This window comes from Trichosurus vulpecula, chromosome 9 (genome assembly GCF_011100635.1).
Source record: "Trichosurus vulpecula isolate mTriVul1 chromosome 9, mTriVul1.pri, whole genome shotgun sequence".
Lineage (NCBI taxonomy): Eukaryota > Metazoa > Chordata > Mammalia > Diprotodontia > Phalangeridae > Trichosurus > Trichosurus vulpecula.
Genome location: NC_050581.1, coordinates 120,778,317 through 120,922,495, shown reverse-complemented (window position 1 = coordinate 120,922,495; position 144,179 = coordinate 120,778,317). Strand labels below are relative to the sequence as shown.

The following is a 144,179-nucleotide window of genomic DNA, read 5'->3' as shown; positions in this document are numbered from 1 at the left end:
AGTATGCTGCAGGTGTTGGTACCCTGGAACAAAGCCCTAATCGCCTCACCCTATATGCCAGAGGTCACATAGCTAGCAAGGAGCTGAGGTAGAATGGGAGCCTATGTTTACTGACTAGAACCCCAATGCTCTGTCCATTATACTATGAGTCCTCCTCCATGGAAAGGTGCCTGCCTCAGGAACCCTTTCTTTAGCAGAGAAGGCACAGAGGTGCCTAAGTTTCTGAATGTGGGACCTTCTAAGGATGGCTCAGAGAATTAAAAGGGTGGGCATGCCCTACAGATTGATGTAACGGAGTTCCAGATACTGCTACCTTTCCAAATTGTAGCAGGAGGGATGGGAGACAGTAAGGCAAAGGACGTGTGCTGGAGCAAGAGACAGTGGGTGCGCAAGGGAAATGTGAGTCAGGCTACTGCGTGGGGGGCGATTTCACTCCCCACTCCTGTGGGCAGAGATAAGATTGTGTAATCCCCTAGAGCTGGTTCCCTTGAGCCCCACTGTTTGGGGATGGAGGTATAAGCAATTTCTTAGAATGAACCACAGGAGGCCCTTGGTGAAATCATTTTTGGGGTGTGTGTGTGTGGCAAGGGGAAAGGTTGGGCAAGGTGTAGAAGCACCCCAAATCTGCGCCTACCCACACCTCTGAGCTGAGAGTTAAGCATCAGCTTTACCAAGAAGTAGGGAAGTAGGTGACCCTGTGTTGGATATGACACACCCAGTGAGGGAAACACCATGGCCAGCTCCTCTCTGCACATCAGACTGGCCCGTACCCAGGAGCCCAGGAGTCTAAGCCCCTGTTGGAAAAACCAGGGTCTCAGGTCTTGACTGTGTGCATCCCCCTGGGGGGAAGCCACTATAAACATTTTTGTACATATGGGCCTTTTTCCTATTTCTTTGATCTTTGTAGTGGCATTGCTAGGTCAGAGTGAATGTACATACAGTTTAACCACTTTTTTTTGGTTTGGGTTTTTTTTTTTTGGAGGGGAGAAAGCAGGGCAATTGGGATTAAGTGACTTGCCCAAGGTCACATAGCTACTAAGCATGTCAAGTGTCTGAGGCCGGATTTGAACTCAGGTCCTCCCGATTGCAGAGCTGGTGCTCTACTCACCATGCCACCTAGCTGCCCCAGTTTCACCACTTTTTAACAAGCATTTATGATGCACATACCATGTGTCAGATACTGTATGAAGTGCTGGAGATGCAAAGATAGAATAGTTTCTGCCCTCAAGGAGCTTACAGAAATGGGAGTTATTATGGCCTTCCTAGACTGAGACCTCTCTGAGAGCTGGAATTGTCTTCTCTCGATTTTGTATCTCCTGCAGGTCTGTATGCAGGGTGAGGAGTTTAATAAATGCCTGTTGAAAATGTAAACCTGTACAATGAGGGACTTGGTGCAGATTACCTTTAAGGCCTCTGCCAGCTCTAAATCAAGAACCCTATGATTTGATTCCCCTTTTGTATCATAGTTATTTTATGGCATCATAAAATTTAAAGCTAGAAGAAACCTCAGAGATTCCTCAGTCCGACCCACACATAGTACAAATGGGGAAACCGAGGCTCAGAGAGAGGTAGTAGGCAGTTCATATCACACAATAAGTACTGGAGTCCGGATTATGACAGCCATTTCAGCCTGGGGGTAAGCCGGGTAGAGGGTTACCAATGGGCCTCAAACCCATTGGTGAGTTGGGGGGTGCCTACCCCAAGCACATGAAGACTTCCCTCAGGGGAATGGGCAGATGGAAACAATTTGTTCCAACAGCCATGAAGGAGGCTGAAGCAGGTGCTGTGGAGGGCTTAGAGCTTGGTCAGACATCAAAGATGCCAAGGTCGTCCACTGCATCCTGGACCATCATCAGTCATCCTGCCTTTTGTCTTGTCACTGGGCTTTGATGACACAGGAAAAGAGAGTGGGGATGATAACTTTGTGTAGCTCTGGCTCACTTAAATCCGATTCACACTCGGGACATCACCCCATGACGGCACTAGTCCTCTTTGAAAACAAAGGATGAACAATTGGAGTCCGGATTATGATACCCACTTCATACAAGCGAAAAAGTGTGTGTGTGTGTGTGTGTGTGTGTGTGTGTGTGTATACACACACATATATAATATATATGTGTATATATATAAACTGTGTGTATACATATGCATATATATAAAATACATGTGTGCATATATTTATCTATCTAATCTGCACTATGCATGTGATGTTTTTCATTTCCCCTTCCCACATGGTGAGGGGTCAGCTCAGAACACTTGATTCTGTATCCCCTGTGGCTCCTTTGAATGATCTGGATGTCCTGGCACACATGCATCCCTGAATCAGGTACTCTCTTCTTTCCTTTAGGGCTCAGGCGCATTCTCCTCCCAATTCCTGGGCTGCATGATAATGGGGGTGGGGCTGGGGGGTGAGAGTGGGGAGATTGGAGGGGAAGCAGGGCAGAGGAGAGAGAGGCCTAGGATCTCAGAATGCTGGTTTCTGTCTAATGCTATGACTCAGCCCCCAGCTTCTCTACCTTCCTCCTCATCCCACATTGGCCACAGGTGGGAGGGGAAAGAGCTGTGTGAGGTGCTGTGGGCACCTGCTCCCTTTTTTCTGTCTTTCTTTCAGACATACAGTCATCACCCTGAAATGGAAATACCCTGAAGAGAAACCTCAGGGTTTTGCTTCCATAGAAGCCCAGCTCCCACGGCACCCTCTCTTCTCAGCCTCTGCCAGCCACCACATGAGAAACGGCAGAGGTACATACCTGGCATCCTAGCCCTCTACCCTGTCCTTGGCTTTCCCTTGACCATGCTGTCATGTCAGGGATAGACCATGCCAATTTTTGCCCTTAGCCAATGGGAGCAAACATTTCAAGGCCTCTTTGTGACTGGTGGGGACAAAGGGTCAGAGGAGGAATATATCTAGCATCTCCCCTCGGGGAGCTAACAGGGTAGGGGATGAACATATGTTTTGATTGCAGAATACTAGAGAAGGTATATAGTATACAGTTATGTGCTACATTTTTGTGTGAGTCAAATGTGCTGTAAGTGCTCGATGGAGGGATAGATCCCTGTGGGCTAGAGCAGTCAAGGGAGGTTTCTTGGAGGAGGCATATATAGTCCAAAGAGCAACATCGTTTCCCTTGCCTTTCTGATCTTCTGGTCTAGGAGAAACTGGGGAAGTCATATGGGGCGATGGCCAGAGCTGGTGAGTTTGGGAGTAGAGGCAAGGATGCAAATATATAGAATGCCAAAACTGGAAAGAATTTTAGAGTATAAAATATAAATGAAGGGGTCTTTAAAGTATAGAACGTAAAAGCAGGAAGGGACCATTGAGATCACCTGGACCATTCCCCTTGTTTTACAGCTAAGGAAACTGAAACCCAAGAGATGGAAGGGACTTGCCCAAAGTCACATGGAAAAATAGTGGCAAGTCATAACTTGAATCCAGGGCTTTCAACTCCTAATCCAGGGTTCTTTGAACCTCCCCCTCAGTCCTTACTGGAAGAGTCAAAGAAGCTGGGCCAGTCCCTAGCCTGACTCATTTTTTGAAGACCCTCGCTCCTTGGCTGGTCTTCAAGGTTTCTTTGTCTTAGCATGTCAGACACAACTTTTCCTTCCTCTACATGCAGATCCATCTCAGGTTTGGATTCTCTAGAGGACCTCTGTTCTCATTGCTCACTGTAATTTGTTGGTATGGAAGTTGAGAGCTGGGCCTGAGGGCCAGAGAGTTGGACTGGGGACTTTGCCGCCTTATTCCCTGTTTAACTCACCACTTTTCCTTGGGTGCGAGTGAAATCTAGGTTGGAGACTCAGTAGAGGACCTGTATTCTCTCTCAAAACAGTAGGACCCAGAAGATACTCTGCAAGACCAGTTCAACCAGAGAAAGATCAATGCCTGGGCCTGCTATTATATAAGTCAAATTGCCCACCACAGGACCTTCTCTTAAGGAGATAATGGCTTAGAAAGAAAGCCCGGGACCTAGGATGTAGCTTAGAATTTTTCTGTATATATACTGTGTTTACTTATCTGTGGACATGTTTCATTCCCTAGTAGAACAGAAGTTACTTAAAGGCAGGAATTGTCTTGATTTTGTATTTGTATTCCCAGTGCCTAGCACATTGCAAAATAGATTCTTTTAATAAGTGCTTGTGGTTTGAATGATTGATTGAATCTCACAGGAGGAAGGAATGAACTTTGGAGAAAGAAGATCTGATTCTTTTATTTATTAGCTGTTTTTCATCCCAGGGACACCCTCTCTTAAACTTTTATGTTGAGTCCAAGGGAGATGGCTGTCCTAGTTTCAAGGTATCCTGTATTTTTGTATTCCTGACAGAATCTAGCTCATGAGTCCCCATCATTGTATTAATTTTCAATTGTTAGCCAGAGAGCACAATTAGCTCAAAGCAAAGGCATTTACTAATATGGCATAATAAGAAGCAACGAAACATCTTCCCTGTAAACCTGGGAATCTACCATAAATCTACCATCAGTGTGTAGAGTAGATACAAGTAGAGAGGCTTACACACAGGGAACCTATGTGGTCAAGGCATGTGCAAAGAAGAACAAAACCTTCATAAGTCTTATGCTTCAGAGCTCAGGTCATTGATTTCCTCAGACTGCTTCCATTGACACCGTATACCAAAATAAAATCCAAATGGGTACACAATTTAGATATAAAAGCTGATAGGAGAGCAAGGAATAATTCACCTGTCAGATTTATAGAGAACAGAAGAATTCATGACCAAACAAGAGTTAGAGAACATTATGAAATGCAAAATGGATAATTTTGATTACATTAAATTGAAAAAATTTTTGCACAAACAAAGCCAATGCAACCAAGATTAGGAAGGAAGGAGAAAACTGGGAAAGAATTTTTACAACCAGTGTCTCTGATAAAGGCCTCATTTCTAAAATATATAAGGAACTGAGTTAAATTTATAAGAATACAATTCATTCCCCAATTGATAAATGGTCAAACAAGCAGTTTTCAGAGGAAGAAATTAAAGCTATCTATAGTCATATGAAAAAAATGCTCTAAATCACTATTGATTAGAGAAATGCAAATCAAAATAACTCTTAGGTACCACATCATACCTATCAGATTGGCTAACATGACAAGAGAGAAAAATTATAAATGCTGAAGAAGATGTGGGAAGATTGGAACACTAATGCATTGTTGGTGGAGTTGTAAACTGATCCAACCATTCTGGAAAGCAATTTGGAACTCTAATACCCAAATGGCTATAAAAATGTGTATACCCTTGGACCTAGCAAGTTCTAGGGCCATATCCCAAAGAGATCATACAAGAGGGAAATGGACCCACATGTACAAAAATATTTATAGCAGCTCTTTTTGTGGTGACCAAGAACTGAAAATTGAGAGGATGCCCATCAATTGAGGAATAAATGAACAAGTTGTGGTATATGAATGTAATGGAATACTATTGTGATGTAAGAAATGATGAACAGGCAGACTTCAGAAAAACCTGGAAAGACTTATATGAACTGATGCTGAATGAAGTGAGCAGAACTAAAAGAATATTATACATAGTAACAGCCACATTGTGTGATGACTGACTTTAATAAACTTAGCTCTTCTCAGCAATGCAAGGACCTAAAACAACTCCAAAAGACTGCTTCCATGGACCCTCATCTCACAATTTCTGCTGCTTCAATGAACATTGATAGGCATTACTTGGCTGTAGTCTCCATAAAATCCAATGTCTGGCTAAAGTGAAATCCTTGGTGGCTTTTTATTCCAAGTAAAATTGTGTGGGAACCATATAGACTGTCTTCTTTCTTTTCCAAGGAGCAAGATGCATTAGAGAATCTCTATATAGAAGATGCAATGTCCAGAACCATTTAACTCAGGAATTTTTGAACTAGTAGTAAACCCTGAGACAACTCTTAAAGCTGGGACTATCTTGGTAATCCTTTTCTTTTCCTACAAAGCTAGATTCTGGAGTCCTGATTTCTGGGGAATTCACAATTCCTTCTTTTCTACACAGAAGTTTGGGGTCCAGGAAACCCTTCTCAGGCTGCATGTAAGAACATGTTTCAAATGAGCATGTACTTTGGCTACAGAATGCCTTTGCAAGGAAGGGAGAATACGAGGGGGGTGGAATCTTCCTTCCCAGCGTCCTTCACTCTGCATGAAGCAAAGCGGAAAAGGTGAAAAGTAGATCTTCCAAGACCTCAGATATTCCTCCAGAAGTCTTTTCTCAAGAGCTGACTGTAGATTGAGGCACCTTGCTTTTTTAAAGGTCACCAAAAACATGGCCGACCATCAGTCATCGATCACAAGAAGTTTCTTATATTTTGTTTATTGTCTTTATCCAATAGCCAACACCTCATAATCCTATCCCGTTGAATTGAACTTGCTCAGTCTTATCAGCAACAAAAATGGCCTGCGTTCTACTATGTGGAAACCTCTATTTAATCAGGTTGTTTAGGAAAATTCCATAATTTGATCAGAAATTTCCCTCAACCCATTCCCTTTACAGCTATGTGAACTTAGAAGTCACTTTTCCCCTCAGCCCTCAGCCTCCTCTGTTTTTGTTTTGTTTTGGAGGGAGGGTGGACTAGAGGTCTTTAAGACTCCTCTCAGTTCTAAGTGCTCTGACTTATGCTCTACAAAGCCTTTCCACTCTCTGGGCTTCAGTTTGTTTATCTATCAGTTGGGGTATGGGAGTAGGAGACCTAGAGATACTCTTTCCAGCTCAAAATTATACAAACTTGTGACCTTACATGGCAGCTTGGTCAGCCTCTCTTCCTAGTGCAAGAGTCTCTTGTGCAATACAGGGGCTCATTCAGCCTCTGCCTCAATATCTCCAGGGAGGTGGCACATTCAATTGGTGGATATCTCTGACTTTTCAAGAAGTTTTTCCTTAATTTGAGCCTGCTCCTAGCTCTCTGTCCAATGGTCCTACACATTGGTCCTAGCTCATTCCCAAAGATTATAGTCAACCCTCAAAAATCTACTCTAACAGCTCTGTCTCTAATGAGCAGAATTTATATGACCTTGGACAAGTGCATTCCACTTTCTGAGATTCAGTTTTTGCATTTGTAAAATGAATGGGTATTATTCATTCATTTCATAGATTCCCTATTACCTTCTCTGCTCCTCTTATCTCTGTTTCTTTCCCCTTCTACCAACTCAACTACTGCTCAGACTTTCAATGACTTCCTGGAATAGCAGTTAAACTTGGCTGCCTTTCCCAGAATGAGTTGTGGGGTAGCTTGTGGGGATGGAAGGAGGAACCAAACTGTTCTTGGAAAGCGAGGAGGGGGAAGGGGAAAGGAGGAAGGAAAAGTCCCCCAGTGGAGGTAAGGGGAAGGATGTAGGGGGATTACATGTTGTAACTAATGGAACCCTTATAAGGTTTTGATTTTGGTACCGCTTGGGGATTTTTCTGCTCATCTAGAGATTTTTAAGTTTCTAGGAAAGAAGAGAAGGGGCATGTATTCCTAGGAGTGCAAGGAGAATGGAAGTGATCTTTAGCCTGGGGACTTTCTCTAGAAAACTCAGGACCCTCTTTATTCTAGGCATAGAAATCTCCAACCAAATAGCTGGGTGTGAGGAAAATAACCTGGGACTGAGTGGCAGGAGGCCTGAGTTCATTTTCTGATTAACTGTGAGACCTTGATCCTTCCTCACCCTTGGATCTCAGTTTCCCCAGATGGAAAAATGAGGGAGTTGGAGTCTCTGAAGTCCCTTTCTGCTCTAAATCTAGGCTCCTACAAGCATCTGAGTACATGATATCTCAGGTCCTTATCAGCTATGATATCCTTCCTTCCTTCCTTCCTTCCTTCCTTCCTTCCTTCCTTCCTTCTTTCCTTCCCTCCTTCATCCCTCCCTCCCTCCCTCCTTCCCTCCCATCTTGTCTTCCTGTCGCATATGTGAAAAGAAGTGATACAAGTCTGGAGAAGCAGTAGGTCGGAGCCAAATATGAAGGGCCTTGAATGCCAGAGTCCAATACTGCAATATTCTAAGAGATCTGGGATCTCATCAATGTGATTACTCTTTCCAATGATGCAAATAGCAACCCATCCAAGCCTGCTCAGCCTTTGTGACTAGTCCATATCCTCCTATAAAACTGCCACAATTCGCTGGGTCTTTTTTGTTCTCTTGATGTTATATCCTCCACACTAATGGAGGATGTGTGTTGCCCATTAGTAATCCCTGGCTCTGGCATAGGAGTCCTTATTGTTCCCATATCACTTCCTCTTGGCTCAGACAGGTGAGGAAAGAATGAAAGCAGCCCCCTTCCCTCCTATAGCCAGAGTTTACAGACATGGAATCCCAGGTTGGCTGGACACAAGAAGGAAGCACATGGGAGGAACCTGATCATTGAGACTATGGGTGCCCCTACCCACACATGCACATCCCACTCTTGGCACTGCTTTATTCCTGAAATAGGAAGATCACTCAGAAGGAAAGGCTTCTCTTGCTAAATATTCACTTCTTGAAAAGGAGCCATTGGGAGTGGGAGACTAAACTCCTAATCACTTGGATATATCGGGGCAGAGAGTTTGATGAATAATCATCAGCCTTTCAGTGGCTAAGCAAAACACCATTCTAGGCACATAGCATTTGCTCAAGAAATAGGCAACTGGACACTCTGTCCAGTCCAGGTTGACCACAAGTGATGTGTTGTGTCCAGTACTGATAAGACTATATCTGGAGTGTTGCGTCCCGCTCTGACCCCATCCCATCTAGATGTCCAGTTCTGGTAGACCACACCTGGAGTGTTATATCCAGTTCTGGGTGGATCACATATGGATTTCTGGGTCTACTTTTAGTTGGATGACAGGTGGAGTGTCTAGTCTTGTTTGGAACATATGCGAAAAGTGTTGTGTCCATTTCTAGCATCTAGAATGCTAGGTCTAGTTTTGGTTGGATCACGTCTAGAGTGATGACTGTATCTGTCTCTGGCTAGACCTTTTTTAGAGTGTTGAATTCATTTCTGATTGGATTACGTCTGGAGTGCTTTATACATTTTATACATTATACATTTTTGCTTGGACCACATTTGGAATGCTTCCCTCCCATCCCCACCCCCCATTGGGGTTGGACTAAATATAAAGTGTTACACCATTTAGACCACAAATTCAGTATAGCAAGCAGCTTCAAGTCTCAGGACCTGGATTCAAGTTCTGAATCTTAGGAGCTATGTGGCTCAGCCAAATCATTTCCTGATCTGAGATTCTGTTTTATCATTCATAAAATCAGGACAACAATTCTGGTATTTCCAACCTCACAGAGTTGGTATTGATGGGATATCAACAGCATGACATATGGTATTGAGATAATGGAAGATGCTTTGGAAACTGTCAAGTGCTGTAGATATGTGTGCTATTATCCTTGCTGTTGATATACATGTTATCACTTAGTTCTTGGAGCCACATTTTAGGAAGCACAATGACAGGTTGGAGCAAGTTCAGATGAACCTGACCAGCAGGGGGAAGGGACTAGAAATCACATCACATAAGGGACAGTTGAGGCAACTTGGGCTGTTTAGCCATTGAAAGAGGAGAATTAATGGTCTCTGTCTTCAAATATTTGTGGGATTGTCACAGGGAACTAGGACTGTCACAGTGCTAGAATTATTCTGCATAGCCCTAGAGGGCAGAACTAGGAGAAATAGGTATTATGGAGGCAGGTTTTGGGCCAGCGTAAGGATGATTTATTAATTAATGAAATGGGCTGCTCCAAAGGTAGTAAGTGACCTGTCACCAGAGGTGTTCAAGCAGGGGCTGGATGGATTCTTGGGGCTGCTATGGTGGGGACCCCTCTCAAGTATAGGTTGAATTAGATGGCTTATAATATCCATCCCAGCTCTGACATTCTGCCATCCTCTGGTTCATTGGCTGTCAGATGTCTTAAACTACTCAGGGCCCTATGGCCTCTGCTAATGGAGCCAGCTGAAGGCAAGGACAATCCAGGAATAGGGGACCCAAAGATCTAGAAGAGCAGTTCCCAGGCTTTGTGACCATGGTGTCTCTGGGCATTAGTGAGAGACTTGGAAACCAGGCTTGGGAGATAATGGCCTCTGCCTAGAGGTGGTACAGAAGCAGAGACTCAAGGATCCTTGAACCATATCTCCCCAATATCTAAGAGATTTCTAAGTGGACCCTGGGTGAGAGCCCCACCTATACAACCCATTAGCTATGTGACCATAGACAGACTATATGTGCTTCACCGAGCCCCAATTTTCTTATCTGTAAAATAGTTAATGCCATCTGTGCTCCCTACCTCAACAGGGTTGGTTGCCAAGAGGAAAACATTTCATAAATCCTAAATTGTTGTAAAATTGTGAGCAACTATCATTATTGCTATTTAAATGTATTTTATTGATATCTTTTGTTTTTATATGTCATTTCCAAACCTGTCCCAAGTGAACCTTCTTTTGGGACAAAGAAAAATGATTAAGCAAAAATACCCAGTGTGATGACTGCTTCTGACAATGTATGTAATATTCTGATCTAATAGTTCCCCTGCTCTCTGCAGAAGAGAGCAGGAAGTGTGTTTCATTATCTTTCCTGCAGAAATGATATTGGTTTAACTATTACTTAGAATTCAGCTTCCTTTGAGGGAGCTTTTCATTTACATTGTTATAGTCATCGCGTATGTTGTTTCTTCGGTTCTGCTCATTTCCCTCTGTATAAATTCACATAAATCTGTCCACATTTCTCTGAATTCTTTGTGGTCATTTCTTTCTTTCTTTCTTTCTTTCTTTCTTTCTTTCTTTCTTTCTTTCTTTCTTTCTTTCTTTCTTTCTTTCCTTCCTTCCTTCCTTCTCTCTCCCTTTTCTTTTTCTTTCTCTCTCCCTTCTTTCCTTCCTTTTCTTTCTTCTTGCTTTCTCTTTCTTTCTTTCTCTCTCCCTTCCTTCTTTTCTTTCTCTCTCCCTTCCTTTTCTTTCTTTCCTTCTCTCTCTCTCTCTTTCTTTCTTTCTTTTCTTTCTTTCCTTCCAGACTTACAATATCACTGGTATAGGGACCTTCTAATGAGTAGGAAACTCCATCTCCCAATGAAGAGTTATAGAATTGCAGGATTTCTACCCCATACATGAAAAGAATCCTTTCTATGACATCCCCAACAAAAGGTCATCCAGTCTTGGCTGGAAGACCTCCAAAGATGGATGAGGAGCCCATCACCTCTCATGACAGCCCATTACAATTTTGGGGTGGCTTCAGTTGTTCTTTTCTCTGCTACTCCTACCTACTCTTTGTGGTTCTGCCCTTTAGGACCAGATAGAATAAATCTGCTCCTTCTTCCACCCAAAAGTCCTTCAGATACTTGAAAAAAGCTGTCATGTCTCTCCCACCACCTGAATCTTCTTCTCCAGGCTAAAAATACCCAATTCCTTCCACTCATCCTCATCTGACCCTGACCAAAAGGCCTTTGATATCCTGTTTGCCCTCCCCTGCATGTGCTTATCAATCCCTTTCTTAAACTGTGATGCTCAGAGCTGAAGACAGAAGACCAGATGAGGTCTTAGGAGGGCAGAGTACAGTGTGCTGGTCACCTCCCTATTCCTGGAAGCTCTAACTCCCGTAATGCAACCCAAGATTGCATTAGCTTTCTTGGCTGCTACCATCACATTGTTGGCTCATTGAGTTTGCAGTCCACTAAAATGCATAGGTATTTTTTTAGAACAACTGCTATCTGACCGTGCTTCCCCCAGCTCATACTTGTGATGCTGATTCTCTAGAGCTGAGACTTTACATTTATCTCCACTGAATTTCATCTTATTTAATTCTTTACAAAGCTGGTTGAGTCTGATAATATCTCTTGGAACCTGATTTTGTTATCCAGTGTGCTAGTTCTCTCCCAGCTTTGTGTCATCTGTAAATTTGATTAGCACAAGATCTATGTTTTTATCCAAGTCATTGATAAAAATGGTTTTGTTGTTGTCAGTCATATTCTACTCTTTGTGACCCCATTTGGGGTTTTCTTGGCAAAGATACTGGAGCGGGTTTGCCATTTCCTTCTCTAGCTCATTTTACAGATGAGAAAATTAAGGCAAATAGGGTTAAGTGACTTGCCCAGGGTCACACAGCCACTAAGTGTCTGAGGTCAAATTTGAACTCAGGTCTTCCTGACTTCAGGCCCAGAGGTCAATCCACTGTGCCATTTAGCTGCCCAAAATGGCCAAAGACAAAAGCAGTTAGGAAGGGAAGGTACTACCAGCTGAGGGCATCAGGAAATGCTTCCTGCAGAAGGTGATACTTGAGTCTGAAGAAAAAGGTGGATTCCATGAATGTTAGATTACAATATTACAAGTGTACATCAAAGAGATACAAAGTATTAGGGGAGGTCAGAGAGGGAAGCTCATTACCATCTGGGAGGCTGAAGGGAGGTAGAGGTGATATTTGAGTGGGGCTTCAAAGGAGGGATGCTGGGCCATGGCCAATTGTCTTGACTTTTGTCTTGCCACTGGACTCTGATGACCCTGGAGGAGACAGTGAGGCTGGTGACTTTGCACAGCTTTGCCTCATTTAAATCCAATTCCCTCACCAGTCAAAGCATCACCCTCCTGATGTCATTGGTCCTCTTCAAGAATGGAGGACAAGCACCAACAACAGAGGACAGATAGACAGAAACATAAAGAGCAGCTGTTTCAAACACAAGCAGTGGTCAATAGTCAATGGACATTTTTTTCAGTACCTACTATGTGCCGTGTAACTGTGTTACATGATGTGAGAAAGACATGGTGGGAGAAAAACCCAGGGCAAATTCAAGGGGCAGACAGCCGTGCAGTTTGGCTTGAACTCAGAGTGAGTGGAGTAACATGAGATGAGACTGGCACCAGATTTTTGAGGGCCTTGAATACCAGGCAGAAAGGTCTGAGCTATATTCAGGAAGTAGAAGGAAGCCACTGATGCTGTTTGAATAGTGGAGTGATAAGATAAGATCTAAGAGTGAAAAACAAAACAAAACATTACTTTGGCAGTGTAAAGGATGGAGTGGAGTAGGGGCGGGGGCGGGGAGTCAGGAAGATTTTTTATAATGGTCTGTTTGGGTGTACTAAGTGTACCTGGGGGGAGGCTGTGACAGTATGAGATGAGGGGACAATTTTGACAGGCACTGCAGAAATGAAATCAACTATATTCTATTGGACTTCTAGAAAATTCCAGGTCTCACTGTTCTCTCTCTCCACACTGTACCTAGAAGGGACCTCCACTCCCTCCCTCTTCCCCAATGTCTTTGCCTATTGAAATCCTACCCTTACCTCAAGACTCTGCTTAGGTACCACTTCTTCCATGAAGCCTTTCCTGATCCCTTGAATTTTTCATGTCTCTTTGACTTGTTTTAGGCACAATTATTTTCTAATGCATTAAGTAGTTTTATTCCAGCTTCTTGGGATTGTGACCTTTTCTCGGGCAGAGACTGGGTCTTATTCCCCACTTTCTTTTTTATTATTATTATTATTCCCTACTTTCATTAAGATATAGTCCAACTCTTCTGGGTTCAAAGTGACTGGGTCTGATCCTGGGGGCTGACACCATAGAAGGACCTTTTTTTTTTTTGTTTTCTCTCTCTCTCTCTCTCTTTGGCTCATTGCCTCCACCTGGAATTACTCCAGGAAAATCTCTAAATATAGATCAGGTATATTCTCCATATGTGGGTAAAAGGGAACTCCAGCTCTCACACAAGCTCTCAAAGGACTATTCTAGGTTCATATTGAGTATGAGATAGCCTTTATTCCACCTCACAGAAAATGCAGCTTATAAGTGGATGTTGAAACATACAAAGGGCTCCAAATAAACTCATAATTCCCTGCTCAATATGGAAACTGAACGTGGGTTTTCCATCAAAGCAATACTTTGACATTTCAATGGCTACCTCTTTTCCAAGAATCCTATACAGTCCAAAAGAGGAAAAAGTGAGTCTGGTGACTTTGCACAGTCCTTCCTCACTTAAATCCGATTCGCTGGCACTTCATGGCATCACCTCCCTGATGTCATAGTAGTCTTCAAGAACCAAGGACAAACAACAACACAGTCCACCTTAGGCTTAAAGTTGTACCATGCCCTGGAAAGTAAACATACTTTAGGGATGACTGAACAAGCAATCTTCACTCGAGTATCAAGATCCCAAGTCTCTTGTTCCTCTAAGTCACAGGTTCCCTTTACTATTTCTCCAGTCTCCAAGGCCATGCAGGTGATCTTCTTTCTCTAAGAGGTTAACATTTCTCAGAAAGTATATGAGGAATCCTTTTCCTTCTCTAGATGATCTGATGCCTAAATTCTCCAACTTATAAACTCTTAAGCTTGGTATTACCTCACGGGGCAATCCCCAAGGGAGTCAATGCCTAGGAAATCTCTCTATTTTGACTAGAAGGCAGAATTCTGGAATCACACTATGTTCAAACTCAAAATCTCCCCTCCTCTACATAGATTAGGGTCCCCTTTTGAGGAGTAGGCAGGCACCTGCTTGCTTCTGCCTAGTACTTCTGGGCATGTGACAATCTACTAGTGCCCTGGCTACTGCCATTTCTTGTCTAAGAAAGTTTACTTTTAGCATCTCACCTTTCAGACGGAAGACAAGTACATTCAGCTCCCATATGTGTCTTTGCTCCAAGATTCTGGGGAACAGACAGTGTTCTGGCCCAGGTTTCCTTCCTCCAAGGGCCAGGCCTGCCCTAACATGCAATGGTCGGTCTTTTAAAAAGGAATAAATTGAACAAGATTAAAAGGAAAAGAAACCCTCTCCCTTATGGGCAGCTTCTAGGACAAGAGCCAGTCTATTGACAACCAATCAGGAATCCTCCATGTCTTTTAAGCAGGGTGTGCTCATGAGTTGGTGCCTCCAAAATAGGGTCCTGCTTCCTAAACTCAGTGGAGGAACTCATTAAGCTAATCTGGGCTTCCTTTGATCCACATCCCCACCCTCACCCCAAACTCATCCATACACCAAATTGCACGTAGGTCATTCACCGGTGTTTGTTGAGTTGAGTTGAACTAGATGTTTTAAGTGGAGGCCATGGAGGCAAAAGATATCGCAGAGAAGGAAGTGGCAAGAGGCTATTGCCAGTCTGCAGAGTCAGGTGGAGCTGGCAGGCTGACAGGCAAGTGCTTAGAGGCCTTGGGAGCCACAGCACCCGGCTTGTGGGGGTAGGGGAGGGCACTTTTGGTCAGTTCTTCTCTAGGACTACAGGAAACCTACGTCTGCCTTCTCCAGCCTGCCAAGTACAGCCTGTCCTTTGCCCGCCTTCAAATTACATGGATCAGGTGCATTTATAGCTGCCCTCAGCTGAGCTTCTCAGAAACAGCTGCCTGGCCCAGCCTTCAGGCTACAGCCCTGGAGGGGGAGGGGGTGGTGTTCCAAAAGGGAGCACAGCCTTCTGAGTTCCCTTTGCCCATCCACGATAGACAGTCCTACCCCTGGTTCTTAGGGCATCAGAGACAGTACTCCTGTGGGAGGTGGGGAGGGCCTGGCTTTGTAGGGGATACTCTCTGAGCCTTTGGAAGGTTAGAATTCTGGGAAGCCCGTAAGCCGAAATACCTGGAGAGGAGGGTCTTTGTGGGTTTTTTTTGAGTGGGGGTGGGAGGCAAAATAATCAATGTCTTAACAGTAGAGAACTGCTCCTGACCTGTAATATAGAGGTTGCCTGGGAGGTATTGGTACCATAGAAATGCCTGGAAGGTAGGAAGGATGGGGTGGGGCAAGACGAAGTTTCTTAATTGCCTGTTCTGTGTTGGGTCTTGAAGGTTTAGGGGATGAACACATTTTATGTGTGTGTGTGTGTGTAAGGACAGAGATTAACTAGGAGCACAGAACTAGAAAGTTAGGGTTCCTGGGTTCTAGGCTTAGCTGTGCCCCTAGATGGATATACCACCTTGAAAACTTGTTTTCTGGGCCTCGGTTTTCGGACTAGATGGTCTCTAAGGTCTCTTTCAGCTTTGGCATTCTGTGTTCTATATTTTAAGCACCTTCCTGGCTTTGGCAGTCTGTGTGCTGTGTGCTAAGGATCCCGCCAGACAGTCAGACTCTGGACAGGGTCAGGGCTGGACTGAGCTGGGCCAAGGGTTCAGGGGCTGGGGGCGGGAGTAAATTTTTCCTGGTGTAGACATAAGGAATGGCAATGACTGACCCAATACCAGACATACTTGGGCACCAGGGTTTGTGACTCAGCTTAGCTTCCTGAGAATAGATTGCTAAGGATGTGGGCTCAGGCAGCTTCTCTGACTCCAAAGTTTATGGGCACCAGCAGAACTCTGCAATTTCTTCTGACTCCAGGTGGGGCACGACCTCCTGGCTGGATCTTTTGGCACCAGATATTTTGAGCGTCCCCCGATTCCTTCTTTGACAGGAAAGCTCAGTCGTTGACTCGATTCGAAGTTCAAGGTGCAAAGATCAGCAGTAGGAGCTGTCCCCAGAAATCAAGGCTGTCTTTACCCTTACTCCTATTTGTTTGTTGAACTATACTTAGCCCAGGTGCCACCTACTCTGTGAAGTCTTTTGAACATACCCTCTCCCCAGATCAGAGCTGAGAGGCAGGCAATAAGATTAATTAATCCCTTACTATGTGCCAGGCCCTGTGATAAACACTGGGAATACAAAGACAAAAGCAATTCCTGGACCCCCCATTCTGAAGGTCGAGATAGTATGCCAAAAAAAAAAGTTCATATGAGAAATATAGAGAGTAGATAGGAGATAATCTGAAAGTTGCATTAGCAACTGTGAAGACCAGGAAAGACCTCCTAGAGAAGCCAGAAAGTGGTGGTAAGGATGGGAGAACCTTATTGTTCATGGCCTGGTCTTGAAGGCTTAGGTGGTAAACATATTAAAAATAACTTTTAGAAAACACCAAGATTAACCAAAAATAGAGGACTGGAAAGACAAGATCCCTCAGTTCTACGCTTGGCTGTGCCCCTACGTAACTATGTCACCTGGAAAGAAAATTTCTTCTGGGCCTCAGTTTCCCTATCTGTAAAATGAGGGGATTACGCTAGATCAAGTGTTCTTAATTTTTTTTTTTTTTTTTTGCATCATGGACCCTGTTGACAGTCTGGTGAAGCCATCTTCACAGAACATTTTTTTATAATATACAAAATAATACATAGGATTACAAAGAAAACCAAGTATATTGAAATGTAATTGGCAAAAAAAAAGTTTAATCCATGGACTCCAAGTCAAGAACCCCTATTTTCTAAATGGTCCCTAAGGTCTCTCCCCAGCCTTTGACATTCCAGATATGGGGGATGGGTCAGTGAAAAGGCATGGAGGTGGAGCATTGAGTGCAGAGGGATCAAGGAGAACATTGTGGCTGACACATAGAATACAGAGAGGGGAGTAAGGGGTAAGAAGTCTGGAAAGGTGGGGAGGGCTTTCAAAGACAATCAGAAGATTTTAGATTTAATCCTGGAAGCAATAGGGACCCACTGGAGTTAACTGAGGAGGGAGAAGGGAGGTTGGCACAGTCACACCTGCAGTTTAGGAAAATCCTTTTGGCAGCTGAGTGCAGGATGGGTTGGAGAAGAGAAAGACTTGAGACAGGGAGAGCCAGCAGAAGGTTGTTACAATGTGTGATAGGATTGAGAGGGGATAAGGGCCTGCACCGGGGTGGGTGGGGGGGAGCAGGGAGGAGGGGAAGCAGTGTAAGGAGAGAGAGCCTTCCCTCATCACATTTACCTGGAACATCCCTTTGGGGTCTCTCTTTTGTCCCATCACATCCCACTTTGTATCAAACTGTGTTGGATCCTTCTCTTGGACCATCAATTCCTTGAGGACAGTGATTGTCTTATTTCATCTTTGTAATCGATCAGCACATAAACGTTTTATTTTTTTCATTTTTTTCCCCCAATTTATAAATGTATTTATTTTTAGTTTTCAACATTCACTTTCATAAGTTTTAAATTTTCTCCCCCTCCCTCCCCCCTCTCCCCAGGACGGCAGGCAATCTGGTATGGGCTGTACACATACATTCCTATTAAACACATTTTCACATTAGTCATGTTGCATAGAAGAATTGTAACAAACGGGAAAAACCATGAGAAAGAAAACATAAACATTTTATTAAATGCTTGCTATGTACCAGGCAGCTTGGTGGCCCGGTGGATAGAGTGCCAGGCCTAGAGTTAGGAAGACCTGAGTTCAAATCCAGCCTCAAATATGTATTAGCTGTGTGACCCTGGACAAGTCACTTGATTCTGTTTGCCTCAGTTTCCTCATTTGTAAAATGGGCTGGAGAAGGAAATGGCAAACCACTCCAGTATCTTTGCCAAGAAAACAAAACAACAACAAAAAAGGGTCAAGGGAGGGGGGCATGAAGAGTCAGAAATGACTGAAACATGTGCCAGCCACTGTCCTGAACACTGTGTCTACAAATACAAAAACAGAATAGTCCCTACCCTCAGGGCGCTTACACTCTGTGAAAAAAGACATTGCATACAATTAGTGCATAATAAATACTGGGCACAATGACACAGCAAGGGGGTAATGGAAAGATTGCTCCTTCAGTTTTTAAGTTCAATCTTGGGTTCCAATCAAGGCTTTGCCACTGTGACTTCAGGAAAGTCGTCTCACCTACCTAGACACCATTTCGGAGGTGCGCTGGGGGACAGTGTGCCAGACTTATCATCTGAAAGACCCATGTTCAAATCTTTTCTCTGATACTTAGTAGCTCTGTGGCCTCATAACTTCTCTGTGCCTCAGTTTCCTAATCTGTAAAATGGGGATAGCGGGACCCCTGTCATATACACATAATACTTTCTAAAATTTAAAATGTTACAATAAATAGGGATTGGACTTGTGATTTCAATGCTCTACAGGACTCTGGGGATGAGCAAACTCCCTTTGCCAAAGCAGATTCACACCCTTTCTAAAATTTATAATTTTAAATTGCCCAAAACAATGAGGGTGACTTGCCCAGGGTTACATAGCCATTATGTACTGGTGTCAGGGTTCGAATTCAAGTTGTCCTGGCTTTTAGGCCAGATCTACAACATGCTGCCTCTTGGTGCGCATATATGTGTGTATATGCATGTACATGTGTAAGTCTGTATATGTATGTGTGTGTATTGTCTATTACTATTTTCTCATCTGTAAAATGAAGACATTGGATTACCAGGGGTGGGGAACCTGTGATCTTGAGGCCACGTGTGGCCTTCTAGGTCCTTGCGTGCGGCCTTTTGACTGAGTCCAAGTTTTACAGGACGAATCCTTTTATTAAGGGGATTTGTTTGGAGAAGTTTGGATTTAGTCAAAGGGCTGCACTTGAGGACCTAGAGGGCCTCATGTGACCTCGAGGCTGCAGGTTCCCCACCAATGATCCCTAAGGCTCCTTCCAACTTTAAAACCCCCATATTTTCTTTATGTACTTGAGACAAGAGTCCCAAATCTTTCCGATCTCTCTAGGTTAGAGGTACTTGGCCTGGATGAGTGGCAGGGAAGGGTTGGTAGTCTTGGGAGGGCGAAGCAATAGTATTATAGAATGTATAAAGGGAGGTCTAGCTCATGGACAGTCACGGTCACTCTGCCAGAAATTCCACTCTACGAAGGCAAAGGGCCCAGTCCCAGCAGAAGATTCTTTGTGGAAGCCTCCAATTCAGGGTTGCTCCACAAGTCTAGGTCATCCCCCAGGGCCCTAAGGCTCCAGCTCCTTCCTCTCCCTTCCCCCCACTTCAGTGGTATTCAATCCACTGGGGTCTCATGATAAAGTAGAAAAAGCACTGAACTGCAGTCAGAAGACCTAGGTCCAAATCCCAGCTCTGACACTTTGTGAGCAAGATCCTTCCTTTCTTTGGGCCTCGCTTCCACATCTATAAAATGGGAGGTTGGGCTAGCTCAGAAGTTTCTGACCTGGTCCAAGGACCACTACCTACCAACACCCACGGTGTCTGTGGGTAGGTTTCAGGGAGTCCATGAACCTGAATATGAAAAAAAATTACATCTTTATTTTCATTAACCATTGGTTGCCTTTGGAATCCTATGTGCTTTATTTTATGCCCTTTAAAAACCAAATTTTGGGGAGGGCCCATAGGCTCCACACAGACTGCCCATGGGGTCCACCGCCCAAAAAAGGTGAAGAACTCCTAGACTCAGTGGTCTCTAAGATTTAGTTCTGTTCTAGATCTATGACCCCATGAGTGCTCAGAGTCCTCCCTGCCCCCTCCCCCCCTTCTTCTCTGAAGTTCCCCCTTGTTTTCATAGAAAAACGATACTTTCCTTTGGTGTTGCTGCTGGAGGGAGCCAGCTCCACCCCAGTAGGCAGCTGTAGTTCAATCGAGGATATTCTGGTTCTGAAGCTCTTCTCCCCCAGGCTCTAGGGAAGGGTTCAGATCAGGTGAGTCCAGGAATGTAGTTCCTCCCCTTTTCCAGAAGGTGTTGGAGCAGCCCACACAGAGGAATCTGCAAGTACTCATATTAGGGGAAGGAGCCACCCAGGGACCTGCCTCAACCAGGGAGTACTGGGAGCAGCTCAGAATGAGGGTGGATGAATTGCCGAAGGTGAGCAGCAATTAAGGCACTGAATGTTATTTATTTTCTGTTTGACTGAGTGAAAAAGCATTAACGAATACAAAAGTAAGCCAATCCCTGTTTTCGAGGAGCCTATATTCCAATGAAGGAAGACAACATATAAAAGAGTGTGGTGTTTAGGGAGGAGTGTTTTAGTCTGGGAAGCTACAGGTGGTGAGTGTTGCCTTAGGGGAGTTACTTGGCATGATTACCAGTACCCAGAGGAAGAGATAGCATAGGGGTAGAGGGTGTTGGTGTCTGGTAGGTGGCACACTGATGCCTTGGGTGGGATGTGGACTTGACAAGAATCGGGGCACAGCAGGATAGAGGGTCAGGCAGAGTCAGGTTCAAGGTCAATAGGTTCATACATCACCTTTGAGGCACATATTGTCTGGACAAGCTCTTTAACCTCTCACTCCCTGCCCCAGGCAACTCTCAACACCATACATCACAGAGCAGTTGCCAATGTGCCTAAGTGGAAGGCATTTCTTCCCCTAGAGTTCCTTCACCTATGAAATCACAGGTCTTGGCCAAAAGGGGAAGAAAGATTAGGGAAGGAATCAATCAAGGATAGTGGAATGAACATGGCATGGGAAGACCTGGGTTCAAACCCCAGTTTTAGGCAAATTGACCTCTCCAGACCATGGTTTCTTCATCTGTAAAATGTAATTAATAACCTTGATTATTATGAGGAAAATCTTCATAAAGCTTAAAACCTAATTTGAATGGGTATCAATTTTCATCAGACCACCTTTGTAGGAACCCCACCCCCCTCAAACTGAGAGGTGAGAATGGAGGGATGGAGGTGGTACCACAATTGGTACAGCCATTCCCCAGGTGTCTAAGAGGCCATCAAAGGCACCCCTTTGGCTTCTAGTTCATTTTTCATATGCTTTACAACCCTCCATTTACTGTAGAATCCAGTTACCCTGACCTACTTATTGCTCCTCACACATGACACTTCTACATGTGCCTTTGCCCTGGCTAAATGCTCTGCCCCCTCATCTCTACATGATACATTCTTTCCTTGGCATCCTTTGACATTTAGCTTGAATCCCACCTTCTTCAGCACCCCTTTCCTAGATCTTATAGCTACTAGTGCCTTCCCTATGAAACTACCTTCCATTTACTCTGTATCTTTTTTTATATATTTAAAAAAAATTTATTTAATATTTTTAGTTTTCAACATTGATTTCCACAAGATTTTGAGTTTCAAGTTTTCTCCCCATTTCTACCCTCCTCCCACCCCAAGATGGTACATATTCTGATTGCCCCTTTCCCCAGTCTGCCTTCCCTTCTATCACCCCATTCCCCCCACCCTTATCCCCTTTCCCCTTACTTTCTTGTACGGCAAGATAGAGTTCTATACCGCATTGCCTGTATATCTTATTTCCCAGTTGCATGTAAAAACAATTTTTTAAACATTTGTTTTTAGAACTTTGAGTTCCAAATTCTCTCCCTTCTTCCCTCCCCACCCACCCTCCTTGAAAAGGAAAGCAATTCAACATAGGCCATCTCTGTATGTATCTTGTCTGCGCTTGCTTGTCTACACGTTATCTCCCCTATTAGGATAATAGCTCCTTGAGGACAGGGACCATATTTTCACTTTCCTTTGTCTCCCTTAGCTTAGCATGGCACCTGATCCATGGGAGGTCCTTGATGACTGACTGACAGCGTAGGTGAAGGAACAAAATGCTCCCATGTGAAATTGTCAAACAACCACAAAGTGCTTACCCAGGTGGCCCAGATTGTACGTTTGTGGTTAGTAGTGTCAGCAGTGTAGCCAGGGAATGCTTCCTTCAAGAGGTGCCAATTGGATTGGGTCTTGAAGGAATGGTAAGATTGGAGAGGAGGCAGGGAGGACTTTCCAGGCATGGAAATGACCTGAATCTGGGTACAGGGGCAAGAAGGAGTCTGTTATATGTGGGAACAATGAGGAACTTGGGTTGACAGAAGCAAAGACAACTTTAGAGGAGTTGTGTGGAAGATTACCTAGGGAGATAGGTTGAGACGAGATGATGGAAGGCCTTAAGTATCAAGCTAAGGAGTTTGGCTTTTATTTCTGTGGGCAGTGGGGAGCCGTCGTATATTCTTGAGTGCCAGCTTGGCTTGTTAGACATAATTTTTAGGAAAGTAGCATGTACACAATGGAAAGGCACTTAGGATTTGAAGTCAGAAGACCTGGGTTCAAATTCTACGTCTTTCAGTTAATACCTACATGACCTTGGGCAAGTCACTTCTCTCTATACCCCAGTTTCCCCACATGTGAAATAAGGGAATGGAATTAGAGGACATCGGAGGTTCTTTCCAGCTCTCAAGACTGTGGTCTTGCCTTGCCACAGCATGGTGATGGATTGTAGAATTTAGAGCTGGAAGGGTCCTTAGAAATTGTCTTATAGAGGAGGGAAGCGAGACCCATATAGGACCAAGATTTACTCCACGGTTCTCTGGCTCCAAATCTAATGTTGTCTTTTGACTATATCTCTCTAGGGGTAGAAACTGGAGACAGTTATGAAGCAACAAGGAAGGAGGGAAAGCCAAGAGGGTGGAGATGGAGAAGGGAAGCAAATGCAAAGATGGTGTTCAGGCCAGGGACAGGCTTGGGAAGGGCCATTGACTAGGACAGGAATTCTTTTCTCATCGAACGTTAGCTGCCCATGTCAGTACTAGGGTTGAGGCTTGTTTTGAGATGCATACTTATTGGACTCTGTTAAGACCCAGACTAATGCCTTTCAGGCTTGGGGTAATTTTCGATGACTCACAATCGGGAGGTACAAACCTTAGCAAGCACTGGTCCCCTTCGAAGCATGTCAGAATCCAAGGAAGGTAGATCTCATAGAAAATGAGAGTTTGAAAGATGCTTCAGGTTGCTTAGTCCAACCCCCCTCCCCGTTCAGGAATCCCTTCTACAGAACCCCATAACATGAGGTGGTTGGTTATATAGGTTCTGCCTGAACACATCTAGGGAGAGAGAATTCACCACCAAACAAGGCAGCACATTTTGCTTTGGGACAGTTCTAGTTATTAGGGTGGAGAGGAGTTGGGGACAGACCTGTAAGAGAAGGGATTGGTCAATGAGGGCCCAGTCCTTAGGACAGGGGTGGGGAACCTGTGGCCTTGAGGCCACATGCAGCATCCAAGTGGAGGCTTAGTGATCTGGAAATGACTGATGGAGGAACCCTTTGCCTTTCTGTTTCAGAACAGGTGCAGGTATCCTTCCACCATTTCCTGTTGGTTTACTACAAGGTAACAAAAGCCTCTTTGAATGAATGAATTCTCTCTCTCTCTTCCCTGGTGATAAGTGAACCAAGAAGTATTTTATGACTCCAAGGGCGGAAGGGGTATTAGGTCCTCTTTCCCACGTGTTCTCCATGGGACTGAGAAGGAATGGTGCTTTTATTTCATTTGTTTCTTTGTGGTTTTTTTCCTGATTATTAAACAAATGAGTATCAGAGATGGAATGGACCAGGTATTGACTTGTGAGCTTAAAAGACCAGAAAAGTCACCAAAGTTCCACTCACCAAGAAGACCAACAATAGCCAAGTAGGGTAAGGAGTGACCTGATTTACCCAACACAGCAGTGAATTAACCCAGGAACTAAAACACCAAGTCCTGTAAGTACAGGGACCACTCATCCATAAGTTTTGCCACATGCAGAAGTGAACTTAGTGGTGGAGTATTTTGTAGCAACCAGGTTAAATTTGAGTTCCTTCCTCCCAGGGAAGGATGTAGCTGCCAGTGTGGGGGGATGTTGTACTTCAGTCCTTGCTATACCATATTAATAAATATCCCTTTGTAAAAGTTAATTATTAATTGGTTAATTGACATTGGGGAGATGGTGACTGATCAATTGATATGGGACAAAGGTAACACACCAGATGGGAGCTTGTGAGCCACCATATTAGAATCTCCTATTCATCTCTAGAACCTTAAGTGGATCATTAAAAGACACATTTTAGAAATCCAACCTGCTAGTGCTGGAGACAGTCCAGAGTGGGCACTGCAATTAGAAAGTCTTTTATGATATTGATCTGAAATCTGTCTCCCTGTAATTTCCACCCATGGTTCCTAGTTCAACTTTCTAGGCCAATCAGGCAAATGTAATTCCATCTTTAAATAGAAACCCTTTAAGTTTTTGTGGCCAAGGATCACATCCTCTTCTCTAGAATAACTATGCTACAAGGGGTGGGCCTGACTTGGGCTAGTACCCTCTTAGTTCAGGTTTGATTTGGGAATAAAATGAAGCATTCATAGGTTATTCTACAGTTAACAAATGGAGCTAACTTAGTAAAGGCATAGAAAGGAGAGTCAACAAGGATATATTAGCACTTAGCTTGGGAAGACATGACTCTCTCTTCATCTCCACATGAAAAAGCTTTTGGTCAGCAAGGCAGGGTGTGGTGGCTGCCATGGTCTTGAGACATCTGCCAAGTCTAAGAGGCCCTAAGCCCACATGGGTGGGCCTTTTTATGCCTTTTGTTGACCAGGAAGCCACATCAGTACAGCCAGAAGCTTCCAGGAAGCTGCATCAAGGGAGGCACAGATTGAGCCTCAGCCCAATGAGACAATCAAGACCTGGGGACAGCTTTGTCACCTTTTGGGGAAAAACTAGTTTAAAGGTTTAGGATATTGCTTCTGCCACACCACAGCCCTTGGTGGTAAAGTTCTTATGATCTTCTAGAAGACATTCCGCACTACTTAAATAGCTTTAGGGTTGTTACTGAACAATCTGAATCTCAAGTATTCCAGGAGTCTGGCAGAGGCAGAACCAGGAAGAAAAAGAAGAAGAAAAAAAAAAACCACTGAAAAGATAGAAAATACAAAATAAGATACACAACAAAAAATTTGACAGCCCCTTGAAGAAGTGGCCAAAAACCACAAACAAAGAGAATGAAGACCAGAAATCCTAAGTTTTTCCACCTCCTTTTGGAAGGACCTTATATCTCATTGATCTGGTCCATGTGGTAAGTGGTATCCAATCTTTGAAGTGCCTAGTTGTTCTCCTGATTAAGGGGGTAACACTGAGTGGGAGTGGCTCCGGGAATATCAGAACCACATCATAGGTGATGACACCTTTATCACAGTCACCTACTCTTCACTGAACATAAGGGTCATCTGTATTAAAGTGGCTAAGAGGTCATAAGCCTCTTGGATACAGCCTGTTCCATGATTTAAATAGATAATGAGGCTCTGCCACTTACTCAGAATTCCCTGACTCATCCACCCAAGGCTTCCCCTCCTTGGGAGCCATATGAAAGGAGCCAGATTAGGCTCCCTTAAAAGCTTCTGCAGAGGGGCTGCCCCCTTCTTCCACAGAGGCTAGAGAAGGATTTTCCTTACCTTTATATCGCGACTCATTATAACTGTCACGTCAGCTAAGGGACTTCCTTTCTTCCAAGTAAATACCCATTTGCCATAGCAAGGCAATGACAGTTCCACCTCTCCATGCTGTTAGAAAGCAAGACATCTCTTAACAATGCCACTCCTTGGGCCTCCCAAGCCCTTTCTGGAAAGTTATTGTCCAAATTATCTCAAAAGGAAGGGAAGCTTGCCAAATGAAGGAAACCTGTGCTACATCTCCTGGTGTATAAAATCCTCTGAGGGAGGCAAAGACCTCCAGCAAAGGCAATTCTGTTCTGGGAAAGGAATAGAGACTAGAAAAGCTCAGCTAGAACCATATCAGATAATTAGTCCATTCTTCTCAGGTAAGCCTTTCCGGAGGCTGGGTCCAAGAAACCACTGGACTGGGAAAAGCATCTCCTTCTGAGAGTGGCCTTGATTCATCACAGACATGGTTTCAGGGAAGTTAGATATCTGACCTGGGCTGTTAGGAGCATGATGACATAACTGTTGATTAACAAAGGCAAATCTCCTGCCCTGAGATGGGGCAAGAGAGTTATTTTGCCAGCTGGGGACTGTTCGAGGGCCATTTGGGTTAAGTAGGTACTCTGACTGTCCCAAAGAACCCAGTTGGGCAGGAATAGCTGCCTTGTCCTTAGGAGGATCATATGGTTCTGCACCCAACACAATATGGCATCACTGTCTTCATCTTCAGATTGGCAGTGAACCCTCTCCCCAAGCTCTACTGTTCTTACAATGGCTCCAACCTTGTTGAATTTATAGGGCCTATAATGTTTCAGATGGGGAAGGGAAGGGAAGGGAAGGGAAGGGAAGGGAAGGGAAGGGAGGGGAGGGAAGGGAGGGGAGGGAAGAGTAGGGAATGGGAAGGGAAGGGGAGGGGAGGGAAGGGGAGGGAAGAGTAGGGAAGGGGAGGGGAGTGGCAGGGAAGGGAGGGGAGGGGAGGGGAGGGGAGTGGGGAGGGGAGGAAAAAAGGAAGGGAAAAAGGAAAGGAAAAAGGAAAGGAGGAAGGAGGGAAGCATTTATTAAGCACCTACTATGTGCTAAACACTTTACAAATATTATCTCATTTGATCCTCACAACAACCCTGGAAGATAGGGCCTATTATTATGCCCATTTTCACTTGAGGAAACTGAAGCAAACAGAAGTTAATTGACCTGCCCAGAGTCCTGTAGTTAAGAAGCATCTGAGGCCAGATTTGAACTCACTTATGTCTGACTCCGGGTCCTGCATTCTATGTGCTGTCCCACCTAGCTGCCTGATGGGTGCTAACATGCCTCCCCAATTGTATGCAGAGGGTGGCATTGGCCAAATTCCTCCACTGACACTGCCCCCCCAAGAGGAGTCTTTGATTGTCCAGGCCTGTTCTCTCCCGATTAGCCAGCCCCAGGGCTACCATGCAGGACTTAGAGTACAGAAGTTCTTCTCTGCCCCATCCCAAAAGGCTACCTCACAGAGCAGCTATGCAGCCTGCCGCTCATCCCTCTGGGATGACTTGCCAGTTCCCCCATTCCCGAGGGTATCCCCTGTTACTGGATTAGTGGCTGCTGAAATACAACCTCTCACAGCAGATATAGTCATTGCTAAACCAGGCAAAACAATGTTTCTTAGGAGCTGGGTTCTTATAGGTGAAGGTCTATTGGGCTATCAGAGAAGGCAGGGTTCCAGGGTCTGGAAAAGAGGCCTCAATCTCTGGCATAGTCACAACCAGCCTGTAAAGAATACTAACAACTAAGGGACCCAGGCAAGTGAGATGGGGATCTTCCAGGTCACTGTGACCTCATTTGGCCCAGTCAACATTATTTTATCAATGTTAATGATTGCTGTACCTCCATTCTCTCAAGGGGAGGGAGGCTTTTTCAGTTCTTTGCCCACCAGGATGTAGCAGAATGAGGGAAGAGTTCAAGTACCCCTGCGGAAAGACATTGAATACATACTAGACTCTCTCCTAGGCAAAAGCAACTAATTTCAACCACAGGCAAAGAGAAAAAAAGTATTAGCAATATCAGCAATCTCATACCACCCATCCTGGGACATGACTACCTAGTCTATACCATTGTTGGGAAGGGGTGGCCAGGAACAGTTGTAATGATCTGACAATTATGTTCAGCCCTCTATAAAGCTGCAACGTGCCATCCATCTTCCTCATGGGCCACAGAGGTTTGTTGTGATGGGAGTTGGTATGATGAAATACTCCAACTTCTTTCATCTCTATCATTAGAGAAAGAGTATCTTTTGCCTTTCCCCACCATCTATTGTTTGGTGTTAGCTACATAGGATGGTTCAGGCAACTCCAAGGGTTTCCATTTGGCCCTACCTATAATAACTTGCGGAGAGGTTACCAAAAGACCCTCAGAGATCTTGACTCCTAAGAGCTCACAAACACCCCTTCCTTCCCTGGCCCTTTTTTAGGGGATGCCTGTGGCTTAGATGGAGCCAGAGAACCCTTCCTGCTCTGGTGTTAGATAGCACAGTACAGTTTTATCAGCATCCACACAGGCTGGTCATCGACTGCTTTCTTAGCAACCCGTGCTTCTGAAGCCACACTCCAGGAAAGAGTGTCCTTGTTCTCTGCCTACTATTGTGGGGTGAAGGGTTCAATGCTTCTTCCTGTTCCCAGAGTGCCTAGTTGAACTGACAGCAGTATTAAGCAGTTTGTGACTGTCTCAATCACCTGTATAGTTGTGAGGGGAGGAGTGGGAAGTGGAGAGTCATAGCTTAAGTCTGAAGTCATTCTGGTGGGGCTCTGTCCCAAAGGTGAGATGGAAATGCCCTCTGGACATAGGATGTGGCAGGCTATGTGACAGGAGGGGTAGTTGCACAAACCCAAATTTCACACCTTCCTTGTAGCCAGGAGCAGGCTACCTCAATTAAAGGTGAGTAGAAATTCATTTTTATGGATCCAGGGTCACACAACTCCCCCAAAGTAGCCACCTGTAAAAAGGGACTAAAGAGGGGGCAAACTGGCCAGGTCAGGAACAAAGCAGGTCAAAGCTTATAACAGTCAGCAGTGAGATCGGGCCAGGGAGGGGTCACTGCACTTCACATCTGGTCAAGATAGAGAAGTGAAGGAAGGAGGGAAGGAAGGAAGGAAGGAAGAAAGGAAGGAAAGAAGGAAGGAAGGGAAGGAAAAAGGGAGAAAGGAGGGAGGAAAGGAAGGAGAGGAGGAAGGAATGAAGGAAAAGAAAAGGAGACTCAGAGGAGAGAGAAAAAAGAGAAGGGAGAGACGGGAGATGATGGGGTGCTTGTGCTTGCACCCTAATTCTAACATCACATTTCTCCTTAGCCTCTGCTTGGGTGCTGTGCCTGGACCCCAATTCCAACATCACATCCAGTTCCAAAATCACATCTCTCCCTAGCTTCAGAGCATTGGCCCTAGCAGTTTCTCTCCAGTTCAAGGGCAGCATGCCTTAGCAAAACACTTAACTCTCCTCCTGATACTGTGGCCAGCTGCACCTATAGAATTTATTAGTTTGGACTCCCTGTGTGTTGCTAATTGGCTGTGCACTGGGACATAACAATATTTACTACTTACTTACCTTCCTGATATGTATCCTAGACATAGTCAAATGTATATTCCCTTCCATTCATCTTGTCTAACAAGACATTTGATGGAGGCAACCTGGATATCTTTAGCCAGCCCCGACTGTTAGTTGACTTAGTGACATTTCATGGTCAAAACCACACCCCCAGGTATCCCCGCCTTGGGCTATTTCCCAATGAACTCTGGGTAATACATCTGTGCAGTAGACACAAAAAGTGCATGTTCCTTTAAGAACTGACCACCCCTTAACCACTCCCTAATCCCACCCTGAAACACCTAATTGACAGGTTTCACCCCTAAATCTCATATTTAAACTTTCTCTGCACCCTTGTAAGGTTGCAGGTTCCCTAAGAACTCTTGCCCACTGTAAAGCATAATAAATCTTTGCCAACTTGACTTAAAGAGTGTTTGAGATCGGGAATTCATTTCAGATGGCCCCAACCCTCTCCAGTACTCAGGTCTTTGAGGGACACTCCCTCTCAATGACCCCATCTGGGAACTCCAGTTTTGGGATTCCTGGACCTCGGCTCCCCCAACCCTCAACAGAGAGGCAGAGAAAGAGAGAGAGAGAGAGGAGAGAGAGACAGACAGACAGACAGAGAGAAACTATTCCCATCTGGCAAATGAGGAAATTGAAGGACCTGGGTTATAATGGCCCACATTTTCCTCATAATAACCTGTGAGGCAGGCAGTATGAGGGTTATTATTTTGAGGAAACCAAGGCTCAGATGGAAGTGACTTGCCCAGGTTCTTTCAGCTGGTTCTGTTCTCCTGACTCTAGGTCTCAGTGTCCTTCTACTACACTGGGAAGCCCAGGTACTAACCCATGATTTTTAGATGAAACCAGAAAGGTAGACTAGAGTCAGATCCTCCCTAAAGTTGGCCTTGGCCCCAGCACCCAACATCTCTGTCTCTCACTGTTCCTTGGGCCTCCACCCCTGCTCCCCCCAAAGCATCCCAAGGTTCAGAACCCCTCCCTGGCCAAGGGCTGTCCCTGCCTATCACAAGACCAGACATGAAATCTGCCCCAAAGTCAGTTCTGCCCTGGGTCTTCCTAACCTTATATGACTCCTTAAATGGTTTGAGGTTGAACTGGGCTGCTGAGCTAAAAATACCAGCTTGGAGGGGCTGGAAGTGGGGGTAGCAGACTGTCCTCAGTGTGTACAGACTGGGAAGCAGGGGCCTCAAAGCTCTCATTCTCCTCCCCCCTCTCCCAACCCCACCTTGCCCATCCCCCAGCTTCCCAACCCTCCACACCCAGAGCTCCCTGTCCTTGGAGCAGACCCAGAGCCTGTGGCTCCAACAGTCTCTTTCATTTACACATTTGTATTGCGTTTTAGAATCTATAAAACCCTTTTATATTCATTTTTATTGTGTTCCCTTTGCTCAGGGCAGAGACAATAAAGCCACAGGGATCATCAGGCAGGGGCAAGATGGGGCTTCCTGGACTGTGTGCCTCAGTTTCCTCATATGTAAAATGAGCTAGAGAAGGAAATGGTGAACCACTCCAGTATCTTTGCCAAGAAAACCCCAAATGGGGTCACAAAGAGTTGGATATGACTGAACAAGTTTAAAAAATAGTTCTGTTAGGGGTGGGGAGGTGTTGAGAATGAGGGGATGTGCAACCTGACATAGAACTGCTTCTCTCTGGTACTCACTTGCAGATGACACCCCCTCACTTCTAGAGAAGGGGCAGCAATGAGACAGGACCCAAGGTGAGGGCCACCCTCAGCTCTCTACCACATCAGGCTAATGAGCATATCACAGAAAGAGTTGTATTTCTCAGTACCTTTGATCTCTACCTTTACTGGGGAAGGACAGGTAGCTGGTAAGTACAGCATGCATATGGTCCTGGGCTTGCAGGTCCCAACAGCAAAGGCTCTTCCCAAGCCCAGAACTGGGGACTTTTTTTTTTTTAGAGATCCCTGGTCTGCACTGTGGTCAGTCTTCGGAGCTGTCCTCAGAATCCCAGGCGGTGCATGGCAACTGTCCAAAGCCAGGGATGAGGTTGCAGCACCCTCTGCTGGTATCTTGGCAGGGTCAGCATCACTGACAGCATCACAACATCACAAATGTTTCCCAAGCTTGGAGTTGTAGGGAAATAAATACCGAAGGGAATATCTGCAAATATAACCACATAGTTGGAGGAGAAAAATAAGGAACCTTCTATTCAGAGTCAGAAGATGCAGGTTCAAATCCTCATTGCAACTCTCCGTGCCTCCGACTATCAAATGAGAGGTTTGGGGCGGTATGGGCAGCGTCCAGGGAACAAGTGAGAATTGACAGTACTGGGGAATGAAACGTCCTTGGAAGACGTCACGGCCTGCCAGACATACTGTTCCTTTCCCCCTTTGCCCTGGTCTTCCCCGGACAGAGAGAACTTTTTATAGCACAAACTAACAAACTACCCAAATGTGAAGGAAAAATGGAGACGCTCTGAGGTGACCCGCTGGCTTGGAGCCGTGGTCATGCTGGAATTGATTTCAGTGTGGTATACAAGAAACCCAACTCTCACAAAAGGGATTATCGTGGTATGTCCAGAGCCCTATCCATGCGTCTCCCATTTTGGCTCCTGCTGCTGGCTCGCTTCTGAACTATGGCAAAGCTGAGCCCTTCAGGGTCCATCCTCTCAAAACTAGGCGGGGCAGAGATGTCCTAGCTCCTTAGGGGGCCTCCCTGAGGCTCCCTGCTGTGTCTGGGCGTTTCTGCTAAGTGTCCATAGCTCTTCCCTTCAGAGAGTCAACCTAGACAGGCCGCGGTGCCATCCAGTCTTCTCCCGTCTCTGTGCCTTCCTCATGTATTCCACGAATGAATGAATAATCAAACGGACAAACGAATGAACAAATGAATGAACGAACGAACAGATGAATGAAAACCATCTTAAAATAGTTACTATATGTCAAGCACGGTCCTAGTAACACAAATACAGTCCTTGCTCTCAAGAAGCCCAAGTTCTAACTGTGACTCACCCTGCCCCCAGCTCTCCCCGTATCCCTCCGTTGAAATCCCTTCCATCCTTTCCGGGTCAATTCAAGCGTTATTTCCTCCATGAAATAGTAAAGCAGTAATAACTAAACATAACGCTTTAAAGTTTGCAAAGCACTTTTTGAACATTATCTCATTTGAACCTCTCAACAAGCCCTGGGAGGTAGACATTATTATTCCTCATTTCACAGATGAAGAAACTGAGGCAGACAGAGGTGGAGTGATTTGCCCAGGGTAACATGGCTGGTAAGCATCTGAGGCAGGATTTGAATTCAGCTCTTCCTGACTCCAGGTCCCCCTAACTGCTAAGAAGCCATTTCTCCTCCCAGTTCTCAAAGCCTGGCCCACACCTTCATTTGTACGTGAAGCCTTCGCTCTCCCTGGTGGACCGCCACCCCCTGGCACATTGGACTCTCCTTGAAATCAGGGGCTCCCTATTTCATCTTTGTTGCTTGTGCCAACTCGAGGCCTTGGGCACAGTATGTTCCTGAATGAAATGAGGGCCCTGAATGGAATGGCGAGGGGTCAATTTTTTTCATTGTGTTAAAAAACCATTCCCACAAACGGAGGAAAAGGGATGGGGCTCCCCATCCCCGGCCCTTTGTAGGCCAAAGCCCTGAGTTGTCCCAGAATGTCCTGACCTCACCAAGGCCGCCATCATGATAGCAGCACCGTGGTCTACGTGGCAGGCTCTCAGAAGCGCCACACCAACAAAGGGGCTTCTGGAACCAGGTTCACTGGGGAGGATCAACATGCCTGAGCTACTGAAGGAATCTGGCACAAGGCCGAGAGCACTGGCCTCCCCACAATCGGGAGCCCCCTGGCTGTTCCACGGACTGTCCACCTGACCCTGGCCAATTGGTCAAGATGGTCATTCCCATCTCCTGGCCTTGGTTACTTCAGCTGTAAAACAGGGATATTAATCACTCCCTCTCCCCCTCTCAGGACTGTGAATGAAGGGGAGAATACTTTGTCAAATGTAAAGGCCTTTTTTTTGAGATCAAAAGCGAGATAATATTTACAAAGTACTTTACAAACCTTAAAACAACCATATAAATGCTTGCTATTGTCATGTTATCTGTCATTTCATCCGGGGAGGAACTCCCTCTAATGCTATAAATGGTACCTTATCCACAACTTAACTCTCAGTGTAGCCTAGAACATTGAGAGGTTAAGTGACTTGCCCAGGGTCACACGGTGTCTGAGGCTAGATTTGAACTCAGGTCTTCCTGACTCCAGGACCAGCAGTCTATCTGCTGATGACTATTCTCACTGTCCATGGACATCAGAGCCAGAACTACTGGCTGGTCACACAGGAGGCTGGATTTGAAGTCAGATCTTTCTAATGCTTTCTAGTGCTCTAACCACTGCACCACCTAGCTTCTGGAATGGAGGGAAACTGCCAACCTAGTCTTTGTGTGAGCTTTGCCCAAACCATAAAATGCCTGCCCCTTTAGGGAGCAGAGAAGGCAGAATCTTCAGGATTATTCTCTTCTCCAGCAAATAACCCAGTAAAGCAAATATCTTCTGAGAAGCCAAGGGCTCTGGTGGCTAATGGCACTCAGATTCAGATTCACTTCACAGATTCAGTTTCTAACTTCGCCAAAATCTCCAGTAGTAACAAATCAATGATGGGTAAAAAACAAGGTGAGGCTAAGCTAATATTTTTGTAAAAGCCAACAGATGGCTTTGGGGGAACGAGAGAATAAAGGCAGTGTGCCACTTGGCCTGGCCACCCTTTTAGTTAAATAAATACAAGGTTCGATTGAGAACAGAAACTTTGGGGAGGCTTGACCTATTAGTCACCAGCCCTTACCACAAAGTAAGGGCTTAGTAAATGCCTGTTGACTGACTAATCCTCCCACACCATCCCCTCAACAGACACACTCACAAGCAATAGATTGACTTCTCAAGAGACATAATATTAGTGACAGCTTACCTTTATTTAACATTAGTGAAGCTCTTGACTTTACAAAACACGCTATGCACATTATCTTATTTGATTCTAAGAACTCTGTGAAGGGGATGCAAACATTATTATTCCTATTTCAACAGGAGAGGAAACTGAGGCTCATACATCTCACAGCTAGTAGTGGCAAAATTGGTGACAGACTTGAATCTAGGTCTCCCAGCTCCAAATCAGCACGCTTAAGAAAAGATCCATGTTTCTAGTTTTTCTCCATATTGGTTAGTAGTAGTTGTTGATGGGGTGGGAGTTGGGGGGATAAGGAGAGGAGGTGGTAAGTTCTCCTTTGGGTCTATAAGGAATATTTCTGTGCAAGAGAATAAACACTCCCATCACTACCACTGAATGGGCCCAGGACGGGGGTAAAGACCCTCCAGAGTCTATCCTAAGCTTAAGCATCGTGGTAGCAAGAGGCTGGATGGAAAAAGATCACGCCAGACCACCCCACCCCCCAACTCCCACTCCTCCACTCTGGAGAGCTCCACACTCCTGCATCCTCCAATCCTGGGAGGATGATCTTGCCTCTTGCTGTGTTATCAGTACCCTAAGAAGATGGATCTGCTGGAAGCTCCCATAAGCTGGAGGTTTGGGATTTTCTGGGTGCCCCTACTGCCAGCACCTCTTGACTTGGTGAATATGTAGGAACCGAGGCCTAAAAGAGATGGGAAGAAATAAGGCAGGTACCAGGAGTCATCAGGAAAAACAAGAAAACCCTGAACCCACGAACACTGGGCCTCCCGGAGAGGTGGACTGCCCAGACAGACAAAGAAGAAGCAAAAAGACTGAGAGAATGAAAGCTCAAATCAGTCCTGGGTTACTAAGAAAATCTAAGTTAACAGGGACCGAACAGCTGGGGAGTTGCTCCTCAGAGGGCTCAGTTAGCTTTGAATAGAGGAAAACTCTTCCTTAGTCACATAACGACCTCTGACCCTGGCTCCAGGATTGAGCCTTGATGATGGCCACTGGTGGACTCACAGATGTCTGCCTTTAGCCTCAAGACTGACTGGCTGAGAGTGGGAAGAACTCAGTGCAGCCCATCCCCATTGCTGGAGACACGGCTTAGAGTAAAAGGCCCAGCGGTCAGGTCAGGAGCAAGAGGACCATACAGGGACAGTCAAGGTGATATTTACTGAGGGTATTCATAGGGCGTGGATAGGAAAGACCAGAAGGGTGGAGAGAGAGGGAGCCATGGGGACGAAAAGACTTACTTGCCGCAGAAGTCAACATGTGTGGCCGAGATTGAGAGACCTAGATCAGGCCGGCTTTGTAACCAATTCCTAACCAGCTCTGGATGCTCAGGGTCAACTTCTAGGAAGATGCTTCTGTGAAGAGTGAAAGAAACAAAAGGTCTGGTTAGAAGGCAGTGGAATATATTGGCACAGGCACCAAGTCCTGAGTCAAGAGGATCCGAATTAAAGTTCTGCATCTTCCCCTTACTTCTTTTGCGACTCTGGGCCCATGCCTCACTTTTCACCCTCTGTAAGATGGGGATAACAATACCTGCATTTCCTCCCACAACAGGGACATTCTTTGTAAACCTTAAAATGCTAAGGAAATCTCAGAATCACCAACTGGCTTTTTACCAGCTGGGGACACTCCAGCCTTTCCCCCGCCAATCCTGGTGAGAGTCAATCTATCTGTAGAATAAACTCAGCACTTTTGTTGAAGGAAGCTTTCTTTCAAGGAGGAAGCTTATGGTGCCCGGTGAAAATGACTTGGCCCATATCTCAGAATGGCAGACTGTGAAGGACATCAGGACCTCAGTGTTCTCTCCTGTGAAATGAGGTTGGTGATATTTGCATTCCCTTCCTCAGTGGGTCATTAGACTCAAATGAGATAATGTATGCAGCATGTTTTATAGACTCTAGAGTTTAATTAATGTTAGATCAAATGTGAGCTGTCATTATTACTAGGTTTCTTGAAAAGTCTCATGATCAGCTGTGAAAGAATACACTGCTCTGATAAACACAATGATCCAAGATAATTCCAAAGGACTCATGATGAAAAATGCTATCCAGCTCCAGGGAGAAAACTGATACATTTTGAGTGCAGGTCGAAGCACACATTTTTCACTTTATTTTTCTTGCTTTTCTCTTTGCAACACGGCTAATATGGAAATGCTTTGCATGATTTTGCACGTTAATTGATATCATATCACTTGCTTTTTCAATGAGTTGTAGGAGGGATGGGAAGAAGGGAGAGAATTTGGAACTCAAAATTTTAAAAATATGAATGTTAAAAATAAATAAAGTTTTTAAAAAAAGTCTTACAGGCCATTTCATCTAACTCCCTCATTTTATAGATTGGAAAACTGAGGCCCAAGGAAATTCTTATGACTCCCCCAGCTTTAAAGTTCTATGCTCTCTAGAGGAAGTATGTTAACCAAGATCATACAGGGAAGTCAGTGGCAGAGCTCAGGTCTCCTGACTACCAGCTTAAACTTTTTCCATTCTATGTTTTGCTACCTCAGGTCATGTTCAGGGGTGGTAGAAAGCATCTGTAGGCATTGGAGAAAAGCTGTCATCACAAGTGGTGCTGATCAGCCTTAGTCATGGGTAGAATCTCCCCAATGGGGAGATCACCCATGCGATAAGGGATGGGGGAACAGTGGGGGCACCTTACCCCAGAAAACCCCCACCCAGCTCCTCCCTCTCCTCATACCCTGAGTCTTTCAGCAGCATAGGTGCCTGGGACAGGATCTCTCTTATCACTTTCATGCCGTCCTCTCCTCCATCCAAACTGTCGGGATCTTCATAGCTGGAGCAAGAACAAGGAGAAGGTGGCTTCCTGTGGCCTGGGCTTGAAGGGTCAGGGCCAGGCTACTCCCCAACCCACTCTCAGTCAGGTGTAATGACTATAATGTGCTAAAGCAAATGCTAAAATAATCATGTAGCCCAGGGCTAAAGGATTGAGGCAGCAGACTCAGAAGAAACCCCAAGTGAGTCAAAGAACATGCTTCCTCAAAGATTCCTTGGGTCCACCAGACAACATCTCCCCTGCAACTCCAGAAAATTAGTAGGTTTCTCCTTTCCTCCCTCTCTATCTCCTCTTATACAGGCCCCTCCTCCAAGGATGGGAAAGTTCATGTACCTGAGGATTTCTGGAGCCAGCTGCTCCATGTCACGATGGAAGATGTAGGGGGGGTTGCTGACCACAAAGTCCACTGGCCCCCATGGAAGCAGCTCTTCCCTGCTCATTCCTATATCAAGAAAGAGGACTCCCCTGTCCCAGGCTGGACAGCACCCAGCCTCTGACACCCAGGACTAGGAGCCACAGACAGACGGGCAAGGGAGAAAAGAGCACTGGACTTGGAATCAGGTGTGCATTCAAATTCCGGTTCAACTACTCACTTCCTATGTCTCTCTAAATGGAGTTGGAAATGGTTTAGACTCAACGGTTGCTAAAGACTCTTCCTTCTCTAAATCCACAATCTTGATAGAGCGCCTTGTGTTTACAAAGAACTTTCCACATATAATCTCACTTGATCCTTGAAACAAAGCTTTTAGAGGCAATTATCCTCATTTTCCAGGTCAGGAAATTGAGGGTAAGAGGGTGGCTTGACCAGAGTCCTGCAGCTAGTAGTCTCAGGCAGGTTTCAAACATAGGTCTTCCTGACTCCGAGGGCAGGGCTCTTTCTAATATAGCACCTTGCCTCTCATCCTAAGAATTCTAGAGGAGACAGCTCCACCTTGGATCATTGACTCTTACCATCATTTCCTGTCTTTTGATCAGACTTGTCTTTTTAGGTGCAAGACCCAGGAGGACCAGGCCCCATCTTACAGGATGCCTACACGGTGTAACATGGAGCAAAGGACTGCTGAGTCATAGGATTGAGGGCTAGAAGAGATCTTGAACACCATTTAGTCCAGTCCTGAGAAGGCTGAGGCCCAGACAGGCCAGGTGACATGCCCAAAGTCACACAGGTAGTTGGCTGCCGAACCAAGATTGGAATCCATGCTGTGGGACTTCGTAAGTCAGCCTTGCAAATAAGTAACCAAGATTTACTAGCCCACAAACACTGTTTCTCCCAGATCGCTCATCTCCCAGGAACTATACAAAGAATAGTCTTCTTTTTGAATGTCCTAAAGAGCTAGAGTAAGCTCTTGAGTTTTCATGCCAATGAGGGGAAGAGCAGCATTGTGTATAATCCAGAAATTATGGGTAAGAGAGGAATTTTAGTACATTTTAGCACAATCAAATAAGTTTGCATCTAACATTTATAGTAATGAAACCATATTATGAAGATCTAGCTGGAAAGAAGTCCCATAGTTATTTCCTTTACCCTTTCTAACTTCAACTCAGCTTTTCTCTGCTTCCTTGCTTTACACTGGGCATGAGTAGTATGGCTCCTCTGGTGAAAGCAACGGCACTGAAAGAAGGCTGAGCTGGCTACGAGGTTCTAGTATGGGAAATTGGTGGTGGAAGGGTGAGGAAAAACAGTTGTTTTGGCTAGATTAAACAAAAGTCTTATTTTAACAAACATGTATTAGGCTCCTACTGTATGTGAAGTACTATGCTAGGTGCTGGGAAATACAAGGACACCAATAAAATGACACCTACCCTCAAGGAGCTTACGGTCTCCTGGAAAGCCATAATACGTACACAGAGAAGGATAAGACCAGGTAATCAGAGGCTGCAGAGAGTGCTAGTAACTGGGGAGCAATGAAGAACCAGGGAAGGCCTTACCTAAGCTGAGCTTCGAGGATGTGTGACTATAAATGAGTTAAGAGGAGTCACCAATGTAATTAAGAACCTGAAAGCAAGAGTCCCAGTACTTGGTCAGCAAATTGGGGAGAGGCCCCAGTAGGAAGAACCAATAGTTGACTGTATCTTCCAGATTGTTGAGGATAAAGTAAGGAAGGCAAGAGGAAAAGGTCCAGAGGAACGCACCAGAGGTGATATCATGGCAGACAATCTGGATCCTATTTTCTAATCGGAGCCTGTGGGGAAGAAGAGGAAAATGATAGGATGGGGCATGTGTCCCCCATTGTCTGTGCTCATGGACTGATAGATGGCAGAGAACAGAGGCATCCCCAACATACATATATATATATATTTATATGGGCAGGCAGGTGACATGTCCATATAGAGGTAAAAATGTTAGCTAGCATTTGCAAAGTACTTTATCTCATTTGATTTTCACAATGACCCTGCATTATCACCCTAATTTTACAGATGAGAAAAATGAGGCTGAGAGATGTGATTTTTGTCTAGTAAGTGTCTGAGGAAGGATTTGACACCAGGTCTACCTAACCTGATGTTTGGTATTCCTACCCACTGTGCCACCTAGACATATACAGTACTATGCCCCAATGCATACACTTTCCAGAGCTTATATGTCACGTGACAGCTTGATTGACACCTGGATGGCAGGGTCAACCCAAGGACAACTTAACCCACCTCCAAAGTCTCAGGATGTATAGAGAAGGGACAAGAAGAATGTACCTCCCATGCTCAAATCCATTAAGGCACAAAAAGTAACCTAAGATTGTGCTTAAATCCTAGAATACAGATGAGAATCATAAAATGTTAAGCTGGGAGGGACCTTAAAGACCACTGAGCCCAACTTCTTCATTTTAGAGAAAAAATTGAAGCCCAAGGTCACATAATGAACCAGTAGCAGAAACAAGACTATAATCCAGGTCTTTTGACTTCTAGGCTGAGGGTCTCCCCATGATACCAGGCTGCCTCCCATGCATGCTTATCCTGTCCCATCTAGTCAAGAAACCATATGCCCTCTGAGTGGAAGGAAAAAAGCCCTGGGCATGAGTAGACAGAGGTAGGGTATTGTCCATAGTACTAGTGGGGCGGAGCCAGGGATTTGTCAGCACTCAGAACCACTGACCAAAACAGTCAGAAATCAACCAAAGTCCAGAGAGGCAAGAGAAGGGAGGCTTAATGTCTGGGTACAGTTAAGAGTTGCACATCAGCAAACAAAGATGGAAGATTGAGTCAGGATGTGGTGAGAAGTAGCAGCTCAACAAAGAGATCCAAACCACAGAATCTCAGGTCATTCTGTCTGTCTTCTACCTGAACAGGAACCCCCTCTATACTTGCCAAATGGATACTGAGACTTTGCTTGAAGTCTTCCAGGGAGAGGGGATTCACTCCCTTACAAGGCACTTCCATTTCATGATAGTTGATTGTTGGGAAGTTTTTTTCCTTCTAACTTGGAGTTGAAACTTTGGTCACTTACACTTTTACTTCTAGGATCACAATGTTTCATCATGATTAAAACCATATAGTATCACAAAGAAGATATAAATCTTTGAAAGAGATGGACTTCAGTAGCAGGGAGAAGCTTGGGAATACTAAAGGTATATATAATTTCCAAATGCAACTCAGCCCACTTTCTTCCTCCAATTTGCTTTTGGGTCTGGATTATTGCCCATTTACAGTGCTTTTCCAAATATATGCATTGGTAGACTAACCCAATGGTCTGTCCATTCAGCTTCATGCCAAAGTTAATTCTTCATCCATTTGGTTTCTTCTGTGTGGATGGTTGGGCTAGTTTCAACTTAGAGGTTGTAGATTTCACTGAGAAGACCCTGAAGTGCTGTGGGGCATGATGCAACTGGTTCTATAAACAGCAAGCAGGGGAATCAACAGAACATCTCCATAATAGGAAATCCACCTTCATTTTGGACTTCATACAGAACATTCCCCAAAACACTGGCCAACAACTTTGATGAGCGTATTATGAAACTTGGCAAAAAACTGAACAAATTTATCTGGGATAGTATTTGTCAACCAAACAAGTAAGCAAATATTTAAGTAAGTTTTATTGATGTCTTTTGTTGTTTTACATCACTATGATTTCTTGCTACTATCTTTCCCCTTTCCTCTCTAACAGAACTATCCCATATAACAAAATAATATGGGACAGAAAGAGGCAAAAAAGGGGGAAAAATAAGAAAAAAATCAGCATAACTTATCAACACATCAAAGAAGTCTAAAGATATGTATAATGTACCACACTAGTGGACTTCCCTCCTTGTCAGAAGCCTAGGGTGAGGATGTCTTCTCATATCTCTTCTTTGGAGCTATGCTTGTTTTATGCAAATTTACAACATCCATTTTTGTTTGTTTGTTTTTTTGGTTGTTCTTTTCATTTACACTGTTGCAGTCACTGTGTATATTGTTTTCTTCACTCTGCTTACTTCACATTGCATCAGTTCATGTAAGTCTTCCCATGCTTCTCTGTAGTCATACTGGTCATTTCTTAAAGTATAACAATATTCCATTATGTTCATCTTCCTCAATTTGTTTAGTCATTTCCCAATTAATGGGTATCATTTTTTGTTTTCAATTTTTTGCTATCACAAAAAAATACCGATTATATATGTATATTTGGGTGTATGTGGATTTTTTTTTTCATCAATGGCTTCCTTGGGGTATAAAATTTGTAGTGGAATTTGCTTCCTTGGAGAATGTCTACCTCCTTCCTGCCCACTGGGTTAAAGGGTATGGATGTTTTAGTTATTTTATTTGCATAATTTCAAACTGCTTTCGAGAATGGCTGTCCTGATTCACAGCTCCCTCAACAATTTTCTAGTATTCCTATCAACCCACAACCCCTCCAACACTGGCTATTCCCATCTTTTGTCATCTTTGCTAATTTTCAAAGTGTAAGGTGAAAATTCAGGGTTGTTTTGATTTGCAATTCTTTTATTAGTGTTTTGGAACATTCTTTCTTATGGTTAACAATTAGCAATTCTTCCTTTGAGAGCTGTTTGTTCATAACCTTTGATGAATTAACTATCATGGAATGGCTTTTAGACTCTATCTATTAATTACTTATACATCTTGAATACCAAACTCTTATCAGAGAAAATTTGGTACAAAGATTTTTTTTTCCTTATTCAACCATTTCCCTTCTTATCCTAGTTGCATTAATTTTATTTGTGCAAAAGCTTTTCAATGTCCTGAAGTCAAAGCTACCTATTTTGCTCTTTGTAATTGTCTCTACATCTTGTTTGGTTAAGAAAATATCTCCTGTCCATAGTTGCGAAAGGTACATGACCTACTCTTCTAGTTGTGTATGTTTTTTTAAATAGCATGATCTTAAATATTAAGGTTATATATCCATTTGAAATGCATTGTGGAATATGATATAAAAGTGTTGTTCTAAGACTAATTTCTGCCAGCTTGCTTTCCAAGTTTCCCAGAAGTTTTTTTTTAATCAAAGAGGGAATTCTTTCCTAAGTAACTTATGTTTTCCAGTTTATTGAATAGTGAGTTACTGAGTTCCATTGTTTCTAAATGTTCCTTGTCCAATCTGTTATACTGATATGCCTCTCTATTTATTAACCAATACCAGTTAGTTTTGAATGACTGCTGCTTTTATTTTGGGGTCTCGAAGTGCTCTCCCCACTTCATCTCTACCTCTTTTCACTATTTCCCTTGAATTTCTAGATTTTTTACTTTTCCAAATGAATTTTATTATTTTATTGAGTTCTGTAAGTATCCTTTTGATAATTTGATTAGTACAGTGTTAAAACTACAAAATAACTTTGGTAGTATTGTGATTTTTATATTGGTATGGCCTAGCCATGAGCACTTAATATGCCTCTCGCTAATTAAGCTGTTCTTTATTTCTTTAAGGAACGTGGTGCAACAGAATCTGTACAAGTCTCTTCTGTGTTTCGATAGTCTGATCTCCAGATATTTTTATGCATCTTAAAGTCATCTGGAATTCCCTTTCTACTGTTGCCTCTTGGATTTTGTTACTATTATGTAAATATGCTGTTGATTTTTGAGGCCCTATTTTGTAGCCTGAGACTCTGCTGAAGCTATTAATTGTTTCAATTAGCATCTGTGCTGATTCTCTAGGATTTTCCAACTAAACTACAATGTTGTCAACAGACAGGGGTAGTTTTATCTCTTTCTTATCTATCTTTATGCTTTTTAAAATTTCTTTCTCTTATCTTATTAGTATTGCTAATATTTCCAGAAGCTTGTCAAATAAAAATGGAGAGAGTGGCCATTCCCTAAGGAAATAAATATTAAGCTCCTACTAGGTACTAAGCGCTGTCCTAAGTTCTGACAAAAGCAAAAAGGAACTTATGGTTTAATGTCTACCATGGAATTCTCCATGCAAGTGGGAAACTGTCTGGGAGCTTTTAAGGTTGACTTTTACTCAGTCAAATGATTTACATCCTCTACAAGCAGTAGGCACTATGCACTCTGACCTTATCTACAACTCTCAGCACCGTGACTCTAAAGATGGTGATCGTCAATGGAGTCCCTCCTTGACCTTTCTCCTATTTTTATCAAGGACACCTTCAATGCAAATCTCCTAAGGATATTTCAAAGATAAGCAAGCAGGAGCATGGTTTTGGAATTGTCTCAGTTGCCCCTTTGATGACCTTCTGGGATTCTTTTCTATTCTTTTGGCTTCTTCTCCATTTTGATATATCTTGTTTTTTGTTTTTGTTTTTTTTCATTTTGATATATCTTTAGAATTATTCCCAGAAGGCCTTCAAAAAACATTGGCACCTCCTACAGAAACTTTTTTTTTTATGCATACATTTGCTCAGATCCAGTATTCCCCACTTCCTATTAAGTTCCACCACCACTTTTTCCTCCTGGTACCACTGGGTCCCAATTTCCAAATGCAGCAGCTTCACTATTGTCACTGAGGAGAACAGATGGCTACAGAAATACCAGCAGATTTCACTTATAGCCTAGATTCCTAACCCTTTTTTGTTTTTTCATGGATTTTTTTGGCAGTCTGGTGATACTATGGACTTCTCAGAATAATGTTGTTAAGCACATAGCATTACAGAGAAAATCAATTATTTGGAAGTTACCAAAATTCAAATATTTTTTAAAGTTCGTGAACCCCAGGTTAAGAATCTTTAATGTATAGGACTATAAGATTTAGCTCTAGAAGGAGCCTTAGGGTTCATCCGGTCCACCTTCCTTTTACAGAAAAGGAAACTGAGACATAGAAGAGAAATAATTTGACCAAGATAACACAGCTGATAAGTAGCCAAATCTGGATCTCTTGATTTCAAAACCAGTGCCCTTCCTGCTACACCAGCCTGTTCTACTTTGTGTGGGTTTGTCGAGCTCTTTTCATTTACATCCACAATGCCCTTGTGATGATCTGGCTTTGCTGGGTCACACACCAAGTTCCTTGCAGGCCTATTTCCTCCTTTCCCTTCAACCTGCTTTGTGTCATGACAATGCTTACAATCTTGTGGCAACTTCCTTCCTGTTTTGCAAAGTCTATACTCTAAGCCAGTGTTGCTCCTGACTGCCAGTCTTTCTGCCTGGCAAGCAGAGCAAAAATTTGCCAACCCAGGAAGTTTCTGGGTTCTTCCAGCCATCTTACTATGGTTAACTATTTTGAATCGGTCAAAATTCTCTAAGAAACAAGTGCTTTGCTTGTACCACAGCACTCAAGATTATTACCCGGAGACCTGTCTCTACTTCCGTCCATTTCCCGTGTATCTGAGTTGATGACTTACTTGCCCTTGTAGTTCTCTATCCTAAGATGGGGTGCCCCAAACTAGACACAAGTCAGAGTGAAGAACTGAAGGTCAGGGGTTATTATCAAGCTTAGTAGGCACTTTTCACAATAATGACAACACAACTATACAAAGGCATTTATGATTTCATTACGATGGGGGAACTTCTCAGCAGACAAAAATAGCTGGCGTAGATTACAACCCCTCAGTTTAGATAAGTCTTAGTAGATAAGTCTTAAGCAGTTGCCTAAGTCTCAGGGAAATTAATTTGACCAAGTCACGCACTAATAGCGGAGGCAAGATTGGAATCCAGGTCTCCTGACTCTAAGCCCAGCACTCTGTCCACTCTGCTCCAATAATAACAGCTCACTTCACCAGCTCTAGAAACTCAGTTCTGGCCCCAGCACCCTATCCAGCAACACCACAGGCAAAGCAGCATGGCATGGCAAAAACACGGATTTGCAGTCTGAGGACCTGGGTGGTGGAAATTCTGTTTCTGCCACTATCTGTGTGACCCCTGGTGAATCACTCACACTCTCTGGGCCTCAGTTTCCTTACCTGTAAAATGAGAGGATTCGACTAGACAGCTTGTAAGGTCTTTTCCAGCTTTAAAACGATAATGCTTTGTTCAATGCTTGTCACTTCTGTCAATAGGCCCCGGGCTTGCCTCAAATTCTATCTCTTCCTTGGAATCAATCTCAGGGACCCTTCTCTTGGGGCCAAGGCTAGTTTTTTTTTTTTAATTAATTACTGAACTCTGCTAATCTCTAAGCCCTAGACTGAGACTTGATGCTTCTGACCCCTGAGCTTGCTTGGTTCTCTAGGCTCAGAAATGATGCATACCCAATACCTAGTTCTCTGTCTCCCTTTTCTTTCACTATTGGTACCATATTTTGATTCCCAGTTCCACCATCTACTTCCTCTTTCCCTTCTTCCCTTTGTGTGTCTTTTAGGGTTTATTCACAGGGGAGGAAGGGTTGTCACTACTGAGGAGAGGATGATGAAGGGTGTAACAAAGGATCATCCCAGGCACGTGGATGGGCCCTGCCAGGGATGCTAGTGAGGAAATGCCCATGGGGCCTCCCAGGGACTCCTGCCTCATTCTGATGGGGCCCAGATCTCTTCACCGTGCCACAGGACCCTAAAGGCCTCGGCTGTGGTGTCCCTAGCCCTCTGCTCTTGATCCCCAGCCCATGTGTCCTGCCCCTAGCACCTCCGAGCATTCTCTCTGGTGAGTTGTATGGCCTCTTCCCCTTTGTCCACCGCAACCGCACGGCTCTGGCAACAGAAAGACAGAAATTAGGAGATTAGGTTTGTCCTGATCAGTCCTAGAAGGCGAAGCTAAAAGTGATGAGGAGGAGGAAATTACAGAGAGGCAGATTCTGGCCCACTGCATGCAGAAATGACCCAATAGTTACACTGCTTATAAAAGCTGCCAGTCCCAAAATAAAACGGACTGCTCTGAAAGTGATGAGTTCCCCAACTCCAGAGGAGCGCCATCAGGGACGGCATAAAAGGAATTCTGCCTCGGGTGGGGTCGCACAAGGGGATCTCTAGAGGCTTTTGCAACCCTGAGATTCTATTAGGTTTTCAAGAATTATCTAGAGATCAATACAGTGCGTAATAATGGCTTCCGAGGACTGATGTGGAAGCGGGTCTCCTCAGGCGGTAGACTACGGGTGCAGAATGAGCCATACACTCTTAAACCTGACCCAGGTGTTCATTTGTTTTGTATTGGTTTGATTGTACTTATTTGTTGCAAGGGAGAGATTTATTGAGGTGGTGGGGAGGTGGGGGAAGGGTGGGTAGAAAATGACTCTTTGGGAAGCCAGTGACATGTATATAAAAGAAAGAGCATCTAGTTAACACGTAACATGTGTGCATATGTGTATATATGCAGGTACACATTTATACATGTATGTGTATATACAATATGCAAACACACACACACACATTCTGGAAACACAAGCAAGTGGAGGAAGAAGCTGATATTTCCCTGTTTTACAGATTGAAACCTTGAGATCTTGGGGCTTCTGAAGGAAGGGTCAGAATGAAGAAGGGCAGTAAGTTCTCAGGTTCAGGGTGTGACCAGACAAGAGACAGTGCTGGCTCATTATAGAAAACCTCAGCGTGCCCTGGCACTGCCTCCTCCATGGGCTAACGACAGACAAGTTGAACCCAACAGGCTGGAGACTCTTTGGGCCCAGAGGCAGGGCTGGGAGGGCTCACCTGGGTCAGCCTGCTCAGGAGGCTGAGGGCGATCGCCCCAGAGCCGCAGCACAAGTCCAGGATGAGTGGGCTGGAGTGGGGCTGATGGCCTAGGGTGTCCTTTCCTCTGGATTCCTCATGAAGTACTAAGTTGACCAGTTCCTACAAGGAGAACAGGAAAGGTAACTGAAAGAAAGACAGTGGGCAAGGGGGATGGGATGCTGGATAACACCCCCTCTAGAAGCAGTCTGAATAGAGCGGTATATAATGGGTCTGGATACCATATGTCTCAATGCAACCTAACATCATATTAGCATTTCTTTTTTTAAATTTTAATTTATGGAATGAAACAAGCATTTCCACAACAAAGTATAATGTAAAAATACTATGATTGTACATGAAACTTCAATCTATTAGGTGTAACTTGCTATTCCTTTTAAATATATAATAAAGCTATCATGTAAATTTTTCCCCTCCCCGCCGATGGCTATGATTGGACACACACACACACAGTCACACACACGCACACACGTCAGATCGTTCTATACATACTTTTATCTATCCGTTCTCTGGATACAGACGGCGTCTTTCTTCATGTCCTCGGCAGTTAATTTGAATATTTATAATAGTCAGAATTGCTCGTCTGCTCAGAGTTGTCCTTAAAATGACATGGCTGCGGCTGTACAGCACATGCTCTCGGCTCTGCTTGTTTTGCTCTTCGTTATCTCATGCAAGTCTCTCCATGTTTTCCTAAGATCGCCAAGCTCATCACTCCTTGTAGCACGCTGGTATTCCATCACAATCATACGCAGCAACGACATTATCTTTCTCGGCAGTCATAGCATACATGATTCCTATTGAGCTTGTGGCCCACTAAAACCACCAGATCTTTTTCAGATTCACTACTGTCTAGCCATGCTTCCCATAGTGACAGCAGGTTCTCCTTTCTTCACTCCTCATTCTCCCTTCCACCAAATGCCCAGTTATTTCTTCCTCCACAACATCTCTCCTATCCGACCCCTTCTCTCTTTCTGCTCTCATGGCTCTGCTGACACGTCCTCACCCCCACTCCCCACCTGCCCATCTTCACCTGTGGAGTTTCCCAATAGGTGAGAGAGAAAAATCCACAGTAGCAACACCAGGGGGTGGCATGGTACCAGGATGCTAGACAAAACCAGGACACTCTGAGCAGGTGGTACAGTGGGAGCCAAGGCAGCCCCGAGGCTCTGTGGGCAGTGGCACCCCGCCCAGTACCTGGTGCAATCATCTGCAGCTGCCAATTTATTTTCATCTGGGCTGTTGGGGTCACTCTTCTGTGTCAACCAGGGACAGAGCCTTTCAAACCGCACTTCCTGAGGAGGCCTGTGGCTGGCTACACGTGTGCCCCCAGAGTTCCCCAGGGGTGGCAGCCAAAGCCAGGTCATTAGGAAGCCCAGTCTTCTACCACAAGGGAGGGGCTGGAAAGGCTTAGACTGCCATGTATTGATGACCCCGTGACTATGTCCCAGCTGGTCTCCCTATGTCTCCCAAACCCCTCAAAGTGCTTTGCTCCCTACCAGCTCTAAAGTCTTATTTTCTTAAGAGGATCGCTAATAGGGACCTTGGAACAGAGAGTGTCGGAAGTGAAACAGACCACCAAGCTCCTTTAGGCCACCCTCCTCGTGTTATGGAGAGAGATATGAAGGTCCACGGAGGTGAAAGGAATTTGTTTAACGTTCCATAGCTCATAACTGGCAGGAAAGTTTGAAAATTAAGCCTTCTGATTCAGCGTTTAACGTTCTCTGAGGCGAAGTCCTCTCCAAGTTGCCTAGCAAAGGAATTTCCAATATACACAAGAATGTAGGAACAGAGGGGCAGCTAAGTGGCGCAGTGGAGAGAGCTCTGGCCCTGAAATCAGGAGGACCTGAGTTCAAATCCAGCCTCAGAAACTTACTAGCTGTGTGACCCTGGACAAGTCACTTAACCCCGATTGCCTCCCCCACCCCCACCCCCGACCCCCACAAAGAAGAATGTAGGGACAGAGTAGATTATTGCTATTGGCAGCTGACTGGAAAGAGGTGAAATGTGGTGATGAGGAAAGCACACTGTAGTTGCAGTCAGAAAATCCAGGGTCAAACCCCAAGTTTGCTACTTATCAGCTGGATGCCTTTGACCAAGACTCTTCCCCAATCTGGGACCTCAGTTCTCTTCCCTTGAATTGAGGGGGATGGGTTATATGACTTCTAAAGGCCCTAGGGTCTGTAGGAACATCACTAAGACTAGGCAGTCAGAAAGAACGAGGGAAAGGGGGCACAGAGAGCAGCATCTGTTGTGTTGTCTCCGTTCTCGGGGCTGCTGGGGGTGGGGTGCATGCTCAGCAGAGAAGGCCCAGGGCAGCAGCGGGGACTTGGTGAGCCAGCATTGTGGTCTGGGCCTCCTCATTTCTGAGAACTGATACTTCCAGGGAAGCCCTTGGTACCCACTGCGGTCATGTACATAAAGCCCCCCCACCCCTCACCTCCTCCTCCCCGAACCAGCCTGCATTTCAGTTTTGCAGCCTCAGAAATGCAGAGAAGCCACAGGTGAGGAAGTCAAGGGGGAAAGGGGAAGGGGTCACCGACGACAACAAAAACCTCATACAACAAAACGTTTGCCAGGTCGGGGACTCTGAGTGTATTAGGAAGCGAGGCAGCCTTAGACCTGGCGATGCTGAAGAGAATGTAAACTATGACACAGTTACAGGATAAAGAGGGTGGCAGAGGGTAATGAGTCCTCAGCCTGCTTTCCTGTTCCCACGCTCTACCCTGACCATCCTCTCCTCACGATACCCAGGGAGAGGGCAGGGCAAGAATCATGCCGTCCCATATTACAGACAAGGAAACTGAGTCTTGTAGTGCAGGGCTTCCTCTTTCCACTGCAACACCTAACAACTCGGTTATGGATATTTGCAGACTACAAAGTGGCATGGTAGTTAAGAGCTCTGGACTTGGCATCAGGAAGACTTGAGTTCAAATCTCATCTCAGACACTAACGGGGTGGCAGCCTCAGTTTCTTTTGTAAAAATGGGGACAATCATAGCACCTACCTCACTGGGTCGTTGAAAGGATCACATGAAGTTAACATGTATATCCTTTTGCAAGCCTTAAAGTATGATGTAAATGGTAATTATTACTATAATTTTCCAATCATCCCCATAGGGCATGGCTAGGGAAGGAATCCCCCTAAGTCTGGTACCTGTGCGTGAATGTTCACACATCTCTGTGTCAGCCTTCCCACCGTTGCTCTGTCCCTACTCCAATCTGTCCTCCTGATGACCATCACAATAATCTTCTTCCTGCACAGATCTCATTGAACTGCTTCATTATTCAAAGACTTTCAAAGGTTTCCTACTAAGTTCTATGGAGTGGAATTCAAATTTTTCTGGTTGGCATTCAAGAGCCTCCCAAATCTGACACCCTAACTTTCTGGCCTCGTCTGGCATGACTCTCCTCTAGGCACTCAATATTCCAGGCAGACTGGACCTCTGTCACCTAAATTTGCCCTGTGCTTCTCCATCCACACCCCTGCTCAATCCCTTTGCCAATTCTTCCTTCCCTCTTTCCACTAATCCTTCAAAGCCCAAGTCAAACAATACCTCCACTAGGCAGGCCTCCATGACCTCTCCATCACCTTCCTTGATGTGCAATGTCTATACTGTACTTATCATAGGATGGTAGATTTACAGCTGGAAGGTACCTCAGAAACCATCTAGCCCAATACTTTCATTTTATAGATGAGATCACTGAAGCAAACAGAGGTTAAGTGAATTGCCCAGGGTCTTACAGCTAGGGCCAGACTGACTCTAAGCCCTATGCTCTGAAATCTGAAATGCCATTCTGCCCCCAAAACACATGGGACACCGGGGAAGGAATCATCCTTTTTTCAAAAGAAGCCCTGAATCAAGGTAGAAATTGGCTGCACCCTCCTAAGATTCTTCATTATGTTTTCTGCCAAATCTACCACAGACCACCCAATGGCCCAGGGGGTGTAGCCCTTCAGCTTGATCACCCCATCGGCACCTTTAAACCACAGGTCTGTGCTCACTTTAGACAACCTTTGGTGTCCTAAGGAAAACCCTGTTCTATTGGAAGTCCATCTTCTCTTCCTTTAGTTTGTCTCTTGTGATGTCACAAAGGGCAAACTCCTGATGCCAAGGGCACACGCCACACCAACTGCACCTGATCCCCTTATGGCAAATCTGGTCTTCAGGGTAGTCACTGACCATTGCCAGCTCCCATCTTGGACATGGAGGGAGCCTTGGCTCAAAGGAGGAAGCCAGCCAGGACTTGATGGGCTCTGAGATGTGACAATGATGCTTGGGGACTCAAACTGATTCAATTCATTTTCACCCAGGCTTCCATTCTTGTCACGAGTTGGGATGACCAATAATCAGAGGGAAAGGGGCTCAGCCTTTGCTGAGCTCACAGCCTAGTGAGAGAGATAGGACAGGGATGTACACACCCTAAGACTGACTGGATTATGACAAGAGCCTAAGAAAGGGCTACCAGGCTTTGAAGGAGGAAGAGGTTAGTCCTGGGCATCAGGGTAGGGGGCTATGGGGAGAAAAGAAGTGTCATCAAGGTTATTAAGCATGAGTTAAGAAGTGGAGGAGAATCACACACGGCTCTAAACATGAAACGGAGCTTGGACAGTGGCTAGTGCCATCTCCCCATCTTCAGAGGACAAAACTGAGGTGCCGAGATGTTAAGTGCCTCAGGTCACACAGAGATAGAGTAGTAAGGCTGGCATTCAAAGGCACATCTGTTGAGGACAAATCTAGCACTCCCGGGGTCATGGATTTAGACCTAGAAGGGGCCTTAAAGTCCTGGTCCCTGACCTCTTCACTTTATAGATGAGGTGCTAAGGCTTGCCCATGGTCACATCGGCAGTGACAGGTAACACCTGAACCTTGGCCCTCTAAATACTGCACTCTTTCCACTGAACCATCCTGCCTCGAAGCCAAACAGAGGAAAAAGGGGTGAGCAAGGGCATCGAGGTGGGGGAAAATATTTGTCACTTAGCTCTACAAGGCCTGTGTATTTCTGATTTTATTGTATTCTTTCATACTGTTTAGCTCTGGGCGAATGACACCTCCACCCCCAGAGGCAGTGAGGGTGTGAGAGACAGAATAACATACCGAAACTCAAACACCATCTCCCACACTTCCTAACTGTATGACTTGGGGGGAAATCCCTTTATAGGATCATCAACCTAGAATTCTAAAGGCCCTCGGAGACCCCCGAGTTCAAACTCCCTTATTGTACAGGTGAAGAAACCCAGACGCCAAGTAATGTACCCAAAGTCGCGCAGCTAAGTAAGTGGCAGAGCCAGGATTCAAAGTCAGGTCCCCTGACCCCACATCCACCAGCCTTTCTACTGTACTGCTTTGCCGCCACTTCACCTCTGAGACTGTTTTGTCATCTGCAGAATGGGCTACTACCTCTATCTCAGACTTGCCGGTGAGGACAGTACTGTGCAAGCCTTGGGGGGATGGAGAAATGGAGACACTGGTATTGTCACTGTTATATTACAGTTATGAACTAGAGCGAGCTCAGTCACCGACATTTGTTGATTCTCCTCCTGACTGGCAGGGTGCATGTCTCTGGAGGGCCTGGTGTCATATCAGTACACATGTGGTTAGGAGCTCCAGGATGTAGGGGGAACTGTCAGTCTCGGTCCCAGGGTGGGGGGTGCAGCCTGAGTACAAGCAGCTGCCAAAGGCTGGGTGGCTGTACTTTCCCCCTTCTGGAGGGTCTGAAAGTAACCCACACTTTGTGGGAAACTTTCACCAACTTTCACTTCAGAAACAGGGAGCGGGGGTGATGCGGGGGATGCCCCCTTCTCGGTGGCCCAGCCTTTATTTCTTTGTTAGGGGTACAGCATGGGGGTACTGTATACAAAAACAGGATATTTGTTCTTCTGGGGCAGCTGCCTCTTCTCCATCTGTCGGCCACACCGCGTTTCCACGGCAACCAGCTATTATGGTGAAAACAAAAGCGTGTGACCTTGGAGTGGGGAGAGTGAGGCTGTTTTGGAGGGCAGCCATCATCTCCCCTTCCCCTTTGTCCTCAGCTCTCCCTCTGAGAACTGTGGGCAGAGCTTGCCAGCCTCTGGGATGGAGAAGAGAGGCCCAAGGAGTCATGGACCAGTGGACTCCTGGGAGTCTCAGGACGCCTGGCTTCCGTATCCAGCCACTGGACTTTCTAAATGGCTGCGGCCAGGGTGACAGACGGGTGGCTGTCTTTCATGTAATGGGCAGGGGAAGATTCCCCTTAGACACAAGGCCCTAGGGTGAAGGGTTGGGGCATGGTGTCTCTGAACCCAAGAACACGAATCCTGAACATGGCAGTGGTCCCAGAATGCCCAAAGTGTGGCTCTCAGATTCCCGCAGAACCCAAGTAAACATTTCATCACGGCTCCTAAGACAAGTGGCTTCTCCTACCTGCATTTCAATGCCTTGAAACACTGTAGTTAAGGAGAGATGCCCAAAGCCTCTGAAATCTCTCTCCCACGTCCCTCCTCCATCGCCGCTCCAGTTAAGTCTTCTTCATTACTTTCACCTGGGATACTGTGAAAAGCCTCCTTGCTGGCCTCCCTGCCTCCATCCTCCTCCCTGAAATCCACTCATCCTGCACAGGCTGTCAGAGTAATCTTCCTAATTTAGGGGTCTGCTCCCCAGAAATCTAGAGGCACCCACTGACTAGGGCAAAATGCAAACTCCTCAACTTGTCACTCAAGGCTCCAATATCCCGTCCCAAACTTATCTCCCAGAATTCCTCTTCAAACAGCCCATGTTCCAGCTATCGCCTGGTTGTCTGATCTTCTCTTGATGGCTGCTCCCCCCACGTCTGGAACACACATCTCCCTCCACGCTGTTCCTTATTGGAATTTTTTCTGTCTTTCAAAACCCAGCTGAAGTGATAACACCTTCCCTGATCTCTGTGGGTGGACATCATTCCTCCCTCCTTGAATAAACTAACAGACCATTCGAGAGAGAACTTTGAGGTCAGCCCCCTGATCTCTGTGGTCACTGAGTCATTTCAGTCGTGTCTAACTCTCTGTGACCCCATTTGGGTTGGTTTTTGGTTTTTTTTTTGACAAAATACTGCAGTGGCTTGCCATTTTCTTCTAGTTTTCCAGATGAGGAAACTGAGGCAAAGAGGGTTAAGTGACTTGCCCAAGGTCACACAGCGAGTGTCTGAGACCTAATTTGAACTCAAGAGGAGTCTTTCTGACTCTAGGCCCTGCGCTCTATGTGCCGTGGCATCACCTACTGGTCCACTGATCTTACCAAGAATGAGATGGAGGTCCGAGAGGCCACAACCTGCCCAAGGTCATCTAGACCTCAAAGGAAACTGAGTCAGAGGTTAAGTGACTTGTCTCAGGATCTCACAGCTGGTAAGAGTCTGAGGCTGGATTTGAACTCAGGTTTTCCTGACTCCAGGCTCAATGTTCTATCTACTTCCCCATCAGCTGCTTCTGACATGGCCTTTACAATACCTTCCAGCTATACAAAGATGACCTATAAAATGAAAGGGCTGGATTGGACAGCCTCTGGGGTCTCTTTCAGCTCTAAATCCACTACAGTATGACTTTGGTCCTGTTACTATCTTTTTAGAGGGGGCAGGCAGGGCAATTGGGGTTAAGTGACTTGCCCAAGGTCACACAGCTAGTAAGTGTGTCAAGTGTCTGAGGCTGGATTTGAACTTGGGTCCCCCTGACTCCAGGGCTGGTGCTCTATTTACTACTATGCCACCTAGCAGCCACAGTCCTGTTATTATTAAGTCACTCCCCCTGTACCTTAAACACTGGTATCATTTCTCTAGGAATACAGAGCAGAAGAAAGAAGTTTTAGTAAGGGCAAGAAAAGATGATCCATTTGTGTCCCAACTCCTCCCTGACCTGAGGCACTCCAAAGAGGGGAGAGATGCCAAGTATCTGAAGGGGATGCTATGAAAGAGATGGAGACAGCTTATTCTGCTTGGCCCCTGAGTTCAGAACAAGGAGCGATGGGTGCGTGTTGGAAAGAAACTGGTATAAGCTGGAAACAAAGGAACCCACTGCCCCAAAGGTCTGGCATCTGTGGCCAGGAGAGGCACTGAGCTCCCCGTCCCTAGGCCTCTTCAATCAGGGGCTGGACAACCACTGTCTGGCAGTGGAGTCAGGAGGATTGAGATCAGGTACAGTTAGACCAGATACCCGGTGGTGTCCCTCCCACCTCTGAGCTTCTATCCACCTACACTCGAATGCCCTGCCTCACCTGATGGTGTGAGAGAATATCCACGAAGCTACCGGGTTAAAAAAAAAAAAGCCCAGTGCTGGGTTCTGCTGTGTCAGTACTGCAGGATTGTGACTCGCTGGCCAGCCAGATTGCCTGAGCCAAGGACAATCACAGCCCACAGGTCCCATGGCCAAACACCACCCCCTGCTGGCTGCCCCTCTGGGGACAAGACATCAAGGGCCGAATAATGTGCAAGGTGCTGGTGGTGCCAAGACCAAAAGGACCAGGCCTTGCTGTAATGAAGAAGACTCCAGGGAAGGCCTGCAACCTGACTGCCCCCGTAGAATGGAAGCTCCAGGAGGCCAGTTTAGTTTTTGGTCTGTGCCTATCACTTGCTAGGAACTTAGTAAATGCTTGTTGAATGAATAAAGCCCAATGTTAACATGAGTTATGATTGTATCATTCTTTGTTCCATGGTTTCTGACTCTTTGTGACCCCATTCAGGGTTTTCTTGACAGATAATGGAGCGGTCTGCCATTTCCTTCTCTGGCTCATTTTACAGATGAGGAAACTGAGGCAGACAGGGTTAAGTGACTTGCCCAGGGTCACACAGCTAGTGAGTGTCTGAGGCAGGATTTGAACTCAGGAAGAAGAGTCTTTCTGACTCCAGGGCTGGCACTCTATCTATTGTACCACCTAGCTGCCCACTGTGCCACCAGTATTATTAGAACTGGGAGTGGCCTTAGAGATCTGTCCTGAGCACCTCACTTATGGGGAAACTGGGGCCCAGTGACGGTGCAGAGACAAGGCTCCCTGTGGTAGAGTAGAGAGAATCCTGGGCTTGTGGTCAGAAGGTCGGAGTTTGAACCTCAGCTCTGTAACTACCCGTCCGTGTGACCCTGGGCAAGTCCTATCTTCTCTGTGGGCCTCAGCTTCCTTTCTTTGTACAGCAAGGTAATCTGTGAGGTCCCTCCCAGTTCTGAATCCCATCGAGATTCTCCATGGAAGGCAAATTGTTTCTCCAGTGAAGGCCCCCCCAGAGGACCCATCAGAAAACAGCTCAGTGGAGAAATGGCCGTGGCGTGGGGCCATCCCTAACAGCCTTCTTCCTGCCTCATCTCTCCATCTAGCCCATCCAGCCAGGCGACCATGTGTCCAGCTGGGACGAAAAACACACACACACACACACACACACACACACACACACACACACACACACACAAAACACACACATACACACACCACACACACTACACAACACACATACACACCCACAACACACACATACACATATACAACACACACATACACACTCACGCACACACATACTCACAAAACACACACATACACAACACACACATACACACAGATACACACACTACACACACAACACAACACACATAACCCACCCACAACACACACACACACATATACAACACACACATACACACACCACACACACTACATACACAACACAACACACATACACACCCACAACACACATACATACACACACACACCACACACACACACACACCCCTCTATCTTTTTTTCATCATCCAAGCTGATCACGAGTGCCATTTCCCCCTTCCCCCCCACCCCCAGGGTAAAAGGTAGACATGTGCAAACATTCCACCGTCCTGTTTCCCACCACAGCCCACGTCCTCTCTGATTCTAGGTATCTGGTATCGGCTCTGGGCGGCCTCTGCCCCTCCCATCATCCCTCTGCTGAGATGCTGTTGCTGCTTTGGTCTCCCTTCCCCACCCCCAGCAGCACATGGCTTCTCACGGTCCCTGGTATCTCCCCATTTCTCAGAACTGCGGCTGTAAGTGAAAGCTAGTACATTGCCTTCCAGCGTCCAGACCACAGCCTTTCATGCCCCTGCCCCCCCACCCCCAGTTCCACCTGCGTCTCCACCCACTAGCTGCACGCAAGCATGGCTCTGCCCGGCCAGCCCAGATGTATTTGGGAAATGGCTGGTATACAGTAGCTGGGCCCCACGAGGAGTGGTAAACTGTGACTGGTCAGAGCAAAGGAGAAATCTTTCAGCTCACCTCGATGATGGAGAGGGGAATTAGGAGTCATCCAGTCTCCCTCCCTTTTTTTTTTTTTTTTTTTTTTTTACCAAGGAGGAAACAGGTCTGCAGTGGGGAAGGGACTTGGTTACAGTTTGACTGTAGTAGTCAACAGCAGGGCTGGGCCTTGAACCCAAGACCAATAATCCCAAATCCAGCGTTCTTTCCACCAGCCTTCTCTGGGGCTAGGATCTGGTCCCACGAGATCCAGAGGAATTCAGTTTCTCAGAGTGCAGTAATGATGGCGGAGGGGAGGAGGAGCAAGGCAGACAGAAAAAAAAGTCTATTGTTCTGCTCCCCGTAGAAGAAGAAGAAAGGTGCCCTTATTACCAATCCCTGATGACCCCAAACCATCCCTGCCCTCACAGCCTGGCTTCTGGTCCCTGTTCTACCACCAGCTTGTCATTTCACCACAGCACCTCCAAACGACTAAGGAAGGAGCCTTGGGCAAGTGGCCTCTCCTTCTCTGGGCCTCAGTGTCCTCATCTGTCAAATGAGGAAAAGTAATGCCTGCCCTGCCTCCTTCCCAGGGCTCTTCTGAGGACCAAATGAGAGGAAGGATATGGAAACACGGACCGGTCCTGGCTCTGCTCCAAATCTGATGTGTCCCACTCTGGGCCTCAACTTCCTCATCTCTATAATGGGGGGAAATATTCTGGGCCTCAACTTCCTTATCTCTATGCTGGGGAAAATAATGAACCATCTGAGATATTTTAAGTTTAGAGAGCCAGTTATGCCCTGGTGTGTAACTCTTCCTCACATGTTTCAAGTTTCTATAGCAACCAGAGCTAAGGAAGGGATAGGGAATTAAGAGGGAGAATTCCCCCACTCCCCAAACCCATTTAATATATGTGAGAGAGCTGGGGATCTGTGCTAAAAGAACCCAAACAAAGTGGGAAATTCAACCTCTTCCCCATCTTTGAATAAGAAGGAAGGTTAATGTAGTATTGAATCAGCAAACCAAGCTAGGAGTTCCAGACAAGGTGATATTGTGGACTTGGACTGGGAAGATCTAGGTTCAGATTCTGCCACTGACACTAGCTATGTGACTTTGGACAAGTCACTTAACGTCTCTGGGCCTCAGTTTCCTTCTCTACAGAAAGAAGGGGTTGGAATCAATGCTCTCTAAGCTCCCTTACAAGCTGTAAATCTATGAAACTAGGACCCGAACCCTCAGAAGACCTCGGTTTGGGTCTTTCTGCTAGTTACTGCCCGTGTGAACTTGGGGAAGTCTCCCCCTGTTTGCCTTAGTTTCCCCATTTGTGAAATAAGAAATGACCTTCGAAGGCCCCTCCAGCTAACTTTCTATAATCCTTAAGGAGGAAGAAGAAGAGAGAAGGACTAGGGAAGGATGGGGAAGACCTGAGTTTTGCCATTCTGTACTTTTCTGTACCTCACCCAGATCTTCCAGGGAATGTTTGTGTGTGAGGCTTTTTCCAGAAACACCCATTCCTAGAAGCTAATACTCTGGGGACTGCCCTGCCTGGCCCCAGTCCAATCCTGCCCTGGCTTGGCCTCCTCATCCTCTGCTAGCTGCCAGTCAAGAAGAAAGGCTGGGATACCGAGAGACGGCAAGATCCTTCCCCAGTAGACTATGGAGTTCAGAGGATCACAGATAGGAGGCCCAGGGGGGGAAAATGATTTGCTTGTTATGGTCTCACAGAGAGTAAGCAGCAAAGCCAGAACTCAAACACAAAGGCCAAAGCAGAACTCATTCTGCCATGTGGTGATGTCTGTTGTCAATGGTCTCCTGGGCTTGCCTAACTCCAAGGGAGACTCATCATAAAGAGGCCTCCCCAGAGTCACAGAATGAAGCAAAAGGATCATTCACACAAAATTCCCCCCGCAGGACTGAACAATGGGGGAATATGGGAAGAGGGTGTGACTCATAAAACAGGGGCAGCAGACATCCTCTAGTCCAATGCCCTCATTTACAGGTGAGAAGATAAACTCACAGAAGTCAGATGACTTACCCAAGGCCACACAAGGCCAACCTAGGACCCAGAGCCCAGCCCTCTTTCCATGACATCAGAGGTTGTTTCTCAACACCCCTTCCTCAGCCATGGGGGACTGGGGCCGCTTCTATGTGTCAGACTTCCTGGTCAGGTCAGGATAACCTGGGTTGCCTTCGCTCCACTTGGTCAATCTGTGACTGGGGATGGCCTCAGCGGAAGGCGGGTGGTCCCTACGTATCATCTATCCATAGGCACAAAGGGGGCGCAGTGGGAAAGTGGAACCTGAGAATAGGTGCTTTCGTTCTAGCTCTGGTGCCTTCTTGGTCTTTGGGTAAGTCCCAGAGGATCGGTTTCCTCATCTGTAAAATGGAAATCTGTCCTGTCTTCCTAGAGTGTTTAGGGGGATGCACTTCAGAAACTTTGACTTGCTAGCAAGAAGGGAGCCAAGGTTACTAATGTTCTCCCCAGAACTGTCATGAGGCTCCCCAAGGATAACACAGAAGCCCTTTAATTGCTTACATCTGTACCCACCCATCACAGTCCTTGAGAGGTGACTTTCCTCCCCTCCCGTAATTCAGACCTCTCCTACTGTTCTCAGCTCCTCCCCTCTTTTATTAAGGGTTTAATAAGTAAACCAAAGAAAAATAATTCCTAGAAGCAGAAAACATTCACCAGTCACAGAGAATTTGGCAGTGGAATGGATGGGGCCAGAGTGCCCTCTGCTGGTAGCACGCTGTCATTATCAACCCAGATTTCCCAGACACTGGTTCGGCTTGGGTAAAGTCCCTCCATTCTCCACCATAGGCCTTGAGAAAGTAGCCCCAAATCACAGAATTTTAGAGCTCCGAGGGGCCTGGAGAGAACATTGGCCCAGATGTTCAAGACCTTGGCACCCTCATATCCAGTCATCATTCCCACCCTGACATTTCTCCAATCTTGCCTCTTTTCTCAAGCATCTGGGTTCAGATCCTGCCTTTGATATTTGCTACCCGTGTGACCTTGGGCAAGTCACTTAACTTTCTTAGGCCTTGATTTCTCCAAGCATAAAGTGAATAAGACGGTCCCTGAGGTACCTAGCTCCAGATCCATAAACCTATGATCAGAAGCATATTGTAGGATGATGAATTAAAAGCTGAAAGGTCACCTAGTCCACACCCTCTCATTTTTATAGATTAGGACACAGAAGTCCAGAGGTGAAAGACTTGATCAAGGTCATATAGATCGAACATGGCTAAACCAGGATTTGAACTTGGCTCTGAAGCATGTACCCAGTACACCCCACCACACTGCTCTGCTTCCATTGATACTACCCCAATAGAGGCCGTAAAAAAAATACAGCTAGTAATAGTAACTGTGAAAAATATTCTGAAGCAAGTTTCTCTAATAAAGGCCTCATTTCTCAAATATATTAGCGAACTGAGCCAAATTTATAAAAATGAGAGCCATTCCCCAATTGATAAATGATCAAAAGATATGAACAGTTTTCAGATGAAGTAATCAAAGCTATCTATAGTCACATAAAAAAATGCTCTAACTTACTATTGATTGGAGAAATGCAAATCAAAACAATTCTGAAGTACCTCATCCCTATTAAATTGGCTAACAGGACAGAAAAGGATAATGACAAATGTTGGAGTGGATGTGGGAGAAAATGAGACATTAATGCACTGTTGGTGGAGTTGTGAACTGATTCAACCATTCTGTAAGGCAATTTGGAACTCTGCTCAAAGGGCTATAAAACTGTGCATCCCCTTTGACCTAGCAGTACCACTACTAGGTCTGTATCCCAAAAGAGGTAAAAAACAAAAAGGAAAAGGACCTATATGTACAAAAATATTTACAGCAGCTCTTTTCTGGTGGCAAAGGATTACAAAATTGAGGGGATGGCCCATCATTTGGGGAATGGCTGAACAAACTGTGGTGTACGAGTGTGACGGAATACCATTGTGCTATAAGAAACATGTGGAGAGACTTCTGTGCACCGATGCAAAGTGAGATGTATTTTGCAATATTGTGAGACGATCAGCTGTGAACTACTTTGCTGTTCTAAGACGACTCTGAAGGCCTTACGATGAAACACGATGGCCATCCCCAGACAAGGAGCTGAGGGTGTCTGAATGCAGATTGAAGCAGACTTTTTCAACTTTCTGTATTTTTCATGAGGTGGTTTTTTTTTGGTCTATGTTTTCTTTCACAACATGACTAATACGGAAATGTTTTGCATGACTACACATGTACAACCCACATCAAACTGCTTGCCTTTTCAATCGAGGGTGGGGAGGAAGGGAGAGAATTTGGAACTCAAACGAATGTTAAAAACGAATGTTAAAAACTGTTTTGGCATGCAACGGGGGAAAAATAAAAGCCTAAATAAAAATTTAAAATATACAGGCCCTGCTTGGATTATTATAACAGCTCTCAGGGCTTCCCACCTCCACCTTGCCTGCTCACTTACTGCTCTTCCCCCTATCCTTCCAGTATTCATTTGGCCAGAATTATCTTTCTTACGCACAGATCAGTCACGTCATTCCTTTGTCTACCTCTGGGTAAGATGCAATCTCTTCTGTTTGTATTCAAGGTCCTACACAACATGGCACCATTCCCACTTCAACACTCATTGCTTCCTTCCCCGTGTTCGGTCCCACCCAAATGGATAGCTCCCAGCACCTTGACACTCTAGAATACCTTCCCTATTTACCTACTGGATCCCTACCCATTTTATTGTTGTTGGTTTTTTTTTTTTTGGAGGAGGAAGGCAGGGCAATTGGGGTTAAGTGACTTATCCAAGGTCACACAGCTAGGAAGTGTGTCAAGTGCCTGAGGCCAGATTTGAACTCAGGTCCTCCTGACTCCAAGGCTGGTGCTCTACTCACTGCACCACCTAGCTGCCCCTCTCTACACATCTTAAAAGCCCAACTCAAGTGCCATCACTTCCAGGATCTAGGTCTACCATCACTCCTGGATCCTCTTGACTGGTGATAACCTACATCTACTCTTGTCACCTCTCAGCCTCCCAACTGATCTCCCTTCTTCCAGTTTCTCTCCTCACCAATCCTTTTCCACACCACTGCCTAATGCCGATATTCCTATAACACAGATCTGACCATGTCGTTCCTCCCTCCTTCTTCAGGACCTTCGGTGGCTCCCTACTGGGATAAAATACTTGATTGTTCCGCCTGGTTTGCAAAGCTCTCCACAATCAGGGCCCAACCTAGTCTTATTTCCTATCATTTCCCCTCAAGTACTCTCTGTTCTGGTCAAACTGGCCTGCTAGCTGCTGCTCGTGACGTTCCATCTCTACCCTCCGTGTCTTTGTGGAGGAGATGAAGCGTGTCTGCATGCTCTTCCTCTTCCTTGTCTCTTGGAATTCCTAGCTCCCTAAGGTCCAGTTCAAGTGCTTTTAGGCCTCCTCTAGGAGACCTTTCCTGAACCTCCCAGTGGTTAGGGTTCCCTCTGAATGCACCAGTGGTTAATGTTAACTATGAAACCCACAGTGGTTAGTGTTGACTCTGAACCTCCCAGTGGTTAATGTTCGCTGCTTTAGAAATTATTCCCCATGTCATTTTGTTTACTTACCTGTGGAATCATTAAATCCCTCCCCCCACCCCCAGCAAATTACAGGTTCCTGGAGGGCAGGATCTCTTCCTTTTCTGCCTTGTGTTCCTTGTACATCGCAGGAAGTTGGTAAATGTTTGTTGAATTAAATTAAATGTATTGTGGTTTTATCATCATTGTCCTCTCCAGTGGCTTTGACAAATATTTACTAAGTTCTTACTATGTGCAGGACTCTAGGTCATTGAGCATACAAGGAAGCATGAGAAGGAGAAGGGAGTAAGCGTATGTGCTAAGTTCTCAAAACCACCCTTCGAGGTAGGTGCTATTATGATCATCCTGATTTTACAGCTGAGGAAACTGAGGCAGGCAGCGGTTAAGTGACTTGCCCCAGGTCACATAGCCAGTAAGGATCTGAAGCTGAATTTGAAATCAAGTCTTGCTGACTCCAGGCCCAGGGTTCTAATGCGCTATGGTACCATCCAGCTGCCTCAGGTATAAGACACAAGCCTATGCTGGAATTAACAGGGAAACAAAGGCCATAGATAAGGATGATGCCTGTTGTAGAACCTGGGTCATATAAGGATTAGGTGAAGGAACCTGGGGTAGTTAGGTGGTGCCATCGTGCACAGAGCACCAGGATTGGAATCAGGAAGACTCATCTTCCTGAGTTCAAATCCAGCCTCAGACACTTACAAGCTGTGTGACCGTAGGCAAGTCACTTCACCCTGTTTGCTTCAGTTTTCTTATCTGTAAAATGAGCTCAAGAAGGAAACAGCAAACCACTCTAATATCTTTGTCAAGAAAACCCCAAATGGGGTCAAGGGGAGTTAGATGCTACAGAAAACAGCTGAACAACGACAAAAAGGAACTTGGGAAGCTTACTCTTAAGAAAAGAAGGCTTTACTGACAGCCCCAGTCTTCAGTGAGCCCTCCTACCCCTAAATTCCTGAATCACTTACATCTACCTGCAAGGGCAGTGTGGTCCAGTGGAAAGAACACAGGACTTGAAGTCAGAAGGCCTGGGTTGGCAGCTCTGATACTTCCCAGCGGCCTGACTGTGGGGAAATTGCTTGACTCCTGTGCCTCAGCTTACACTTTACTGGATGACTCTTGCACTCCTCGCCTCACACAGTGTCATTAGAATGTACTTAGTAAATCTTACAAGTGTCCTGTCTATGCAGTAGTAGGCGCTTGATAAATGCTTATTTCCTTCCCTATAAATAGAAGCCATAACATTATCACTTGGTGCAGATTCCTGGGGATTGTCGATGACACGGGCATTGCTAGGCTGTGGGCACCCTGAGGGCAGGAACCATTCCTTACTCATCTTTGTGTCCCCTTCAACACGTAACCCAGTTCATGGCTTTGCGCACAGCGGACGACGAACACATATTCACAGAATGGGTGAATGAGTGAACGAGTATATTTTCCAATGCAAACAATAGCCTGGCCACCCACAACAACCAAGAAGAGCTGGCTTCAATGGCACAGACAGCTTTCCTACCTCAGTTTCAGGCCGGGGGATGAAGACTGGAGGCGCCATCTTGAGAGTGAGGCCCTGGAAATCCCATTCACCAATGACATACTGCACAGGCATCCTGTATAAAGAAAAACACCCTGAAGACCTGGCCTGGCCCACCCCACCCTAAACTACAGATCCCCAAAAATCAGTGACCTGGCAGGAGACAGAAACACACCCGTGTAGCTACCAACCCCAAAGGACAACAGTACCAGGGGAGCAATGTTCTGATGGAGGATATAGGCAGGTTTGCATCTCCCTCCCAAAACGGTCCCCCAGTTCAAACCATGGGCTCCCTCAGGGTTGGATCATGTCTCCCCAGTAAGGTCAGGGACTCCCCTGGGACCTTACTCTATCAACTCCCCTGGTCTTCTTAACCAGGCTAGGAGTGGAGAAGTAAAGATGGAGGAAACAGGCTAGGACTGGAGACAGAGGGAGGGAGAGAAAAAGGGGTAAGTAAGGATCAGGAAGGAGAGAGGCAGGTGATGATGGGCCTGGCTCTGGCCATATCCCACCTCTGAAGCCTCCGAGCGCACAGCTCTCCAATCTGCTTCTGCTGAAGGTCAGTGACGGAGGTGGATCTCTGACTGGCCAGCAGGCTCTGAAACTAAGCACCAAACAACTCTGAGCTGAGCTGTGAGCTCTGTGCCCCTGGCCCACATGCATGCCCATCCCCTCCAGAAGGCCTGGGTCCAGATTTCAGCTCTGTGTGATCCTTAGTAAGTCTTTACTTTCTGAGCCTTGGTTTCTTCACCTGTAAAATGACGGCGTTGGACTAGGTGGCCTCTCCAGTCCCTTTTAGCTCCCAATCTATAATTCCAAGTCAAACCCAAGCTTCTCAGAGCCTTCCAGGACCCAGAAACTCACCCCTGGGCAGACAGGGGAGACCGGCACCAGACTATGGGTCTTGCCAGTGAGACAAAAAGAGGAGGGAAGAAGAAAGAGCCGAGGAATGGAGGCCCACAGAGTGGAGCTGAGCACCGCCCAATTCTCCTGGCTCTCAGCCTACAGCTACCCCAGGTGAAGAGTTCAGATCCTCTCCTTTTCAACAGCTATATCTGAGCAGGAAAAGGACTGGATTTCTCTATTGCTAACATCCCTCTATCCCCGCTCCACACACATACATCTAAGACCTCCTAAGGGATGGAACCAAGGCCAGGTTACACAGGGTCATCTAGCCCCTCTACAGGATCCAGCCCTAGCATTCCAAACGTGGGGGCTGAGACATCATTCAATACGAAATAAGTTTCAAGAAGCTGCTTCACTGGGCAAGGAAGGGTAGGGAAAAGAACACTGATATCTGGGGTTGTGATTTTGAAACCGTGGATCTGTCACTGACTACCTAAGGGCAATTCCCTCCCCCTTTTGGGGCATCTTCTTTTAGAAAAAGAAAGGTTTCAATTAGATAATCTTAATGATTCTTTCTGGTTCTAAATTCTATGAGCCCCGAAGAGGTAGAAGGAGCCCGTCAGAAGTTACACAATCAATGAACCACTTACTCCTCCCACGTACAGGGTGACTACAAAGAAGCCCAAGTCATAGTCCCTGGCCTCAAGGGGCTTACAGTCTAACACACACACACACACACACACACACACACACACACACACACACACAAGAATGACTGTACTAAAAGGCAGACTGTGGCTATTGGTACAAGAGGTTCCAAAGGAAGTGCTCTGGGGGGAGAGGATAATGGGGAAGCAGGAAAGGCTTCCTGGAGGAGGCGGCAACTGATCTGGGCCTGAAAGAGGAGGGGAATTCTGACAGGCAAAATTGGAAAGGTAAGAGGGAAGAGCAGGACTGACTTCCTTTAGTAAGTTGTCAGAAATATGGAAATACATTTTGCATTTCACATGTACAATTGATATACCATATTGCTTTCTCAACGAGTGAGGGAGAGGTGGGAAGGAGAGCAGAACTCATTTTTTTTTAAATGAATACTAAAAATGAATAGTTTCTTTTTTTTTAAGCTCTTATAAAACAGTCATCCATGAATTTATCTAAACTCTTCCTGGACAGATTTTGGATTTAACCTATTAACCCAACACTCTGCTCTGAGGAAAAGTCTGGAACCTGCCTGGGGTCCATGAACTTAAAAAAGATTTGATAAATGTTTCAATATAATTGGTTACCTTTGCAATCCTGTGTATTTCATGCTTTTAAAAACATTATTCTGAGAAGGCGTTCATAGGCTTCCCTAGTTGGCCCAAGGGGCCTGGGATGTTGCTTATATTTGCCTTCCCGGTGCTTAGCATAGTACCTGGTACATAGTAATCATTTAATAAATGCCTGCTGACATAAAAAAAAAGGCTCAGTACCCCTGCTACAGACCCACCACATGTGCTTCTGGCCACTGTATTAGTACCTAGGGAGAAGGGCATTTGAATGCAGAGGGCAAGAGGTTTGCCAAGGGTGGCAGGACTGTGATTACTGAGCCTGGCACTGGTTGGGTCATCCTGGTCTTTCTGTTGGGAGATCAAAGGATCACTAGCCCCTCTCTCTGGATGATGGATCCAAGTAGGTTCTGCTGCCCATCCAAAGTCACCTGCCATAGACCAGATGCACCTCCAGGCTCCTCTCCTTAGAGGGGGAGCTTAGGAGAGTCAGCGCAGCTCCATCAAAAACAAGGAGGTCGTGCCCGACTAACCTCATCTCCCTTTCTGACAAGGTTGCTAAAATGGTAGGGATGGAGAGTGCCACAGCGCCCACTAACCTAGATTCCAGCCCAGCATCTGATAAAGTCTCTCATGCTGTGCTCGGTGATGGGATGGAGAGATTGGGCTGGACATCAGTGTGATTAGGCGGATCTGGAAATGGCTGAATGGCCAGCCATGAAGAGAAGCCCTTAGAGTCCAGTAGGGGTCAATTAACATCAAATCAACTTCACCTTGATGGGGGGGTTTTAATGGAAAATCCTAGGGATCTGTCCTTGGTTACTTTTTCCAATGACCAGGAAAAAAGCACACATTTATCATCCAACTCTGAGGCTCTGTAATTCTTCAGTGTCTCAGGCCCTACAGTGCCTTTTTGTGCCAAAGAATCTGTGGCCAGCCATCAATCCAGCCCCATGGGGTTGAAACTTTGGGATTCTTTTCCTCCGCTCTCATACCCAATCAGTTAACAGTCTGCTTGATTCACCCTCTAGGGTTATGTATAATTTTCCTTTTTTTTTTTTGGTCAATGGTTAAAGTTTACAATAAAAAATTGATTTAAAAACATTTTCAGTGATTCCTTACTGTTTACTAAGTATAATAATGCCTCACCCTGGCATTCAATGCTCTCTACAACCTGGTGCCGCCTTGAGCTCACAGCTGGAAGAGACCTTAGAAGTCCTCTAGTCCAACCCCTTCTGAGGTCCTGAGAGGCTAGCTGAGACAGAATTTGAACTTGTGTCCTCCGACTCAAAGTTAGGCCCCAAGGCTCTCTAGCCGTGGCTCACACCGTTGTCCTGCACATATACAGCTCCAGCCAACCAAGGCTATTCTGTAGTAGCCAACACACCGGGTGCTCTCCTGCCTCAGGGCCCTATTCCTGTAACGTGCCCCTTTGCCTGGAGAATCCCTGCCCATCCCTTACTGCTCAACTCAAAAACCACCCGTCCTCTATGAAGGAAAGAAGTATTGATTAAATGCCTGCTAGGTACCAGGTACTTCACAAATAATTTCTCATTTGAGGTCCCTTCCAGGTCTATGATCCAAAGACAGATTTCTCCTGACTCCAAGTCTATTATACCAAGCATTCCAGGGGCTCTTAGCCTGGGGTCTGTGGGTAGAATTCAGGGGGCCTGTGAACTTAGATGGGAAAAATAAATACATCTTTATTTTCACTGACCTTTAAGTGATTTATAGCGTTTCTTTCAATGATGAATGTAGGCAACAAACCACATTCTAGGAAGGGATCCATAGGCTTACCCAGACTGCCAAAAGATTTTGGGACACACACACAAATGGCTGAAAACCCCTTTACTGCACAATGTATGCCCCATTATAATGCAGGTTATAGTTAGCTGGTATAGTGCAGAGCGCTCTGGATTCAGAAGAACTGGGTTCCAATCTCTCCTCTGCCACTTATGACCTTAGTAACCTTGAACAGTAATAATAGCTTATATATACTTATGTAGCACTTTGAGGTTTGCAAAGTGCCTTATTACAAATATTATCTCATTTTATACCCAGTGATAGCCCTGGGAGGTAGAAGTCATGATTATCCCCATTATTGTGTCTATATTATCACTGCCATTTTGAAGTTGAGGAAACTGAGGCAGAAAGATTTAACTGCCAAGGTCATGCAGTTAGTAAATGTCTTGGGCAGGATTCAAACTCGAGTCTCACTGAATCCAGGTTCCCCCACTCTTATCAACCATATCACCTAGCTTCCTAAGTCTCTTAACCTCCCTGGCCCTAGTTTCTTCTCTGTAAAATGGAGCAGTGGGGTTGAGCTACATGGCCTCTGAGGTCCCTCCGAGATCCATGATCCTATGAAAATGGAATAATCTGTATATCTGTCTTATTTCCCCAATAATGAATAAAAAAGTGTTTATTTAATGTCTACTATGTGCCAATCACCGAGCTAAGAGCTGAGAATACAGATAGAAAAGTGAGACCATCCTTACTCATGCTGTAATTGGGGGAGCAAGAGGAAGGGAGTAGAGGGGATGATAAAAACGAGAGTGGATTAAGTGAGACAGTGGTCGGAAGCAAAACAGACTTTAGAGAAAGGTCAGCATAAAAAGAGAGAAGGATAAATAGAAGACAACAGGATGGAGGGAAATATACAGTTAGTAACAATAAAGGTGAATGTGAACGGGATGAAGTCACCTACAAAACAGAAAGTGCACAGCAGACTGGATTAGAAACCAGAACCCAAGCATATATTGTTTACAAGAAACATACTTGAAACAGAAATACGCACACAGAGAGAAGATAAGGGGCTGGAGCTAATGCTTCAGTTGAAGTAACCGAGGAGGGGGTCACACACAAAGGAGAGATCAGCTACAGAGCAGGTGACAAGGCCCAGTGGTCCTTAGAGGGCACTGGCAGGTCAGACAGCAATGCCTGTGGGTCAGCCGGGCCAACAGCAAAGTCCAGTGGCCCTCCGTTTGATGGGAAGGATTACGGTTAGGGGCTCCCTGCTTATCTATGAGATAAGCCACGGGGCAGGAAGGAACTGGGAGGAAGGATGGAAGGGAAGGGGCCCAAAAGGCACAAGCTCTGTCATGGAAGAGCCCACTCTAGCCCAGTCCCACCTGTACCTGCCTTGCAGGGAGTTAACAAAGGGTGGTGGATGGTGTCTTCTCTCAGTATGCCCAGTGACAGGCAAAGTGCACTGAGCGGAACAGGTGCTTAAATTCCATCTCCTTCGGAGCCACCAGGGTCATTAGTTGCTAATGAACTGAGGGAACTGTTTTAAATCAACTGATTTAAACCTTCCAGCAGAGGGATTTTTGCCAGAAAGCACTGCATGGCTTAGAAAGGTAGCAGGGGTGGGGAAGGTTGAGAGAAGGGCAAAGAAAGCTAAAAGGGGGAGAGACAGAGACAGAGAGAGAGAGACAGCAGAGACAGAGACAAACAGATAGAAACAGAGACAGAGATAGCAGAGACACGGCGAGAGACAGAGAAACAGAGAAAGCAGAGATTCAGAGAAAGAGAGAAACAGAGACAGACAGCAGAGACAGAGACACAGAGATAGCAGAGACACACAGAGAGATAGAGGGAGAAACAGAGAGAGATCCACCTCAGGAGGGTCTTCCCAGGAAGGAAAGAAAAATCTTCTAATCTAGACAGACAGGCCAAGGAGTGAGTTAAAGATCCATGCATCTTCCTAAGGAGGAGAATGCAGGAGCAAAGGCTCCTCCCACCAACCCCACAGATGAAAACCTAGGGTATTATCATAAAGCCTCAAAGAGATCAGCGGAGGACCAGAGAAAGGAAAGATAATTTTATAAAGTGGGTTGTAAATTTATGGACATTATCCAACAGATGTGCGAGAATCCAATTATGAAATGCCTATCTAGCATAAAACACTGAGGGTACAAAGACCATATTAAAAAAAGCCTCTGACCCCACAGGAACTCTCTGCTGAGGGATGTGGTGTTTGAAGAGGGAACTGAGGAGACCTGGGCAGGCCCTGATCACATCCTTCTAATATCAGAGGACTATTACATCCCTCTATACTATGGGGCCACCCTTCCTTCGCATCCTTAGGCCATAGCTCCAGCTAAAGTGGACTGTTCTTTATTTCCTCTTACATACCCTGGATTTTCCTGCTTCCTGACCTTTGCCCATGCTGTTCCCTACCCCTGAGTTACCATCCCTTCTGCTCTCTGCCTGTTCAATGTTTAGCCTCCTGTTAAAGCCCAACTCCTCCAGAAAGCTGCTCCTGGTCTGTCTGTTGATAACTCCTCCTCTCCCCTTGTCAGCACATCCCACAGCATCCTGTCTCCCTCTCAGTATTGCAGTTATCTATGTTGGTGTCCTGACAGCCATTAGGGCAGGGACTGTCCTTCACAACCACACTGAGAGGTAGGTGCTTTTATTATCCTCCTTTTACAGTTGAGGAAACCAAGGTAAAGAGAGATCAAGTGACTTGCCCAGGGACACACAGCTTGTAAATGTCTGAGGCTGGATTTGAACTCAGATCTGGCTTCAGACACCTACTAGCTGTGTGACCCAGAGCAAGTCATTTAACCCAGTTTGCCTCAGTTTTTTCATCTGTAAAAACGAGCTGTAGAAGAACCAGGAGAACACTGTATACAGTAACAGCAACATTGTGTGATGACCAATTCTGTTAGAATTAGCTCTTCTCAGCAATGCAAGGATCTAAGACAATTCCAAAAGACTCACGATGGAAAACGCTATCCACATCCAGAGAACGAATTATGGAGTCTGAATGCAGATCAAAGCACACTATTTATTTTCACTTTTTTGTTTTTTTTTGTGTTTTCTCTCTCATGGTTTCTCCCTTTTATTCTGATTCTTCTTTCACATGACTAACGTGGGAATATGTTTAATATGATCACGTGTGTATAGCCTATATCAGAGTGCATACCATCTTGGGGAAGGGAGAATGGAGGGAAGGGGGAAAATTTAGAACTCAAAATCTTACAGAAGCGAATGTTGAAAACTAAAAATAAATTTAAATATATATATATATATATTTTTAAAAGATACGTATTTCTATTTTGACCAGTTACATTTGTGATACTTGTGGAATATGCAGGTGGAGATGTCAAGAAAGCAGTTGGAGGTACAGAATTAAAGCTCAGGATAAAAATAAGGAAAGGAAGGATATGAAAATCTTGAATACAGAATGATGATAAATGCATTCCTGGAAATAAGAAAGAATGTATAGAGAGAAAAGGGAAGATCTACTGGCGTATTGGTTTTTTTTTTTTGGAAGACATGGATTTTTAAAATAAAGTCATCTTCCTGGAAAAAAAAAAGAGCTTTAGAAGGAAATGGCAAAACACTCTAGCATCTTTGCCAAGAAAACCCCAAATGGGGTCAAGAGGAGTCAGACACGACTGAAATGAGTCAACAACTTCCTGACCCAAGTCTAGTGCTCTGTCTACCGTGCTAACCTAATAAATGCTGCCTAATCTAATAAATGTCGCTTGAATTTAACCGAATATAGGAACAGATTTATTCCACGAAACCCTAGAGAACAGACCCGGAGGAGTGGGTAGTGCTTACAGGCAAACAGATGTTAGCGGAGGATAGGGAAGATTTTCTACCAGGCAGAGGATGGGTGATGTTGCAGATGGAACTCCTGCTTTGGATAAGGCTCAGACTAGATGACCATTCAAATGCCTAGCAGCTCAGAAGGTCTATAATGCTAAATGATAAAAGCTGAAACTATAAATAAGTTCAGGAAAAGTTAAAAAAATGTTTATTGAATTAAATTCATGGCCAATTGACAGTAGGCTCTCAGTAGGGAGATGAGGAAGTTTGGGACTTATTCCTAAACCCTTGAGGAAATTAGCCATAGCTTCCTCCAAGAAGTTCTTGACCTGGGGTCTGTCAACTTGTCTAAAAAAAAAAAAAACTTTGATAATGACATTTCGGTATAATTGGTTTCCTTTGCCATTTTATGTATTTTGTGATACATCTGAAAACATGATTCTTAGAAGAGAGAGAAACACCTCTCTCTGTATTTCTGTCTCTCCCTGTCTCTGTCTCTGCTGTCTGCCTGTTTCTCTCTCTGTTACCTATGGCTTCACTGGACTACCCAAGGGGCCATGGGGCTGCCCCTGGATGGGAATTCATCAACTTCCATAATGAGTTGCATCAGGAAGAACACTAGATTTGGAAGTAGGGGACCTTGGGTTCTAAACTAAGCTCTGCTACTTGCTGCCTTTGGGAGACTGAATAATTCTCTTTCTTCTCTGGGTCTGTTTACTCCTCGGTAAAACCAGAGATGGGGGTGGGGTGGGGATTAAAAGGCAGTATAGCATAGTGGATAGGGGGCTGGACTTAAGAGTCAGGAGGATCTGACTTTAAATATTTCCTCAGATGCTAGTTGTGTGACCCTGGGCAAGTCACTTAACCTCTCAATGCCTGTTTCCCCATCTTGCTTTTGTTCGGTTGTGTTTCAGTCACATCCAACTCTTGGTGACCCATTTTGGGGGTTTTCTTGGAAAAGATATGGAGTGGCTTGTTCTCCAGCTCATTTTACAGATGAAGAAATGAGGCAAACAGGGTTAAGTGACTTGCCTAGGGTCACACAGCTGGATTTATACTCGGGAACAAGAGTCTTCCTGACTTCAGGCCTGGCATTCTATCCAACATACCCCCTAGCTGCCTTTCCCCATGTACAGAACTTAATTTAATCCCCATCTACAAAACAAAATTTAGCAAGATGACACCAGAGGTATTTGGGTCATAAAGCTGACTTACTGGCTACCCTGAGTTCCCACCAGACATATCCATCATCCCCTAAGATTCTGTAACCCTCCCACTTAACATCAGTAGTTTTTCCTAATGAGTAAGCCCTTGGCAGAGTGGGCCTTGTGCAGACATTTTGCACAAAATGAGTTCAGACTTAGGTCAGGCCCTGGATTCTCCCCTAAACTCCAAACTAATCTGTAAGCTCTTTGTGGACAAGGACATGTTATACAGTCTTCCTACATCTCATGGTGGTTAGCAGGATGCCAGACACACAATGGGCCCATACATACTTGGGGCTAGAGGGGACCTCAAAATCATCCAGGCCAACCTTTGCATTTTCATTTTACAGCTAAGGAAACTGAGGCCCTGGGAAAGAGAAAAGATTTACCTAAAGGGATGCTGCTAGTCAGTACAAAAGCTCTAGTCAACAAGCATTTATTAAGTATTTACTACACATTAGGCAGGCATTATACCAAGTGCTGGGGATTCAAAGACAGGTCAGTCTCTGCCCCCAAGGAGCTATCCCCCAGTGTCTAGAATAGTGAAGGCATCTAATAAATGCTTATTGACAGACTGACAGAAACACAGTGGTCCATGCTTTCAAGAAGCTTATATTCTCCTGGCAGGAGTACATACCTATTGAGAGACAAATTCTATTCAGGAGACAGCTTCCAATATTTACCTTTCTCCCTCCTGCTCTGTCCCTGGGAGGTGGGGGAGAGGGGTTGTCAGGGGATTATCTGTTTAGAAGCAAACTTAACTGTTTTGGCCCCAAGCACATGAGCCACGATGTACTCGCTGGATTCCCGGGCTTCAGGCACTCCTCTCTCCTCAAAGAGCTGTGCCCAGTGGTTGACCAAGGCTGTCGCTGTCACCAATGGGGCCCTGCAGCCACTGACTGGTCTCAGTGGCAGCAAAACAAAGGGGCAGCGGAATCCTCCCTTCCATTTCAGCCCTCTCGATCTGAGGCCCCACCACGGCTTCATGCGCCAAAGCCACATGTCTCAGCGGAACAGCATCTGGAGCAGCCACCACGTTTAAGGAGCTCTTGAGCCCGTGATTCTCTGCTGACCTGGGACTGGGGAAGAGAGAGACAGACATCCCCACCCCAAGAGCTTCAGACAGAATCAGGGGCATCTTTCACCTCTAATTACCTTTGGAACATGCCCCTCCGCCCCGCCCAACCATCCCCAACCTCATCTCCACGCTCACTCCCGACCACCTTGGTCCAAGTATCATTACCTCTCACATGGATTGCTTCAGGTATCTCTGATCCAGATTCCCAGCACCCAAACTACCCTTCCCACACAACCAGAGGAATATTCCTTTCCTCCAAGCCTACAGCACACCATGCCTTTCTTGCAACAGATGCTCCATAAATATTCGCTGGATGAATGGAGCATGTAGTTTGGGGCTGGGTGCTGCCACCCTCCCATTTCACAGGCACGGAAACCAAGACAGTCTCCCTTCCTCTCCAAACCCTGCCCATCTTTCAAGGGCCAGCTTAGCCCTCCTCTCCCAGAAAGCCTTCCCCACCATGGGGATCCCTCCTTCCTTTGAACACTATAGCCAACCCTTCTCATCTACAATCCATCCTTTGCATTTGCTGTTTCTAAGGATTTAGCTTATTCTTCTCGGAACGTCCCAAGTCTTTTCTTATTATTTAGTTCTCAATATACTTGCCTCCCCAAGCAAAAAGACTGAGTCTCCTGCACTGGAGCTGGTTGGGCAGGGCATAGAAGAGGGGGAATCTGATAATAATCAGCTCACGGGCTTTCCTAGGAAGGCATCAGGGTGCTGTAGAAAGAATCCTGGACTGAGGGGATGCCCATCAGTTGGGGAATGGCTGAACAAGTTGCGATATATGAATGTAATGGAATACTATTGTGCGATAAGAAATGATGAGCAGGCAGACTTCAGAAAAAACCTGGAAAGACTTATATGAACTGATGCTGAGTGAAGTGAGCAGAACCAGGAGAACACTGTACACAGTAACAGCCACAGTGTGCAAAGACTGATTTTGATAGACTTAGCCCTTCTCAGCAATGCAAGGACCTAAACAATTCAAAGGACTCATAATGGAAAATGCCGTCCACAGCCAGAGAAAGAACTATGGAGTCGGAATGCAGAGCGAAGCAGACTATTTTCTTTTTGTTTTGTCTTCTTTCTCATGGTTTCTCCCATTCATTATAATTCTTCTATACCACATGACTAATGTGAAAATATGTTTAATAGGAATATATGTGTAGAGCCTATATCAGATGGCAGGCCATCTTGGGGAGGGAGGAGGAGGGGAGACAGAGAAAATTTAAAACTTATGGGAGTGAATGTTGAAAACTAAAAATAATAAATTAACTAATAAAAAATTTTTAAAAAATAATCCTGGTTCACAGGAAAACAGTGTACACAGTTACAGCCACATTATGTGACAACTAACTTTGATAGACTTAGCTCTTCTCAGCAATGCAAGGATCTAAGACAACTCCACAAGACTCATAATGGTAAATGCTGTCCACATCCAGAGAATGAAGTATGGAGTCTAAATTCAGATTGAAGCATACTATTAGCTCTTTTTATTTCCTTTTTTTCATTTTGTTTTGTTTCCTCTGTCTCCTGGTTCATTCCATTGGTTCTAATTCTTCTTCACAACTTGACTAATGTGAAAATGTTTAATATGAATGTATATGCAGAGTCTATATCAGATTGCATGCTGTCTTGGGGAGGGAGGCAGAGAAAATTTAAAACTCAAAAGCTTGTGGAACTGAATGTCAAAAACTAAAAATAAATAAATTAACTTAAAAAAAAATAAGAATCCTGGTTTGATTTCCCAGGGCCCAGTTTTGTATCTCCACCCTGTTATGTTAACCTGGAGGCACTTTGGTAAAGTCTCTGATCCAGTCTTATCTCTGACATTTTCCGTCAATCTGGGCAAGTTGCTGAAGGTCTCTGTACCTTTTCCTTATCTGTAAAATGGGCCTTATTTATCCTCTCTACCTCATGGGGTAGAGAGCAAACTATTTTCTAAAACTTAAGAGAGCTACACAGGGAAAAGTTATTCTGGTATGAGCTAACAGAACTGACTCTGGAGTCAAGGATCTGGGTTCAAATTCTCCCTCTGAGCTGACTACCTGTACGATCTTGGATAAGTTTATTTACCTCCCTGAATTTCACCGTTCTCCTCTGTAAAATGGGGTCTCTGGAGTCCCTTCAAGCTCCACAGGCTTTAAGGTAGTCTGAGGTTTCTTAACCTAAGTTTCATAGACTGGACCGTGGCTAGATTTCAGGGGATCCATGAAATTGGATAGAAAAAATATACATCTTTACTTCTTAGTTTTCTTTGCAATTCTGGGCATTTTATTTTATGCACTTGAAAACATTATTCTGAGAAGGGGTCCTTAGGCTTGGGCACATTGCCCAAGGGGTCCAGGGTACACAAAAATTAGTAACTCTTCCTCTAAGGACTCCTTCAGTTTGGACATTCTGTGGATGTGTGTGATCAGTCTATGATCCTAACAGATGTTGGATTCTAGCAATCAGAGCCCAGAGCATGAGACCCAGGGGGTTGGTGGGTCCTTTGTGAACCTAGGGAGCAGCTAGGCAGGGCCTGAGGCTCTGGACGCTGGCCCCGGACTGCTTTGGCCACCAGGCTGAGGGGTCACCATGAAAATGAGGGTTAAGATGAGCCTAGGATCTCCCTGAAAGGCTCCCTAGCATCCCCACACCATGCTTACCTGCACGGGCCGCTCTGGGTACTGGACGCTGCGCTTCTGGGATCCCTACAGCTGTAGGTACTGATTCACCAACCATGCCATGGGCCAGCCCAAGCCCATGTGTCCTTCCTTCCTTCCTTCCTTTCTTCCGGGAGGGGCTGCAGCCTCAGCCGGTGGCTCCACCCCCAAAGCATCGGTTGTCCTCCTCTCTCCGGCAGGCGCTGCTTTGGGGACCTGGAGTCCCCACCCTCCTCTCTTCTCCCATCCAATCCTCCCCCCTTACTCTCTCCTTAAAGAGGCGGGGCCTCCCGCTCCGCTCTGCCCCTGATGTGTAAAGACCACGTGGTGTGTGCTCAAGCCCGAGCTTGACCCAGGCTGATTGTGCGTAGAGCTTGGCTGGCCTGGGCTCCCGCTGCTTCGTCCCTTTGATTAGCTCCCAGCCCGGCTCAGTGCGTCTCTGAATCCCGCTGTCCGTGCGGCAGTGTGCAGACACATCACTGTGTCTGCCTTTATGGGTCGCCGCCTCTGTGCATATCTGGAGTGGCAGCTTCCCTGTATGGATGGTCCAGAACTGCCTTTGGCTGGCCTCGGGAGATGTTCGTGCATCCCCTGGAAGCGGAAAGGAAAATCGAAACCCAAGAGAAGCAGGTTACTAGGTGCCCCTGGAAGGCGACAGCATTGGTATGGGAAGAAGACACACATTTACATGAGGCGTCTACTACATGCCAGGCACCGTGCTAAGTGCTTTACAAATATTATTTCATTTGATCCTTACAACGACCCCGGGAAGCACGTGCTAATATTATCTCTATTTTACACTTGGGGAAACCGAACCAGGCAGAGGTGCGACACTTGACCAGTGTCACACAGCTAGTGTCTTAAGACTGAATTTGAACCCAGGCCTTCCAAACTCCCTACTCAATGCTCTATCCACTGTGCCACCTACCTCCCATTCAGCAGGGCTTACTGATGATGCCCAGCTCCCAGAGCTAACAACCACAAGACAACAACTTCCCGTCTTCAGGCATACAACCTGAGAACCTTCCAGCCTTGGAATATGTGTCCCCGAGTCCGGTTAAGCTCCTCCCCCAGCCTCAACCACTTCTTAGTTGTAACCACAAGCCCCATTACAATTGCCCAGCTAGGTAAATTTATTAATATAAGTCTAATTCTTCTCATTTTTTTTCACTGGGGATCCTGGAATAAATTACTATCCTGCTATTATTCTTTTATATTTAATGTTCTTTTAGGACTGTTGTACAGGAGCACAAAATAGCTGCTTTTTGCAAATGAGTAAGAGTATTGGGGGCAGCTAGGTGGCACCATAGTGCACAGAGCACCAAGCCTGGAGTTAGAAAGACTTGAGTTCCTTGAGTTCAAATCTGGCCTCAGATACTTACTAGCTGTGTGACCCTGGGCAAGTCGCTTAACCTTGTTTGCCTCAGTTTCCTCATCTGGAGAAGGCAATGCCAAAGCACTCCGATATTTCTGCCAAGAAAACCCCAAATGGGATCGTGAAGAGTTGGACACATGACTGAAACCACAGAACAACAACCAGAGTATTGGAGGAGGCAGCTAGGGGGATAGAGTGCTGTGTCTGGAGTCAGGAAGACCTGTGTTCAAATTTGGCCTCAGACATGCACTAGCCATGTGATCCTGGGCAAATTTAATCTCTGTTTGCGTTAATACACTGCAGAAGGAAATGGCAAACCACTCTAGTATCTCGGCCAAGAAAATCCCGTGTTCAATGCGGTCCACTAGGGTCACAAAGAGTAGGATACCAGGGAGCAAAAGTCTCATTTGATAATGGATTGTAAACTCCTTGAGGGCAGGGACTGCTTTGCTTTTGTTTTGCACCCCCGGCTCTCAGAAGTCAAAACAAATGGTGGTTGATTGATTAATACGGTCCACGATGAGATAAGATCAGCTGCTCACATTTCACTTTCAAAGTATGGTCCTCACAACATCCCGGTAAAGTGACCCCTCCCCCCAACCCTCCAGAGAAAGGGGGTGAGCTCTGGTAATAAAGAGGAGTGGGAAGAAGCCTTCTGTAGTAGTTAGGTTAGCTCTGCCCAGCGGCTCACTCTCACTGAGTGACCTTGGTCAGGTCCCTTCCCCTCTCTGGACTTCACTTTCCTTCTCTGTAAAATGAGGGGGCTGAACAAGTGAGCCCTGCAAGAAGGAAGGTCAGCTCTGCCACTGACTCACTGTGGTTTGGGGAGGATGCTCACTAGCGTGTAATAGGATTAATGGTCCTAAGTGCTTAAGGAGATTTTGCCCATCCCCTTTCTGGGTGTCAGCTTCTTTCTCGGTAAAGTGGGGGTGGGGGTGGGAGGTTAGACTAAAGAGGCACTGGAATTTAAGTCACAGGATCTGGGTTTGCATCTCTGCTCTGTCACGTTATTGGTACATAAACTAATCTTGGGCAGGAGTCTCAGTGTCCCATCTGTAAGATGAGGAGCCTGAATAAGAGGATCTCTAAGGGCCCTCTCAGCTCTCACTGCTATGATTCTAAGATTAGCCCCAGCCCTCAGGCCGGCAGATCTGTGATTTGGTGGATGTCAGCCCATGCCCTGCTGGTTCCCCACCAGCATTTCCATAAGGGAATGCCAGCTCCTCCTGCCACACAAATCCAGTGCTGATTCTGCCTGGCGAGCACAACACCGGGCAGGAGCAGCGAAAGAGTGGCGGGTGAAAGAACCAATCCTCAGCCCCGGTCCAGTCCAGCCACCAATCCCCAGGCAGGGCAGGAGGCGAGGGGGAGGGCCCAGATCTGCGAGCTGGGGAGGCGGGACCAGGTACTCCAAGCATTTCGGAAAATACAATGCAAACAAACGCGCTGACAGCTGCGCCTGCTCCCCGGGCCTCACTGGAGCCTGCTCAGGCCCTGGCATCGGCGCTGCCAAGCCCATCAGGCCGGGGCATGGTGCCAGGCTGCCCTCTGCAGAGCCAGCGCCTCCTGGTCTGCTGAGGTCACTAGCCTCGTCGGTGCCCGCTGGTAGGAAGGCAGCAGCCCTCACCTTCGCCTAACCTGCTGCCCCCTCGCTGCCCCGTACCCAAAGGAGCCCCCAGAGGCAGCCAGGGCTCCTCTGCACCTGGCTTTGCAGCTAGGGCAGCCGGGCAGGCAGCCGGGCAGGCAAGTGGGCAGGCAGCCGATCGGGAAGGGGGGAACGGTGGGCGGGGGGCTCTCACATCCCCAGCTCCTGGACCAGCTCCTCAGCCCTGCGCCGACCGAAGCCAACAGCTGGAAATCCGCAAGAGAGTGACTTAAACGAAAACCAAGTGAGTGTTGATCCCAGCCTTTTTATTCAAGCCCTTAAGACGGGAGGGGCGGCTGGGTGGGCAGAGAGCAGGCACACAGAAGGAGAATAGGAGAGAGGCTGGGAGCGCAAGGGGTGGACCCAGGGGAGGGGGACAGGCGGGGAGGTTGGCAGGGCTGTGGGTGGCACAGGAGGGGGAGGCAAGAAGAGAGGGTGGCAGGGCTGAGGGTGGCACAGGAGGGCGAGGCAAGAGGAGAGGGCGGCAGGTTGAGGGTGGGTCCAGGGGAGGGGGCAGGAGGGGAGGCTGAGAGGAAAGGGGGCTGGCACGGGGAAGAGGAGGGGAAACCTGGAAAGGGAGGGAGAGGCAGGAAGGAAGGCAGGGATGGCATGGGATGGATTCTGGGGAGGGAAGAACAAGACCATATTATCACATATTGGCACATATAAGATAATATATTACCTTATATTGGCACAGGGATGTATACAGTTTACAGAGTACTTTCTCACAAATTAAGGCGAGTTAAATCTTCAGAAGGCAAGGCAGATGTCATCCCCATTCTACAGATGAAAGACATTGAGACTTGGTCAGGTGACTTGACTTGCCCCTGGTCCCACAATGAGTCAATGGCAGACCCAAGTCTTGGTTTTTTATAAGCTGCTCGAAGTGGAGAAATTGTCTTCCCTAAATTATACATCTCCCCCAACACCCGACACAGTGCTCTTCAAACCCTTAGGCGCTAAATGTTTGTTATATTGGATTGCACAGAATCATCAGATTTTAGAGTTGGGAGGGACCTTTGAGATCACCTATCTAGTCCCCCCCCCCCCCCACATTTTGGAGGCCTCACCAGAGAGGGGAATAGTATTAATAGCACTAACTTACTGGCAGCATAACCACCCCTGTGAGGTAGGGAATGCACGTACTCTGAATTACCTTGTACGGTTGAGAAGAATGAGGCCCAGAGAAGTAAGGCAATTTATGTGAGGTCACACAGCAAGAGCCCAGATCCCCTGACCCTCTAATCCTAGATCTGTTGCTGTTCCATTTAGAATATTAGAATGGGGTGAGTTTGGAGAAGGGAGGAGAGGACAATTAGAAGGAACAGGAAGGAGAGGGGGCGGGACAGCAAGGGGGATAGGAAAGGGGGATGGGATGACCAGAACCAGGTAGGAGGCAGGAGTGGATCAGAGAGGGAAGGAAAAGGAATAGAGTAGGAGAAAACACATAATGTAGTAGAATCAACAAGGACTGGACTAGGAATCCGAAATCTTGGGTTCATATCCCATCTCCACCACTTACCTCGGGCAGTCTACTAGACCATCCAGGGCCTCATCATCTGGAAAAGGAGCAGATTGAGTAAGACAGTCTCTTCCGGATCTAAAATCTCAAGGACTTGTCATAGTGCGCGTGCCTATCAAAGTAGCTTGGTCACTGGCAGCCTCACCTTCCCCTCACAACCCCTCCCCGTAGGTCCTTAGCTAGAGCAGTAGAGGAAGAGGGCAGCTAGGAGGTGCAGTGTATAGAATGCTGGGCCTGGGGGCGGGAAGATTCAGCTTCCTGAGTTCAAATCTGGTCTCAGGCACTCACTAGCTATGTGACCCTGGGCAAGTCACTTCACCCTGTTTATCTCAATTTCCTCAACTGGAAAATGAACTGGAGAAGGAAATGGCAAACCACTCCAGTATCTCTGCCAAGAAAACCCCAAGTGGAGTCATGAAAAGTTGGACAACACTGAACAACAGTAGGGGGATAGAGGGAAGCAAGTTAAGTAAGCTGTGTCTGAAGAGTTGGCCTTGACCCAAGGTTGGTCCAGTTTTCTGCCTGAAGGCGGTACAAGTGAAAGGTAGAGGAAGACCCAGAAGGGCTGTAGAGGGAATCCTACTGGGTTAGAGTTCAGGAGAGTAGAACGGTGAGGCTGGCTCATGTCATCAATGGTGGTAAGATGCAGGACTGGGGTAGGAGAGAAGAGACCTTCACCAAATCATTGAATATCAGACTTGATATTGGGACCTTGGAGGGCATTGGGTTCACCCTCTAACTGGGCAGTAATTGTATCTATGACGTTTCTGACGAGCACTCACCCAGTCTCAGTTTGAAGATTTCCAATGATCTGGCATCTCCTGGGGCAACCCATCCAACTTTTGGACAACTCCAATTGATTTTTTTTCTTTCTATGGAACCGAAATCAGCCTATGTGCAACAGGTTTCCATGGCCCCTAGTCCTGCCCTCCAGAGCAAAGAACAGCCAGGGACACAGTGAGGAGAGAATGTGTCCCCGAGGCTGAGGTCTCAACCTGTCATCAGTGAGCTGGCTTGTCTGGGAGCTCCCTTAAGGGTCTCCTATTTAGAGCCACAACAGGGATCATGAGGTGGAGAGTCAGAACTGGGGAGTCAGGGACTGCTGAAAATATCCATCCATGCTAGTACCAAGGACTGCAGATAAAACCAGGCATGACAGATGGCAGGCCAGAGTCACAGTGCAGGTGGGACTGCGAGGAACATTGTGTTCCAAGTGACCAAAAACCACATTTGTGGAATCAGTGTTTTTCTTGTGCCACGTACACACACACACACACACACACACACACACACACACACACACACACACGCTCGCCTTCAAATTGTCATTCATTACATACACTCATATTTACACTATGGGGGTACATGCATCCACTGGCAGGGGGGACACACACACTCACAGCTTATATATGCCTGCACTCATAAGCAGGAGCAATAAACTCTCACAACCTATGGGCACACATAGATACTCAAAGAGCCCTGTATTTGGAGTCAGAGGAGCTGGGTTCAAATCCTGGCTCTGGTGATTTACTACCTGGTCATTTCCCTTCTCTTAGAGCTTGCCAGTTTCTTCATCTGTAAAATGGAGAGGTTGGACCAGAGTTGCCCTGTAGGGCCCCCTCTAGCTGTGGAGGGGAGGACAGCAATAATCAGTGGCACTCAGACGTAGGTATCGTACAGAGAGTGCTCTCACACATATTGTGTCTAGCTGGATCTTCACAAGGCAAGGCAGATATTGTCATCCTCATCTCACAGATAAAAGACATTAAAACTTGGTCAGATGAGACCTGTGAGTCTTCTGTGCCCATTCACATATACTCGCTCTCGCAGGCAAATACCATACCAACTTTTACAAATACACATGGTTTTACTTTTCAAACAACCCCCCCCCCCCAAACATTTATTAGGTACCTCCTATGTACCGGTCGCTACACTAGGTGATAGGGAAACAAAGACCAAAAACAGCCTGTCGTCAAGGAGATTACATTCTACCAGGAACACAACTTCTCCCCAGGTAAATAAATACAAAGTGATTTGAGGAGGAAGGCAGCACTAGCAGCTAGGTGGAGGGGAAGGAGGGATTCACATAAGGGTAAAGTGGTTGCTGAGCTAAGCCATGAAGGAAGCCCAAGACTGTAAGAAGCAGCCGAGAGGAGGGGCAGCATTCCGAGCTTGAGGAATAGCCTGTTGGGCTAATAGCCCATCATAGATGGAAGGTTACATCCAGGAAATAGATAAGAAGCCAGTTTAGCAGGAACAGAAGAGTGGTGAAAAGAAGCAATAGAATGTAAGTCTGGAAAGATAAGTTGGCACCAGATTGTGGAGGCCTTTAAATAGGTCCCTCCCACCCTACATCTTCCCAGCCTTAGTCAAGTCCCTCCCCCTCTCTGAGCCTCAATTTCCTTACCTGTAAAGTGGGTATAATCATACTTGGGTTTGCTGGCTTCACAAAGTTGTTGGGAGGAAAGTGATTTGTAAAATGTAAAGGACACAAGAGGCAGGATTCAAACCAGTATCTTGACACTAGAAAATAGAGTTATTTGTTATGGTTGTTATTCCTGGTTGGCCCAGACTGGAACTGAGCAGGCCAGTGTGAGGTGTGTGGGTTCAAGGCAGAGTTCACCAGGCCGTCTTCACTTTGTTGATGCTTAGAGGACAGAATGAGGGGCTAAGGAAGGTTGACATGAAGGAGTCAGATCTCAGCCTTCCCAAACCATTGGTCAGAAGGCTTGTCAGGGTCAGGACCCCAGAAAGGCACCTCAGAGTCACATTAGCTCTGAGCTGGGAGGTGGTGCTTCAGCAACCATCTAGTCCAAACCATGCCCATCTCTTCTAAAACATACTCCTTAAGGAATCAGACAACCATCACTTGGAGACTTCCAATGAAGGAGAAGCCACCAGCTCTGGAGGCAGCCCAGCATCTGGCTCTAAAAGGAAGTCCTTCCTGACATGGAACCTAAACCTCCCTTCCTGCCCTTCCCATTTGTTGCTTCTGGTTTGGACCTCTAAAGCCAAGGAGAGAGAGTATAATTCTTTTTAAATACCTGGGGACAGTAATCAAGTCTCCTGTAAGTAAGTCTCCTCTTCTCCATATTATAGGGTTACCTTACTGACCTTGGATAATGAAGAGTTGATAGTTTTTGTCCCCTAGTCATTTAGATGCCCCACCTTTTCACTTTGAAGACCTTTCTTGACACATTCATTTGATCAGATTTCATTCATCCAATCTCTTTTCTGACAAACCCTCTGAATCCAAGATCTTCTTTCTTTATGGAACATATCAATGTTTCCCAACCTTTTACAGTGTAATGACTTCATACTTAAGGCAATGAAAACAGAGGCATGTTATAAGAGTATTCAATTCACCAAGCCTTTATTATGCTCTTTCTATGTGCCACACAGTGTAGTAGGTGCTGGGAGTACAAAGACAAAAATAGAAGTAATCCCTATCCTAATAGTCCTTCCAGTTTCACTCCTCTCTAATCCATTTCTTCTCTTCCATAGCCATTCTAGACAATCTGTACATTGCTGCAAAGACAGTCCTGTGTTGGGGAAAAGTCACTGGGACTACAGAGCAAGAGATGATGGGTGTTGGAAAAGAGCCCGGAGAACCAGGACACCTGGGTTCTAGCTCTGACTACATCACTAACTCATTGTATAACCTTGGGCAGTGACTTCTCGTCTTAATCACTTTCTATTCTCTAGGCTTCTATTTCCCTAAATATAACGTGAGGGGGCTGGTCTAGTTCAGTGCTCAGGCCCAATCCAGCTGTGACTCTAATTCTGGTACTATGAGGCTGATCCTGGATGCTGTCTTGTGTATCATTTCTCTGTGAGAAATCAAGAAACAGAGAAATGAAGGAGGGGAATGGTTTTGTCCACAGGCCTATATCGTACCCTAATGGGAGTGGGATGGTTAGCCTCTGCTAAAAGTAGTGGGATGCCTACCCTTTGTCATTCCTCCCTACCTCATTAGCTCTCAAATATGAAGGATGTGAAGAATTATATTTTTAAATGGATTTTTGTTGATATCTTTTGTTTTCACATTGCCTAGATTTCCCCCCATATCCACCCTCCCCTTCTGCCTCCCAGAGATCCCTTATAACAAAAAATTTTAAATTTAAATAATGTAAATTTAAGAATTATTTTAAATTTTAATTTTTTTAAAAGAATGAAAAAGAAGAGAAAAAAATCAGCAATACTGATCAATGTACCAAAACAAATCTGACATTATATGTAATGCTCCATATCTGCAGCCCCCTATCCCTGCAAAGGAAGGGGCAGAGTCTCCTTCCATCTCATCTTTGTGGCCAAGGTTATTCTTTATAATTTTGAGATATCCAGTTTAATTGTTTTGTGATTATTGAGTGAAGGCATTTAAAACTTCCTCTTACCTGCAGCCAGCTAGATAATACAACCCATAGAGTCTTGTCTGTTGGGCAAGAAGCAGAGAACTGGATAGCTGAGTCTAGGCTACTGGTTTTTTGCTTGATATGATTTTTAAAAACACATTCTATCATATTTTGATTAATGCCTTCAGCTTTTATATTGCCTTCATTTTTTAATATCCTTCCCTCTGTCCTTATGCATTGAGTCATTCCTTAGAACAAAGCTTAAAAAAAAAAAAAGAAAGAGGCCTTTGTTACAAGGAATGAATGGCTCTCTGCAAGGAGAGATATACTCAGAAATGAATATGATATAAAAACAAAAGGCATCCACTAAAGAATAAAGCCCACATGGTTATTATTCTCCATTAAATCAATTTCTCTCTCTCTTAAAAAAAAAGCAAGTCAGCAAAACCAATCAACATAGCCTTTATAATGGTCTTGGAGGAAGAAACAGTGAGATGAGGGAAATAGTTTCTCCCCAAGTTCTTCTGTTGTCATTCAGTTGTGTCCAACTCTCTGTGACCCCATCTGGGGTTTTCTGGGCAAAGATACTGGAGTAGTTTGCCATTTCCTTCTCCAGTTCATTTTACAGATGAGGAAACTGAGGCAAACAGGGTTAAGTGACTTGCCCAGGGTCACATGACTAGGAAGTGTCTGAGGCTGGATTTGAACTCAGGAAGATGAGTCTTTCAGGCGCTCTATCCAGGGCCACCTACCTGACCCCAATTTCTTCAAAGTTCTATAATTTCATTGGTGGGGACAGTCCCTTCACTAATGCATATTGCAGCTTGATTCACACCTTAAGAGATGGTTTTCATGAGTTGCCAGTGTCAAAAAACTTCCTCACCTGGTAGCCAGCCTCCTGGTGACAAATTCACCCATACTTAGCTAGGCTGGTCCTAAGATAAAAATTGAGAAGTCTTTTTCCAGCTCAGCTCAAACTACTTCAAATCAATAAACGTTGATTAAGCCCCAACTATGCACAAAGCTCCGGTGCCGGGTTCTGGGGATACAAAGATACAACCCAGTCTTACACTCAAAGAGCTTACATTCTAAAGTGAGGTGGAGGGAAGAGGAGGGGGAAAACAAGGAAGCAGATAACCCCAATACAGGGGCAAGGCAAGGGATATGTCCCTATTAGAATGTGAACTCCTAAGAGAAGGGATGGTCTTGCTTTGCTGTCTGACTCTCTGGGACTTAGCTTAGTTTGTGGCACGACATAAATGTTTTTTTATTTATTCATTCCATGCAATGTGCTATGAGAACTTTGAGGAGGAAGTGATTATTTTCATCTGGGAGAGTCTGAGGAAGGCTTCCCGGAGAAGGTGGCCCCTTATCTTGGCCCCAAAAGGAGGCGATGGTGTTAAGCAGGAAGTCTATTCCAAGCATAACTTGGTTTGATTCCGCCTGACTTGTGTTTCCCTGACGTAACCTCTGAGAGTTTTGAAAGGTCCCTTCCCTGCCCTGATGAAGATGACTCTTATAGAGAATTTTCCCACACATTGAGAATAAAAACAAAAGACAAAATAGGCTTTCACATCCTCAACTATACTAAACATGGTCCTTTTATTGCAAATTCAGTTCAATCTAGTTAATATTATTAAGGGAACAGAGTGACCTCGGATCCTGTAAAGAATGTTCTAAAAATAAAGATTTCATAGATTTTTCACTTGTCTTCAAATTTCAGCTTTCTTCCACCCCCACCCCCAACCCTATTTGTTTTTTTCCACAGCTTCAGCGTTTCTGGACATTCGGCATCTCTGGGCTCAGAAGCCAAGGCTCCTTCTTCATTAGGAGACGTTTGGGGCAGCCTGTGCATATGATGCTGGAGGCAAACCCTCCCAGGAAAGCCCTGGGGAAACCCCAATCTGCTTAAAACCTTTGGAAGACTGTCCTGCTCGGGACAGTTGTTGGAGGACTGGACCTGACGTGGTCAGAACATTGGGATGACTTACAGCCCGGCTTCCCCTCGGGACTTGTACCGAAGCAGCGTCCCCACCCCAGAGCCTGACCTGGGGACCACTACGGATGGGGCTGCTTCAGAGAGTGCCACACTCAGTCCCGAAACTACCAGCTTTAACAGCACCAAAATTCCAGATGTGGCCAGCAGTGGGGCCAACATGGGGACAATGTTACTATCCTTTGGAATCATCACGGTGATTGGCTTGGCCATGGCAATGGTAAGAGATCAAGGGCTGAAAAAGGCAGACAACATGGGCTTACCTCATTTTAAGGAAACCCACAAATGGAGGCAGGGAAGGGAGGTAATCAGTGTGTTTTCACATCTGTCACACCATAGTAAATGGAAGATCCAGGATCTGAACCCAGATTCTTTGACTCCAAAGGGGAGTTTTTGCCAGAGGCAAAGTCATGACATGCAGTAGGTAGGACCCTGTTATCTTCCAAATCACGGAATCCCAGACCCTAGCAATCATCATAGGATCATAGGATATTAAAGCTGGAAGAGCCTAATTTCTCTCATTTTACAGGAGAGGGAACTGAGACCTGAAGAGGGCCAGACCCTTTGGACTGGCTCAGAGTCAACCATCCAGTAGTGGCAGAGCTAGGACTCCTCATCCCTTAGTCAGGGTTCTATTTGGTAGCCCATGGTGACTCTCTTTCCTTGGATAATGCCTGATGGGCATCAACCACCAAGACTGGTTGGATCTGTGTCCTTTCTGTGACCCCGAAGCAGGCAGGGAGATACCCTGATTATACTCATCATTAATTTTGGCAGCTCAGTTGGCACTTATGATAATTCCTTAAAATTGCAAGGACCTTGTTGGCCCGTGATTCAACATCAGGGAGAATGACAAGTATCTGTTGAGCTTTTTGAACCAATGCCAAAAAATACATCTAGTTTCTGGGAGGCAGCTTAGAAACTGAGAGCCAGATATTCTATGTTCTAATCCCACTGACTTGCGATTGACCCTTGGCAAATCACTTTATCTTTCTGGGCCACAATTTCCTTACCTGTAAAATGGGTAGTTTAGACCAGATTCTCTCTGAGGGTCCTTCCAGCTCTGATATACTATAAGTCTTCCCCATGCTACTGACTGAGGCTTTCCAATTTGTAGAAAGAGGGAAACTAGATGAAGCTCCCAGAAGTTTGGGGTCTCACCTTCTTTCTGGGAAGCTTTAGCTCCTCCAAGTTCTCTTGGCCCTAACCTATGGGATAGAATTAAAATACTTTGCCCAGGCTGAGCCCAAAACCAAACCAGAGAAAGAAAAAAATAGGGATGTAAACTCAGCTGGAATAAAGGCTGGAGAACATGCTGGCAGAGAAAGGTTGTCACTTTTTCCAACCCAGAGGGCAGCCCAAGCTGGTGGGATCACATGCTGGAGGTAGATGAGGGCTCCTAGGAATGTGTTCCTAAATTTTTCTCAATTAAGGGATTGTAAAAGGGAGACTCTCACTCCACTGACTTTGGGTGAGACCCTTCCTCTTTCTGGGCTTTGTTTTCCCCTTCAAAATTCAGGAATGAATTAGTTTTTTTTTGATTTCTAGGATTTCCTCTAGCTCTGAAAATCTCTCCCCTCATATCCTAACCTATAGGTTTTCAACTCAATTTGACAGATATTTTCAAAGCGCCTACTGTGTGCAAATCCCTGTGTCAGACACTGTGGAGATAACAAGTCTTCTATAGTTTCCAGTGTAGTAGGAGGATAAGACACAAATACATAAAATTATGCTCTATTACTTGACAAATGCATGAAGTGTCCTGAGTTGGGAGGCTGGTTGCTAGGAGAGTGAGCCAAGTTCCTGGCTTTGACTGCTCCTTCTCCAAGGCAGTAAGGTGACTCATTGGATGGAGTGCTGAGCCTGGAGCCAGAAAGATCTGAGTTCAAATCTGGCCTCAGACACTTACTATCCTTACTAGTTGTATGACCCTGGGCAAGTCACTTAATCTCAGCCTGCCTCAGTTTCTTCAACTGTAAATGGGGATAATGATAGCACCTATTCCTAGAGTTGTTGTGAGGGTCAAATCAGATAATATTTGTAAAGGGCTTACCATAGTGTAGGTGCTTAATAAATGCTTATGTCCTTATTTCCAGGGAAAGGACCCTCAGGATGCCCCCATCCCCCCCACTCCTGCACATGCCTATTGCCTTCATGAGAGTGGAGATGCCCCTGCCTCGTGGTTATCTCACTCGAGCTCTGGCTCCCTTCCCGCTCACCTTAGCAGCTGCCTCTTCCAGGAAACCTTGGCTCTCCCGCCCCTCCCACTAGGTGAAAGGGGCCTTGCCTTCCTCGAAAAGTCTGGGGAGGCTTTGTCTGATCCTCTCCCAGGCATTTTTCTCACTCTCCCAGGTATCTGTTTTTGCGATTCTCCCTTAGGTTATAAATTCTTAGAGATTGGGGCGTGGGCCAAAGCAGAGTGCCAGGCCTCCAGCTTGGAGCATCTTTTTGAATTGAAAGAATTTCATTTGCCTTGGGGTTGTTTGTGTCTAAGAGGGGAGGTGCCTTGAAAACCTATTTGTCAGTTTTATCCCTAGCTCACAAACCAAATAACAAACTTTCCCCTTCCTTCTGCCCCTAAGAGCCAAAATGGCCACTGTTTACAGAGCCTTACTTTTGTCCCAGAAAAATTCCCTTTCCCTCTATTATTCCCGTAACGGTAAGGGCTTGCTTGTCCTCTACAGAGGGAGAAGAGAAAGGAGTCCTTACTCTGAATGAAAGTTGGCCCCTGCACTAAGGGAGTCCTGGTCTGAGTGGGTCATTCAATCTCTTTCTTCAGGAAGCTCTTGGTCCAAGGGGGACACATTGCCCTGTCCTCAGGGAGCCCTTGGTCTAAGTGCGACATCCAGCCTTTATCCTCAAAGTGCCCCTGGCCTGAAGGGGAACCTCAGCCCCTAACCTCAGGGAGCCCCTGGGATGAGGAGGACATGCTTTCCCTGTCCTCAGGGAGCAACCCCCCCCCCCCCCCCCCATCACCTTGAAGTGGGAAGACAGCCTCTGTCTTCAGGGAACTCATGAAAAAGGGAGAGATCAGGTCCCAGCCCTCAGGGAATCCCTAGTGGAGGACATAGAAACCACACCCTTAGGGAGTCCCTAGTGTGAATAAGAGACAGGGCAGTGCCCTAATGGTCTGAAGAAAAATAGCCTTTGCCCTCCTAGACCTCCCCACACCCCTGGCCCCAGTCTGGAAGAAGGCATAGCGTACAAGATACAAGTTTCACTCAAAGAAGGGGACCTCGTGCAAGTTGTTCCCCTCCCTTTAGGGGAACGTTTACAAATTCTAGGGATTACTAGTCTCACTACCCCACCCCAGGATAATGTTTGGGGAAGGTGTCAGGTAGACAAAAGTAGGCAAGTGGAAGTTTGTGTGCTGCAGGTGGGCAAAGCTGGCGCCCCTTTCCTCAGCTTTGCTAAGGACCCTGACAAGGCTTAGCCCCTGATACGCTCACCTGTGATCTACTAAAATGTGAGGCGTAGGGGCACTGTGTTAACTAGGAAATGAAATCCTATTAATTTAATTCCACAAACATTTCTGAAAGTCCCACTGGATACATATAGAGGTGAACAAAAATGATAGATCCCTGCCCTCATGGAGCTTAACATCTTGTGTTCAGTCACTTCCGACTCTTCGTGACCCCATTTAGCATTTTCTTGGCAGAGATGCTGGAGTGGTTTGTCATTTGCTTGTCCAGCTCATTTTACAGATGAAGAAACTGAGGCGAATAGGATTAAGTGGCTTGCCCACAGTCACACAACTAGTAAGTGTCTGAGGTCAGATTTGAACTCAGGAAGATGAATCTTCCTGACTCCAGGCCTGGTGATCTATGCACTATGGCGCCACCTAGCTGTCCCCATAAAATCTGCTAGGGATAATAATAAGTTACATGGCCATATCACTTTAATGCTTGCAAAGAACTTTTCCCTACAATTCTGTGAGATCAGTAGTGAGAGTATTGTTATCCTCATTTTACAAAAGTGAAAACTGAAGCTCCCGTTTCCACAGGATCACACAGCTAATAAAGCCTTGTTCAGGTTTCCTGGTTCTATATGTTGGTTATTCTTTCCTGTCAATCTATGGCACCTGCCCTCCCCAAGATGCCTATATTACCAAATGCTTGGCTCACAGCCTCACCTCCTCTTCCCTCCCCTTGCTTAGGGAGGGTTTACCCACCCTGCAATAACTTTGTCTCTCCTTCCCTCCTAGGTTCTATACATCAGGAAAAGGAAGAGGTAATCCCCTCATGTTTTTTCCAGGCTTTCAGTCCCAGGAGCAGAGCAAAGAGGGGGAGACACAGGGAAACAACCGAGGGCAGAGAAGGAAGAAACACACGGACATGCACACGTACACACACACACACACACACACACACACACACATTCATACACAGACATACACATATGCATTCATGCACATACACACTCATATACATACACAGTCATACACACACACACACACACACACATAGGTCTTGGGCTGAGGTGTTGGATCAGATCCCTGCTCCTAGGACATGGTTATAAAGCTGGGGGGAACACATTTCCCCAGGTCCCCAGTGAATCCTTTGGAGAACAATACTCACCCTCATTTCTCTACCCTCCCCCACCACCTGCTTCGGTTCAAACCTGTGATTTCATTGGTATAGGAAATTCCCTTTTATCAATGAAGACAGATACCTTCTCTGGAATTTGTATTTATAGAAGTACAGCTTTAGGCAACTGCCTTGGGTACAGAGAGGTTGAATAGCTTGCTCAGGATCACACAACTGCTGTGTTATCAGTAGGACTTGAACCCAGACCTTCCTGATCTGAAGTTGTCCCCCTATCTACTAGGCTCCATTGCCTGTCTTAGCCCTTTAAGTTTCTTCACAGGTACAGTTATTATCATATCCATTTTGCAGATAGGAAACTGAGGCACAGAGAGATTAAGCAATCTGCCCATTGTCCCACCTCTAGCTGGGAGATTAAGAAAAAAAAAAGATGAAAACTAATATATTCCCTGACCTTGAGGAGTCTGCTAGGGATAATGTATAAGAGTCAGGAATTGAACTCAGGTCTTTGGACTGGAAGAATGGTACTCATTCCACTCACTCTGCCTTGACATAACTCAGCTGTTTTTTAAATCATAGAGTTAGACCGTGCCTAGTGGCAAGGGGAGATATTAAAATTAAAATGGTGATTCTCACTTTGACCTCAGTGGTCAATGTGGGTGGCACAGTGGAGAGAGTGCTAGACCTGGAATCAAATCCAGCCTCAGACTGGCTGTGTGACCTTGGGCAAATCATCTAACCTGTCTCAGTTTCCACATCTGTAAAATGGAGATAGTAATACCACCACTACCACCACCACCCCCGGGTTATTGTGAGGTTCAAATGAGACAACATATGTAAACTTTTCAAACGTTAATGTGCTATATAAATGCCAAGTAGGATTATTCTTCCCCTTGTGCTTATGGAAAGCAGGTGAGCTTCGAGGCTCCTACCCCAAGCTACTCCTCACCTCCTCCATACCCACAGGGTGGCATAGCTCCATGTCATCCTTCACCAGGCCCCTGTTCTCATTGCAACCATGTCCTGGGTCTCTTGGCCTCAAGTCAGGACAGATCTGCCTTGGAAATCAATACCTTCACCTTTGCTGCCTCACATCTCAGCTAAGTGATCCCCTGAAAATAAGTTTTTGAAAAGGCAGTTGCTTTTGTTCCCATTCACATTAATATACGTCAAACACCAAAGGTAGGTGGATAAATCTTGCTATTTACTGCTGGGGGTGGGGTGGGAAATTGAACACTCATAGTTACCCAAGGTCACATGGCTAGTTAGTGACAGTGGTGACAGAGAATTCAAACTGGAATTCCAGACACTTCGGTTCTAATTTTGACTTTGCCATCAGCTTACTGTGTGACCTTGGACAGCTCCTTTCTTATTGGGCTTTAGTTTCCCTATTTGAAAAAAAAATCCAGGATGATCTGTAAGGTCCCTTTTTGCAGAGGGATGTGAGCTGGCGTTGCCCAGAGTGGGAGTCAAGAGATATGACTGCTGGTCTACTGTCTATCCCAGCTCTGACATTCTGTGTTCTATGGTCTAACGTCTTTTCCTGACGTTCTATATTCTAAGGTCCTTTCCTGAGCTGACATTATCCATTCTGTGTTCTAAGATCTCTTCTGCTGCTGCTGACATCCTGTGTTTTAAGGTCCTTGTTAACTCTAACAGTCTCATATTCTATGAATTCCAAAATCAAACATAGATACTTATGATTAATATCTGCTCCTTTGGTTCATGTATGCTCACCTCCATTCACAAGTAAGGCAGAGTGGACAGCCCATAAGACTCAATCAGGGATATAGTCCCTGGCATATTTTGTAGTCAATCAGTATGGAGTACCTATAGGCTGTGGGGCCTGGTCCTGAGCACGCATGGGAAGGCCTTAAAGGTGAATGAAACATGTCATAGGAAGCCCTGCCCTCAGAGAACCTGCCAACCCTTTGAGTAACTCGCTAAAAAATGGGTGACAGAGAGATGAAGGTATCAGTCTATGGGTACATGTTCATAGGTCCTAGAGATGGAAGGAACTTTAGAGGTCATCTGTTCAAACCAGAAACAGGCCTAGAAAGCTGAAGTGATTTGTCCAAGGTCACTCAGCTGATAAGCAGAGGTGTGATTCTAAGTTAGACCTGTTAACTCTAAATCCAGCACCCAACAAAGGTGGGGGGGGGGCGATGAGAAAGGAAGGCCTGCACTTGTCTCTCCCTACCAGCAGCTATTGCCTCCCCCATTATACCCATTAGCCAGGCTAAGTCTTAGGCCACTTAATAAAGCATTCAGCACCCACTGTGTGCAGAGTGAGGCCTTCACTGGCACCAGATGGGGGGCAGAGGAGAGGGAAATTCACATTCTATCCCACCCTCTGCTTTCAGGCTGGAGAAGCTTCGTCACCAGCTTATGCCCATGTATAACTTTGACCCCACGGAGGAGCAAGATGAACTAGAACAGGAGTTGTTGGAGCATGGGAGAGATGCAGCTTCAGCACAAGCCTCTCAGAACAAGGTACAGAATTCTGTCTCCCTGGCTCTGTCTCTGTCTCTCTGTATGTGTTCTCTCTGTCTCTCTCTCTGTGTGTCTCTCTGTGTCTTTCTGTCTCTGTGTGTGTGTCTCTCTCTGTGTGTGTTCTCTCTGTCTCTGTCTGTCTCTCTGTGTGTGTTCTCTCTGTCTGTCTCTGTGTGTGTGTGTGTTCTCTCTGTCTCTCTGTGTCTGTCTGTCTCTATGTGTCTGTCTGTCTCTGTGTGTGTGTCTGTCTCTCTGTGTGTGCTCTCTCTGTCTTTCTGTGTCTGTCTGTCTCTCTGTGTGTCTCTCTGTCTCTGTGTGTGTGCTCTCTCTGTCTCTCTGTGTCTGTCTGTCTCTCTGTGTGTGCTCTCTCTGTCTCTCTGTATCTTTCTGTCTCTGTGTGTCTGCCGGTCTCTCTGTGTCTGTCTGTCTCTCTGTGTGTGTTCTCTCTCTCTGTCTCTCTGTATCTCTCTGTCTCTCTGTATCTTTCTGTCTCTGTGTCTGCCGGTCTCTCTGTGTCTGCCGGTCTCTCTGTGTGTGTTCTCTCTCTCTGTCTCTCTGTATCTCTCTGTCTCTCTGTATCTTTCTGTCTCTGTGTGTCTGCCGGTCTCTCTGTGTCTGTCTGTCTTTCTGTGTGTGCTCTCTCTGTCTCTCTGTATCTTTCTGTCTCTGTGTGTCTGCCGGTCTCTGTGTGTGTGTCTGTCTCTCTGTGTGTGCTCTCTCTGTCTCTCTGTGTCTGTCTGTCTCTCTGTGTGTCTCTCTGTCTCTCTGTGTGTGCTCTCTCTGTCTCTCTGTGTCTGTCTGTCTCTCTGTGTGTGTTCTCTCTCTCTGTCTCTCTGTATCTCTCTGTCTCTCTGTATCTTTCTGTCTCTGTGTCTGCCGGTCTCTCTGTGTGTGCTCTCTCTGTCTCTCTGTATCTTTCTGTCTCTGTGTGTCTGTCTGTCTCTCTGTGTGTGTCTGTCTCTCTGTGTGTGTCTGTCTCTCTGTGTGTGTTCTCTCTGTCTCTGTCTGTCTCTCTGTGTGTGTTCTCTCTGTCTCTGTCTGACTCTGTGTCTGCCGGTCTCTCTGTGTGTGTTCTCTCTGTCTCTCTGTGTCTTTCTGTCTCTGTGTGTCTGTCTGTCTCTGTGTGTCTGTCTGTCTCTGTGTGTGTGTCTGTCTCTCTGTGTGTGCTCTCTCTGTCTCTCTGTGTGTGTCTGTCTCTGTGTGTGTGTCTGTCTCTCTGTCTCTGTGTGTCTGCGGTCTCTCTGTATCTTTCTGTCTCTGTGTGTCTGCCGGTCTCTCTGTGTGTGTCTGTCTCTCTATGTTCTCTCTGTCTCTCTGTGTGTGCTCTCTCTGTCTCTCTGTATCTTTCTGTCTCTGTGTGTCTGTCTGTCTCTCTGTGTGTGCTCTCTCTGTCTCTGTCTGTCTCTGTGTGTCTGTCTGTCTCTGTGTGTGTGTCTGTCTCTCTGTGTGTGTCTGTCTCTCTATGTTCTCTCTGTCTCTCTGTGTGTGCTCTCTCTGTCTCTCTGTATCTTTCTGTCTCTGTGTGTCTGCCGGTCTCTGTGTGTGTGTCTGTCTCTCTGTGTGTGCTCTCTCTGTCTCTCTGTGTGTGTCTGTCTCTGTGTGTGTGTCTGTCTCTCTGTCTCTGTGTGTCTGCCGGTCTCTCTGTGTCTGTCTGTCTCTCTATGTTCTCTCTGTCTCTCTGTGTGTGTTCTCTCTGTCTCTCTGTGTCTTTCTGTCTCTCTGTGTGTGCTCTCTCTGTCTCTCTGTGTGTGTCTGTCTCTCTGTCTCTCTGTCTCTCTGTGTGTGCTCTCTCTGTCTCTCTGTATCTCTCTGTCTCTCTGTATCTTTCTGTCTCTGTGTCTGCCGGTCTCTCTGTGTCTGCCGGTCTCTCTGTGTGTGTCTGTCTCTCTGTGTGTGCTCTCTCTGTCTCTCTGTGTCTGCCGGTCTCTCTGTCTCTGTCTGTCTCTCTATGCTCTCTCCGTCTAAACCAACAATTGTTAGCTTTGTTATGTTATGCTCCAATTATTATAATTGTCATTATTTTTAGAGGGTGGGTTGGAATTCAGGCAAAAAGGGAAAAAGAGAATGTTACAGACATAGGGGACACAATAGTCCAGCGTACAGAGTATGGAAAGCACAGGCCACGTTCCAGGGCGATGGATAATCCTGTTTGTCTGAAATCAGGAGGACATGGATGAAGGTAACAGGAGACAGGACTGGAAAGATAGTGTAGTGTTCACTTATTGTGCAATTATGTATACCTATTGTGTGCCCATCTCGGGACTGGAGGTTGTGGGATGATAGGAGAGAAACTCAATCTTGGTTCTAAAAAAACCCCATACACACAAGTGTGTATGTATGTATGTATGTATGTATATACATGTATATACATACATACACACATCACATACATATATAATCATAGATATAAAATATTATATAGCTACGGACATATATAAAAATAAATTATAACATATACGGATAGAAAAGATTATATATGTGTGTGTGTGTATATACATATATATGTGTGTATGTATATATGTATGTATGTATATCTGGAGAGAGCTTTTCTTCTTCTCCCAGGGAGCAATCCTGCTACACAAAGAATAAAAGAGGGAAAAGGCAGCCAATAAAATTAGCCAAACATTCACCAAGTTCTACCTCAGCCGTAGTGTTCTATACCCATATTCCCTCACCCCTTGCAAGAAAGTAAAGGAATTTGTCCTCCTGTCTCTTTGTTAGGGCTAAACTTGGAATTTCTTAACACCGAGTCTCATTTTTTGCTGTTGCTTTTCTTTCCATTCACATGTTATCATCCTGTATATTGCCTGGTTCTATTTACTTTACTTTGTATCAGTTAGTAGAAGCCCTCCCGTGCTTCTCTGTATTCATTATTTCTTAGTTACAGTAACATTTTATTCCATTCATTGGCCATATCGTTTAGCCACTCTCCCAAGGACTTTGTGTGCAGGCTCTATGATGAACTCACTCCTGTAGCCTTGGGAAAGTCTCTTTCCTGCTCTAGGACTCAAGCATCCCCTTCTGCAACATGTTGGGTTTGGCCTGAGTGGTCTTTAAGGTCTTTCCTTCATTCTCTGACATCCTTCAACTTGCTGCTTCCTCACAGATTCTGCTGACAAACCAGGGCCCGATGCAGAGACCCAGCCGGCTGGTTTTCACTGATGTGGCCAATGCCATCAACGCTTGACTGGCATCTGTCCCAGTTTTGAGATGCACCTGGTGGCAAGGAGGACATCACCCCTCACTGGACAGCACTAACTCTAGTCAGCTCATGGGAGCTGGTTCTGCTGGGAAGGTCTCCTGGTCATTTCTATTTCTAGCCTACACAGTGCTGCCTGACCTGGAATTTATAAAGCTCTGGCTGGACATGAAATTGGCATCATAGTACAGCACGGGAGAGACAATATCCCCATGATATAAGACAAAAATGGCATCTGAGATGCCTGGATTCTCTTTGCAGGAGGCATCAGCTGACTCCACGGTTCACTGGTTCTCTGTACCTCACCCTCCCTCTCTCTCTCCCTCCTCCCCTTTCCTCCCTCGGCTTTGAGCAAATCACACTCGGCTAATGCCTGGCTTAAACTGATGATCAAAGGAGTTGGAATCTATGAGCACAACAGGCTAAAACTTGGGCCAAATTGAGTGGTTGGCTTTTGTGTGTGTGTGTGTGTGAGGCAGGGCTGGGGGAAGCTGAAGCCATCATACCTACAAAGCATTTTTGTCCCCTACTCTCACCTTGTCCCCAAACAGTGTATTCTCTGCTCAACAAAAGATAAAGGAGAAGGGGTGAGGGAGTAGAGGGAGGGATAAAAACAGGAAGGAGAAAGAAAGGGAGACATAGGGATGGAGAAGGAGAGATGAAGTGAGGAATGGTTAGAAGAGAAGAGGTGGGGAGGGAAAGGAGGGAAGGAGAGAAATGGAAAAAGACAGAAATGGGAGAGAGAGAAAGATTTAGGGAAAGCAAGGGAAGGAGGGTCTGGGCAGGCTCTCATTATAGTCCTGACCCATGTCTGAAATCCCTGCATACTTGGTACAGCTACTTCCATTTCTCTTGGAAAATGTCACTGGTGAGTGTGAGTGGGTGGATCTGGAGTTAGTGGGAGAGGGAAACCAGTGGCTCATGGAATGGCCTCCCCTTTCTTGGGCCTATTTTCTTTTTGTTTTTGAGGGAGGAAGGCAGGGCAATTGGGGTTAAGTGACTTGCCCAAGGTCACACAGCTAGTGAGTGTGTCAAGTGTCTGAGGCTGGATTTGAACTTGGGTCCTCCTGACTCCAGGACTGGTGCTCTACTCACTGTGCCACCTAGCTGCCCCTGGGCCTATTTTCAATAAGGAAATAGACTTTCTGGAATTGCTTAAAAGGTCAACTACCATTTTTGGAGGGTAAGACACTTGGGACCCTTACTTGTACCCCTGAGGAGTCAAAGAGGGGCTAAGAGATGTATGAAGCAATCAAAAGGACTCAGGACCATCTACCTTGTAAACCCACCATCCAACGGATAGCAGGTAAACATTTTTGGGTTAGCATCTGAACTAGGCTTGTCTTAGAGGAAAGAGGATTTCTACCAAGGTCTATCCTGACTGCTTCAGCTAATCTAGCTGCACCATTAACAAATGTCTGGGGTGTGTGTGTGTGTGTGTGTGTGTGTGTGTGTGTGTGTATGTGTATGCATGTTTATATGTAGAAGTATATATGCCTGTGTTTTTGTGTGTGAATGTGTGAATATGTACACATCTGTCTGTATGTCTGTAAAGGCCAGAAGATCAGCCTTTTGTTGCTCTTTTAATCCCCAAAGTAGACCCTTAATCCATCTAAAGGAAGTGCCCACCCCCGGCCCCCAGGATTCTGGTGGTACTCCCAGAGTAAGACAGCTTCCTGACTCGGGATTGGGTGAAAGTAAGGAGAGAGTAAGCTTCCTGCCATCTGAATGGGCACAGGAACTGGGCTAGGAGGCACCTGGTGGGGTGGGAAGCAGAGGCCAGCTCAGGTCTCATCTCCACAGGACAATGATGATATTCTTATGAACCTTTCCCCTTTCCGCCTTCACAGAGCAAGAACACTCTTCAAAAGGCAAACATGGCTGTGCCAAGTTTTCTGCTCACCTTTCAGTAAATACTACCCTATCTGTAGCTGCAGACCCTTAAAATGGGAAGTCTCACACCTGACCAGGATAGAGGTGGGGTGATGCTGTTTGGAGGAGGGGTGCAAAGGGAGGTGGTAGGAAAAAACCACATAAGGCATCTTGCCTGTTTGTTGGGCTGACCACATTATAGCCAGGCCTTCCACTCAAACAGTAGATACCCAATTGAATTCAACCAATGCAATTAAGAAAATATTCATTAAACATCTGCTGCCCTGAAAAGCTCTGTGCTAGGCTTTGGAAGCCATACATAGTTTACCTAAGACAGGGTCCTTGCCCTCCATGGTGCTCAGGGTCTAGGATGGGGAAAAGACATAAACACAGATAACTATAATGCACTATACTTTTTAAAAAATTGTATTTTATTTTTCCTAATTACATACAAAGACAATTTTTAGCATTCACTTAAAATTTTTTTTGAGTTCCAAATTTTCTCCCTCCCTCACCTCTCCCCTCCCTAAGATGATAAGCAATTTGATATAGGTTATGTATGTGCAACCATATAAAACATATTTCATATGAGTCATGTTGATGCACAAGAAAGGCTCATTAGAGAGGTTCAAAGTCTTGTATGAGGACCCAGTTCATCCTCAAAGTTAAAAAAAATGAACCTGCATCTCAGGTAGAATACAAGCTCCTTGAGGGCAAGTCTGCCTCACTTTTGTATTTGTATCCTCAGCATCTAACACAGTGCCTGACACATAGTAGATGCATAATAGATGTTTGTCTAAAATTCTCCTACACACATCCAGCCTCTGCCCTTTCCCCTACCTCCCATGATAGCTGAACATTTACGCCAGCCAACAGGAGACATGACGGATTTTGTGTGTGTGTGTGTGTGTGTGTGTGTGTGTGTGTGTGTGTGTGTGTGTGTCTGGCGAGGAAGAGGGTGTGAATTTTCAGCTTTTTCTGTAGCATAAATACTACCTGTCAGGAGCTCCAGGGCCTGGGAAGACTTTGGTAAGGGAATGGTATTTATAAATTCCTGCTTTGAGAAACTATAAATATATTAGTCCTTCAACATGTTCCAAGGTCTGTGGATAATTCAGCATTCCCATTAAGGTGTAATTTAATGCTGAGGGTTTCCACGTGAAGGCATTAAAGATGTAATTAACGTGTTTACGTGAACTGAAGTGAGGACCTATTAAGCCCTGTGTATTTCCAGGGTGGAGCACCCACACTGGCACACAGTGGGGAGAATGCTCGGATTAGGAGTCAGAGCATCCGTGCCTGAATCCCCACTTTGCTACTTGCGTGGCCTTCAACAAATTACTTACCCATTCTGGGACATTAGAGGATTATAGACCTTGAGCTGCAGAGACCTCAGAGACCATCTAATTCAAACACTCTTTAAACAGAACATTCTTCTACAATGTCCCTGACAAGTTTCTGCTTGAGTCACTGAATGGGTGTTGCCTCAGTCAAACTGAGACTTGGGAAAGACCTTAGATTAAAAAGGTCATGGTCTCCCACTGCATCTGGGGCCATCTCCAATTGTTCTGATTTATATCTTGCTGCTGGACCCAGATGGCTCCGGAGGAGAAAGTGAGGCTGGTGATCTTGCACAGCCCTGTCTCACTTAAATCCAATTCACTTGCAAGTCATGGCATCACCTTCCTGATGCTGTGGTCCTCTTCAAGAATGAAGGACAAACAACAACTTGAAAACCTCTACCTTATGAGGAAGCCCATTTCATTTTAGGATAGCTCTAATTGTTAGGAGGGAAGCTAGGTGGTGCCGTGGACAGAGTGCCTAGCCTGGAGTCAGGAGGACCTGGGCTCAGATTTGGCTTCAGACACTTACTAGTTGTGTGATCCCAGGCAAGTCACTTAACACTGCCTCAGTTTCCTCATCTGTAAATGAGCTGGAGAAGGAAATGGCAAACCACTCCAGTATCTTTGCCAAGAAAACCCCAATTGGGGTCACAGAGAGGTGGACACGACTGAAATGATTCAGCAACAACAATTATTAAGTTTGCCTGCACGTAGAACTGAAGTCTGCTTCTCTGTAGCTCATGAAACTCATTGTTCCTTTGACATCCATCAGAAAAAGCCTAATCCCCTAATTAGGCTCCTGGATTTTCCAAGGAACGGGCTGACAAATACTTTGAGAAAAGTTGTAATGTTCTCCCTTCATTCTCCTCCACCTCTACTCTCACCACAACTATACCTAAGTCTTCCTAGGCTACATCTGCAGTTCCTTCAACATAACCAGGCCTCTCACCACACCAGTGTCCTTCCTTGGGACATGCTCCATTTTGACAATGTCCTTCCTAAAAGCACTCAGAGTTATACTGGACTGAACTAGATTTGATCTGGCAAAGGACAGAGTAGAGTCTGAATCTTGGCTCTATTACTTTTTAGCTGTGCAGACTTTGGCAGTCACTGAACCTCTAGAGTTCAATCTCCTCCTTGCGAGTCTGTCATTTGTTAGCTTCACAATTGGGAGCCGAAGGAGATGGAGAACAGTAAGGTGCCACGTGGCCACCGTTGAGCATTGGCTACTACCACTGGTGAGGCCCTGGTAGTCGGGTACCATGGTATGACATTTACTGGTGACTTGGGGAGCTCATTCCCAGAATTGTATTGGCACACTAGACCAATCCAGTAGTCAGATATATGAGCGGGGCAGCAAAGACAGAGCCAGAAGAGGACCAGACTTGCAGCTGTTGTGAAACTTCAGCAGTTGTGGTGTAGATGAAATCTTTGACTTCTTTGGGGTGTATTTCTAGCAGTGAGAACATTGCTAGATTGTTTAGTCACTTTCTTGGCATCATTACAAGACTGTTGGTGGAGGTACAAATTGGTCTAACCATTCTGGAAAGCAATTTATTTTTAACATATTATTGATAACATTTTTTTCTTACATTGTTTTTATTTCTCAACAGCCCTTCCCCTCCTCCCCCACTCTGAGAGTCATCTCTTACAACAACAATAGAGGAAGTGAGAGAGAGAGGGAGGGAGGGAGAGAGAGAGAGGACTGATCAGCAAAACTAACATATATCAATTTATTCCAAAACAATATGTGATGTTCCAAACATGTAGTTTTCCAAGTCTGAAGAGGAAGGAAAGAAGTTATATTCTCCTGTTTCCTTATCAGGGCCAAGCTTGTTCATTATAATTATGTGGCAACCAGTCTCAATTTCTTTTGTTCTTTCTATTTCCATTTTTGTAGTCACTGTTTAGATTGTTTTCCTTTTCATATAAATACACATGTGTACACACATATACACGTATATCTTTTCCTATGTTTCTCTGTATTCTTAGAATTGAGGTAAAACCTGAGTCCAAATCTTGTTTCAGATAATAATTGTGTGACCCTGGGCAAGTCACTTAACATCTCTGTCTCAGTTTTCTCACCTGTAAGATGGGGATGATAATATCTACTCATAGGGTTGTTGTGAAAATTAAATAACACTTATAAAGTGCTTTGCAAATCTTAAGGTGCCATATAAATATTAATGATTAGCATTCAATCTTTCTTATGATATAATGTTTCATTCCATATGAAATATTATTGATTTAATTTTATAGCAAATATTATTGAACCGCACTTTGTTTAGTCATTCCCCAATCAATGGGTATTTACTTTGTTTCTAGTTCTTTGGAAAGACGTTATATTTTGGTATACATGGGACCTTCCTGTCTTTGATTTCCTTGGCGTATATGTCTAGCAGTGGGTGGTTGTTGTTTGTTCTTTGTTCTTGGAAGAGGACCATGGGATTGCAGAGTCAAAGGGTATGGACATTTTAGTTACTTTCATGGCTCAGCCACATTGTTTTCCATAATGGTTGGGTTGATTCATAGCTCTACCCCCAAGAGTCTATTAGTATGCTTGCCTTTGGATACCTCCTTCAACATTGATCATTACAGTCTTTTGTCAATTTTACCAATTTTCTGAGTATGAGGCAAAACATAGAATTGTTTTGATCTGTATTCCTCTCACTGGTACATTGGAGGAATCTTTCATATTGCTAATAGTTTGCAGTTCTTTATCTGAGGACTGTTTGCTTATATCCTTTGACCTCCTATTCATTGGGGGAAAGCTTTTGATCTTAAGCATTTGTTAATTTTCTATGTGTCTTGAATATCAAGCCATTATCTATTTGATGAAAAGATTTTTTCCCAATTGCTCACTTTCATTCTTATTCTAGTCACATTGATTTATTTATGCCAAAGCAACCAATGTGTATTAAGTACCTAGTACGTACTTAAATATCACCCAGTGCACAAGACAAAATCAGAAAGTAGTTCTTGCCCTCAAGTTAACATTGTACTTTGTTTGGGACACTTCAAAGTCCTCTATGTCTTCACCCATCCTCTTCTCTTTCTGCTGCAGTCTCAGAGAATGAGGTAGCAGGCAATGTTAAGCCTTCTGCTTATACCCTTTGATGCCATCCCTTCCCCTTTTCTTCAGGAGCTTACCACCACTGAATGACTAGCCCTTCAATTTCTTTTGCTTTGTACGAGGCACTTGGTAGACTGCATAGACTCGATCTTTCCAGCTTGAAATTCTCTAATATACTCCTATGATTCTACAGTGACTGTGGGGGCTCCATCTGTCCCATTCCTCTTGCTCCAAACTATTGTTCTAGGACTGGACCCCTTGGAGGGTATGGCATGGTAGGAAGTACATGCTGAGGACATACATACTGCCATTAGATTAGAATCTGAGATTTCAGAATTCCCAGGGCAGGAATACATTGGTCAATGTGGTTCTCATCAAGACAAGGGATGACTTATCTGGGATTCAGGGTTACAGTTGGCATAGGAGCAGTCCTACTGTGTGCTATAAAATCAAGCTGACAGACCTTGGGTCATTGATCTTCCACCTTGTTCCTGTCCAGATGACAGGTCAGAGGATAGCTGAGCAGATTTGAGTCCTGGAGAAAGAGAAGTCTTCCCATGTACATGGTATTCTTCCCCATCCCTGAAACCAGAGATGAATTCCTCGAGGCAGCACCATATAGAAATAACATCGGGCATTTGCAGCAATTTAAGGATTGTAAGAAATTTATATATATGCATACATACATGCACATACATATATATGTGGGACAGAGATACATTTTTATCTTCACATCAACCTTATTTTATAATCTGTATAGTCTCCATTTTATAGATTAGGAAACTGAGGAACAGAGTGGTTAAATTACTTGCCCATGGTCACACAACTAGTATGTATTTGAGGCCAGATTTGAACTCAGGTCTTCCTGACTCCAGGTCCACCACTCGGTTATTTACTGTACTACCTAGATGTCATCCAGAATTTCACAAGCACAGGTCAAGACCAAGAGACTTCACGCAAAAGCATATGGCAGAGACCCATGTGTGGATCCGTGGTGCCCAAGAGGAGATAGCATGCCTTGCGACCCAAGTGAAGGCCCAACCTTCTGTCATACTTCCGGCAGAAGCACATGGCAGAAACAAATATGTTTTCCAACTTGGGCTAAGTGTCTCTGGAAAATGTTCCTGAATAGCATCCTTTTGGGAAAGGAGGATGATTGGCTATGTAGTTTTGGAATAGTACTTCCTTCCTGGAGAAAGATAACCAACACGATTGCTCTGGCTGGAGGTTCAGTGAGGGGGACCTGTGACTTGTGGAAACAATGGACCTCGCCACTGCCCAGTATTACATTTAGTGAATCAAGGTAGTGCTGGCTGGCTTGATGGGAAAGAATATTTCTTGTTTAGCAGCCCTCAAATTATGGTTGTCTTCCTAGGAGGATGCTTATAGGTTGATTATGGTTTTTTGTTTATCAGTTTATGGGCTTTTATGAGTCCTTTGTGTTTTGTGTGGGGCAAAATATTTTCTATTCTAAATCCTCATATTGTTACCTTAAGTTCTTGTATGGAAGATGAAGATTCAGTTAACTTATTTGGGGAAACCTGGATATAACCTCTGCCTAAAGAAACTATAGTTGAGATTTACCACAGAAAACTCTTGAGTGGAGACATAATGAGCCAAAGAGATTCCTTTCTGGGGTCAGCCCCAAGCATTGGCCTCAGTTCATATGAACAAAGAGTCTTGGAGGCCATGGATCATGGGTCAAATCTAAATTCTGCATTTCTATAATCTGATATCAGTTATCATTGCTCCTTAATATCCAACTGTTGCTAGAGAAAGTCAATAAATCTTGCTGATGAACTCACCATAAATTCATGCTATCTAATCATCCAATCCCTTTTTTTCATTTCTGATTGACTTCCTGTCATATTCCTCATGGCCATCTGTTCTAAACCTCTTTTCTCCAACTTTCCAGTCATTCTAGAGGTGTCAAACGTGACCCTTGGCATTGCTGTTCAATACTCTGGAGTGGGCTGAACCAGATTAAAATGTAATTGGGAGATATTTAACAAAATAAATGAAAATACAATAGAAGATAGATAATGCTAATATGTGGTTTTCTAGGTCATTATACTGCTTAGTGGCCCCGGTTTCTATGTGAGTTTGACAACCCTGGAGTATCCCATCTTTTTTCTTTTTCTACTGGAAGCTTTGTCTTGCTTTTTTCTTCCTTTCTTTTTTCCTTTCTTTTCTTTCTCTTTCTTCCTCCCTTCCTCCCTTCTCCCCCCCTCTCTCTCCCCATGTCTGACTGTCTGTCTCTGTCTCTCTGTCTCTTTTTCTCTCTCTCCCTTTGTCTGTCTGTGTCTGTGTCTGTCTGTCTGTCTCTCTCCCTCCCTCCTCGCCTCCCCCAATACTCCCAAACAAGCAACAAGAATTTGTTAATCACCTACGTGCCAGGCACCATTAGATGAGGGAGATATAAAAACATCTCCCTCTTCAAGGTTGGCCATTCCTTCTCTTTAACATCAAACCAGGAGGAGAAATTGGCACAGTTCTGGCTCCCCATTGTGCCTTTCAAACACTTCTGCCACCACCACTCAGCAACCCCTTCTCTTTTACATTCACTACATCCTATCCAGTTCATCCATGGACCCTCAGGTCACCCTTCCTTCTCAATAAGCTCAGTAACCTGCCTCAATCTTTCCTTCACTCTAACCTTCACCACACTTTCAACTTTGTGATCTCCAATTCTCTTCAATTTTTCCACTCCTAACACCTTCTTTCTCCAGTCTACCTTGGCCACTCACCAATAATGTTTCAGACCATTGGTTCTCAAAGGGTGTGCTCTGGTACCAGGAGTTTCAACTCATTATGCCTCAAATTGGTTGGGCCCCACACTCACACTCACATGGGCATGATCCAGGCTCTCAGGTAGGGGCTGATTCTCACAACAAAGAATGACGCTATCTTTGCTATGCAGAGAACAACTGCCTGAGATCCAGCCCCATCAACTGGGCTAGACAGCATGGTGGATAATAGTGCTTGACTTGATAGCCAAGACCTCCTGAATTCAAATCATACCCCAGACACTTATTATGTGTGTGGCCATGGGGGCCTCTGAGTCCTAGTTTCTGCTTCTATGGAATGAGAATAACACCACTACCTCTGTCCCAGGCTTTTTGCGGGTTTCAAATGGGATCATATATGTACTGTAACATAGCCAACAAATATAGTTAAAATATATTTGCAAACTTTAAAGTGTTACACAAATGTTAGCTATTATCAGTGATTATCCCTAAACTGGCCTCCTGTACTAGCATTTCTAGTCCCAAGCCTGTACCTACTTACTCTATTTACCCCTGAGTTTGGGTTCTGATTGGCCTCTGTTCTCCCTCCTTTCACACATTGCTTTAAGATATTCTCATCCCTGTCCATATCCATGGTCAAAAGAGGACACTTCTGGATCCTCCTCTTCTCTCCTTCTCCCCATCCCTGCAGGTCTTGTGTCTGATAGTTAGAGCTCCGGCTGACAGAGAGGCAGAATGAGGAGAACTAGCCTCTTAATCTTTTCTTGTTCAGTTCGGTCATGTCTGACTCTTTGTGACCCCATTTGGGGTTTTCATGGCAAAGATACTGAAGTGGTTTGCCATTTCTTTCTCCAACTCATTTTACAGATGAGGAAACTGAGGCAGACAGGTTTAAGTGACTTGTCCAGGGTCACACGGCTAGTGAGTGTCAGAGTCCAGATTTGAACTTAGGTCTTCCTTACTCCAGAAGTCTGGTGCTCAATCCACCGTGCTACCCGGCTGCCCTGAATCTCTTTTTCAGGTTCATTTTAGGAAAGTGCTACGTAAAACTCTGGAAGTAATTCTACACTGTATACTTTTTTGTGAGGGGAAGGTCTTGGCTTGGGAGAAACTCAAGGAATCTGTTAGGAGAAAAGTTGGTGCATATTTAAAAAAAAAGAGGGGAAAAGATTTGGGGTCCTTTTAATTATGTTAAAACAAACTTCCCCTCAGCCCCACAGTCTTTTTGTTCACTAGTGGGGTGGGGGAGGTCAGGGGAATCAGGAGACCCTAAGAAGTGTGTCTTCACTTGACTCCTTCCCTGTGTGCCTGGAGGAAGAAAGAAGAGAGAGTTAGAAACACGAGGGTCCTCATTGGGAGACTCCCCAACATGACCCATAAAACCTTGGGGACTTGGTTTTAGAGATCTGCTGGGCTCCTCTCTTCTTCACATTCTTTCTCTCTCATCTGATGGGAAGATTTAAAAAATTATTTACTCTTATTACTTATTTATTTACTTATTTACTCTTCTTCTTTCTTTTTTCTTATTTACTCTTCTGCAGTAGACAAAATGTGTCTGATTCTGCCAGGGCCCTGGGGGTTTGGGAGCCTGAGAGATGTTTGTGGTGAGGATTTGTTGAGTTGGTTACTCTAGTGGGAAATACAAGTGTTCCTTCCCTTTAGTCTTTCTACACTACTCAGACACACACACACACACACACACACACACACACACACACACACACACACACACACACAGTTCCTCCTGTCTGGAATGACCTTCATGCTGCCTAAATACAAAACCCATCCATTCTTTAGTTAAGTACCGTTTTAGGGAGTCGACTTTTAGGACCCCACCAACCTGGATCATCACTGCAGAGGGTGTAGCCCCTACTTTTTTGGTACTTGATCAAAGGCAGTTTTTACACTGTCCTGTGTTATTCCCTCTTTTTGTTCCCCACATATAAGACATTTCTCCTCTGCTCCGTGAAAATAGAACTTGTGTCTTTTTCCTGACTAATCACCAATCTCAGTGATCTGGGGGCTGGGCCAGGTCCCCAAATTCTTGCTTCTATTTCCCCCACAAATGAGTTGGCAGGGAGGTGGGGTTAGGAAAGATTTGTTGAACTGAATTGGCCACTATTTCAGTAACCAATGACTGATAGATCATAGGGACCACAGAGATTTCGACCTGGAAAGGACCTTAGAGACCATTTAATGTAAAATCCTTATTTTACAGGTGAGAAAACTGAGGCAAATAGAGTTAAGTGACTTGCCCAAAGCCAAACAGGTAGTGGCAGAGATAAGATTTGAACCTAGATCCTCTGATTTCAAAGGCTGGCCTAACACATACCTGACCCTGGCCTAGACTGATGTTGGAATGAGGGGAGCAGAAGCATATAGAGACCTTCTCTCCCAGAATGCAGATTCCTCTAACTAGTCAGAGTCTGCAAACTGTAGTTTAGTTTTATCTGTGACCTCAGACTCACATATATGGTATCATGCAGAGAACTTCTCAACACTAACTTTTAAGCCTAGGCTAAAAGATGGAAGGAGCTCACATTCTCCAATTGATAAATGGTTAAAGGATAGGAATGGGTAGTTTTCAGAGGAAGAAATCAAAACTCTCTATAGTCATATAGAAAAATATTCGAAATCACTATTGATTAGAGAAATGCAAATTAAAATAACTCTGAGGTAGTACTTCACACCTATCAGATTGGTAATATGAAAGAAAAGGAAAATGGCAAATGTTGGAGGGAATGTGGGAAATCTGGGACACTAATACATTGTTGATGGAGCTGTGAACTGATCCAACCACTCTGGAGAGCAATTTGGAGCTATGCCGAAAGGGCTACAAAACTGTGCATACTCTTTGACCCAACAATACCATTACTAGGTCTGTATCCTAAGGAGATCAAAGGATGAAGAAAAACATTCATATGTACAAAAAGATTTATAGTAACTCTCTTTGTGGTGGCAAAGAATTGGAAACTGAGGGGATGCCTATCAATTAGGGAATGGCTGAACAAGTCGTGGTATATGATTGTGATGGAATACTATTGTGTTATAAGAAATTATGAGGGGGATGGTTTCAGAAAAACTTGGGAAGATTTATATGAACTGATGCAAATTTAGAACCAGAACAATGTGCATACTAACAGCAATATCGTAAGGAAAATCAACCGTGAGACAGCTGTTATTCAATCATATCCGATAATCTTTGCGACCCCATTTAGGGTTTTCTTGGCAAAGATACTGGAGTGGTTTGCCATTTCCTTCTCCAGCTTATTTTACAGATGAAGAAACTGAGGCAAACAGAGTTAAATGACTTGCCCAGGGTCACACAGCTAGTAAATAAACGTCAGAAGCCACATTTGAACTCAGGTCTTCCTGACTCCAGATGATCAGGCATTCTACCCACCACCCAGCTGCCTTTGAAACTTCACTCAGCAATTCTGATCAATGCAATGATCCACCACAACTCCAAAGGAATTATAATATAAAATGCTTTCCACCTCAAGACTGAGAACCGATGGGCTCAGAATGCAGATTGAAGCATATTTTTTTCCTTTTCTTTCTTTTTTTTCCCAGAACACAGCTATAATAAGAAAATGTTTTGCATGGCTGTATGTGCATAATGGGTATCGTTATTTCTTGCTTCTCAATGGGTGGTGAAGGGAGGTAGAGAACGCAGAACTAAAAATAAAAATAAAATTTGGAAGCTGCTCAGAGAAATGAGAGGTGGATGAGCATGGTCCAGAGGCACCAGGGAAGGGGCTTCACTGAGGTCATGGCACTGGAGCCCCTGGGCCTTGAAGAATGGGCAGAGGCAAAAGAGGATGGCTGGTTTCTGGTTTAGAGGCACCAGCCAAGGGCCGGAGGTGGGAGTCAGAACTCTCTGCAGCTTCCCATTCCCTCTAAATCCTTTCCCTATTCCTGACCCTGTGAGATAGAGAAGGCAAACATACCCAGGAGGTACATCAGCGTGAATCCAACAGGACAAGGGAGGGAAAACAAGGCTGTCAAGGGAATTTCACTCAAACCAAATAAATGGCAATGATTTTTGACCCTGTGTGGTCTAGGGGGCTATTGTTCAGTATTGCTGGCTTGGGTGGTTAATAAAGAGGAGAATATAGAATCTTCTTAGGATTTAGAGCAGGAATGGATCATACAGGCCATCTAGCTCAGCCCTCCATCTCATTTTACAGATGAGGAAACTGAGGCTCAGAGAGGATGAGAGATTGTCCCAAAATCACAAAGATTACTCTGCAAAGCAATCTGGTTGTCTGACTCCAGGTTCACGTGTTCTTTCCATTGTTCTCATCTCTCCCTTAATTAGAGGTGGCTAATAAGAAGATAAATCTAGATAGGTGACAACAGCCAGTCAGTATCTCTCTCCTTTCCCATCACAGTGTACCCACCACTGTATTTCTAAACCATTATTAGTTCCTCTCCTTGCTCACCCTCCTGGGATCAGCCCCCAAAAGACAACACTTTATTCTTAGAGCCAACCACCTCTTCTCCATAGCTACACCTGGCCTGTTCCTCAGGACACCAGCAAAAGATATTCTCCCATGACTGGCTTTGTCTTTGAGATCTCACATTTCCCAGTGGCCTGGCTCCCTCCTCATTCCTGGAGTTCTCCTCCTCTGCCACCACACCCCCCTCCAAACCCCAGCAATGAAGTCACAACCCTAGAGAAACTCATCAGTATGTGGGCAGTGCCGTCTGGCTGCATCCAGGCAAAGGCCATCTCCCACCAGGGCTTGGCCACCATGGAACCCCCCTTGTTGCCTCATCTCCAATCCTGAGTATTTTGAGTCTGTGCTTCTGGGGGAAAGGAAGTTAAAGACCCACCCCCCTCAGCCTCCTCAATGAACCTCCCCCACTACCGCTTTTTAGATAGGGGTCGCTCTACTCACCTATTTTCGGCTTCTCCCTTTTGACCTTTTCTTGGAAGTTGTCTTGTGCTAAAAGAAGCAAAGGTTTTATCCCTACCTTGTTTCCTAAAGTTGTGAACTTTAAGCCTTTAGAGACAAGCTGACTGTTCCCCCCACCCCCTACTTTCCCCTAACCAGGAATCTATCTCATCATTGCTCCTTCTGGTTTCTGCCTTGCCCCTTACTTGGTTCTTCTGGCAAAGGATGGTAGCTCAGCCTGAGTGAAAAGTACTATACCTAGACTTGTAATTCATAGCTAGAGTACATGGCAGCTTGTGGTTTCAGAGGACCTGGGAAGACCTGTCTGCACCCACCCTCACCCATGTTGAAACTCTACTAGGATGGGGTTTCAAACAGGTAGGGACCCTAAGAGATTATCTAACTCAAATCCCTCATTTTTACAAGTGACTAAACACAGCCCAATAGAGACTTGTCTTGTCCAAGGATCACAGTTACCAAAATCACAAGGCAGGATTCAAACTCAGGTCTTCTACTGTCTTTCTCATAAAGGGATCAGGCTTCTGATGCAAAAGCCCTGAGTAGAGGGGTCCATGGGGACAAAATCCATTCACAACGCATGGTGTTGTGGGGTGGAGGGTGGTTAGAGTTATTCTCTGATCAATTCCATGGAGATCTTTAACCACAAGGGGGGCACTCTGCTCAACTGGGTTGTTGTGCATTATTTCATCCATTACCAGGTTGACTGTATATGCATAATGGGCACATCTCTCTCCTCTCCCAACACCCCCAAACAAGGGAGAACTTCAGAAAGCTATGGTTCTCCAAGAACAGCTCTCTACCTGAGAATCTGTGAAAGGTTTTACCATACTGACCCAAAAAGGCTCCTCGAGGCAGAGCACCCTTGGGTAGTTAGAAATAACAGCTCTGTCAGATGGGCCCCAAGTGACTAATCTCAGCCAGGGGAGACAGACAAGCCATCCCTCCTGCTGATAGTGCAAAAGGCCTTGAATTGAAAGTCTGAATCTTCTCATGTTCCTGGACCTCATTTCTTCCTATATAAAGGGGTGGCTAGCCTGCATGATCCTTAAAGTCCCCCACACCCACCATGATCCTACCCTCTTCACTCTTACCATAGTTCTGCCCCTGCCTTTCCTCAACCTTGATCTTCGGCTGTAATGTCGTCGAGGTATCTTTGCAGGTGAGGGTCTTAGTGTCTCCTGTTCAGATCGACTGGATTGGTTGGGTTTAGCTTGGTCCCTTGATCTGGTGTTTATGATCTGTCTCTCCTATGACAAAGGTTAATGAGCACACTCACAAAGAAAGCTAAAGGCTCCAAGATGCTTAGACCAGCCCTTCCCGGCTCCAAAACATGGCATCCTAGAAAAGGAATTTGCTTTGGTCTCGGAGGACTTGTGTTCAAATCCTAATTCTGCTGCTTACTAGCTGTGTGACCCTGGGCAAGTCAATTAAATCTCCCTGGACCTCAGTTCCCTCATATGTAAAATAAGAGGATTAGACTAAATGACCTCTAGAATTAAATTTATGATCAAAAGAGCCTATGTTTCTCCCATCCAAACTCTAGCCCATCCAAGCACATGTTCCATTTGTTTTCAGTCATGTCCAACACTTTGTGACCCCATTTGGGATTTTTTGGGCAAAGATACTGAAGTGGTTTGTCATTTCCTTTTCCAGCTCTTCTTACAGATGAGGAAGCTAGGTTAAATGACTTGCCCAGGGTCACACAGCTAGTAAGTTTCTGAGGCTGGATTGTAACTCCTGATTGTAACTTCCTGACTGCAGGCCTGGCGTTCTATCCACTGTGCCACCTTGCTGCCTAGTACCTAGTCTTATAGGTGAAGCTAAACAAAGAAAAAGAATGTATTTGGAGTCAGAAGTTCTGGGTTCAAATTCTGACTTTGCTACTTAATAAGCATATAACCTTGGGTCAAGATACTTAACCTCTCTAATGCTTCAATTTCCTCATGGATGGTAAAGAGTTAAAAGTTCCTCTCAATTCTAAATTGTTATTGTTCAGTTATGTCTCTTTGTGACCCCTTTTGGGGTTTTCATGGCAAAGATGCTGGAGTGGTTTTCCATTTCCATTTCTTTCTCTAGTGGATCAGGCAAACCAAGGTTAAGTGACTTGCCCAAGGTCACTTGGCTAGTGGGTATCTGAGGCTGGATTTGAACTCAGGTCTTCCTGACTTTGGGCCCAGGGCTCTGTCCACTGAGCTGCCTTCAGTTCCAAATTTGACTATCCCAGCTTTGTTCGATGTCTTTGTTTTTTTTTACCACTCTCCATTGATTTCATAGACTGTCAGAGCTAGCCCTTCAAGCCCAGAATGTCAGATTCAACCTCACATTCTTATAGATAGAGAAACAAGGCTCAGCAAAGGGTAGATAGCAAACTAGAAGCAGAGCCTGAACTAGAAAACATTCCTTTCAGACTCAGTCTCAGTGCTTTTTCTACTACATTGGAAGGCTTTCCTCAGCAGAGCTTTGTTTTTTAACCTGACCCTGTTTGAGATCAAGGGAGTAAGAATTACATCCATTTTTTTTCAGGATTTTAAGGTCAACAAAATGTCTTTTCTCACAACCACTCTAAGTTAGTCCAGTAGTTCGAGTATCATCATCCCTTTTTACAGATGAGATCATTGAGGCCTTGGGAAGCCTAAGGAGAAAGTGGTTTTCCCAGGGTCCCATAGCTGAGATAATTTGACTCTGGAGGAAAGAGTGAGGCTGAGGACTTTGCACAGTTCTGCCCCACTTAAAATCCAATTCACTTGTACATCAAGCCATTACCACTACCCCCACCCTTCCACGTTGTCATTGGTCCTCTTTAAAATTGTTAACTTGTGTTAGAGCCTGGGGTTGAACCTGGGTCTTCTGACTCATCGTACTTATGTTCTTTGTTTTTACTATGTTGCTGCCTTTCAGGGTCACCCATAATTCACCAGGGACCAGAGAAGAACTGGATGGAGGCAGAAAAGACAGAGAAATAACTCCCAAGTCCAAATTAGGTGAAATTCAATGGAGACCAAGAAAACCCACTCCTAGGGACCTGTGGGATGTAGCTGTCTCTCCTTTCCTATCCCAATGTTTCTCTTTCTCAGATACTAGGGTTTAGAACTGGAAGGGAATTTATAGAGAGCTGGTACAGTCCCTCATTTTCTAAGTGAAGAAGCTAAGAAGAAATGACTTGTCTAACCTCATACAGGGAGTAGAAAGTAGCAGGGCAGGATTTGAACCAAGCCTTCTGATTCCTAATCTAATCGGCTCTCTCTAGTACTGAACTGCATGTATTATTTTCCCCAATAAGCCAGGCCTTTTCTGCCCCAGGGAAGCCATTATTTGGAGCCCCCATCGGGGAAGTGCAGTGCTGGACCTTGGGAGCAAGCCTCCCTCTGGGCTTACCTGGGTTTGTTTCTGGAAATACAATGTTCTCCCCTGGCATTTCCTCTGGGACTGTTGCTGTTGGTCACTTGCGTCATGGCTGGTGTGCCTTCTATTGCTACCTTGGCTCCCTCTTTTCTCAGAGTAGTGACTCCTGAGCCTCCCAGAAGCTGAGGAACCCGATGATTTTTCCATCGGTAACTGACACACTGCCCCCAGCTTTGGAATATGCTTGGTCACAGCCCCACTCCTCGATGTTGGCTCTAGGCTGAGGTCGACCTACAAAGCATGTTTGAGACAGACATATGGACGGATGTACACCACCCCATGAATGAGAGAGCATGCTTGAAACCACTGCTCTCCATGGGCAGGAGGGTCTCTGAGTTGGTGAGTTGGTCCATCTCATTTGAAGGAATGGGCTGCACAGAGTCAGACCCTAACAGCCCTCAGGACTCATTCATTTGACAGTCACTTATTAAGCCCTCACTACTTGAGGAGTAATATCTACCCATAAACATCAGCACAGAATGAGATATTTGTATCTCACCAAAGATCATTTAGATGTGGGGCTCTGCCCTCCTGAAATTCAGTCTAGCATCCCCAGGCACGCAATAACTATATTATTGAGTGGAATGAGACCACAGGATAGAATCTGAGCATAAGAGATGGAAAAAAAATGTTATGGGAGGTCCGAGGCCATTAAGCTCTGACTAGTATAATTATGGAACCCTGATTAATGCCTTTAAGATCTAAGGTCAGAACTAGGATTTTCAGTCTAGAGCCAAGGTTAAGTCTCACTGGATGACAATAGAAGGTCAGTACTCAGTCTGGTTACGTGAGGGCTTCCCATCTGGGACCAAGGTGAACGTTTAAGCAAGTCCATGGTTAGTCAGGGCTCAATCTATGGCCAGCGTCAGAGTTTAGGGTTCATGGGAAGGGGATCAGAGAGTAAGCCAAATTAAATGACCCACTTAGGGACAGACTCCACAAAGCTTATTAAATTCTTTGAGCTGTGCACTAACTCAGGAGCTAATCAAGCATAGGGTCTCCAAGGTCTAGATTTACTGCAGGCCTCCTAGAAAGAGGCAGCCTAGTGAGTAGGAGGCTGAGCCCAAGAAGGAAAGCACTGGTCTGGAGGGTGGAGTAACAGAGATATATCCAATAAATATCTGTTAAATTAAATGAACTGGGGTCAGAGGACTGGAAGAGTCTGATTCCCAGTCAGAGAATGTTAAAATCTCTTTCAGCAGTTGTTCCATGGCTATGTGAAGGTTGTCCCTACCTTTCTGTGGGGCGAGTGCCAGCGCCTCCTGTTGTCTGTGCCTGTGGTCCTGGGTGCCTCACTCTTGGAGGCTCTGCCTACAATAATTCCTTCTGTTAGGTCACCTTCCCCTCCCCCGACTCAGCCATTGTGAGGAAGTCGATGACATCATCCTGCCTGTTACTGTTGGAGGGGACTGGAAAAGTCATCCAGGGACACCTGAGTTTCCCTTTGTTTCCTCCTTTCCACTCATTTTTTTTCTGTTGAAAAATGCTTTTCCTTTAAAGCTCAGCTCAAGTGTCACTACCTCTACGAAAGTTTGAAGGCTCTGATCTCTCAGTTAAAAGTCATTCTTTCTCAAGTTTTCCAAGGACAGCTTGTCTGCCCTTACCACATCTTGTATCAACTTCATATGTGTATATGTCATATTGGGCGGCTAGGTGGCACCATAGTGCACAGAGCTCATCTTTCTGAGCTCAAATACAGTCCCAGATGCTTAAGCTGTGGTACCCTGGGCAAGCCACTTAACCCTGTTTGCCTCAGTTTCCTTCTCTGTAAAATAGCTGGAGGAGGAAATGGAAAACCCCTCCAGTATCTTTGCAAAGAAAACTCCAAATGGGGTCATGGAGAGTTGAAAACAACAGACAAATGACTGAACAGGAACAACATGTTATATCAATCAATTGACAAGCATTTATTAAGGACATGAGAACCTCCATTAAATTAAAAACTCTTTGAGGTCAAGAGCTATGTTGAAACTCTCTTTTTATCTTCAGCATTGAGAACTGTACTCAATGACTTAATATTAGCTGCCTTGGATTGAATTGTGAAGCTTGTAGGCTGGGACACTCAAGGAGGTCCTCATAAACCAACCACCATCGACTGGGATCATTACAGGATAGTGACCTGGGGAGCGCAGGATTTGGAGCCAGGACCTGGGTTCGAGTCCCTGCTTGGACACCTCAGGCAAGAACCATTTCTTCAACCCTCGGGTCCTTCATCTGTGAAGCAAGGGGGTTCTACTAAATTGGGGATCCTTAACCTGGGGTCCACAGACTCCCAAGGGGCCCATGAATGTAATATCAAGGGGGTCTGTAAACTTGGAGCTTTTAATCGTTTTGATAACTGTATTTCAATAGAACTTGTTGCCTTTGAAATCTTATGTATTTTATATTATTCATTTAAAAACATTCTGAGGAGGTGGGTGCCATAGTGACCTTCACTAGTTAGTGAGGTAGCAAGGTGCCACAGTGGCTAGAGTGCTGGGTCTTGAGTTAGGAAAACCTGAGTTGGAATCTGAGTTCAGATACTTACCAGCTGTGTGTCCCTGGGCAAGTCCCTTATGGGTATAATAATAGCATCTACCTCAAAATGTCATGAAAAATATTTATAAAGTGCTTAGTGAAATCAGTGTCTGGCATGTAGTAGGCACAATAGAAATACTTAATCCCTTCTACACCTTACCTCCAGATGACCCCAAGGGTCTATGATAGAAAAAACCTAAGGAGCCCCAGGACCAGGCAGTTCCTTGGTTCTAAATCATTTATCTTACGATCATTATGAAGAACAAGGCACTCCCCGCTCCCCACCTTTCACTGAAATAAACCAATTAGACCTCCTTTAGGTTATTAGCCTAGGACTTGGTCACATCTTTTAAGAGTGTTTGCCCTTCCTCTTCCTCAGAACTCTTTCTCCTTTCTAAAGTCCTAGAGTTCCAGGACAAATGTGTTGCACACAATTAACATACACACACACACACACACACATACACGCACACACAGCCCTGTGCTAGAGATTATTGGGGCACTCTCCTCTCATAGTGCCCCCAGAAAGGCTACCCCAAGGTTCAAAATACTCTATGGGTCCACATCCACCCCAAGCCAAAATTCATAAACCCCCAATTGCTAGATACACTCTTATAATCATCCAAAACAGGCAGGCAGCTAAGTGGCAAAGTGGATAGAGTGCTGGGCCTGGAGTCAGGAAGATGCATTTTTGGGAGTTCAAATCCAACCTCAGACATTTACTAGCTGTGTGATCCTGGGCAAGCCACTAAACCCTGTTTGCCTTAGTTTCCTCATCTCTAAAATGAGCTGAAGAAGGAAATGGCAAACCACTTCAGTATGTTTGCCAAGAAAACCCAAAACGGGGTCTCAAAGAGTTGGGCATGACTGAAACAACTCAACCAAAAAGTCATTCAAAAGACAAAATTTGTCCCGAGCAAAGGCTCTAGTAAGAATATAGTAAGTGAATTTTCAATTAAATGACTGTAACATTAATGGAATAGGAAGATCTCCCCCAGACATTAATAGGCCTATGTGACCGGCTTTGAGCTCTGGCACAGCTCACAGCTGTGATACATCCAGAGTCACAGAGCCCATTTGGGGAGGTTAGCTTGCTTAGGTGGAGCTTGCTTGTAGGAAGGCTTTCACACCTTTCGGTACTAAGTTGATTAGGCCCTGAGTCACGAGGGCTGTGATGCCTTCTGGTTCTGAGAAGTGTATATATACTCTGAGCTGGTATTTTGCTTTGGGGGCTTGATTATGAGAAGGACTTTGTGATTCCTGGTCAAGACTCTGAGTAGTCATATGTTCAGACCCCGCCCCCCCAACTGCTCAGATGTAAAGGCTTTCTCGGTCCAGTGGTGTATGTAAAGTGTATAGCAATATTGCTTTGATTCAGGCAGTCAGAGTCCTGTCTGTTGGTTTTTATGTTGACTTCTCTGCTTGTATTTTCTCTGATGTTCAGGGTGCTGACATTTCCCCTGAACTAGTGAATGTAATTAGATTGTTGACCCCTTTAAAAGCTATTTTTCCTTTAAAAGCAGATCAAAGAACCTGGGCTAGCAAGCCATCCTGGATATGCTAGGGTGCTTGCTGCTATGACTTAGTAAGAAAGGTAGCAATGGAATGTGTTTCCATAAACCTGGGAAGTACTTTCCCACGAAGATACTTATTGGTGAGAAAAGTAGGCACATTCATGGAACGAGACTGGAGAGGTACACATACAGGGATTCCATGTGGCCTGGGTATGGAATGTATTCACATGAGGAACATGTGAGCCATGGGGAGCAACTCTGCCTCTGACATTGAAGGGCAATCATGTTTTCTGGTGACGTTATAGCATGACTACCAATGGGCTTGCTTCCCACTGATCTCCCATGGTGAATATTCTCTGCTGAGCATCTAGTCTCTACATGGCAATGCCCCACTGATTTCTGGTCACTGTGCTTGTCTGCTACCAGTTACCAGGTTCTAATCCTGGCTCTGACACAATCTGTGTGACATGGGGCAAGTTCCTTCCCCCAGTTCTTCAGCTGAAATGAGATCTGCCATCTCCAGGAGCCATTGCACACCCAATTAGATTGTCCTCTATCTATACTGCCACCATGTCTCTCTCCCTTCCATTATGTTTGCCCTGGGCAAGAGAATGCCCCAAGTATTACTCTGGATGGGACACATACAAGACTACTATCATTCAATCCAATAAAGCATTCATTAAGCCCCTGTTGGGCCCTTGGGGCTTCAAATACAGCAGACACTTAATGAATGTTTATTTAATCTAGTTCATCCCCTTCATTTTACAAGAGGGGAAAGTAAGGCTCAAATTGGGGGAGGAACTTGTCCAAGGTCACATAGTAGCAGAGCCAGGATTAGAACACCAAATCTTCAGAGATCCAGGCATTTCTTTGTACCCAAAGTACTTTGAAAAAGACAGACTGGTGAAACATTGAATGTGCCAGGCCACCGGGCTGAGGTCTCTACATCCATTCTCCTCCTCTCTGTTCTCAAGCCCAGGGTAGCCCCCAGGTGAGTGCCATACTGCCTTTTGAAACCGTCTCACTTGGATCTTTCTGGGCCATCCCTTTACCCTCTCTTCCATTTCCTCATCTAAAGGGAAAGGAGAGGTGTCACAAAGGCCAATTGGGGAATGGCTGAACAAATTGTGGCATATGATAGCGATGGAACGATGATATTAGAAAAACACGGAAAGACTTGCATGAAATAATGAAGAGTGAAATAGTCAGAACCAAGAGAACATTGTATACAGTAACAGAAACACGGTTTTAGGAATGATTTTGAGCAAATAAGTCATTTTGACTATTATAAATATCCAAATTAGCTCAAAGGACGTATGAAGGAAGATGCTATCTGCATCCGGAGAAAGAACTGATAAATAGAAGTGTCTATAGAATGATATTGTGTGTGTGTGTCATGGTAGCCATGGGTGGGGGAAAGAGAGAAAAAAGAAAAAAAAAAGAAATTTACACGATAACTTTACTATAGATTTAAATGGAATAGCAAATTGTACATAACAGCTTTTCAGATTTATGTGCAATTTTTCTTTAAAAATTATACTATGTTATGAAAATGCTTGTTTTATCCCACAAATTAAAAATAACATAAATAAAAATTGAAAAAAATCCGAGTCAGATAAAGCTACTTTCTCTTCCCATTCACCATTATTGTTCTTCTGTCATTCTTCATAATGCTATTTTATGCATTTTGAAGTCAATCAGTAAGCATTTACTGTGTGCCAGACACTGATACAAAGGTGAAAATGAAGCAATCCCTGCCCTCAAGGGGCTTTTACATACTTACATACACATATACGTATATACACACATGCACTTACACATTCATATACATACACATACATCTACACTTACATACATGTACACATACATAGACACACATTTATCCATACATACATATGTGCATATATATATGTAATGTGTATATATATATATGTGACCACATATAGTATATAAGAATAAGTACTAAATCATTTTAGAAAGAGGCACTGGCAGCTGGAGGGACCTCGAAAGGAAGTAACTTTGCAATTGAGGTAGGAGAGTAGAGATTCTAAGGGGGTAGATGAAGAGGGACTGTATTTCTAGCACAGGGGACAGTCAATGAAAAGGCACAGAGATGGGATGTCATTTATGAGGAATGGCAAAAAGGTCATTTTAGCTAATTTGTAGAGCATGGGAAGGGAAATATGATATGATAAGACTGGAAAGGTAAGATGGGGCCAGCTTTTAAAGGGCTTTAAATACCAGAGAGTGGACTTCGTACAATATTTGATCCAAGAGGTAATAGGGAGCCACTAGAACTTATGGAGCTGTGCTTTAGAAATGTCATTTGTCAGTTTTGTGGAAGACACTGGAACCAGAAGAAACCAGAGGCAGACAGACCAAAGTAGGAAGCTATTGCAATAGTGATAGGTGATGAGGACAGATTTCACAGATGGTGTGGATGTTGGTATGACAAGACTTGGAAATTGATCCATAAATGTAGGTGGGACGGCGTGAGATGTCAAGGATGACACCAAGGTGGAACAACCTGGGCAGCAGGAAGGATGTCGATGCCCTCAATGGAAATGGGGGAGTCTGGAAGAGGGCTGGAGGTGAGGGGAAAGATAATGAGTTCTAGAAGCTGGGAGGGTGAGTGGATCCCACTTGACCAATTTTTTTCATAGTTCCTCTTGATATTAATGACAGCTTACATTTCTATAGCATTTTAAAGATAGTAAAGCACTTTCTTCACAATGACCTTTGGGGGATGGGTGAAAGCATTCACTTAATTTTACAAATGTGGACATCAAAGTTCAGAGAGGTTAAGTGATTTGCCCAGGGTCACACATTTTGTGTGACTGTCACAGCTGGGAGTCAAACCCAGGTCTCTCCTATCTGCAAGTTCAAAGTTCTTTTCACTATACCATGGTTTCTCTCATTTTCTTTTCTTTATTTTCAAAAGGTTAATTTATTTATCTTTAGTTTTTAACATTCACTTCCATTCCTCCATTTCTCTCATTTTCTTGCCTGCCGATTTGTCCATATGAAAATTTTTTTATGACTTAAAACATCATTCTATGGAATAACCCACTGGCATTTTGATTGTTATTACATTAAAACTACAAATTATGGTGGGAAGTATTGACATTTTTGCTATATTAGGTCTGTCCAACTGTGTATAGGAGACAGCTTCCCTAATTGTTTAGTTTATTTCTTTAAAGTCATTTAAATTATCTTTGCATAGGCCCTGTGTGTCTGTGAGCAGGTTTACTGCCCCAATGCCTGATGCATTTTACTGTTATTGGAAGCAGCCTGCCTTTCTGTTGTCATTTACTGATTTTTGTTTGTAATATATAGACATGCAGATGATATGGTAGTCTAATCTTCTATCAGCTCCCTTGCTAAAGACACACCTTATTTCCTCAATTTTTGTGGTTCTTGTTCTTGAGTTTTCTAAATGACCAATTAGGTCATCTTCAAACATTTCTTTTAACTTTGCCAGTGCCTCCGAGATGTATTGTCTGGCCATTGCCGAAGACGAGCAGGACTGAGGAGAATGTCTTTGCCTCTCCTCATCTCTCTGCATTCTGTCCCTTCACCAGCTCATTTACTTCCATGGCCTTGACTATGACCTCAAATTCACATCTGCAGCCCTGAGCCTTCTTCTGAGCCCTATACCTACTCTTCCAACTGTCTACTCAACATCGCCACCTACTAGGGCTTCAAACTCAACTAGCCCAAACCAAGATTATTATTTTTCACTGTAAACTTCCTCCTTGTTTTGATTTCTTTATTTTGATCCATAGCCCCACAAATCATTTCTAGGTGGCAAAGTGGAATAGCACACTTGGCCTGGAGTCAGGAAGATTCATCTTCATGAGGTCAAATCCACCCTCAGACACTTACTAGCTGTGTGACTCTGGGTAAGTCACTTAACCTTGTTTGTCTCAATTTCCTTATCTGTAAAATGATCTGGAGAAGAAAATGTTGAATCACTACAGCATCTTTGCCCATCCCCCCAAAATTTCTGTTGTCTTCCTGCATATAAGCCATAGATTCTCAAAGTGGGCAACGCTACCCCCTGGAGGGGCACTGGAATGATCCAGGAAGGTGGTAGTAGCCTTGGGTGCAATTGAGGGCCATTAAATAAGAATAAGGGGGTGACAGAAGCATAAGGAAAGAGGAGGAGACAAGAATTTTGAAAAAATAAACATTGCGTACATGTTCCATCTGTTGTGTAACAGAGTTAAAGTTGCAGTGATTCCATTATTTTCCAAATAAACACACAAAATGAAAGTAATAACCTACAGGTCTTGACAAGCAAATGCTGGCAGGTGAGGATATCCTGTATTGTCAGGAAGTTCAGTATGCATCGGCAGAAATATGTGTGTGTAATGACTTGCTTACAATATCATAGCACATGGTTACATGATGCAATATTGCATCATCAAAGTCTCAATGCAGAGAAACCCCCTACGAATTCACAATAAATTATTACACTTAATATGTGTCATTGAAAAAAATATTTGGGTGTTGTAGGTCAATCCTAGCTAGGTTTTGTCCCTCCCCGCCCAAGCCCCATTCCTGCTCCCAGCCCTCCAGTAACTCTTTAAAGCAATTCTCCAACTTTATCATAATTAGTTCCAATGTCTGACCTTGTCTCACTCCCGGGTTCTCTTCCAAAACTACCTGTGTCAATTTAAGCCCATCTCCTCTTGTACCCATGATTCTCTTGTTTCCTGGGCTATCCTGGAGATTCAAGCTAAAAGGTCTGGCCAGCCACCCCAAGTAAGCTGAATGTGCTAGCCCGAATGAGTGCAGAGCAGGGAAAGGAGAGTGCCCTTCATCTATGTGGAATACCCAGGGACAGGAAATGCCATTCGGTCTTTTTCCCAGTATATCTTGCAGTGCTGATCTGCTGCTGCTTCCCCATCCTGAGGCTAGCTGGCTACAAACACCTTAGATCCCAATTAGGGAAGGGATTGATCGGTGTGCCTTAAGTAGACAGAGGCAGAAGAAAACAAAGGCCCGGGGCTGCTCAATCCCTCTCACAGTCTAAAACCCTCTTCTCTTAGAAGCAGAGACTAGAATGGACAGAGCAATGGATTTGGAGGTCTGGAAGACCTGAGTTTGAATCCTTCCTCAATCAGTCAACACATCACACTTATTGTGTGTGACGCACAGTAATGAATGCTGGGGATACAAAGAAGCTAAAATAGCCCCTGCCCTAAAAGAACTTGTATTCCAATGGGGTGGCTAGGGGGCTTGGAATCAGGAAGACTCATCTTCTTGAGTTCAAATCCAGCCTCAGACATGTACTAGCTGTATGACCCCCAGGCAAATCACTTAACCCTGTTTGCCTAGTTTCCTCATCTATAAAATGAACTGGAGAAGGAAATGGCAAGCCACTCCAGTGTCTTTGCCAAGAAAACTCCAAATGGGGTTATGAGGAGTCAGACATGACTGAAATGACCGAACAACAACAATCCTAATGGGGTCGGGGGCAGGGAATTGTGTTTTTTGTTGGTTGTCGTCCTTCTTTCTTGAATAGGACCAATGACCTCAGGAGGGTGTCATCTTGACTTGTAAGTGACTTGGATTTAAGTGAGTCAGAGCCATGCAAAGTCATAAGCCTCACTCTCTCCTCCACAGTCATTAGAATCCAGTGGCAAGACAGGTCAAGACCATGGCCTTTTCAAGCTAAGGTCTTTCCCCGATCTGTTTGTCTGAGGCTGGGGGAAATCAGATTGTAATGGAAACAGAAGAAATATACCTGAAGGGCATCCATCCTTCATGTTGGACAGCTGAGCACCCCAGCTATAAGTTCATTTTCCTTCCAGCTTGCTATGTATTTGTGAGTGTGTGTAAGAATGTGTGTGTGCATGTGTGTGTGCACATGTGTGCATGTGCACGTGCATGCATGCATATGTGTGTGTATGTAAGTGTGTGAATGTGTGTGTGTGTGTGTGTGTGTGTGTTGGGAGTTAGTTGTGAAGGCTTCAGCAGGGTTTCCTGATGTAGGAGTGGAAGGATCAGGAGCCAAGGTCAGGAGAGAAATGCAGATAAGAAGGTCTTATAATGACTTTTCTCCATTTAATGAGGAGCAACCAAACTAGTCCTCAGCTTGTCTCTTCCCCAACCTCGTTCCCTATCTAGAAATATAATTCTGAGTGTGGATAACTGAGGCAGAGGGTACAATGGGAAAAGCCCTGGACTGGGCTCAAGCCACTGACTGACTCACTGTGTGACCCTCTCCCAGACTCAGTTGCCTCATGTGTAAAATTGGGCCAGCAATCCTGACTTGCCTATGTTATAGGTGGTGAGAAACTAATAAGAGATGTGGTGAGACAGTGCTTTAGAAAAAGACAAAATGCTAAATGCTGATAGGGGATTCTCTATCTGTTAATTTGTCATCAAAAGAACACTTTGCTCAAAAGAGAGGACTGGCAGGTGTGCAAAATGTTTACAATTCTTGGTGAAATGGCACTTTATCATCTGTTTGCATCTGTAAGTCATTGTTCAAAAATATTACCTGCATTTTCTGCTTTCCATCCAACTTTGAAGCTTATTGCTGTGGATTTGCAGCCGAAATTTATGTTGCTGATTATTATCTTCATGAAGAAAGGACACCACTTTTCAAAGAGGCAACAACTTCTAGAAAATCCATTACTCAGGGTACTATTTGTAATTCTGATGTGAATAAATATTTATTAACCTAAATCTAGATGGCCTCAAAAGCCCCTCCTAGCTCAGAATCTGTGAAGCCAAACCATGTGTTTAACTGAGAATTCAGAGTCAAATTCAACAAATATTTATTCAGTGACTACATACAAGATTCAGTTGTTAGGTTCTGGAGGTACAAAGAAAAAAAGAAATAGTCCCTGCTTTCAAGTAGCTTACTATCTATGGAAGTAATATATGTGATAACAAAAGAGATAACATATATAAAGCAGTTAGTTTAAAATATTATACAAATGTTAGCTTTTATGATGAAGAGGAGGAAGGGGAGAGGGAGGATATACGCAAAGATAATTAAATGCAAAATAATTTGAGCAGGGAGAGAACATCACTGTGATTCAAAAAACACTTATAAAGTGCAATGTATTGTGCCAGGTGCTAGAGATGCAGACAGAAATGTCCCTGTCCTCAAAGAGCTTATATTCTTTTGGGGGAAGGAATCAAGAAAGAAGTCATTCCGGTTAAATATTAATGGCAGAGGATGCAATTTACATAGCCTGATGAGATCCAAATACCATATGTTCCCTGGCATAAATGGAGACTAATCTAAGGGAAAAGAGAACCAGAAGGAACTAGTGAAACAAAACAAATGTGTGAAGGGTAGAATAAGAAAAATAGAAGAAGATAGGACAAAGAGATTAAGAGAATGAGAAAGAATGAGAGGACGGAAAATGAAAGTGAGCCAAGGAGATGGTGATAGAAAAAGCTATCCCAAATGGGGTCATGAAGAATTGGATATGACTGAAAAATGACTGAATGACAATGACAACAAAATGGCAGTTGAATAGAGATGAGGGACAGAATGTCAGTGTTAGAATGAGAAGGAGCAATAGGATGATAAAGCATGATAGAAGGAAAAAGCTTCCTGAACCGTCACATCTGTCCAGAAGTGGAATTGGCTGCTTTCCTCATCACTGAAGTTCTTCAAGCAGAGGTTAGATGACCAACCATTTTTCAGACATGTTGTAGATGGGATTTCTTTGCAAGTATTGGTAGTGCTATGAAGTATTATAGTAGTATTATGAAGTTCCTTCCAACACTGAGATTCTGTGATGATGATGATGGTGGTGATGATAATGGTAGTAATGATAACATTTAAATAGGACTTCAAGTTTGTAACATACTTGGCACATGTCTCTTTTAAGTAATAGCATCCCTAGAACAAGGCAAAATGAGAAAGATCATTAGAATGATGGAATGAGGAAGAGAGCACTAGAAGATGGAACGAGAGAGTGCTGGCATGAGAGAAAGGGATGGAGTTAGAGAGACTGAGAGATATAGAGCAAGACTGAATGAATGAAGGACAGAATCAAGGAGCTAAGACAAGTGATAAAATTAGCAATAAATCGAATGAGAAACAGAAGCAGAGAGAACAAGATACTGAGATAGACTAAGAGTGAGCAATAAAATGAGACAGAATGAAAACAAGGGCAGGACTATGACCAATTGATGGAAATCACTGCGAGGCCAACTTGGATGTAATAAAAGAAACAATTTCCTGACCATCAGAGTTGTTCAAACTTGAGGTCTCTGAATGGAGGATGGATGACAACTTTTCCAGGTCATTGACAAGACTTATATTTGGCATAGAGGTTGGGATAGATGGCTGAGGTCCCCTTCAACTCTAGGATTCTACAAACCTATGAGAGGGAAAAGGAGAGAGAAAGAGAGAGAGAGACAAACAGGCACAGAGACAGAGACACAGAGAAGAGAGAGAGTAAGAGAAATGGAGATAAAATAAGAGAGACTGAGACTGAGAGACCAAGATAAAGGATCATTAAAAGGGTTCTGGATCTTATACTAGAGAATTTTAATTTGAATTCTGGTTTGGTCACTTTCTACCCTTGCTGACTTGGCCAAGGCACTTGGCACCTCTGACTGTGTTTCCTCATCTGTAAAATGAGGGGGTTGGATTAGATGGCCCCAAAGGACCCTTCTAATTCTAAATCAATGACCTTATAATAATAGGCAGAATGAGAGGAAGAAATAGCAACAGGTAACTTTAGTTTGTCTCATATCTGACCTCTTTAAAGACTTGAGCAGGGTTCTGACTCTACACCACCACCCCCCCCCCCAGAATACATTGGAAAGTTCAGTGACTAGATAAAATAGACTAGAAACTGGTTACTCAATGTGGGAGCCTTTTTTAAATCAGCTGTCATTGTGTAGTCAGACTATTGACTTGTTACAGCTAAGATAAAAATCAACACAATTAGAATAAAGAGGAAGGTTAGAAGAAGGCATAGCTTGCAATTACAATAGGTCTAGACTGACTTATTCAAACAAGCTGAAGGTACATCAGAGGTTATTTAGTTCAAATCCTTTTTACAGATGAGGAAACCAAAACATTTTACAGACAAGGAAAGTGAAACCAAGAAAGAAATTGTATGAAGCACAGATCAAGTAAACAAATTTTTATCTTTGTCCAAGTGCTTTCAGTGGTGGACCACAAGATCATGTGTGTGCTGGGCACATGGACATTTTATCGATCGAGTTAATGAGAATTTTGGTGTTTAACAGATAGAACGCTTTTCAGAACCGAGTTACACGTTCAGTTTCAGCACATCTCAGCTCTCACTCCCAGCTTCCATCACTGATGGGAACTCCACTCAGCTCTGGTTTTAGCTGTTTCATGAGATCAAATATACTTTCACAGATCCAAACATTGCCAAAATTTGGGACACATGATCAGAAAATCCAGATAGTCAGCTTCTGCTGGCCTACTTGTTAATTTGTACTTTATAATTAGGGAAAGACACTTTTTTAAAAATAAAAAATCTCAAATTCACATTTTGAAGTCTAGGGGAATATAATAGCTAGCCTCCAGAGGAAGGAATGTGAGGAATTAAAGGGGGGTGCTGTAAATGACAAAAATATCTAAACATACCCTTTCTTCATGTTTCTTTGACTAATACTGACCTCAGGAACGCCTTCCCTCCCTTCTCCTTCCCCCCTCCCCTAACTCCTCCATCATTGATTGCTGGGTGGCTCACCATTAGTTTTGACTATAGCCTTCTTGGGAGGGGTTGCATTGTTTTTCATAGATACACTTCCAGGGTCCTCAACTGAATCCTCCTTGAGAGGAGGAAGCTTATGTCACTTCCATTCCCCAGCCACTTGCAGGAGACTTGAGCATGGCATCTAATCTAGAAATGAACTGACAAATACTTCTCTTACCTTCTTAGCCTCTATCACTCTCCTTCCATTTTCCCCACCCCCTCCCCAGTCTGTCTCTGTCATTCTCGCTCTGTCTCTAACTCTCTTTTCCTCCCTTGTCATATTTATTTCCTCTTACTACTTTCCCTCCCTTCCTCAATCCAATGCTATAAACATCTATGATGGTCAGGTCCCTGTCCTTGGTGCTGAATGTTTAGATATAAATATAGTTGGGCAGATAAGAGGTACAGTGAATAGAATGCCAGGCCTGGAGTCAGGGAGATTCATCTTCCTGAGTTCAAATCTGGCCTCAGACACTTTCTAGCTGGGTGACCCTGGACAAGTCACTTAACTTTGTTTGCCTCAGTTTCTTCATGTGGAAAATAAGCTAGAGAAGGAAATGCCAAACCACTCCAGTATCATTTCCAAGAAAACCCCAAATAGGGTCATGAAGAGTCAGACATGACTGAAAGGAATGAATAACAACAAAATAGATATAACTATAGAAATAGTCCTTGTCTTCAAGGAACTTAATAGGAGTGTTTGTGGCACAGATGATATACACTAAGCTACACTACACAACACACACACACACACACACACACACACAAACACACTTTTGCCCTATTGTCACCTCTGGCTCCAGCTTATATGTTCCTACCCATTTTTCAAACTTCTTTCAGTCAAATTCCAGATCATTATTGAGAAGTAGAAGACAGGCAATGTGCTAGAGTAGAAAGACAATAGGCTTTAAAATCACAAGACACTTCATGTATCTGAGACTCAGTTTTCTCACTTGTAAAATCAGGGTAGTAATACCGAAACTATCTCACTATCTCACGGGGTTGTTATTATGAGAAAGCTGCATTTAAGCAAACCTCCGAGCACTGTATAAATGAGCATAATTATAGAGAAGCAGAGTGGTATAGAGGACAATATTGTACTGGGGAATCAGGAAGACCTGGGTTCAAATCCTACACCTGACATTGACTAGCTATGTGAACCTGGACAAGCCTTTCTGAACCTTGGGCAATTCAAAAACCTATTTACTAAGTTACAGATGGGTTACGATGTGTGCAGGCTCTGATCTCACTCACTAGGTCATAAATCTTTGATGCACTGAGGTATTATTTTTGCATTCATATTTCAAAATTCAACTCAATGCATATTTCTAGGATACCTACTATTTTCAAGGCCCTGAGCTGGGAGCACTGAGGAGAAGACAGAGGTGTCTGAGACCCTGTCCTTGCCCTTGGGAAGCTCATGGTATAGACATACATATTTAAGCTATCACTTAACTGTAGCAAAACAAGATTACATGAGATGTAGATCCATTTAAGGAGGGTAATTAGTCTTCACAAATGATATTGATAATGATGAAAAAGAGGATGATGATGATGATGACAATGACAGTGATGATGAGTTCTCTCAAATTAACAGATATGAGTTTTTTATAGGGGGCAGATCTATGATTTCATTGGTACAGGAAATTCCAGTGAGGAAAAAAACCCTGTGAATGCAGCTCAGTATCTGCTATTTGATTTATAATGTTAGTAAGTTGCTTAGGGCCATTGACTTGATCAAGATCACACAATGTGTCTTTGACAGAGGTGGGATTCGAACTCATGTCTTCCTCACTCTGCTGCCAGACCTCTATCCATGATGCCATGTCTGTGCCATGGTGCCTTTTACACAGATTTACTCTTACAAAACATGAGCTCCTTCACTGTATCCCCCCAACACTCCTATGAAGTAGCCAAAGCAGGAATGATTAGTTCTATTTTTGAAATGGAACCTAAAAGCCCAGAGAGGGGGAACGATTTAGATTTAGCATCAGGAAGTGTTAGAGTTGAAAGAAACTTTAGAAATCATCAAGTCCAGCCTTATTTTATACATTTTACAAAGAAAGAAGTGGAGATCCAGATATGAAATGTCTAAATGCTCAAGGCTACATAGTGGCACACCAGGACTCCTGGTTCAGTGCTCTTTTCCCAAGATGAAATATCTAGTGTCAAGAGACTGGGGTGCAGGAGGCTGAGAGTGAGGACAGGTATGACATGAAGGAGAGGATTTCCCTCTGATGCTGGAGTACCTGATGCAGAGAGATAATGATCCCACTATCATTTTCACCAGGGTCTTTAAGAGTCTTGGGTAGTAGGAAGTAGAACTCTGGTGTGTGAATGGTTTAATAACTTCAGAAAGTGAGCATTATTTAGTGCTGTAGGGAAGGTCCAATGGAAAGTGGTGATCGGGTACATTGTGTGAGGCTATGGTATAAATACAAGAGAGAGACCAGGGAAGCTGAGGGGGCATGAGATGCTGTCTTTGGGTCTTCTTCCCTCATGTGGTCATTGCGGTATGTGTGGCTGTTGGCAGGTGTTTGTGGTGCCTCGGTTGTGCCTTGTGTTACTACTACATATCACATACACAGCATACTCAGAATTAGAATTTAAGTTCCTCGAGGGCAAGGCTGTTTTTGTTTTTTCTTTGGGTCCCCAAGACCTTAACATGGTCCCTGGAACATAGGTCTTAACAAATGCTTATCTACTGATTGATTACTGATTAAATTGAGAAAGCATATAATGACCAAAGCTGTGGAGGCCTAATGAAACCCTAATTATCTTAATTGTACCAACTGAGCTTGCTCCTAGTTTCCTCTTCCTAAGGAAGGGTACTCAGGTTTGAGACTGACATGAATCTCCTCACAAATGCTTTCAAATTCAGCTTTTCACCAAGCTATATAAGTCACCCTGGGGTCTTTACCTCTGCCCATGTGAAGATAAGTAGGGGCTCAGAACTCTGGTAATTACATATCCCACCTCTTTCAGGGCCTTGTCATCAGAGTACCCCAAATATTAGAATTTTTCCAGGACTGCCATGAGGACCCAGTCTCAATAACTGGGAGCACTTGTGTTCACAAGCCACCTTAATTCTCAATTACCTTCACAACATTTAAATAGAGATTCATTCAAAAGGGTGCAGTGAGCTGCCTGAGAACCACACTAGAGAGCCCCAAGTATGCCCTCAAATCATTCTGGATCTGCACCCCTCAACACACACACCCCCCACACACTTGCGTACCAACTTCCATCCCATAGCTTGCATATGGTTGAGTCACCAACCAATCACCTTAGATAACACAGTAGCTAACACCTTTTTTCTTTAATAATTTTGCAATTTGTTACTATTCTGAACTTGACAAAGCACCCACAAATATTAGCATTTACATATACAAAGGAGAACGGAAAGGATTGTCCACAGAATCACAAATCTCTATGATGTACAGTTCTTTTCTGAAAGCATGTATGCTTTTAAAAAGTGTATTAGTTCTAAAGCTGACCTGCTTGGTTTCTCTGTTTCCCTCTGTTCTGTTCTGTGCACAGTTACTGCCTTTTCAAAGCTGTTTTATCACAGGGCCACCTAACAATAGCGCTCTCCTGTTAGTTCTTTAAATTGGAATCCTTTTCTCCCTTCAGGGCTCTCAGTTCAAGGAACACCTCCTCTGTGAAGCCTTCCTTGAACTTCCCAGCTGAAACTGGACTCTTTCTTCCTCCTCCAAATTACCTAGAGCAATTCAGTTCTGTACTCTCCTTAGATCACAGTCTCCCTTGTTCCATACTTTGCATCCTCCTAGTGAATTTGAAATCACCAGAGGATATTTTTCATCTTTGTATTCTCAAGCTCTAGCACAGAGCTAGCTGTGCCTTGCTGAGGGTGAGGCCATGAAAGGGGCACCACTCCCAGAGAAACATGGCCTACCTCAACTCCAGGGCAACCTGGGGGAGTTGTGCTCACTATCTCTCCCTGACTGGTGCAGCGATGTGCCTGGCCTCACAGTCAGACAGGCATGGATTTGACAAGTGAAGCCTGGGCATCTTGCTGTGCTGGGCATGTCACCCAGAATCCCCAGGTTACTCTTTGGTTGAGGCAGACACTTCTCTGAGAGGAGCAACCCTTTTAGAGCCTCATACCAGGTACTCAATAAATGTTTACTGAGTGAGTGAACAATTGAATAGTAAGTAGAAGAACCAGGAGCATAAGCATCTCAATGTTCTAGGGTTCTTTTACAGTGCCTCAGTTTATCTTACATTTTTATAGCTCCAGGTAAGTGCGGGACAACAAAGAGAGATCAATCCAAAGGGTGGAAAAAAGGAGCAAATGGTGTCAAAAAGCCAAACTTAGGTTGAGAGAAAACTGTCCTCATGAACAGCAACCACCTGTCAGTAGCATGTCCTTCACTGTCTGCTTCAGCCCAAATGGCCCGCTTTCTGCCCCTTGTATATGACATTTCATTTCCACCTCCAAGACTTTGCACAGGCTGGCCCCCATGCTTGGATCGCTGTCCTCATTTCCCCCTCACAGAATCCCTAACTTTCTTTAAACCTCAGTCCAAGTACTTGATCCTACCAGAAGTCTATTTGGAGTCCCTAGTTTCTAGTCCCAGGATATTACTTGGTAACTACTTGGCATCTATTTGCTGTTTACTTTTCTGTGTTCATGAATTTCTCCCACTATCATGCAATCTCCTTGAAGGTAAGGACTATTTCACTTTTGTCTTTGACTCTTCAGTGCCCAGAACAGTGTATGACAAATACTAAATGTTCAATAAATGCTTGGTGAATGAGTTGAATGAATATGCAAAGGTCAACACTGGTGCCCATTATGTCTCTGGAATCTGTGCTGTCTATAGGGAGAAACAACCCAAAGACGTACCTGCAACTGAGACCGCTCCAGAGAAAGGCAGGGAGGAGAGAAAGGATGCCCGGGTGACACTCTCATTTCATAGTGGCTTGCCTGGTTGCCCCTGCCAGTGTTGGCAGCCAGATTGAGGTGCCTGCTGGGGATAATGCTAAGGAAGCCACCCATGGGTAGCTGAGTGTCAGTTCAGGAGATATCAGCCTTTCTGTGGCTGGTTCAGTTCTGCTAAGAATCTGGGACCTGGCAAGAGCAGATGAGAGCAGCAGCTTCCTGAGTCAGTCATGTGAAGGGGGAGGTGGAAAATACCCAAAGTCTGCCGTATGAAACTGGAACCATCAGTGTGAAAACATTTGGAGGATTTTAAAAGAACACAATGAATGCAAGCTGGGAGGAGGGGAGTAGTTCTGGGGGCTAATATAACCTTTGTTGATCCATTACCTCTACTTGAGATGTTCTTTCCCCATCTCTATCTAATTTCTAGTCACTTTACAGCCCAACTCAAATGCTGACTTCTTCATATATCTTTCCTTTATCTTAACCTTTTCCTCCCTGGCCTTTCCCATAACCTAGCAATGATTTTTCTATCCTCCCCATTAATGTAGCAATTTCTTTGTTTTTGGAAGGAGAGTCATCCATCTACATTTTAAAAATATTTTTTCCAACTAACAAGCACTTATTTTCTGTCCCTACCATCACCCCCTACTCCCACTGTGGAGTGGGGAATCCTCATAACAAATATGTATAGCCAAACAAAACAAATTCCAACATTGTCCATGTCCAGAAATTTATGTCTCCTTCTTTATCTTGAGTCCCTCACTTCTCTTTCAGGAAGCAGGCAGTATACTGCATCGTTGGTACCCTGGAATCATGGATTGTCATTGTGTTGATCAGAGTTCTTAAATCTTTCAAAGTTTTTTATTTTTCAATGTTGTTCTTATATAAATTGTTCTGATCTGACTCACTTCTATAACACGTTCTTTGTATCTATTGAAGATTAAAGATGGGGCTTAGAGATAGAAGGGACCTTAGACATTATCTTAGATGTTATCTAATTCCACCTTTCATTTTGCCCATGTGGAGACTTAGCTAAAGAGGGGAAATGCCCATACAGGTAGTAAATGTAAAACTGACATTCCCACACAGATCCTGACTCCAAATTCAGTGCTCTCTTACATAGGGATAACCTGTGGGGTTTTTTTGTATTTTTTTTTACTATACTCAGTTGCAGAATCACAGCTTGACAGAATTCCAGAGTTGTAGGGGACTTCAATGGTCATTGAGTATAACTTGTTCCTGTAAAGGGTCCCCTCTACAGCATTCCTGACTAATGTTTTTGCTTAATGATCTCCAGAGAGATCCCTGGCCAGGCAGCCCTTTCCAGTCCCGGATTGCTCTGACTGTGGAGATTTTTCTGCTTATATCCTCAAAAAAATTGGCGCTTTGTAACTTCTACCCATGATTTAGGCATGCCTTCTGGGAGCATCAGAACACATCTAAACTGCCACCTACCAATATGTGGGTTAAGTAGCTTATTCTTCCACTAGAGGGACAGGGAACTTCATCTTTGTACCTTCTGCTGTGCCTTGTCCATAGTAGGTATTCAGTAAGTGTTTGTTGAATGCATGACGAGTGTTGAGTGAAGGAGTTTCATTTTCTCCTTTGAGGTAGCATCATATCAAGAAAGCTGTTTCTAAAGAAGCACAGTACCTGTCATATAGTGAGTGCTTACTCGATAAATACTTGTTGACTGACTGCCTTACAAAACAAATTAATTGGGAAGGATCATTCACTTCACAAAAACATCTACCCTAGGCTTCCTATAACTGGAACAGCTTCTTTTAAATCAACGCTTAATTGCTCAGCAATCAAGATTTGTCAGAGAGACTGGGGACCTCCACCAAGCTCCAGAATTAGGAGTCCCTACCCATCAGAAATGAATAGAATGAATTGCTGAGACGGCATGTTTGCAGACACAAAGAGCAAGCAGTCCATTTCTATACAAATTTCCTCCACATGACTACATGAAGCAAAGGTTACCTACAAATTCTCACTTCCTATGAGCATCGTATTCCACCCTGGATACCACAATTTAGGAAAGATGGCACACCCAGAGAAGGGTGATCAGTATGAGGAAGGGAGTCAGTATTATGACATGTGATGAAGGTCCCTGGGGTATTTTTACTGGAGAAGAAAGACTTAGGCATCACATGATAGCTAGTTTCAAATAGTTAAAGTGTTGGCATGTGGAAGAGGGACTGGAATAGTATCATGTAACTTGGAAGTCCAGGACCTGTGCTTGTTCTGTGCTCCAGGCAACTCTCCACGTCTAAATGAGTTGAAAGAAGGTACCTATATTGGTAGAGGGAGTTTCCTCACCTGGGATTTCCCTATCCTAATGAAATCACAGATTCTGTCTCTGTCCTTATCCTTGTCCTTATCCAAGGTCTAAATAAATGCATAGATGGAATGTGTCCTTATCAAACAGTTAGATGACACGAAGACACAAAGAGAGAGTCAACACCCTGGACATCAGAATCAGGATCCAAACAGATCTCAAAAGGCTTAAAAAAAACCTGAACCAAATGATATGAGACAATTTAACAGAGATAATTGAAAAGTTTTACACTAATGCTCAAGAAATAAATTTCACAAGTACGAGATGGAGATATGGTTAGATGGCAGTTTGGATGAAAAAACCATCTGATGGTCTTAGTGGACCATAAACTCAATATGAATTGATGGTATGATATGGCAGCCAAAAAAGCTAATGAGATCTTGGGGACTGCATTAACAGAGTTATTGCTTCTAGGAATGTATGGTGATAGTCTCATTGGAAGTCAGTCAATAAGCATTTATTAGGCACCTACTGTGTGTCAGGGGCTGTATCACATTCTAGAAATACAAAAAAGGCAAAAGATGGTCCCTGCTCCCAAGCAGCTCACTGTCTAATGGGAAGATGCAAAAGACTATGTACAAACGAGATGTATACAGGATATTTTGGGGATAAGCAACAGCCTTAGTCAAACAATCAAGGAAGCAAGCAACAAGAATTTATTAAGCATGTTATGGACCAGACACTACGCCGGGCACAATGGAGATACAAATGGTCAGACCACACTTGGAATATTATGTTCAGTTTTGGGGAACCACATTTAAGAAAAGATATTGATAAGCAGGAAGAAACCTTTCCTGGTCCTTGCCTCCTTCTCCCTCTCCACCTTCCCCCATCTAGATGCTAGTGTCAAATTTTCACATGATCTCTTAGACTGAAACCAGGCAGAGAACATCTGCACATGCTTTAAGGATGGCACTCTCCATCTCTGGACAGTTTATCCCCATTACACTAGCCACAGAACTTCCCAAAAATGGAATGAACTATCTCAGGAGGTAGTGAGCTCCCTGTCATCAGTATCATCAAAGGAAGAATCAAAGGAAGACTCAAAGATTGCTTATTAGGGATGACACTGAAGGTTCTTGTTCAGGTGAAGGCTTAGATACACTCTGAGTCCCAACACTGATGCTGCCTCTTTCATGAAGCTCTCCCTGACTACCCTACCTGAAAACTTTCCTTCCTTAAAGTTCTCCTAATCATTACTTTGCCCAGACCCCCTCTTTGAACCTATCTCATTCTCCTTTGGATCATGTTTATCTTTGTACTTGTCCATTCCCCATTAAATTGTCCACTCCTTGAGGGCAGAGACTATGCCATATTTCCATTTTATGCCCAATGCCTGTCATAGGATTGTGCTTACTGTTTACTGAATGAATAGTACCACTGGAACTGAGGGAAGTGGGATAATCTCTCACTTAGCCACCAGGGGACAGTGTTGACCCAGATAATCCTCAAACTAGTATAAATTCTCTGAACTGCAATAGGACCTTAATTTAAAAAAGAAAGAGAGAGCTAACATTTATATAATGCCTACTATGTGTCAGGCACTGGGCTCGGAGCTTTACAATCCTCACAACAGCCCTGGGAGGTAGGTGCTATTGCTATCTCTATTTGAGGAAATGGAGGCAGAGGTTATATGACTTGCCCAGGGTCACACAGTTAGTAAGTGTCTGAGGTCAGATTTGAATTCACACCCTCATGTTCTATCCACTATTCCCCCTTAGATAGCAATCTAGTCTGACTTTTTCATTTTACAGATGGGAAAACTGGGCCTTTACATATCTCAGCAAACATTTGCCAACCACTCATTCTGCACACCATATCCAGAGAAGTGAGCAAGGCCTGAACCCTCTTCGATAGTGATTCTTTGTGAGTCGGGAAAATTTTAGACTGAGCCCAGCTGTTTAGAGATGATGATCTGGTGCAGTGGGGAGGGCGCTGGTTTTGGAGTGGGAAGATCAGGACGTGAATTCTGCCTCTATAAAGTCACCTATGGGAATTTGGTCATCTCATTTCTCATCTCTGGGCCTCAGTTTCTTCATCTGTAAAACCAAAGGGCTGAACTAGATCAGCGGTTCTCAAGTGTGTTCTGGGAACCCCCAGGGGTCTTTCAAGGAGTCTCTGAGGTCAAAACTATTTTCACAATAATACTAAGAGATTTTCATTTCTAAAATAGCAAACATCAATAGATCTAATCCACATTAAAACAAGCTCTTTGGAGAGTCCTCAATGATCTTTAAGAGTATGAAAATCACAAAGTTTGAGAACCACTGCACCACACAACCTCTGAGAGTTCTTTTGCTTTAAAGCTATGATCCTACGAACTTTTATTTCCCTGCTCCTTCTCAGATGGGCTCTTGGCTAAGCACTCTGGAATCTTTCTCTCCTCCCAGAAAGGGGTCTGGAGGGAAACTCTGCCCCTGAATGTCCAAGTCTTCCAAGGCTCCCCTCGGAACTGGGACAGGCAAGCCCCCACCTAGCTTAGGCAGACACACTGTACTCTGTCAGGTCCCCCATCTACTTCGAGGGGAGTTATGGTTGCTGGATGATGCCACACAGGGTGTCTTGTCTCCCCTCCCAGCCCCATTATTGAGGCAGCTAGGAGAACCCAATTAAGATTCTGAAGGTGGGAAAACTGAGGCCCAGAGACTTTATTATTGCTTGCTGTCACCTCATTCTACAGAGGTAGGACTTGGGAGAGAGTGGTAAACTGCCTGTGTTCAACCTTTGTTTCTTGGTCTGAGGGAGATGCCTCAGGGAGTGGGGGCAGATCCCTGAATTCCAAGATCCCCTGCCTCACAGTTACCCAAGGCCAAAGCATCTCCTTGGCCTAGATCCTGGGAGAACCCAGCCCCCAGCAGTAAGCAGGGAGATTGCTAAGAAATTCTCCCCTAACTGGTCTTTATTATAGGGTTGGGAGGAACTCTAATCACCCCCCATGTAATCAGAGCTGGAGACGGGTAATTATATTATTAACAAAACAGAAACTCTTCAAAAGCATGTTCCAATGAGCCCAGAATTAGTCTGAGGCGATGAATCTCACTAAGAATGTTCTTGATGCATGGTGGGCTCCAAGGAGCAAGGGGGTTAAGGGGGAGAGGGCTGGGTCAGGAAAGCATTGTAGGAGTATAGACCTGGCCAGTTGGCCCAGTAGATGAATAACACCTGCCCAATTGTTCAGTTCCTATTTCAGCAGGGGGACCTCTACAGTTCAGAATATCTGAGCCAGAGCTCCCTGAGACAGTGTCCTGGCCATGGTTCATGGATTAGCCTTCTTTGTAAATTTGGGGATGTTTGGGGGGTAATCTGTATTGATCCTTGACATTGCATTCCTCTTCTTAGTTGAAAAAGGGAGAGGGCAGTGACTCAGTTATGGACAGGTTTTAGTTTGAAATAAGGAAGAATTTCTTTAATATTGTCATGTGGCAGCTAATGCAGTCTTAGGCTCTGTTAAGAGAGTCATAACTTCCAAGAATAATGAAGGTATTGTCTGTCCATCCTCTGCCCTCTTCAGAACACATCTGGAGTACTAAGTTCTCTTCTGGACTCCACAGATGAGCTCAAGAGTGACCAGAGGAGGGGAAACCAGAAGGATGATATGCCTCTAGTCTATGCCATGAGGAGCAGCTGAGAGAACTAAATAATTAGGCTAGAGAACAGAAGACTCAGGGGAGACATGAGAGTTGTATTTGAATATCTGAAGGAGCAACATAAGAGATTAAGTAGAATTGTCTTATTTGACCCCAGAAGGAAGAACAATGATGGAAGTCACAGAGGTCAGTTTAGTCTTATCAGGGAACAATGAGAGTTGTCCCAGAGTAAATGGTCTGGCCCCTACCTTGGAAGACTTCAAGCTGAGACCAGAAGGCCACTTGTTAGGTTGTTGTAAACAGGGATCCTTTTTCAGATATAAGCTGGACTAGGCGGTTACCAAGGCTCCTTCCGAAATGACTGAGGGTTTGGCTTAGACATTAAACTTACCTGTAGAATAAGCCCAGTAGAACCCCATGTGGCTCCCTAACCTTTGGCACAGGTACAATACTAAGAACTTCTCAAAAATAATGCCCAGAAACAGAGTTCCTCTGGGAACCTCAGAATCTAGTTCATGTCCTCAGCTCACCTGCAAGCACTCATGATAACAATGTCATAAAGTGTACAACAGGTTTGCTGAAGGCAATAATCAAGGCAGGAAAGACTCATATTTGAGCCCTTACCAAAGCAAAAGTTATTTCCAGCACATGTCACCTTACCCCCAAGAGTTTTAGCAGTCCCTGCAAAAACACACAGCACTGAACTTTGTGAAGTGCACTCTTAGTGTTAGCAGGGAAGGTATATATTCAGCACCTCCTTACATCTGGAGTCTGCCCAGCTTCTTCTCTCCACAAGGCACCAGCATTGGCATGTCAGCCTTGTGCTGCCTGGCACCCAGAGAGCTGGACTCATTAATCCACGTTGTCTTGTCATGGCTCTTGGTCCACCACTGGATGCTTCTCACTTTTCCACGTAGTCATCTCCAGCCAGATCTCTGACCTGGGTTGACCCATCAGTACAGAAGGTCAGTGCATCCCACACACTTGTTCTTGGGTGTCACCGCTGCCTTATGTTGATAGAACTGCCTCAGCTCCAACTGGCACATTCCCAATAGCCTAGGAAAAACAAAGTTGGATGGAGCTAAGTGGTACAGAGAAAAAGATGAGATCAAGAGGCCAGTCTGGCAGGAAATTGGAGGGAGTTTGCCATGATAGTGGAGGCTCTCTCTGAGATGTAGTTATTGCACACAACATGGGGACCAGTTTGTCAAGGAGAGAGTCAAGATGATATATGTCAGAAACTGGAGGACCTAGGTTCAAATCTTGGCTTTACTACTTATTACATATGTGACTTTGGGCCAGAGGCAGGCTGAGGTAGTAGAAAGAAAACTGGCCTCAGAAACAGGAAAGTGGGTTCAAATCCTCACTCTGAAACTTAGTTGGAGGTATGATCCTAGACAAGTCAGTTAATCTCTCAGTGTCTTAGGAGAGTGGATACATGGCCAAGTGAAAAGAATGCTGGTTCTGGAGTCAGGAGACCTGGGTTAGTTACTTTGGGCAAGTCACTTAACTGCTCTGGTCCTCAGTTTCTTCCTCTGTAAAATGCAAGGATTGGACTTATTATGCTCTGAAGTCTCTTCACTCTTTAGATGGATGATCTTTCTTTCTCTCCTTTTGTCTGTTTCTTCATCCATAAAATGAGAGACCCAGAGTAGATAATCTCTAAGATCTCTTCCAGATCTGACAGTTTATGGTCCCATGAATTAGGAAGTATGGAAGCTACCACTCTAAATTGGATACATTTCTTGTACGTGAAATGGTGATGGTAATGGTGGTGGAGGTAATCAGGAGAGCCTCCCATCAATTTAAGTTTTTCCTCCGTTGACTTGATAGGATAGAAGGATCTTTATTAGAAAGGGATACCTCTTTTTTCCATGAAAATTAGCCCCGTGATGAGAACAAACAGGTAACTTTTATGGCTGAACCCTAGTCCAAAGGTTAGGTCTGCCTTTTGTTACTATATGACACAACCCTAAGAGGACAGATTCTTTTTGGAGGAACTATCTCTACTGTGGTCTGAAAGAGTGAGCTGTGAAATAACTCTGCACCCCTCTCTCCCTAAGAATTCAAGAATGAAACAAGTGAGAGAGGGGCTTTCTCCCTCCCTTCCCCCCAACCAGGAGCAGTATTGGTAACTTATATCAGAAGCACATGTTGAATGCTGCCAGTGCTTGCCCAAGTGAGCCTGTTACCATACTTTCTAGACTTTCTAATTCTTGGCTGCCTCCTCACTTACTGTTTCTTCTTCTTCTTCTTCTTCTTCTTCTTCTTCTTCTTCTTCTTCTTCTTCTTCTTCTTCTTCTTCTTCTTCTTCTTCTTCTTCTTCTTCTTCTTCTTCTTCTTCTTCTTCTTCTTCTTCTTCTTCTTCTTCTTCTTCTTCTTCTTCTTCTCCTTCTTCCTCTTCTTCTTCTCCTTCTTCCTCTTCTTCTTCCACTGCTGCTGCTGCTGCTGCTGCTCCTGCTTCTTTTGCTGCTTCTGCGCTTCTTCTTCAGGGTTAAGTGATTTGCCCTGCATCACACAGCTAGTAAGTGTCAAGTGTCTGAGACTGGATTTGAATTCAGGTTCTCCTGACTTCAGAGCCAGTGCTCTATCCACTGCACCAACTAGTTGTCCCTTTGTTTCCTCTCCTGAGCACAAATCAGTGACTTAGAGGTTCTGGGAAATGAACATTTGCAGTCTTGGGGGTTACCTTGTGGGTAATATCAAGTTCCAGGATTTTGGAATTTGAAGGTTTCTGAGCTTGGCACTAGCTACCCAGAGGGAGTTTGCCCTTTAACAGCAAGCTTCTCTGAGGAAAGGGTTGTCTTCAGGATCATCCCTAAACTGGTAGACTAATGCCATGTATGCCACGAGGACCGGAAGATCCGGACCTTACTAGTCTTCCATGATATTTCTGTGATTGCTTGGCTGGCGCAGGGAGAATGCAAGTCTAAGCTGAATGAAGAATATTTGTTCAATTCAAAGTGTCTTTACCTTCTGGGGAGTATATGAGTGTAATAGACGATTGGAGTGTTTTGTGTTCCTCGAATTTGTTCATATGTCCCTGTGTCTCCTTTGCATCTTATGCATCTTCTGTAGAGGTAAAAATAAAAAGCTTGTCCCAAACTCAGTGTTCTTATCATACATTGTTTTTATTTTTGGTGGGAGGTGCCCTTGGTACTCACATCTGAGGAGCTCTAAATATGGACCATTTCTAAGCTTTGTTTTAAAGATTCCATGAAATTTTACTATGAGATGATGATATTAACAAGCCTTTGGACCTAGTCTGTGTGAACCCAGAATCCCTTGGGAAGGCTCTTGGCTCTTGATGACCTGGGTCTTTGCATATCAGCTATGCTTTCTGGCTTCTTCCTGGCATTTGAGATGGGGATGAAGGTTGGTGGCAAAGAGTACTGGTGGTATCTCTTTCTTCTCTGCCTTTGTCCAACTCCCTGCTAGTCTTCATGGCTCTAGATCACCCAGTGCTCCAGTGAATCTGGTGGGTCTCTCTAGAATCTTTCCATCCTTTGATGCCAGAAATGCAAATACATCTCACTCTCTTCTGGTTGCATCTACTCACAGGCTGTTTCAACAATCCATCTAGCAGCTGTCGTGGGGATGTAAGACCAACACAACCCCAACAACAAGCACGCTGCAAAAGCACAGGTTCTTTTGATCTGCTTAACTAAGGAAAGCTACGTGAAGGGGTTGACAAGCATACTTTAATTCAGCATACAAATATCACTCACTTAGTTCAGGGGAAAAATCCAGCACCCCCAACTTCAGAACAAAATACAAACAAAGTACAAACATCAACAGACAGATCTTGTCTGATTCAAACCCCAATACATAATTACCAGAGTTTAACAAAGTCTCAGCATCCAGGTTACAAGCTGGAGGGCTCCTTAGTTACAGCTGCCCGGAGTGTCTGCATCAGCACCATCATGAGTGAAAGCCCTAAACAAATTACAAACAGACAGACCCAATACAATTCATAGTTACCAACATCTAGGTTCTGCCCGGGAGCTCAGAACAAGGGCTGGCCCAGAGTCACACGCGCCACCACTGCTGTGGGCAAGAGCTCCAGAGAAGAGAAGGCCAACCCCTGGTTTTATATCTTTTTCAGCGTCAGGGGTGAGTCACACATGCGACTCACCCACCTGACCTAAAATAGTCAC

The 144,179-nt window shown here is 44.8% G+C and overlaps 2 protein-coding genes across 2 annotated transcripts; one reads left to right on the top strand and one right to left on the bottom strand.

Moving 5' to 3' along the window:
* Positions 1–34,245: 34,245 nt before the first annotated feature.
* On the bottom strand, positions 34,246–77,184 carry HEMK1 (HemK methyltransferase family member 1). Its single transcript, XM_036737480.1, has 11 exons — positions 76,957–77,184; positions 73,987–74,303; positions 64,853–64,944; positions 64,323–64,416; positions 47,015–47,155; positions 45,999–46,063; positions 39,201–39,250; positions 37,401–37,509; positions 36,972–37,067; positions 35,519–35,632; positions 34,246–34,962 (listed from the first exon to the last, which is right to left on the bottom strand). Exons 2-11 carry the CDS (start codon positions 74,224–74,226, stop codon positions 34,917–34,919), a joined length of 1,047 nt encoding a protein of 348 aa, XP_036593375.1. The 5' UTR covers positions 74,227–74,303; positions 76,957–77,184; the 3' UTR covers positions 34,246–34,916.
* A 2,556-nt stretch (positions 77,185–79,740) lies between these two features.
* C9H3orf18 (chromosome 9 C3orf18 homolog) lies at positions 79,741–99,079 on the top strand. Its single transcript, XM_036738901.1, has 5 exons — positions 79,741–80,217; positions 87,616–88,063; positions 92,048–92,073; positions 94,751–94,880; positions 97,987–99,079. Exons 2-5 carry the CDS (start codon positions 87,830–87,832, stop codon positions 98,065–98,067), a joined length of 471 nt encoding a protein of 156 aa, XP_036594796.1. The 5' UTR covers positions 79,741–80,217; positions 87,616–87,829; the 3' UTR covers positions 98,068–99,079.
* The last annotated feature ends 45,100 nt before the right edge of the window (positions 99,080–144,179 follow it).

Bases quoted from the DNA above. Each gene is read 5' to 3' on its own strand.
- HEMK1 (XM_036737480.1), bottom strand. From the start codon at position 74,226: ATGTGGCTTTGGCGCATGAAGCCGTGGTGGGGCCTCAGATCGAGAGGG. The intron at 46,064-47,014 runs GTGAGCCCTCCC...TTCTGTTGCCAG, and splicing joins TCCTGAGCAGGCTGACCCAG to AGCCGTGCGGTTGCGGTGGA. The intron at 34,963-35,518 runs GTAAGTCTTTTC...CATCTCTTTTAG, and splicing joins CATGTTGACTTCTGCGGCAA to GCCTCGGTTCCTACATATTC.
- C9H3orf18 (XM_036738901.1), top strand. From the start codon at position 87,830: ATGACTTACAGCCCGGCTTCCCCTCGGGACTTGTACCGAAGCAGCGTC. The intron at 88,064-92,047 runs GTAAGAGATCAA...CTTCCCTCCTAG, and splicing joins TTGGCTTGGCCATGGCAATG to GTTCTATACATCAGGAAAAG. The intron at 94,881-97,986 runs GTACAGAATTCT...GCTTCCTCACAG, and splicing joins CACAAGCCTCTCAGAACAAG to ATTCTGCTGACAAACCAGGG.